The sequence below is a fragment of the Schistocerca gregaria genome, chromosome 7, assembly GCF_023897955.1.
Source record: "Schistocerca gregaria isolate iqSchGreg1 chromosome 7, iqSchGreg1.2, whole genome shotgun sequence".
Classification (NCBI taxonomy): Eukaryota; Metazoa; Arthropoda; class Insecta; order Orthoptera; family Acrididae; genus Schistocerca; species Schistocerca gregaria.
Window position 1 is genome coordinate 464895942 of NC_064926.1, and position 118067 is coordinate 465014008.

A 118067-nucleotide genomic window follows, 5' to 3' on the forward strand; every position below is an offset into this window, starting at 1 on the left:
CCCCCTCCCCCCCATCCACTTTCTCCAGTACGCCAATAACACTGCCTTCCTTCCCCTCGCCCCCACCCTGCAACGCTCCCAACACCTTCTCCATCCCATCTTGTCCGGTTCACCACTTGGTGCAACCAGTGGTTGCTCAAGATCAATCCTTCCGAGACCCAAGCGATCATTGTAGGCAAAACCACCCCTTCCTTCCATCTCCTCGACTTCTTTATCACCATTTATGGTAGTCTTATCACCCTCACCCCCACCCTCAAGTGCCTTGGCGTCACCCTTGATCGTCGCCTCTCCTGGATGACCCCCCCCATCTAAAGACAATCCAAGCCAAGGCACGCTCCTGACTCCATGTCCTCAAGCTCCCTTCTGGTCACACAGGGGGTCTGGACCCCCCTACCATCCTCCACACCTATACATCTCTCATCCACCCTATCCTCTGCTACACCCACCCTGTCTGGATCTCCGACTCTCCTACCTTTTACAAATACCTTCAAATCCTAGGGCGCCATACACTCCGCCTCACCTATCGCATCTGTCTCCCTCCCCCATGCAGATCCTGTATGACCTCATTCCATTCCCACACCTCATTTTCCTTGAACAGATACAGATCCTCTACACCTCCCATATACTTTATACCTCTCACCCGCTTGTCTCTCCCATCCTCTCCCACCCCCGTCCACTGCCGCACCTGTATCCCCATGTCCCATTTGCTCTCCACTCTCTATACCCTCTCCCAAGGTGGCTTCCACAGACTCCCTGATGATGCCCTCATCCCCTCCATCTACCCCCTCCTACCAACTTTGATCCTCCCCTTCCAACCCCTGTGCTTTTTCCCCCAAGGGCACCCTCTCTCCCTTCTCCTCCCCCCAGGCTTCACTTACCCCCTACCTTCTTTCCTCCCCCTCCAATCTCCTCTGCCACTGGCATCACTAAACTCCCCTCTCCCCTACCTTTTCCCCTTTTGGCAGGTCCCCAGACTCTTACATGTACGGTGAACATTCGCACGCTGGAGATCGTTGCCAGTGTTTGTGTGTGCCACCATGTTAGCGATTCAGTGTTTCGTCCTTTGTGCTCCGTCGTTCACGTGTGTTATTTCTGTCGTCTCTGTCAGTGTCCGAGTGCTGAACGTTTTTATTTGGACGCTGCACCTGTGACGACTTCATGTATTTTAAATTTGTATGCCTACTGTTGTCTATCCACCGTGTTGTTTCGTTTTTCGATGTCTCCACTTGTACTGAATGTATTATCTGTGACTTAGTTTTGCCACTGTCAGCTTACCTTGTATAATGTGTTAAAATTGCAATAAAGAAGAAAAAAGGGGGGCAAAGCAGCCGTCCAACAACAAAAAAAAAAAAAAAAAAAAAAAAAAAACAGTCCAATAACTATAATGCCAGAAGAATTCGATCTTAATACTATCAGATTTTTTTTTTTTTTTTAAGTTTCGGACGCAACAGACGTCCTGCAAATGCAGGTTCTTCCCGAACCCGTCAGCCTGCCTATTTTACTAAGAACACACACTAGGTTTTTTTTCCCAAGATAAATTTTGACAGCTGCGTTCATTTGCATTATTCATGAATAACAGACCAAAGAGATACTTTTAGCTCAGCTTAAAGCTTTTCTTTGTCAATCATGGGATATGCTTCAGTGGTCAGTACTATTCCTTCTATAGTATGTTCATTTTTGCAAAGCATTTCTTGTTGAACAGTTTAGCAGCTACGTTAATAAGTGTTACAGTGGCAGAATCTCTCCCCATTATATCAACATATATACAGTCACACACTTCGTTAGCGTCTGCCATGAGTCTCGTGGAAGGACTCTGATTGTATTTAGAGTTTCTTGAAACAGTTTTGAATATTGACATATATGCATTAAATTTTTCACAAATTTCTCTAGATAGCATTTGGTTGTAAATTATTTCAAAGTTAGACAATCCGATAAAAAAGTTCTACCAAAACTTAAAATTATCATCATTCAGTTATTTTAAAATTCCTGTTGGTTCTACAATGGTTTGATCTGCATTTGATTTTCACTAAATCAAACTAAGACTGTTTTTTAAAGGCTGCAAATTTTCATGCATTCTGTTTGTGGTCCATATGTTGAAGTTCAACCTCGGATTTTAGGGAGAGGATTTTAATGTGCTGCTGGGTGACTGGCTCACCGAGGTTTTGGGTAAGAGGTCCGCCAGTCACGATTACTTACTTGTTTCACTTCGATTTCTGTTCTCTTTTCCTTGTGTTTCCTTTCCTTTTTTAGTGCGTTTCTTCTCCTCTTGCTTTGCCACACTCACACACACACACACACACACACACACACACACACACACACACACACACACACACACACACACACAATCTTCGATACTGTGAAACAAATCTCTTCTACTGCAAGCTCTCTTTGATTTCTATATTTCGGAAAGTAGCAGAATTTACCAAAACAAGAAAAAATGTCTAGTAAATATGTGCTCTAAAATGCATATCTTAAAAGTTATGAGCATTTGTTCATTAAAAGTTATGTTTCAAAGTAGTGGAGATGAAGTACTCATAGCTCTTAACGTACGGTATGGGCTGGCCGCTGACCGGGCGGTTCTAGTTGCTTCAGTCCAGAATACGCTGCTGCTATGGTTGCAGGTTCGAATCCTACCTCGGGCATGGATGTGTGTGATGTCCTTAGCTTAGTTAGGTTTAAGTAGTTCTAAGTATAGGGGACCGATAGCCTCTGATGTTAAGTCCCATAGTGCTTAGAGCCATTTGATCATTTTCTTAACGTATGCATTTTAGAGCACATGTTTACTGGACATTTTTTGCTTGTTTTGGTCCATATTGCTACTTCCCAAAGCATGGAAAGCCAAGAGCTTGCAGTAGAAGAGATTTGTTGCACAGTATCGAAGATGAAAAATTGCTCGTAGCTCTTGTGGTATGCGTCTTCGGCCCAATGTTTGCTGACACTTTTTTTTCCTCAATGCTCATGGTGATTTTGCCTGATTGGCATACCAAATCTGGACTGGGCGGCCATCGAACGGAAACATTTTTGATCGTCCGCCATACTAATCCTCTAAATACCGCTGCATTTACCATTTTTTTCTTCATCTGAGTATGTATGGGAGTTTCAAAATTTTCGCAGAACATGAAATCTATTATGTACCAAATAACACGGTTCTTTTTCATCTTTATATCTTGCTCATTAGTTTAAAGTCTGTATGCCTCATTAAGCTTTTCCGTAATACCAATGGTTCCTAAAAGTGACAGTTTAACTACATTATCTACGAAATTCTTTGATTTCTCATGATTTTAGTTTTTTATCTTATTTAAAACGATATTTTTCCCACATTCCATCAACTCCAGGCAGTAAAGTGAAACAATGCATATTTTTGCTTCACAGCCGCAAAACCCAATATTCCGTTCGAGCCATTCAGAATTCCAGCTACGAATACAATTATTATTGTTGCCTGTGCCTAGGCGAGGTATTACGACATTAGGTACTGAATGACCTCTGTTCTACAGCGCGTCTTTCTCAAGGGGGGAGAGCTGTGAAAACTGACGCTTTTGAAGTTCACTTAAAGAACTTACTTCTTGGGGACGCAAAGCCATAACTGAAGTTTACCTTGAAACAACAGAACCAAAAAATTAGACCGTAGTTGGAAGTAGGATAATAATCTAATTCCAAACTTCGTATCATTAAAATAATGGTACAAGGCTAAGCAGAACACAAGGTAAAAAAAGCTACCTTCCCCCGCACCAGTATTAGGGTCGGCACTGCAAATCAGCTCCTAGTCAGTCAACGAAAGAAAAATAGGGGAAAGAAATCGTGTAGTCGCGAACTTTTGTACAGTGCTAGGAGGGAGGGAGGGAGGGGGGGAGAGAGAGAGAGAGAGAGAGAGAGAGAGAGAGAGAGAGAGAGAGAGAGAGAGAGAGAGAGAAAGAGAAAGCGAGAGGGAGAGGGAGAGAGAAAGAGAGAGGGAGAGGGAGGGAGAGAGAAAGAGAGAGGGAGAGGGAGGGAGAGAGAAAGAGAGAGGGAGAGGGAGGGAGAGAGAAAGAGAGAGAGAGAGAGAGAGAGAGAGAACAGCATCCAAAAACGCCACCGATGCGGAGTGCGCGTGGTTTTTTTTTGTTTGTTTTAGGGCGCACAACTACAATGGTCATTAGCGCCCTGACTAATTTAGGAAGAATTAAAAAACTACAGCATAATCAAACGTCCTTAGACAGGTGTGTCAAGTTGATAAAACGAAGAACGCGAGCAGCAGCTCCTGGATCATCCGCTAAAATGGCATCCATAGTACATGGCAGGCCAAGATCAATACGCAGCGTAGTAAAATCCGGACAGGACGTTAAAATGTGGCGGACCGTCAGCAATTGCCCACATGGACAGAACGGCGCCGGCGCTGCCGTCAGCAGATGGCGATGGCTGAACTGGTAGTGTCAAATTCGTAGCCGGGCCAAAACGACCTCCTCCCGCCGAAAAGGACGTGAGGAGGACGTCCAAGCCGCGGGAAGAGGTTTCAAGGCCCGAAGCTTGTTGTCCGTAAGTGCAGCTCAATCGGCATGCCACAGCGATAAAATGCGCCGACAAATGATCGTGCTACAATCTGATGAAGGGACACAACAAGAAGCCGTCCGAGGCTGGAGGACCGCAGCCTTGGCCGCGGCATCTGCAGCTTCGTTCCCAGGGATACCGACATGGCCAGGAACCCACATAAAGCTAACTGGAGACCCGTCGTCCACCAGCTGCTGAAGAGAGCGTTGGATCCGGTGCACGAAAGGGTGAACCGGATACGGATCACTGAGGCTCTGGATGGCGCTCAGAGAATCGGAGCAGATGACATAAGCAGAATGTCGGTGGCGGCAGACGTAAAGAACAGCCTGATAGAGGGCAAAGAGCTCAGCTGTGAAGACCGAACAATGGCCATGTAGCCGGTATTTGAAACTTTGTGCCCCAACAATAAAAGAACACCCGACCCCGTCATTGGTCTTAGAGCCATCTGTATAAATGAAGGTCATATTAATGAACTTCGAACGAAGTTCGACAAAACGGGAGTGGTATACCGAACCGAGAGTAACCTCCTTTGGGAGCGAGCGGAGGTCAAGATGAACGCGAACCTGAGCCTGGAGCCAAGGTGGCATGTGGCTCTCGCCCACTCTAAAGGTTGTAGGGAGTGAAAAATCAAGGTGTTGAAGGAGGCGACGGAAGCGAACTACAGGGGGTAGCAGGGCAGACACATACAACCCGTATTGACGGTCGAGAGAGTCGTCAAAAAAGGAACGATACGATGGGTGGTCGGGCATTGACAGGCGTAACGACAAAGCAGTATATCGCGCCGGTAGGTGAGTGGTGATTCACAGGCTTCAGCATGAAGACTCTCGACGGGACTAGTATAAAACGCTCCGATCGCAAGCCGTAAACCCCGTTGTTGTATGGAGTTGAGGCGGCGTAAGATGGACGGCCGTGCAGAGGAGTATACAAAGCACCCATAATCCAGCTTGGAGCGGACGATCGACCGATATAGGCGAAGTACGACAGTTCGATCCGCTCACCACGACGTGCCACTGAGGACACGGAGGACATTTAGAGAACGGGTACAACTGGCAGCCAAATATGACACATGTGGAGACCAACTAAGTTTCCTGTCAAATGTAAGACCTAAAAATTTTGTGGTCTCCACGAATGGGAGAGCAACGGGGCCGAGTCGTAAGGACGTTCGGAGAAACTCTTTGTAGCGCCAGAAGTTAATACAGACCGCTTTCTCGGCAGAAAAACCGAAGCCATTGGCGACACTCCAGGAATAAAGACGGTCAAGAGACGCTGAAGACAGCGCTCCAGGAAACATGTACGCTGCGCGCTGCAATAGATGGTAAAATCGTCCACGAAAAGGGAGCCTGATACATCATCTGGGAGGCAATCCATTATTGGATTGATCGCTATGGCGAAGAGAGCGACGCTCAAAACGGAGCCCTGTGGCACCCCATTCTCCTGGCGAAAGGTGTCTGACAAGACAGAACCCACACGTACCCTGAACTGTCGATCCATTAAAAAGGAACGAATAAAAAGTGGGAGGCGAACGCGAAAGTCCCATGTATGCATGGTGCGGAGAATGCCCGCCCTCCAACAGGTGTCGTAAGCCTTCTCCAAATCAAAGAACACAGCCGCAGTCGGGCGCTTCCGCAAGAAGTTATTCATAATGAAGGTCGACAAGGTAACCAGATGGTCAACAGCAGAGCGGCGCCTACGAAATCCACATTATACATTGGTAAGTAGGCGTCGAGATTCGAGCAGCCAAACCAAACGAGAGTTAACCATTCGCTCCATCACCTTACAGACACAGCTGGCAAGCGAGATGGGCCGATAACTGGAAGGCAAGTGCTTGTCCTTCCCCGGCTTAGGAATCGGTACAACAATAGACTCGCGCCAGCATGTGGAAACATGTCCCTCAATCCAGATGCGATTGTAAGTACGAAGAAGGAAACCTTTACCCGTGTGCGCGTGGTGATGGGGGGAGGGGGGGGGGGGGGTTGAAGGCCATTTTTTTTACGTCGTTCTTCAACATCGAAACTCGTGGCTTCTAGCTAAAATATTACCCCGTACAAAATTAAACTGCAATTTTATACAAATAATTGTCCCATTTGTTCCCTACGTTAACAGTTTCCACGTAGCTGGGGTGGAAAACTCAGGTTGTCAAAAACAGTGTTTTAATGGTTGCAAATTACTGTTAAAGTTGGTTAAGAACAAATATTAAATGTGTGTACCACGTCTAAATGCAGTAGAGCCGTATGGGTGAAACAGGATGGTGGGGGGGGGGGGGGGGGGGAGGCGGAGGAGTGGGTTGTGGTGTGTAGAGGCGTGAGGCGAGGTAGGTCGCCGGATTGCGGTCATGATTTCCCCTCCTCCATACATCTGAAAACTGAAGAGCGACCAGGTGATTCTCCACTCTCTCGGCCCCAAAACATCACAGAAGCAACTACAAGATATTTCACAAAGTGACAGCGAACCTGCGCAGCATACTTTATGCACCACTGATGATGCAGTACACAGACATTCCCAGGAGTGTTTATTCTTCAAAAACTGCATTAACACTACATGGAATACAGATATGAGTTGTTAATAATACTAAAGAAAGAAACGCGTATGGATAGAATGTACGTAAATATCTGCAGAGTGGTTTATACTGCTATCGGAGAAACTAATTCTAAGTGATCCTGTGCGGCAGCTGTAGTGTTCTTCCAGAAAAGGCAACTTCCCCACCACGAGTGCTGCTTACTTTTCAGTTTACAGACAGACTATACCCCCACCCACCAATAAATTCGTGTAGAGTTCTCTTACGTGAATAGACAATAACTTCACTCAGTTCGTGTTTATGTAGTGAAGTTATTTCCAGTTTATTAAATGATATTCATTTCTAACTGTTAAGTGAGCTTTTATATAAAATACATCCGTAAATTTTTTCTGTTTTCCGTCGTTCCTTATTTTCTCCAAAATTCTTGGAGGTCTGTTCCGCCTAAGCAATTAATTGTAGGCAGTTTGTTTATTGCAATAGGCATTTCGCTTCTATTATTTGTGAAGCATCTTCAGTGGCCTGTAACACACGTTTCTTTATTATACAAGTAATAAACGCACATTGTGTGTTTTTTTTAATCAAATGTGAGTGAAAGAACACCAGAAATCAGGCAACTGGAGCATGGAGACTATGAACACGTCTCCAGGAGCACACATATGGGCTAACAGCGCTAGAAATCCTAAGTACACCCAACGATAATTTCACATCACGAAATTTGTGATACAAAAGTTGATTCTAACCTAAAAACAAGAGAACAACACGACAAAGTATAACACAGTAACGTAACTACCACATAATACGTTTATTATATGTATAAAAAGAAATATGTATTACAGGCCACAGAAGATGGTTCATAAAAAAAGAAGAGAATCGCGTATGGCAATAAACAAACTGCCTTCAGTTACTTGCATAGACGAATAAAATACACTCTTGCAAACAACGGCTAAGAAGTGTATAATTTGTAAGTATGATACTGGCAGTGACCTATGTAGTTGTCGCCAGTATAGGGCTGGACTGGTAAACGTGGCACCTTGCGGCTGTCCGAAGTTGACACTGTGTTGCACAATCGTGTAATCTGTTGTCATTTGGTGGCGAGTTCATGAATGAACTCACGGACACTGCACATCCTCTCATCATTAACTGTGTTGCTTGTAAAGTGCATAATATCTTCCATTCAGGAATTCCTGGCACTTTTAGAGTGGGCTGCACTCAGAAGAGCCACTTACCACACATGCATAGTGTACCCTCCAAGGTAGGTGTGAATAAGTTTTATGGAACTGAACTCATGTTCAAGTCTAGAACAGTAATCTGCAGTAACCCATTGCTTGATATACGTCGAAAGGTAAGAAGTTCCATAAAACCTAGGTGACCTAATTATGTTGTAGAGGCAGAAAATTTAAGTCTCTGGGGCCCATCAGCTGTTGGCGGAGATGATACCAGTCACGCTGTAAAAAGTATTCCAGTCAGTGATAACGGAGACTATGAAGTCGACATTGTTGATATACAGAGTGTTACCAAAACGTACGGCCAAACTTTCAGGAAACATTCCTCACACACAAATAAAGTAAACATGTTACGTGGACATGTGTCCGGAAACGCTTAATTTTCATGTTAGAGCTCATTTTAGGTTCGTCTGGATTTACTGTACTTCCTCGATTCACCGCCAGTTGGCCCAATGAAGGAAGGTAATGTTGACTACGGTGCTTGTGTTGACATGCGACTCATTGCTCTACAGTACTAGCATCAAGCACATCAGTACGTAGCATCAACAAGTTAGTGTTAATCACGAACGTGGTTTTGCAGTCAGTGCAATGTTTACAAATGCGGAGTTCGCAGATGCCCATTTAATGTATGGATTAGCACGGGGCAAAAGCCGTGGCGCGGTAAGTTGGTATCGAGACAGATTTCTAGAACGAAGGTGTCCCGACAGGAAGACGTTCGAAGCAATTGATCGGTGTCTTAGGGAGCACGGAACATTCCAGCCTATGACTCGCGACTGGGGAAGACCTAGAACGACGAGGACACCTGCAATAGACGAGGCAATTCTTCGTGCAGTTGACGATAACCCTAATGTCAGCGACAGAGAAGTTGCTGCAGTACAAGGTAACGTTGACCACGTCACTGTATGGAGAGTGCTACGGGAGAACTAGTTGTTTCCGTACCATGTACAGCGTGTGCAGGCACTATCAGCAGCTGATTGGCTTCCACGGGTACATTTCTGCGAATGGTTCATCCAACAATGTGTCCATCCTCATTTCAGTGCAAATGTTCTCTTTACAGATGAGGCTTCATTCCAACGTGATCAAATTGTAAATTTTCACAATCAACATGTGTGGGCTGACGAGAATGCGCACGCAATTGTGCAATCACGTCGTCAACACAGATTTTCTGTGAATGTTTGGGCAGGCATTGTTGGTGATGTCTTGATTAGGCCCCATGTTCTTCCACCTACGCTCAATGGAGCACGTTATCATGATTTCATACGGGATACTCTACCTGTGCTGCTAGAACATGTGCCTTTACAAGTACGACAACATGTGGTTCATGCACGACGGAGCTCGTGCACATTTCAGTCGAAGTGTTCGTACGCTTCTCAACAACAGATTCGGTGATCGATGGATTGGTAGAGGCGGACCAATTCCACGGCCTCCACGCTCTTGACTTCCATTCATGGGGGCATTTGAAAGCTCTTGTCTACGCAACCCCGGTACCAATTGTAGAGACTCTTCGTGCTCGTATTGTGGACGGCTGTGATACAAAACCCCATTCTCCAGGGCTGCATCAGGGATTCCATGCGACGGAGGGTGGATGCATGTATCCTCGCTAACGGAGGACATATTGAACATTTCCTGTAACAAAGTGTTTGAAGTAACGCTGGTACGTTCTGTTGCTGTGTGTTTCCATTCCGTAACTAATGTGGTTTGAAGAGAAGTAATAAAATAAGCTCTAACACGGAAAGTAAGCGTTTCCGGACGCACGTCCACATAACATTTTCTTTCTTTGTGTGTGAGGAATGTTTCCTGAAAGTTTGGCTGTACCTTTTTGTAACACCCTGTATATTGACACCAAGTTACGCTTGGGACAGTCTCTTTACTGTGGTAGACAGTTGATCGTCTTAAATTATATAGCTCACTTAATAACAAACTACAAATAAGTACTCATTTGATAAACTGTAAACATTTCTACCATACAAACGCGAACGAAGTCGTTTTGTCAACTCGCATTAGAGGAATGATGGGGAGGCATAATGTGTGTGCAAAATGAAAATCGAGATGCACTCGTTGTGGGGGGAAGTTGTCTTTCCCGGAAAACGCTACAGCTGAGGTGAAGGGTGACGAAGAATCAATATTCCCTCCAGCAGTGGTGCAGAACTTTACGCAGATTCTGTCCATATGAGTTTCGTTAGTAGTATTAGTTATTTCATGTCTGTATTCCAGGTAGTGTCAATGCAGTTTGTGGAAAATAAACACCCCCGGGCATGTCTGTGCACTGCGTTGCCAGCGATTGATATAGCACGTTGCTCTTTGTGGTTTAATGGGTTGGATAAAGAGTGGGAAATGACCTGCTCGCTCTTAAGACCTGTGAATGTAGGGAAGTACATGACTACAATCCAGCGACCTGAACACAATTTGTCCCTTAATACGGCTCTGCTGCACTTACACGTGTACACACATTTAATATTTTTCGTTAAGTCACTTAATTTAACAGTAAACGATTTTATACAATTTAAACGCTATTTTTAATATCTGCGATTTTTTCCATCTCCTGCAACGCGAAACCTAGTCAGAGAAAAAAAATGAACCGGACACTTTTATAGGTACTGTAATTTAATTTAATACTAGGAGACACTTTCGCTAGGAGACGCGGGTTTAGAGTTTTTCTAAGAAAAATTTTGAAAGTGACCTTTGGACGACCCCCACCCCCGCATTAATCCCAACAGTAGGGATTTTTAGTACTGTTATGTTGTTCATGACACTTCCTCCTAGCAGTGAACAAATATTTTTTTCCCATATTCGACAGTTTATCTTCGTTGACTGGGCTACATGTGAGCAACAGCCAAATACCACGCCGCTGGAACTTCAGCGCACTGTTACACACAAAAATTAATGATTACGTACTGTACAAGTATAAAAAAAGAATCATTAAATTTTATCGGTAAAATAAAGTAGAAATAGGGAGTGCTGCAGCGTCTCTACGTTTGAAATCATTCTTTAAGTTTCTGTGGGAGTCTCTAAGTGCTCTTATTTAACACTGGATGAATATAGTCTGGATAATTTGCACCCCATTTCAAGCAAAAGCTAACTTTTCACGCATCTCAATGTTTATGAGGTCACAATATCTCCTGAACCGTGTGCCATATAATGATACAATTTGGCAGGAACATTCAGTGATATATGTTAATACTGTCTGCAAACTGTGTTACGAATAAAAATGGCTCTGAGCACTATGGTACTTAACATCTATGGTCATTAGTCCCCTAGAACTTAGAACTACTTAAACCTAACTAACCTAAGGACATCACACAACACCCAGCCATCACGAGGCAGAGAAAATCCCTGACCCCGCCGGGAATCGAAACCGGGCGTGGGAAGCGAGAACGCTACCGCACGACCACGAGATGCGGGCGTGTGTTACGACTAGAGTTGGTACCACAGAAGTAATAAATTAAAACGTCATGCCTGATGCTCAAGTTTCACTGCACGAAAATCTGAAATTTAGCAAGAGAATATTTTTTTTGCCTTTCACCATTCGTGTGTGGGTGGGTGGGGGAGGGAATCAGCAAGGTGATTACAGTAACGCAAAGGTTTGAAACTGTATGTAAAGTTTGTTGGAAGTAACTAAGGGCTCTCATTCTCAAATACTGGATGAATATATTCAGGGTATTTGTGTGCCGTCTCAACACAAACACGCAGTTTCTAACTAATACTTGTCTTATTGGCCTTTAACCAGCAAGCATTCTCCAGATCTCCCAGTACCGACCAAGAATTCAGTTAGCTTCACGTGGCCAAGGAACAAGAATGTGGCTCACTACGACAGTATCATTTCTTCTTGCTTGACGGTCAGTGAACATTGTAAGCAGTTCCTACATTTGAATCTTGCCACTTGTCAAATTATCGAAAGTTTCATGTTCTGTCGTCTTCGTTTGCTCAAGCCCACACTGCGCGAGCTAGTGAACAGGGCATCCAAACCCTTTAAAGTTAAAATAATACTGACAACAGCGATTAGTAACATGAGTTCTTTGACATAAGGAAATAGTAGTCTCTCTATAGTATTCTTACACGTGTGCATACAACACGCAACTTGAAGGGTATTTGTTGACGAATCTTCTCCCATCCGACGCAACAACGTCTCAAATTCTACTGTGTGAACGCTTGTGGAGAGAACCTTTCCCATCTCTGTGGCTTGAACAAGGGTTCTCCCCATTGATGCCAGTTGCGAAATTTCTCTCTGCAAATTCGTTCCTTTTACCAGGTAGAACATCTAGCTCCAACATTCCTTAAATGTTGGAACGCAATTTTCACCATTTCTGTTTTCAACAGACATTTATGAACTGCAAACAAAGTCTCAGGCGAATGTGTGGCCTTTTTAAGGTAACACCTGCTACTTCGATGGTGCAGAAAGCGTTTAAGAAACGCAAGTAGTTTATAAATGGTTTTTTTTCCCCAAGACATCTTACCGCCCGAAAGTTTTGGTACTATATTTCAACGCTATCTACATTATGCTCAGCAAGCCACCTAATGGTGTGTGGCGAAGGGTACTTTCGGTACCACTATATGACCCCTTACCAAGCCTGTTCCACTCGCGGATAGTGCGTGGGAAACATGATTGTCGGTAAGACTCTGCATTGGCTCGAATTTTCTCCTCGTGGTCAAAATGCGAGATGCATGTGAGGGGAAAGTAATATGTTTGACTCCTGAAAAGTGCTGTTCCGAAGTTTCATTAGTAATCTCTCCGTGATGCACTGACAAAAATATTGACAATTTAAATGGGAAAACGAATGGGATGAGGGGGATATTTGTTTTCCTTATAACAGATTCCTTAGACTTTTACAGATATTGGGATCACCCAGTTTTCTGGAAGAACAAAAAAAGCAGTAGTCATTCATCAAAAATTACATAGACCATACGTACAATACAAATAAATGAAAACATTCTACAGCAGCATTAACGGTTCTATATTAAGTACAACCCAACTTAAAATAGCTTTCGTCAAACGTTTTATAACAAAGCGTTTAGGTGTCGTTCAAAATAATTCCTACAAACTTATAAATATTGCTAGAATGAAGGCAGAAGCATGTAAAACGCAATAAATACATTGAGTGACGTGCACTCTTTCTTCGCTTCCAACGAGACGTGACTGAGGGAAAGGATAATCCGGGATTTTGGGCATAACTATTAGTTTTATAAGTCCACGTACTGTAAACATTCTGTAAATGTTTATTACTCCATTTACATTGGATTAGATAATCTATTGATTCCGCTAGGTACAATGTAACTTAGCGAGAGTACAGGCTTTATGTGTAGCAACGTGGAGAATGCTAAACACACGTATCGTTTATTACAGCAACAGAATTTTTTAACTGTTCGTGATCATGATGCGATTGCACATGGTAATATTCACACTACCTAATTTCGATTGGTTATCTGTCAAACTGTGTGACGGCACTTCAACAGTTATCAGTGTAGAATTGTGTACGTCCTGAAGTAGCGAAAGCATCGACATGCTACTGCGATATATTGATATCTACTGTAGTTACTTTTGAAAGCTGTTGTCTAAATGTATAAAAGTGCTCAATTGTAAAGTGTTTTGTATTTTGCTGCCTGTGTTATTCAATTTCTGACATAGCTATATTATTATGTTAGATGGTGGCTACAACCACCCGGAACTGGTAATGTGTATTTTACTGGCGCGAGGTGGGGGAGGGGGGGGGGGCGGCGGCGCCTTAAGTGAATGAAAATTTCTAAGGATTTGTTATAAAAACGTTAGTTGCTGCCAGTCACGATTTCCCTCTATTTTCTGCGCGACTCGCTTCGGGAAATGATCAGTAAACCCCCAATTCTGTAACACGTTGACTGCCGCGTGGACGCCGCCAGTCACAACATTACAGCTTCAGCCGTGTGCCTCGCCGGGCGGCGAAACCTCAAAGCGTTCGGCAGTGGACGTGTTAATTCAGACTTCTGATTACTTTACAAGTGAGTTAACGCGCTAAACATTTGACGATAAACACGTAAGCGTAGAAAGCTTTTCAAAAGGTTTGACATGTTTAAACTTACTGCTTCGAAGCATGCTGCCTTGGGACGGTAGATCCGTAACTGTTTAGTACAGAAATTTGATAGTTTTATTTTCTGTCATTCAGATTCGACAGACACGTAGTATAACTTACCAATGAGAGTACTTGTTGCTCACAGTTTGACTTTCTGTATAGAAGCTATTCGTGTGTTCTGGCATCATTGTGTGACTAGTCACGGTTAACAACAACGCGTGTTTGAGAATGGGCGTGTCGACTCGAAAGTGGTGGCAACCACTTAAGCGAAAATTTTATATTCATGCAACTAAGACGGACAAAAAGTATCAAACATCCGAACGTTTATATCCCGAACTATGTCTCGTACAATGATAGTTTTGTGCAGAACGGTTGCTGGTAAATGTGGAGACTCTGCAAAAATGCGTTGCCATATAAGTGAACACATCATGGCTAGGCGGCAGTTTTATAGCATTAACTGCGAAAATGTAAGCTATAACCTTTCATTATTTTATTGGGGTGTAAGAAGTTTCGCAAAGGTTTGAAGTTATACCCAAGATTTGCTGCAAACCGCTAAGGGCCTAATTCTCACAGAGACAGTCTGGGTATTGGCGCCATGAATTGTGCTACCTCAAGACACACAGTTTGTAACTAATATTTGTCTAGTGTTTTTCACATAAGATTATACCTCTGAATAGATGTCAGGATTTTAAATTCTATCACTATTTTCAGTATATGAGTGGCATCACTTTTTGTTGCCCTAGAAGCCATTAGATAGGCAACCCTCAACTGTATACGGTTTCCGTACCCGGGATAGTCTTAGCAATCAACAACCCCATAACGTCATTTTCGGGTGTGATTTGCTTTGTGTGAATTGCTCCATTACTCTTGCGCATTTACTGTAAAGAATAGGTGTAATTTTGTAGATGGTGATTTACTTTCCTCTACAGACACCTGTTAAAGGGAAATAATTAAGGGAAAGTTATTTTTTAATGCGCAGTCAGATCAAGGTTCAAGGATGCGTAGAAAAATGTATCTCAGACTCCAGTTAGTATGGGCCACGGTCAAGCAACAACGCCATTGGGTGCTCTACGCATGGGGAAAAACCTGGACAAAATGTGTTCACGCGTTTCTTAAATGACACGGTACTATAACCCCGAAGGGAGATGAGTGCCTCTTGGGAATGGAAGTGCTTTGGCTCTCTTTTCCTTGAACAGCTGACTTCAGTCCTGAGCACATCCGGGAAGCCATCAGGGAATTGCTCTTACCCCAAGTGTCTCTACTCCCTTTTCCGTATTACATGTTAACTGTGTTAGGTTTCGCTAATAATTGTGATACGCACTTTACTCAGATCTAGCACTTAGTAGCGTGGGCGGGGGATGGGGTTTGGAGTGGTCAGCGGCTCAGCTTTCCACCCCAAGCTGCAGCTTCTGTCGTTTCGTCCCTGGTCCTGTCTCCCTAAACCATGCAGCGGTCGAGCTGCCATGGGATAAAAGTCATTCCCAAATGGTGCCTCCAGTTAATGTTACGACGCTCGCCGGCACCGGCGGCAGCAGCATAGTTAAAGCGGGTGCTCAACACTGGAGTGTTATTCAATTGCCCGAGTGCGTATAAACAAGAGCACGGAGATTTTCCAGCATATGCCTAGACATTGATATCAAGATGTTTTTTGCCTCTACATATTTAAGCAACAAATTAGGTACCTCAACCAGCAGAATAGTTTTGATTGTACAGTTTTATGTAGTAGCTGTGCTGTATCAATCTACTGTATAAACTAATATACTGTGGCTCACAAGACATGGGTTCACAATTTCTCATTTAGAGGAAAGTCACCCAATGATCAAGGTTATACACTCCAACTGAACTGTTCTGAATACTGTCAACCTCTGTCATGTTTGTAAACAGTGCATCAACCATTAGGACTAACTCCTGAGCAGAAGATAATGCAACCTTTAACCAAAGTGAATTAGTTTTACCTCACTTTAGTACCCCTCAATATTCAAACAATGATACTCAGAAGCATTCTCTTCATAGCATTTTTACTTATGCAATTGCAAATTTTTCAACACTGGATTCAGACCAATTTTAGAGCTACTCATACACCTTGGGCACTGAACAGTTATCTTTATACTAGTGGGATAAAGACTGGTATTGTCAGCCCTTTGCTACATAAACTTGTCAGTTCATATTTCAACATTCATCCTATACTAAATCCTAAGTAATGTGGAACAAATCACATTTTTGCTTCCAAGTTAAACTTCAAATACTGATGCAATTTATTCTAACAATATGCCTATCCTTATACCAACACCTGTGTCACTTTCAAAACTAGACTATACTGCACAGTATCATTTTGATTCACAATTAGCTTAATTAAATGGACAAACAATTATGGAATTTTGTGGCTATTTTCATTTGCAGAAAACAAATGTAAGCTCCAAGCCTGCAAAAGTGTGACCAGAATATGTTTAAACATGCCAGTGTCAAGCCCATTAGAGATATAGAGCTGGTTTTGAATGGGGGAAGGAAACTGGCCAAATCCAAATAAAATGAATCACAGCATCTACAGTAAAAATGTTTGGGAAACAGTTTTAAGCTGTATAGCCAATAAGGATTGGAACTCTTCATTCTGATAGTCCATTGTGCCACCTCTTAATAACAAAGTTTCAATGTTACAGATACATGACCAACTCATTTCATAAATTTTCTAAGCTCAGTACCCATTACACCCAACTGACAACCTTGCCCAGGAACTGCCATGTAGTGCAGTCAATTTATTAACAAGCAGTTTGAGGGAAAGCAATTTCATTTCTTCTACATAGTTTACACCAGATTTTACAGTGCACAACAGATCTGCTGCTGAATGGAACCCACTGGCACATTTAACGACCAGTGTTCGGACAGCATGATCACTGATTGCTCTTACCAGTAGTTAAATGCTGGTGATTAACAGGTTCCCTGAATGTTAAAGTGAAGTCACATTTGCACATTATAATTACAGCGAAACTGACCAAAATCTTCACTTTGGGGAAGGGTGTATGTTATTCATGAACTAAGGAAATTCTTTAACACTCCATGTTTAAGCAGTAGAAATATATTTGGGACCATATTACACTGTTAAAGTTCAAATATTAAGACTAAAAATGTGACAGTGGGGGTACCTTGCTTAATGGTGTGATCATAGCCTTTCTACTTAAAACTAACAGTGTAATACAGGCATTATAAAGTGCAGGCTATAGCTGAAATTACATTTATGTCCTCCAAACAAAAGCATATTCTTTGAAACTAAGATCTCTAACGAGATAAAACAATCCACACACACACACGCACTGAAATGCAACTCCTGAACAGAGAATCATGATGAAACTCATCTTTTTGACTTCTGCCTAAGCAGCACCGTAACATTTGTTATTTGAGAATGTTAAAAATTACTTTCCTCATTCCACAGCCTGTTTACGAATTCTGATCAACTGCTTTTATAATATTTAAATCTTCACATCTGTGACTACCCTGTGTTTTTTGTGATGAATCCCACAGACTTCGCATTATAGCAAAACATAACCTCAATTTTACACACTAAACACACAACCAAATTCTGTTTAGACAATCCAACAATTGACTAAAAATTGATGATACTCACCACTTAACATGACATCTTTGGCAGTAACAGTTTACTGGGAATTAGGCCATGGTTAACGGAAGTGTCAGCAGAGAAGTAAACCCTGGCTTTTCATATGGATCCTGACAATTGAATACTTACAAACTAGACAAGTAACATTTTTAGTTCTTTATAGTAAAGAAACTTGCAGTTAATGTTTTAGCAAATTACAGACCTGGTTTTATAATAGTTTATTTCCAGTTCTACAATTCATTTGACTTTATGGGCTGAGAATTACACCTTAGCAATCACTGCTACTTAGACTAATATTTGAGAGTTTTATGTATTGTGTCTAGCCCTCAATTATGAATACAAACCTGACATGTGGACAATGTACCATCTTTTCTGCCTACAAATAACTCATGATCATTTTAATTTAATTACTCAGAAACTTACCAATTGTACAAAAGAAGTAGATGCAGAATACCAACAACTTGCAATACAAATGAAGCTAACAGCTTGGTTTACTATATTTTCAGGTCAATTTCTATCAAATTTTAATACATTCAATTATTTTGACAAAATGTATTAAGGTTGGAGAGTCATCAGAAAGAATACAATAAAAACCACTGCTGGCAAAAACTCAAAATAGTAATGCAGCAATGCTTTGCTACTCATCTTTACAAAAGATTTTCAGTTACATGGCTGATCTGAAAGTGCTTGTAACTGTCACCCTTGTCATCCCCATTTCCATTCCAGGCAGCCACAGAAGTATGGTGAAAAAATGCCAACAGTTACTTCAAAACATATGTAGAAAAGGAGAGTTAAATGAAGGCAGTTTAAATTCCAAGTAGTCTGTATTTACACAACATTTAGGTATCCAATATTTAACGGCTCACACTTTCATACAAAGTTGCTAATGTTTTTAGTAAGCATTGTCACATACACAATACCCAATGCTGCCTCTCAATTTAACACTATTGTACAATGCTAAAATCTTAACTGCTCTGAACAGGGATTTTGAAGGCTTTACTTTGAGAAAAAAAAAGACCATATGGCTCCAATTACACAAAAAATGGAAAGGGCACTTTATAAGGAAATCTTGATTTATTTACATTCAAAAAGATCTAATCTCAACTACTGGAATGAAAATTTTCAGCCTTCACCCAAGTTAAATACATTTTCACTATAACCAACATGTACAAATAAGATGCAGTTTGAAATTACACTACCTATACATACAATTCTTTGACTATATCATTCTGACACACACACACACACACACACACACACACACACACTATACTACATATTCACACATATGCTTAATGTATAGTGGAGATTCAAACAACGTCTGCATATCAAAGAAAGATTACTTGGGCAGGCACAATTTTCCTCTGGTGACCTTTCTCATAGAACATGCCATATCAGTTGCCACAAATACTACTCCAGCATCAATAACTGGGGCAGAATTTGTGTCCAATATAAATACTGAACTTTTAAGCTACCAGGGACCAATAAGTAAAATAATATCACAGGTCCTTCAGCATGTACAAATTGCCTCAAGTAACTGTATTCCCTGGCAATGTCAGTGACGATAAATTAACACCTAATGACTTAATGGAATGTAAACCGCGTTCACCGAGTCTTAATGATTCTATGCTATTTCACACCCTGACTAAAGACACCACAATTTATTCAATTTTTTTCAAAGTCGATAACATTAATACCATGTTGCACCAAATAATTAACATGCCCATGTAAAACACTGCAGCTTTTTGCAAAAAAGAAAATCTACAACTTTTGATACAAGCACAGTTTTAAACAAAACGATTGTGCAGTTTCAACAGTTATATACATCAAACAGCTTAAAAAAAAGTTTTCATAGAGTATATACAAAGTAACAAAATTATCCGATGATTTATTGGTTAACGAACTGCTGCTGCTTTCAAACTGAAGCACCAAACTGCCTAATTTCGAAATATGCCACATTACATACATTGTGCTACTTTTCATCCAAGTGTCAAATTGTAAACGAGGTGGCTGCTGTAGGAAGTCAACTCACAATGAAGGCATGATTCACAATAAGATGACTTCCACGAACAAAATCTTTCATGCAGATGACTGATGGAAACACGTTTACCAAAGGGCAATTTATTTGGTATACAAGTAGATAGCGACAATAAGTCCATAAAGACCTAACACCTCAGCGAAAATGAGAATCAAAATCATTCCTACAAACAGACGTGGTTGTTGAGCAGTTCCTCTAACTCCAGCATCGCCTACGATGCCGATAGCAAATCCTGCTGCCAGCCCGCTAAATCCGACGGCCAATCCTGCCCCCAAGTGGACAAATCCCCTGGAAGACATGAAGTTTGTCAGTAAAGAATATTTACAAGAAATCTTTAGCCAGTCTAATTTCTAACTACTTACTTAAATAAAGTGTAGCTGGCGGGCTCCTCAAGAGCTCCTGCTATCAATACTGCTACGACCAAGCCGTAAATTGCGATGATACCAGCCATGACAACGGGGATTATAGACTTCATAATCAGCTCTGGTCGCATTACAGACATCGCTGCAATACCCGTACCGGACTTCGCAGTTCCGTATGCAGCTCCCAGAGCTAAAAACAAATTCAACATATTTCAAAATCCCACCGAACCCTTGTGAAAACACTGAAATAACACTACATATCCAACACGCCCCCTTTTGTATTACAGTGGGGAAAACTGTAGTGGGAGCGTTATTTTATACACAAAAGAGCGTTAATATTCTTAGCCCACTCATCCTTTGCGACGGGCCCCGATCTATGAAGATAGCACCCTTGAAGCATGTGCGGATATTTAAGAGATAGATTTCTACACTTATTTCTTAGGGATCGAGGGAGAGTTTTCCCCTAACCTGTAGGTTTATCTACCAAGAAGCTATCTCATTTTTGTGAACAGTACTACAGTATTATGGTAATACATTTCATCATCTAACATTCATAAATCAATACGTATTAAGGTAGAGTACTCACAGCTGAAAATTATTGCAGATGCAGCCCCCATTACTCCAAAGAAAGGGCCGTAGATTGGACGATCTTCTCCTAACGCCATTTTTGCTGAGTATTTTCTGAACAATCACCCACCAGACTCCACACGCACTACACCACACTACTCAGCCTCTGTCAAATATGGCCTACACAGTGGTATGGATCATGTGATGGGTTGAACTTTTCTGGCTCACCGCATTTGTGTACTCAATGTCTATTGGTCGAGAGCTGTTTCAGCCCTCTGCAGTTAGCGAATAGGAACTGCCGTTGGAAATACTGCTATGACGTCAAATTGTAGGCTCGCCGACTAAATAATGAAATTTATGTTGAACTAACGGGGTTCAATGTATTTTTCTTTAACTTAAATTTCAATAACATAGATATTAAAATATTTCTTGTTCTGCAAATTACAAATATATTTCTCTCCGCAGGACGATAGTCAAATATCGAATCTTTGCCCTGCTCCCCCTTGCAGAAGTTCTTGAATCTTTGATTTTACAATAACAAAGACGAAGCGGATTGCGGTTGGTTTTGAAGTTGCCATGTGGGATTTGGAGTTTGTAGCAGAAGTGTAGATAGAAATATTTTCATTTTTTCAAATCGACATGAAGTTCTGTTACAAGGTAATGTAATTCATATTTTGTGTCTTTGACAGATTGATGAGTGTACATTGTAAATTAATAAGATCATGTTTTTCTGTTTATTTGACACTGGACGTAGCAACCCATCAGCGATGTAATTTTTTTATTTCAGTTTTCGAACTTACTTGGAACAGTGTACAAGAAAGGCAATCTATTGTTTACACCGGACGGTGACTCAGTTGTTAGCCCAGTAGGAAACAGGATAACGATTTACGATTTGAAAAAGTAAGAGTACTGTTTATACATCAAAATTCCACCTAACTTAGGCCTAGTAAATTAAATGATATCTAGAAGTAATACGTACACTACGTCTAGAATGTATCAAATATTGTCATTTACTGTTATAAACCGAACGTATGATTTATGTTTTGTATTTAGAATACTGACACCTGCCGATCACTCTTAAAGCTTTGTTTATTTATTAATTTACATAGTTTACGCCCACATTGAAGCATTAAAATCAAACATAGTACAACAGTGTCTACAATGATTAAGTTAATGTCGTAGCAGTCAGCAATTTCTTCGTTTCCCAAAATTTCGCTGTAATCTGGCTGATCGTTCTTCTGCAGATATGACACTTCTTCCGTTCTGATGGTTTGAGTGTCAGCTGTGTGTATTTGTTCTTCAAAAGCAGTTTCTCTTCTCCGTGTTTAATTTTGTGTGTGGTGATGTTCAATTCATCCAGATCACTTTGTACTTCTTTAAACCAGATGTTTTTGGTTTCACTGTTCCAGAAGTAGTCAAAAAGTTGTTTCAGGATTCTAATATTTGATAGGCGAGATATGTGACCGAGAAATGCAATCCTTCTTTTCCACATTGTATCAATAACCGATTCACTTTCTTTATACACTACTGAATTGGGCAAAAGTCTCCACTGCCCATCAACTTGCTGTTTTTACAGATAATTGTTTGGAGTATTCTTCAGTCAGCTTTCTGCAATTTGTCAGTTGTTGCTTGAGTATTTAGTTTGAATAGTGTTTCACTTGCATATGTTGCTTCCAGTTTAACAATGGAGGAGTAATATCTAAATGTAACATTCATTGAGAGAGATTGTTTTTTTGTAGGTTGGCCTGTGGTTCTATGCACTCCCTGTAGTTTTAATGTTCTGCTATCTGTTGATGCTCTTTCATTAGCATTCCAGGGAACTCTCTCACCAAGATATTTAAACTTTTTTACTACTTTAATTTTTTGATCATTTTGGAGTATGAAATGGTATGTATCTATTTGCTCAAACAAAATTTGCAATTTAACTTTTACCACTAATCGTTCTAGTTGTTCTGTCTGAACCTTTGCTTTGCTTCATCAACAGCACCAAATCATCTGCAAATGCAAGGCAGTTAAGTCAGATCTTTCTTCCTATCTTAACAGATGGTGGGCATATCTTCTTCCATTCATGGATGATTTTCTCCAGCTCACAATTGAACAATAATGGAGACAATCCATCGCCTTGTCGAAGGCCAGTATGAATCGCAAAAGATTCAGAGTATTCATTTCTGAAACTTACTCTGTCTTTGGTATTTTAAAGGGTGATTGCAGTGAGGTCCACAAGATATTGATGTAAACCAAATTCTTTAAGAATTGACAGTAGAGATTCATGGTGCCTATTATCATAAGCTTTCTTTTAAAATCAACAAAGGTGATCACTAGCTTCTTGTTTCTGACACTTTGATGTTTCGTTATCCACTTGAGACTAATAATTTGATCAGGAAAGCTTTGTCCTGCATGAAAGCCTCCTTGATATTCGCCCAGTTCGCCGTCAAGCTGTTAATGAATTCTGAGATACAGAACCTTGGAAAAAAATTTGTAAGTAATATCCAGCATGGATAAACCCCTATAATTAGTTGGATCCAATCTGTCTCCTTGTTTGTGTAGTGGATGGATTATTGCAAAATTCCATTTCTCTGGCAACTTCTCAGTATTCCATATGTCAGTAAGATGTGTAAGTTCAGAATAGTTAAATGTACATTTCCAAAGTTCTGCCACTAGTTGGTTCTCACCTACTGCTTTATAATTGCAAAGTGAGTTAATTGCTGCTTGTACTTCATCTGAATGTGGTGGTGTAACTCTTCCTAAATTATTTTGTTTCGTGGATAGGGGTCAAATTCCAAATTATGTTCAGGTTCCACACTATTTAGTAACTGTTTAAAATATTTAGACAATATCATTTAATTGTCATAATTACTATGTGTTACCTTTCTGTTTGTATCCTTCATCATAAGAGTAGGTGGGGTGTACTTTGACTGGTACTGTTTGAATGTCTGATAGTCATCTCTTGTCTTGTGGTGATTGAAAGCATCCTCGATAGATTTTAGCAAGTCCTTATGAAATTGCCTTTTGACCCTTACGATTTCTTTGGCAGTTGAACGTCTAGCATTTATTAATTCCTCCCTGGAGCTTTCAGTTCTCTTTTGTTGCTCATTTAACCAGGTCTTAAATATGTTGAATTGCTACACCACATTCCTCATTCCACCAAGCATGTTTCTTGCATTCCTATAAAGGAGCTACTTCTGCAGCCAAGGCTTTTAATTGATTAACAGTGGCTTCTAGATTGTCACTTAAATGTAGCCTATTCTTGATCTTTCATAATATAACTAGGGTCATATGTTCTCTTTGTATCTAACTTTTGAGGTTTGCTTTTTCTTTTAGATGTCAGTTTGATTTAACTTTTTGAAATGTAGTGGTCTGAATCAACATCGACTCATGCAGCACTTTAACATTATAGATTTCATTATGGAATTTCTGATCCATGGCCGCCTGATCTATCTGGAACTCTCCTAGCTAGGTGTTAGGACATTTCCATGTGTTATTGACTTATGGGGTCTTCTCTTAAACCTTGTTATCTGCAAAGCCAATCCATTTGTTATACAAAATTAACCTAACTGTTCCCCGTTCTTGTTTGTAAGTTTATGCGCTGGCCACCGCCCCATCACACCTTGAAATTTCTTCTCTCGTCTTATCTTCGCATTACAGTCTCTAAGCAGAATTTTATTGTTAGTATACGGTACAGTCCTTACTAGTTGATCAAGTTCATCCCAGGATTTTTCCGTCCCATCCTTGTCAGTTCTATTTTTAACATTAGTTGGAGCATGAATATTTGTCAGTTTGTATCTTTGCTTATCCGCCGTAACTGTTAACAATGCCATGCCGTTCTTTACATCAGTCATCACATTCATGACGAGAGGCAAAGACAACTATATTTTGTTATTGTGAGCATGATTCAGCTTTAAAATTCTCAATCGCATTTTATTTGTAGTGTTGATATAAATATAGAATTTCAGTGCTCAGGAATTGGATGAAAAATCCTCAATGGAATCCAATTTTCTATTATGTACCAAGAAACCCCCACCGAATTGGGGAACATTTTCTATTACCCTTTCTACTGGTGATCCCTTATAAAGTCGATATCCTCCTCATTTAATCGAGTTCTGGTCAGTATTGCGTAACTATTTAAGGGCTGTGATAACTATGTTTTGTTGATCTAAGACATCTGTTAAATGTTTCAATTTACCAACTTCCATTAAAGAATTAATATTTACTGTTGCAAAATATGAAAATCTTCAGTTTTTTAAATTTTAACACCTTCTTATGTGGAATATGTTGCATGTTTTTGTTCGTTCAGTGCATCACTAGGCACTCAGGCTCACCTTTGTCCTCTGTGTGACTCCCCACCATATCCTAATGGTTTCTTCACGTGGATAATCTTGTCGTGACTGTCCGAACCGGTGGATTCTTTCAATAGAAGGCTCCTCATATTTGTCTGATCAATGATCAGTTGTCTGGCCAAGGTCAGGGTTCACAATTGCAGAAGTGATCTGGAAGGGTGACAGGTGAATTATGGATGGTAAAAAATGAAATTGATGGAATGTGTGTTTGGTCCACAAGAGCTAGTTTATTTTGCTCAAGTCCGCCAGCAAGCTGGTGAGGACCTCCTTATCCGCCATCTGGGACGCGCCCCAGTATTGTTTGCTCAGTAATTAGAGATGATACTGGCTTGGAACTGGTGCCTAAATTTTTTCTGGTGGGGTATGTGCTCTCCCATATGTACAAAAACTATTACTTTAACAACAGTCATGTTGTATTCCCGTTCTTTACATCAGTCATCACATTCATGAGGAAAGGCAAAAACAACTATATTTTGTTATTGAAAGCATGATTCAGCATCAAACTTCTCAGTCACATTTTGTTTTTACTGTTGATATAAACATAGAATTTCGGTGCTGAGTTTGCTGCAATGCTTTCCTGTTAGGTACTTCTACTCAGACCTCAGTAAAAATTTGTATTTGAGCACAAGGATATTTACAATAAGAACTATATAAATTTCGCTGTTAGCTGAGAATCCCAAGACAATGAAGTTGATTAGGTACCTCTTTTACATGTCATGTCTGACTGGATGATTGACATCAGTAAATAATCTATGTTATGTTGTCAGTGAATTTGTTGTGTTGCCTTAACATGTCAGTTAATGTCTCACATCTTAAACAAGGTTTCTCATTGTTTTGTACAAAAAATGTGTGAATAGTCATATTTTTAGTTTATCTTATGTTTCTGCCATACTTTATTATAAGATACCACAAATTCACAGATATTGATCATATCTTAATAAATCGTGCTTGCTCCCTTTTTGAATGAACGAACTCTAGTGGCTCATTGCCTCGTACAATCCTTTTGTAACCAAGACCTGTTGGGTGGACTTACATCTCAGTTATCTTAAATGTAAATGTAGGCATCTGTAATGATTGGAATCATAGTGTCATGTTGATGCCGATAGTGAGGCCCAAGAGAGGGTGAAAGCTGGTGCAGTCTGGTGGAGTTAGTCCAGGAAAGAATTCCCTGTAAGCAGTACTGCATGCCCTCGGTCAAGAACTATGTGTCACCACTGGGGGAGGTGGTATGGAGGGGCAATCAAATTGTGCCGACTAAAAATTTTTCTGCGCAAGGCTTTGAATCTACTGCCTCAGAGTTAAATAATGTTGTGCAATCATATGTTCCTGATTTTGTTGCCAAAGATGGATTCCCTGTTTCTGAAACTTCATTTCTTATGTATTTTTAAATTCTTCACTGTTACGGCCTTGGACAGGAATTTGTATCCTCACCAATCTTTCCCTATACTTCTGTTTTCTATTTTTCTCCCGATCGTTGTATCTCTACCTTGATAAGGTCATGGTCGTCCATTCCGATTGATGAAACATACTCTTCATTTCATTATTTGGGTCTCGGAAGCTTCTGATTCCACCCGTCTGCTTTGACCCATGACGTAAGGGTGTTGTTGTGTGTGACGTCATTACAGCATGGAGTTTGAGTTGGTTGTGTTTGTAGATGTCGTGTTTGATGGCGCCCTGTGTGTGTGTGTGTGTGTGTGTGTGTGTGTGTGTGTGTGTGTGTGTGTGTGTGTGTGTAGCTAGCCATTCTCAATGCACTATTGTCTATTCTCAGTGCATGTTAGTCCCTGTTGTTCAGGCGTCAGTCACAGTTCTTTGAATAGTATATAGTATTCAAAGAACTGTGACTGACATTGCATTGAGAATGGCTAGCTACTTGCCGAAATATGGATTTTGCGTAATAAAATCTAAAATAAAAATGACAACTGAGTGCTGCACTCCATAATTTATAAGTCGCATAACAGGCACTGAGTGAACCCACTTTCTGAATGGAAGGTACCCCCCCCCCCCCAGTTGTAATGTTTTTTGCATTGAATGTGTTTTAATTTACGTAGTGATGTTTGACTTTTGAAGTTTTGAGGTGTGTTTTTGGTTTTGTTCTTTGTAGTTGTAGGTGGTGGTGGGGAACTGAACTGGCAGACTCTTGAAGACAGACATAAACTGTCCTGAGAAAGTCTATCAACAAAGTTTCATGAACCAGCTTTAAATGATTACTCTAGGGATGTACTACAACCCCCCTACATATCGCTCACATTGCGATCGTGAGGATAAGATTAGAATAATTGTTGCACACGCAGAGGCATTCAATCAGTAATTCTTCCAGTGCTCCATACGTGAACAGAAAGAAAGAAACGCTAATAACTAGTACAATGGGATGCACCGTCCGCCATGCAGCTCACGGTGGTTTGCATAGTATATATGTAGGTACAGATGTAAAATGCTGACAAAAGTTCTTTATAGAAGAATGGAAAAATTGGTATGAGTTGACACTGGATTCCAGAGAAATGTCGGCCCATGTGAGGCAGAACTGACGCGATGACTTCTCTTGCAAGTAGGTTAAGGAAAGCCAAACCTGTGCTTACAGCATTTTTTGACTTCGAGAAAGCTTTTGACAATGTTGACAGGAATACTCTGAAATTCGGAAGGTATCAGGGGTAAAATGCTGTTTATGATTTGTCCAAATACCAGATGGCAGTTTATAAGGGTCAAGGTGCATGAAAGAGAAGCACTGATTGAGTAGGGAGTGAGAAGGGTTGTAACCTACCCCCGATGTTGTTGATTATGTACATTGTACAAGCAGTAAAGGAAATGAAAGAAAAATTTGGAGTGGGATTTAAAGTTCAGGGAGAAGAAATAAAAACTTTTTTTGAGTTTTTCCGATGATACTGTATTTCTGTCAGAGACTGCAAAGGACTTGAAAAATTAGTTGAACAGAATGTACAGTGTCTTGAAAGGAAAATATAAGTTGAATATCAACAAAAAGGAACAGAATGTACAGTGTCTTGAAAGGAAAATATAAGTTGAATATCAACAAAAAGCGAGAGGAGGATAGTGGAATGAAATCAAGTGATGTTGAAGGAGTTAGATTTGGAAGTGACACACTGAATGTAGTAGATGAGTTTTGCTATTTGGGCAGCAATGTGACAGATGATGGCCAAAGTGGAGAGGATATAAAATGTATACTGGCAGTGGCAAGAAAATCACTTGTTAACATCGAACTTAGATTTAAGTATGAAGATGGCATCTGTTCTTTCGGATATCACCAAAGGTCATCAGCCGGTTAGCCTTTAATGATGTGAAGATGACATCTGTTCTTCCTGACATGTCAGAAAGAACAGATGCTATTGGTGACCGTGCAGCTCTCTAGAATGAAATTACAATTAAATTAATACCATTAGCTGCTGACGGGCATGGATATACATAAATGTGGATAGTTGAAAATGTGTGCCCCGACCAGGGTCTGGGATCTCCTGCTTACATGGCAGACACTCTATCCACCTGAGCCACTGAGGGCACAGAGGATTGTGCGACTGCAGGGATTTATCGCCAGAACGCTCCCCTTGAGACCCACATTCTCAACTTATAGTCCACACAATACACCCGTAGTGTCCCTGCCATTATACCCATTACTCGCAGCAGACAATCCACCAAGTCCCATAAGAGTTCAGGCAATTTGTGTGCATCCACACTGAAGTAGGTCATCAGCCAGTTGGCCTTTAAAACAATACGAGGATGGCATGGGTATAATGGCAGGGGCACTATGAATGTAGTGTGTGGACTATAAGTTAAGAATGTGTGTCTCACGGGGAACATGCCAGCAATAAATACCTGCAGTCGCAATATCCTCTGTGCCCTCGGAGGCTCAGATGAATAGGGCGTCTGCCATGTAAGCAGGAGATCCTGCGTTCGAGTCCCAGTCGGGGCACATATTTTCAACTGTCCCCATTGATGTATATCAATTCCCATTAGCAGCTAATGGTATTGATTTAATTGTAATTTCATAATGGATTTAAGTGTCAGGATATCTTTTCTGAAAGGATTTGTGTGGACTGTAGCCATATGTGGAAGTGAAACATGGACTGTAAACAGATAAAGCAGGAACAGAATAAAAGGCTTTGAAATGTGTTGCTAGAGAAGGATGCTAAAGATTAGATGGGTAGATAATGTAACTAGTGAGGAGGTGCTGAATAGAATTGGGAAGAAAAGAAGTGTGTGGCATGACCTGACTAGAAGAAGAGTTTATTTGCTAGGACATTCTGAGATGAAAAGGGATTACCAATTTAGTACTGGTGGGGGAAGGGTAAAAATTGTATAGGGAGACTAAGAGATGACTATAGTAAGCAGGTTCAGAAGAATGTATATTGCATTAGTTATTCAGTGAAGAAGAGGCTTGCACAGGATAGTTTAGCATGGAGAGCTGCATAAAACCAATCTTCAGACTGAAGACCATAACAGCAGCAACAACTTTGTTACTACAGTTTAATGATCAATATGATGAAGAGTATTGTTGTATTGCGATGGCCTCCTTATAGCGGACCCCCTGCGGGTTCGGGGGTTAGAATAGGCCCGCGGTATTCCTGCCTGTCGTAAGAGGCTACTAAAAGGAGTCTCAAACTTTTCGGCTTTATGTGATGGTCCCCTGTTGGGTTTGACCTCCATCTCTCAAAATTTTCCGAAGAGTGAGCCGATTGGGGAAGGGCACCTTACTTGGTGCATTGTGTCCATCTTGCGATCAGACCTTTCGCCAGCTTATACACGTTGAACTGCAGTCCTGTCCGCTCTCCATCTCTTGGGCATGACTGTTTCTGCGTGCAGATTACACCTTGCACTGTGCAGTGCCTCTTTCTGCACCGACTGCGACGATGGACCACATGTTACCTAACATCCAGCACGGTAGCCAGTCCGTTGTGGTGGGGCCGCCATGTACCCTGTTGGTTGTAGCCCCCTGACAACACAGGGATCGCTCTACTGATGCCTACGCCGTTAACTCCCCACGTATGCCAAGGAGTAGATGCCTATCCTCCTGGGGTATCGGGACTCCCGGCAATGGCCATCTTGCCAGGTGGCTCTTGCCGTGGCTGGGTGGCGGCCGTGGGGAAGGCCCTTGGTCGGAGTAGGTGGCATCAGGGCGGATGACCCGCAATGAAGTGTGGTACATCGTCTCTCGCTGGTGGCCAGCCGCCAGCAGTCTCTAAGCATTCTCGGGCTCAGTTTAACGCTCAGAAGTACGATCCGAAAACGTTCCCCTCCCTGGCCCCACCGTGGGAGGAACGTAAATCTCAGGATGACAGTAGTAGTTATTCGCCCCGCTTCTTAGTTTGTACGAGGGCTGATGGGGAGTCTTTTCTCTCCACAAAGCCTCAGTTCTTCGTCGAGCATTTAGAGGACAAGTTTTGGTAGGTGGAGGGCTTGTCAAAAAATGCACTCTGGGTCAGTCCTGATACAAATGGCATCCTCTGCCCAGTCACGATGGTTACTCGCTTGTGACAAGTTGGGGGATGTTGCCGTTAAGATCACACCCCATAAGAGTTTAAATATGGTCCAGGGAGTTATTTACCATAGGGATCTTCTTTTGCAGTCTGATGAAGAGCTGCGCGCCAATTTAGAGTGCCGAGGTGTACATTTCGTCCGGCGCCTTCATCGGGGTCCGAAGGAAAATCAGATTGCTACGGGTGCCTTCATCTTGGCCTTCAAAGGGGATAATTACTGGAAAAGGTCAAGGTGATGGTCTATCGATGTGACGTTAAGCCCTATAGCCCTTCCCCGATGCGGTGCTGGAAGTTCAGCCATTATGTCTTCTCGCTGCACTTCCAGCCTCACATGTCGAGATTGCGGACACCCATCACATCCCAATACTCCATGTGCCCCGCCTCCCATCTGTGTCGACTGCGGGGAACACCATTCACCTTGCTCGCCAGACTGCCGAATTTTCCAGAAAGAGCGTAAAATCATGGAATACAAGACCCTCGACCGACTAACCTATACTGAGGCCAAAAGGAAATACGACAGACTCCATCCTGTGAGAATGACATCTTCCTACACTGCTGCTACAACGCCTGTGCTAGCCCCGTCTGTTTCTCCAATTGTGGCCGGATCGACGAGTAGTACAACTCCTGCCCCCTCGCCACCTACCTCAGGAGCAACACCATCCCACCCATCGGGGACGTCCGTCCCCACTTCTAAGCCGGAGAAGTGTCCAACTTCTTCGGCTTCTCACGCTCGCAAGGGGTCCCTTGGGTCCCTCCCTTCCCAGGTTTCCGCCAGCGAGAAGGCTGACGACCGACAGTGGCGTAAGTGCCCGCAATCAGCTGGTCGTAGGGCTTCACGATCCTCCTCCGTCCCGGAGAGTGAATCGGTGAAGCCCTCCCAGCTGGTGCAACCCAAGGAACAGCGTGAGAAACCCAAGAAGAGCTCTCAGCCCAAGGAACTCATGGTGGCAGCCATCCCACTGCAACCTTCCAGCTCTGCGTCTGAGGATGCGGTGGAGATTCTGGCGTCCGCTGAGGACTCAATCTCGCCGGTCCATCAGACGCCATGGAAAGCGCTATCACAGGTGCTAAATCGGAGGCAGCAGATGACCCAGCGGCGTAATCTTCCTTCCCAGTCCCGTCACGCCTTTCTCAGCCATGGACAACACAATCCTCCAGTGGAACTGCAGCGGTTTCTTCCACCATCTAGCTGAGCTTCGCCAACTTATCAGCTTTCAGCCTTTCCTCTGCATTGCTCTGCAGGAAACTTGGTTTCCGGCAATGCGAACCCCCGCCCTCCGTGGCTACCAGGGTTATTATAAGAACCGGGCAGCTTATGAAAGGGTGTCTGGTGGCGTCTGCATATATGTCCTGAACTCTCTTCACAGCGAGTCTGTACCTCTCCAAACACCTTTAGAGGCTGTCGCTGTTCGGGTGTGGACGCCACAGGCTGTTACTGTCTGCAGTCTTTACCTTCCACCGGATGGTGATGTCGCGCAGCATGTCCTGGCTGCTCTGATAGCCCAATTGCCGCCACCTTTCGTGTTACTGGGCGACTTTAACGCCCATAACCATCTGTGGGGTGGGTCGGTGGCAACAGGTCGAGGTGCCATCGTTGAGCATTTATTGGCGCAGCTCGATCTCTCGATATTAAATGATGGTGCCTTCACACACTTCAGTGTGGCGCATGGCACATACTCAGCCACTGACCTTTCGATCTGTAGCCCTAGCCTCTTACCGTCTGTCCAATGGAGAGTGCATGACGACCTTTGTGGTAGTGACCACTTTCCGATCTTTCTGTCACTACCACAGTGTCAGTCTTCTGGGCGCCCTAGCAGATGGGCTCTGAATAAGGCTGACTGGGACTAGTTCTCCTCCACTGCCGCTATTGAGCCTCTCTCTACCGATGAAATTGATGCAGTGGTTCAATCGGTCACCACCGGCATCGTTACTGCCGCCGAATCTGCCATTCCCCGTTCTTCTGGGTCCCTTCGGCGGCGGACTGTGCCTTGGCGGTCACTTGAGATCGCTGAAGCGATTAAAGCTCGCTGGTGGGCGCTCCAGCGTTACAAGCGACATCCCTCAATCGGACACCTTATCGCCTTCAAATGGCTGCGTGCGCGAGCCCGCCGCATTATCCGCCAACGTTCTTTGCAAGTTGCTTGAACAGATGGTGAGGCGGTGCATGAATTGGGTACCGGAGTCTCTGGGTCTTCTAGCTCCGTCTCAGGGTGGGTTCCGTAAAGGCCGCTCCGCCGCCGACAATCTGGTGAGCCTGGAGTCGGCCATCCGTACTGACTTTGCCCGCCGTCAGCATCTGGTTGCTGTCTTTCGACATGCGGAAGGCGTATGATACGACATGGCGTCATCACATCCTTTCTACGCTTCATGGATGGGGCCTTCGGGGCCCTCTGCCGATCTATATCCGCAATTTTCTGTCGTAATGTACCTTCTGCGTGCACGTCGCGGCCTCATATAGTTGCTTCCAAGTCCAGGAGAACGGTGTGCCACAGGGTTCTGTTCTAAGTGTCTGTCTGTTTTTAATAGCCATTAACGGGCTCGCTGCGGCCGTGGGAAATTCTGTCTCCGCTTCCCTGTATGCTGACGACTTCTGCCTTTACTACAGCTCTATTGGCATTGCAGCTGCTGAACGTCAGCTACAGGGCGCAATCCGCAAGGCGCAGTCTTGGGCTGTAGCGCATGGCTTTCAGTTTTCAGCAGCCAAGACGACTCTTCCATAGCGGACATAGCTCTGCGTTTTATTTGGGCAGGGCGATTTTATCGCTTAATGTAAGTGTGTCAGTTTTTGTGTTGATTCTGGCCTATGGCCCTTCAATTTGTTTGATTTTTTTCATGTGTTTCTCGGTGGTTGGCTTTTCCCTTGTTGTTTGTATGGTCGGCCAACCACTCTGTGTGATTTTAGTTCGTCTTGTCTGGTCTTTGTCTACGTTTCACTTGTTCTGTGTCGTCTGTCTTATCGTCAGTTGATCGTTTTTATTCTCTGTGGGTGTTTTTAGTATTTGGAAAAAGGGACCGATGACCGTAGCAGTCTGGTCCCTTTAACTCCCACAAACCAACCAACTTTTAGAAAGCAAGTTGGAAATAAGCCTAAAAACAAATTACTTGAAGACTAAAATAATTTGTGACTAACATGTTGGAAAGGAGAGAGTAGAAATAAACTTTGCAGTCATAAAAGCATTGGATGCTTTTTTTATATTTAGGACATTTGAAAACCATGACCAGAAGAACAAGAAACAAAATAAACAGATGATTAAAAATTTAGTCATGAAAACAAAATTATGTGACAATAAACCGGAATAGAAGATTCAGTAAAGGCTGTAATGAAAATTAAATACAAATGAATGGAACTTGTAGCCAGATGAATGAATGGAAGCTATCCTAAGAACATTTTTTGTTATTTCACTGTGTGCTATTCAGCTGTCCACATGTCATCACCTTGTATCATTGTCATTTTCCGTTACATTGTAATGTAAAAATCTGGAGTTTGAATGTCCATTAGTTTCTTCTTTTTGTGGAATATAGTACATTTCCATGGTGATTATAATACATCTACATCTACATCCATACTCCGCAAGCCACCTGACGGTGTGTGGCGGAGGGTACCCTTAGTACCTCTATCGGTTCTCCCTTCTATTCCAGTCTCGTATTGTACGTGAAAAGAAGGATTGTCGGTATGCTTCTGTGTGGGCTCTAATCTCTCTGATTTTATCCTCATGGTCTCTTCGCGATATATACATAGGAGGGAGCAATATACTGCTTGACTCTTCGGTGAAGGTATGTTCTCGAAACTTTAACAAAAGCCCATACCGAGCTACTGAGCGTCTCTCCTGCAGAGTCTTCCACTGGAGTTTATCTATCATCTCCGTAATGCTTTCGCGATTACTAAATGATCCTGTAACGAAGCGCGCTGCTCTCCGTTGGATCTTCTCAATCTCTTCTCTCAACCCTATCTGGTGCAGATCCCACACTGCTGTGCAGTATTCAAGCAGTGGGTGAACAAGCGTACTGTAACTTACTTCCTTTGTTGTCGGATTGCATTTCCTTACGATTCTTCCAATGAATCTGTCTGGCATCTGCTTTACCGACGATCAATTTTATATGTTCATTCCATTTTAAATCACTCCTAATGCGTACTCCCAGATAATTTATGGAACTAACTGCTTCCAGTTGCTGACCTGCTATTTTGTAGGTAAATGATAAAGGATCTATCTTTCTATGTATTCTCAGCACATTACACTTGTCTACATTGAGATTCAATTGCCATTCCCTGCACCATGCGTCAATTCGCTGCAGATCCTCCTGCATTTCAGTAGAATTTTCCATTGTTACAACCTCTCGATATAGCACAGCATCATCCGCAAAAAGCCTCAGTGAATACCGAATTTATCCACAAGGTCATTTATGTATATTGTGACTAGCAATGGTCCTATGATACTCCCCTGCGGCACACCTGAAATCACTCTTACTTCGGAAGACTTCTCTCCATTGAGAATGACATGCTGCGTTCTGTTATCTAGGAACTCCTCAATCCAATCACACAATTGATCTGATAGTCCGTATGCTCTTACTTTGTTCATTAAACGACTGTGGGGAACTGTGTCAAACGCCTTGCGGAAGTCAAGAAAGACGGCATCTACCTGTGAACCCGTGTCTAAGGCCCTCTGTCTCTCGTGGACGAATAGCGCGAGCTGGGTTTCACACGACCGTCTTTTTCGAAACCCATGCTGATTCCTACAGAGTAGATTTCTAGTCTCCGGAAAAGACATTATACTCGAACATAATACGTGTTCCAAAATTCTACAACTGATCGACGTTAGAGCTATAGGTCTACAGTTCTGCACATCTGTTCAACGTCCCTTCTTGAAAACAGGGATGACCTGTGCCCTTTTCCAATCCTTTGGAACGCTTCGCTCTTCTAGAGACCTACGGTTCACCGCTGTAAGAAGGGGGGCAAGTTCCTTCGCGTACTCTGTGTAAAATCGAACTGGTATCCCATCAGGACCAGCGGCCTTTCCTCTTTTGAGCGATGTTAATTGTTTCTCTATCCCTCTGTCGTCTATTTCGATATCTACCATTTTGTCAACTGTGCGACAATCTAGAGACGGAAGCACAGTGCAGTCTTCCTCTGTGAAACAGCTTTGGAAGAAGACATTTAGTATTTCGGCCTTTAGTCTGTCATCCTCTGTTTCAGTACCATTTTGGTCACAGAGTGTCTGGACATTTTGTTTTGATTCACCTACCGCTTTGACATAGGACCAAAATTTCTTAGGGTCTTCTGCCAAGTCAGTACATAGAACTTTACTTTCGAATTCATTGAAAGCCTCTCGCATGGCCCTCCTCACACTACATTTCGCTTCACGTAATTTTTGTTTGTCTGCAGGGCTTTGGCTATGTTTATGTTTGCTGTGAAGTTCCCTTTGCTTCTGCAGCAGTTTTCTAACTCGGTTGTTGTACCGTGATAGCTCTTTCCCATCTCTTACGATCTTTCTTGGCACATACTCATCTAATGCATATTGTACAATGGTTTTGAACTTTGTCCACTAATCCTCAACACTATCTGTACTTGAGACAAAACTTTTGTGTTGAGCCGTCAGGTACTCTATAATCTGCTTTTTGTCACTTTTGCTAAACAGAAAAATCTTCCTACCTTTTTTAATATTTCTATTTACGGCTGAAATCGTCGATGCAGTAACCACTTTATGATCGCTGATTCCCTGTTCTGCATTAACTGATTCAAATAGTTCGGGTCTGTTTGTCACCAGAAGGTCTAATATGTTATCGCGGTGAGTCGGTTCTCTGTTTAACTGCTCAAGGTAGTTTTCAGATAAAGCACTTAAAAATATTTCACTGGATTCTTTGTCCCTGCCACCCGTTATGAACGTTTGAGTCTCCCAGTCTATATCCGGCAAATTAAAATCTCCACCCAGAACTATAACATGGTGGGGAAATCTACTCGAAATATTTTCCAAATTATTCTTCAGGTGCTGAGCCACAACAGCTGCTGAGCCCGGGGGCCTATAGAGACATCCAATTACCATGTCTGAGCCTGCTTTAAGCGTGACCTTCACCCAAATCATTTCACAATTCGAATCTCCGTCAATTTCCTTCGATACTATTCCACTTCTTATCGCTATAAACACACCTCCCCCTTCACTGTCCAGCTTGTCTCTGCGGTATACATTCCAATCTGAGTTTAGGATTTCATTACTGTTTACGTGTGGTTTCAGCCAACTTTCTGTTCCTAGTACTATATGGGCGTTGTGGCCGTTTATTAATGAGAGCAGTTCTGGGACCTTTCTGTAGACGCTCCTGCAGTTTACTATTAGCACATTAATATTGTTATTCCCTGTTGCATTTTGCCTACTCCTGCATTGTCACGTCTCAGGAGGCGTCTTGTTGGGCCTAGGGAGGGAATTCTCTAACCTAAAAAAACCATGTGCACTCCACACGTACTCCGCTACCCTCGTAGCCACTTCCGGCGTGTAGTGCACGCCTGATCTATTCAGGGGGACCCTACATTTCTCCACCCGATAGCGGAGGTCGAGAAATTTGCACCCCAGCTCTCCGCAGAATCGTCTGAGCCTCTGGTTTAAGCCTTCCACTTGGCTCCAAACCAGAAGACCGCGATCGGTTCTGGGAACGATACTACAAATAGTTAGCTTTGATTCCACCCCGCGAACGAGGCTTTCCGCCTTCACCAACTCCACCAACCGCCTGTACGAACTGAGGATGACCTCTGAAGCCAGACGGCAGGAGTCATTGGTGCTGACATGAGCAACAATTTGCAGTCGGGTGCACCCTGTGCTCTCTATCGCCACCGGTAGGGCCTCCTCCACATCTCGGCTGAGACCCCCCGGCAAGCAGACAGAATGAACACTGGCCTTCTTCCCTGACCTTTCCGCTATTTCCCTAAGGGGCTCCATCACCCGCCTAACGTTGGAGCTCCCAATAACTAATAAACCCCTCCTCCCGTGTGCCTGCTTGGACCTTGCTGAAGGAGCAGCCACATGTCCACTCACAGGCAGAGCGGGCAATGCCACACGGGCAGCCTCCACATTGACCCTCCGCCTTGTGCGCCGCGAACACCGCTGAACCCGCCACTCCCCTTGGAGAGAGGGTGGCCCAACCACGTCCGGTACCCGCGAAGATGTCTCGACAACAGGGACAGTGGGTGAAGCATGTAACACCTGGGGTGTACCTTGCGACGCACCAGACTCCCCACTGCCGCTACACTCCGAGGCAGCAGCCTGAAGACGGCTGACCGCGGCCATCAACACGCTCAGCTGTTCGCGAAGAATGGCCAGCTCCTCCTGCGTCCGTACACAGCAGTCACACATCCTATCCATCCTAAGGAATCAATTTACTGAAGAGGCTTAATCAACTTTTAACTAGACTGCTAATTCACCAAAGGCGGCTGATTATTGACTAAACTGTGATTGCTAACCACTTCTTGTAGAAAACAATGAAAATAGCACTACCTGTCTCTGGACTGTATTCAAAACAAACACTAGCACTACTGGCACTGTGGATGACTAAAGGGACTCTCTCTCTGACTGTATTCAAAACAAACACAAAATCTATGGAACACTATTACTAGCACTCGACAATTAAAGCTTCCTAAAAGCAAAAACACACCGAAGAAGAAGTGACAAGTAAGAAAAATACAGTTAATACTTAAATTAAGGTAGCTCGCTGCACAGCAGACGTGAAGCAGACGGCGGTTAGGACGACAAAAAGGTTTGATAAAGAAGGCCACATTATCAGTTTGGTACAAAAAACCTGGCCCAGTATTGATAAGAACTGAAGCTGTAATCCAGCTGTTCGTTCAGACATGCCATATTGAAGGTTTTGTGCTTGCTTTTATGTACTTTGAAGTTTGTTTTCCCTTCTTTTCTAATGTTTTGTTTGTCTGATTCCAGCAATCGTTCAACAACTCTTCCAGTCGAAAGTAGATTCAACTACACCACCACTGAAATCTCACCAAGTGGTTCTATCTTAATATCTGTAAATGAAGGTAAGTAGTAATGCCTTTGTAGGTTGATGGAGATTCTCTAAAAGGAAATAATTTTTAATCTTTCTCTTTTCCAGCTGGTGAAGCACATCTTATTAGTTTAATCAGTCGAACTGTTATACACAGGCATCATTTCAAACATTCAGTTAGTTGTGTGAAGTTTAGCCCAAATGGCAAACACTTTGCTGTTTCCAAAGAAAATAAAGGTAAGTTTTGCATCAAAAGTGCTGTCTTAAAACTATGTGTTTGTACTTAGAATAGACTGAAGATTCTAAGAAAATTATTCCTATGTAAACAGAGGTTAAAAATGCAGTGAATCTTTTGAAACAGAATTTTGTGTGTACTGGCTAATTGCTGGAGCCCTGACAGGTTTAGATCTGTAAATTACAAGGAAAGAACAGCCATCATTCACAGATATGATGTTTTTAAAGCGTGATGCATATTAGATCCTGAAAGACCCTTCTTCATATTTGTGACCTATTATTTAGTCATTTTTGTACTTGGAAGCTCCAGGTGGCCTTAATAAATACATTCATTTTAATCTATGTTTTATGAATTAGTCAGTCAGCTTTCTGTAGTTCAGCATTTTAGGTGTTGCTGTATTTCCAGTATGTATTCTGGAGAGAAAGCTCAATCATCCGGATTTCTAAGATTCGCTTGGAGCTTTTTGTCATGACTTTGTTACAGTCAAGTCTGAGAAAGGTTACTTTATCATATACATAGAAAGAAATATTAGCTCTAATAAAAATGGACATTCCTGCATGTTACGATTATCTGCTTTGTTAGTGGTCTGTGGCAGAATTTCTCTAAATTGTTGCTTTTCCACTGCGTGAACTCAAATGCCACCGACAAAATTTCGGGGGTTTTGCAGGTGTATTTTCTGTATTTTTGGTATAAGTGACCTGTAGTTTCCTGTTGCTCAATACAGTGTAATTATGTTCCATTTGATTCCTTGCCCCCATTTGTCTTTGTATCAGTATTGCACAGAAAACATTTGCACAACTGTACAAATGTCAATAGTATGCACTGTGTATCTTGCTTGTAAACAAACTTGTTCCATTCATACTCGATACTTGATGTTGAAATAGTAATGCTCTCTTTACTCATCATCTTCAAGCCCCCATTCAGTACTGTATGTTTTTGTCTCAGGCTTGTTGATCTAGCAGTGGTAGTTGTAATACACAGCAGTGTGGATTGGTCTGCTGACACAAGTGAACTAGCACTGGCAAATGTGAATTCTATCTGGTGTAAATGACAGGTGACTGCAAGTCCACAGCATTCAATCATTTTCAGCTTGCATTCACTAGGGTTCACTCATATTCCACTGGCTGTTAGTCTTTTAGCAAACCACAAAGGAAGTGTGTGTCATTTGTGCTTTGGCAGTACAGAAAGCTCTCATCTGCTATCTTGTTTACGTCTGTTGTTGTTATGAGCTGCTTGAGAATTGAAGTGTCCAATGTAGGTCATAGAAAAATATGTATGTCACAGCTGCTTTTTGGGAGCCAAGAGATCCATAACACAGATGCTAAAAGGAAAGAAATACAATTGGTAGAATATTTCCAAAGCACTCAAAAGGTCCAAGTAGATGATAAATTCATTACCTACTTGTATCAGGCCGGAATGAACTGAATATTCATGAGTTTGTAATTATTTTTATTAAAAAGGGAAAGCACGATAAATTTCCTTGAAAAATGTGTGAATATGTATCTATTATAGTGATTAAAATTAAAAATACATCTAATTAAAGGGCAGAGAAAAATTGTCACGAAATTTTAACCCTGGACAATTTACGTCAGTAGGAACCAAAATTACTAATGTTGTGTAGGTCAACAGTGCACAATTTTTAAACTACCGAAACTTGGTGCCACAAGCTCCAATTGACTGCGGAATTGCTCTGTTGCCAGATGCTCTGAACAACATGACTGTGAATGCTTTGCCTGCCGGAGATCGCGATTTATCCCAGGCGACCCGCGCGCTCAGTGGTGGCATGCCAGCCTTCCACTCTGAGGGCCTGGGGGCAAATCCGCCGGGGTCCCAACACATCCATTGTAGTTTCATGATACGACATACCAGGAACAAACCCGTCAACAACTGTTAATTAATGTACAGACAGTCTTTTACAGCATGCACCATGCCACTGATGCAAGCCAGTGGTGGCAGTATTTTGCTATGGGATACATTGGTCTTACCGTAGTAATCAAAGGAACCATGACAGCTGTGGACTATTGTAAATGTGATTGTGGACCACCTGCATCACTTCATGATTGATGTCTTTCACAGTGATGGCATCTTCCAGCAGTATATAACTGTCCATTTTACAAGGCCAGAGTTGTGCTACAATGGTATTTGTGTACTTCATGTTTTGTCTTTCTGTATCAAATTTTATCACAAATGCTAAATTTGTATTGAGATTAGTAATTAAAAATAAGAAAGGCTTTTTTTCCATTCATATAGTGCCTGCTGTGGAGCACTTAATGCCCTCCTCTGGATAAGGGAATCTAAAACTTTCTTTAAAAACATGTCTCTGTTCAAAATTTTTTTTTGTTCAGTCTTTCAGATCACTTTGGATTTCTGGAAACCAAATGTTGTATTTGTTGTTGTCTTCAATCCAGCGACTGGTTTGGTGCAGCTCTCCATGCTACTTAAACCTGTGCAAGCTTCATCTCCGAGTAACTACTGCAACCTACATCCTTCTGAAGCTGTTTAGTGTATTCATGCCTTAGTCTCCCTCTAAGATGTTTACCCTCCACACTTCCCTCCAACACTAAATTGATGATCCCTTGATGCCTCAAAATGTGTCCTACCAACCGATCCCTACTTCTTGTCAAGTTGTGCCATGAATTCCTCCTCTCCCCAATTCTGTTCAGTATCTCCTCATTAGTTACATGATCTGCCCATCTAATCTTCAGCATTCTTCTGTAGCACCACATTTCGAAAGCTTCTATTCTCTTCTTGTCTGAACTATTTATTGTCGATATTTCACTTCCATACACAGCTATACTCCATAAAAATACTTTCAGAAAAGACTTCCTGACACTTACATCTATACTTGATGTTAACAAATTTCTCTTATTCAGAAACACTTTCCTTGCCATTGCCAGTCTGCATTTTATATCCTCTCTACTTCGACCATCATCAGTTATTCTGCTTCCCAAATAGCAAAACTCATCCACTACTTTAAGTGTCTTATTTCCTAATCTAGTTCCCTCAGCATCACCTGATTTAATCAGACTACATTCCATTATCCTCATTTTGCTTTTGTTGATTTTCATCTTATATCCTGCTTTCAAGACACTGTCCATTCCGCTCAACTGCTCTTCCATGTTGTTCGCTGTCTCTGACTGAATTACAGTGTCGTCGACAAACCTCAAAATGTTTCTTACTTCTCCATGTATTTTAATTCCTACTCCAAATTTTTCTTTTGTGTCCTTTACTGTGTGCTCAATATTTAGATTGAATAAAATCAGGAATAGGCTACAACCTTGTCTGATTTCCTTCCCAATCACTGCTTCCCTTTCATGGCCCTCAAATCTTATAACTGCCATCTGGTTCCTGTACAAATTGTAAATAGCCTTTCACTCCCTGTATTTGACCCGTGCCACCTCCACAATTTCAAAGAGAGTATTCCAGTCAACATTGTAAAAAGCTTTCTGACGTCTACAAATGCTAGAAAAGTAGGTTTTCCTTTCTTTAATCCATCTTCTAAGATGATTCGTAGGGTCAGTACTGCCTCAAGTGTTCCAACATATCTCTACAGAATCCAAACTGATCTTCCCCGAGGTTTGCTTCTACCAGTTTTTCCATTCATCTGTAAAAATTTCGTTTTAGTATATGCAGCCGTGACATATTAAATTGATAGTTCAGTAATTTTCACACTTGTAAACACTTGCATTCTTTGGGATTGAAATTATTATATTCTTCTTGAAGTCTGATGGTATTTCTCCTGTCTCTTACATCTTGCTCACCAGATGGTAGTTTTGTCAGGGCTGGCTCCCCCAAGGCTGTCAGTAGATCCAATGAAATGCTGTCTACTGCCAGGGCCTTGTTTCGACTTAGGTCTTTCAGTGCTCTGTCAAACTCTTCACGCAGTATCATATCTCCCATTCTATCTTCATCTACGTCCTCTTCCATTTCCATAATATTGCTTTCAACTATGTCGCCCTTCCACCTTCCTGCTTTCCCTTATTTGCTTAGAACTGGTTTTCCGCCTGAGTTCTTTATAGTCATACTAGTGGTTCTCTTCTCTCCAAAGGTCTCTTCAATTTTCCTGTAGGCAGTATCTACCTTACTCCTAGTGATATATGCTTCTACATCCTTACACTTGTCCTTTAGCCATCCCTGTTTAGCCATTTTCCACTTACTGTCGATCTCATTTTTGATACATTTGTTTTCTTTATGCCTGCTTTGTTTACTGCATTTTTATATTTCCTCCTTTTATCAATTAAATTCAATATTGCTTCTGTTGCCCAAGGATTTCTCTAGCCCTTGTCTTTTTTCCTATTTGATCCTCTGCTGCCTTCACTATTTCATTCCTCAAAGCGACCCATTCTTCTTGTACTGTATTTCCCCATTCTTGTCAATCATTCCTTAATGCTCTCTTTGAAACTCTCTACGACCTCTGGTTCTTTCAGTTTATCCAGGTTCCATCTCCTTAAATTCTCACTTTTTTTAGATTTAATTTACAGTTCATAACCAATAGATTGTGGTCAGAGTCCACATCTGCCCCTGGAAATGTCTTAGAATTTAAAACCTGGTTCCTAAATCTCTGTCTTACCATTATATAATCTATCTGAAACCTTCAAGTGTGTCCAGGCCTCTTTCACATTACAACCTTCTTTCATTATTCTTAAACCAAGAGTTAGCTATGATTAAGTTATGCTCTGTGCAAAATTCTACCAGGCAGCTTCCTGTTTTATTCCTTACCCTAGTCCATATTCACCTACTACTTTTCCCTCTCTTCCTTTTCGTTCTATTGAATTCCAGTCTCGTGTGTGTGTGTGTGTGTGTGTGTGTGTGTGTGTGTGTGTGTGTGTGTGTGTGTGTTTGAGGTTTACGGGCGCTAAACAGCGTGGTCATCAGCGCCCAAACGCATAGAAACAGGAACACAAGCGGTGAAGGGACGAAGACGGACGCCGAACAAGGAGAACAGCTAAAAGACACAGGCCTGACGCAGTTCCAAATGCGCACATACAGAGGCAAAACAAGAGGATAAGAAACACACTAAAAAAGGAAAGGAAACACAAGGAAAAGAGAACAGATACCGAAGGGAAACAAGGAGGTAATCGTGACTGGCGGACCTCTTACCTAAAACCTGGGTGAGCCAGTCACCCAGCAGCACATTAAAACCTTCTCCCTAAAATCCGAGGCAACAGATTGGACAGGACACAAAACCGTAAGACCTTAACCACAGTCGCTGCGTCGTCTTGCAAAATAGAAGGCAAATCCGGTGGCAAGGAAACCACCGCCCTCTGGTCAGAGAATAAAAGACAGTCAAGTAAAATGTGGCGGACAGTAATCTGGACGCCACAAGCACTGCAGATTGGGGGGTCCTCCCGCCGGAGTAAAAAACCATGCGTGAAGGGACTGTGTCCAATGGGGAGGCGAGTGAGGAGAACCTCATCCCGCCTGTATGACTGGTAGGACGTACGCCATGGTCGCGTAGTGGCCTTTACCAGACGCAGCTTATTGTCAGAAACTGCCAACCACTCCTCTTCCCATTGATGCAGAACACGAAAACGCAAAAGGGAGGTTACAGCATGGAGGGGGACGGCACATTCAACAACGTGGGTGAAGCATGTAACACCTGGGGTGTACCTTGCGACGAATAATTTCTTTCCATCACTCTCTTCGTCATCTGCGGAGCTAGTTGGCATATGAACTTGTACTACTGTAGTAGGCATGGGCTTTGTGTCTATATTGGCCACAATAAGGCATTTACTATGCTGTTTGTAGTAGCTTACCCACACTCCTATGTTTTTATTCATTATTAAACATATTTGATTTTGTATTTATAACCCTGTAGTCACCTGACCAGAAGTCTTGTTCCTCCTGCCACCGAACTTCACTAATGCCCACTATATCTAACTTTAACCTATTCATTTCCCTTTTTAAATTTTCTAACCTACCTGGCCGATTAAGGGATCTGACATGCCACACTCTGATCCATAGAACGCCAGTTTTCTTTCTCCTGATAACGACATCCTCTTGAGTAGTTCCCGGCCGGAGATCCGAATGGGGGACTATTTTACCTCCGGAATATTTTACCCAAGAGGACGCCATCATCATTTAAGCCTACAGTAAATTTGCATGCTCTCGGGGAAAAATTACGGCTGTAGTTTCCCCTTGCTTTCAGCCGTTTGCAGTACCAGCACAGCAAGGCCGGTTTGGTTAATGTTACTAGGCCAGATCATTCAATTATCCAGACTGTTACCCCTGTAACTACTGAAAAGGCTGCTGCCTCTTTTCAGAAACCACACGTTTGTCTGCCCCCTCTGTTGTGCTTGCACCTGTGGTGCTGCTACCTGTATCGCTGAGGCATGCAAGCCTCCTCACCAATGGCAAGGTCTTTGGTTCATGGAAGAAGGAAACCAAATGTAACTGGGAAATTTTTTGCGGTTGACATGTTCAAAAATTTTCTTAGGGGTCCTATTTTCGTTCATTTGAACCAGATAGTCGTAAACTATCATTCCATTTTCTTGTCATTAGCTTTAGTTGTTCAGTTTTCTTGTACAGATCTTATTATTCCTGTATTTACCGTTGTGTATAACAATACGCAACGGTAAATACAAGGTCTCCCCTTCCCCCAATATTTTCTATTTCTCGTGTCTTAGTAAAATCCAGGGAGTCGGCCGTGTATAAACATTCTGTTTGTGTTATTGTAAAGTAGGGCTTAACTTTGCATGAAGGAAAGTAGATCACTTTCAGTACATATCTTGTGTCAACTGAAAGGCCTTTTCCACCTTCATTGCCCTGAATTCATTAACCATTCCTCGTTACAGTAATTTTTCTGTATTATTTCACCAATATACACTCCTGGAAATTGAAATAAGAACACCGTGAATTCATGGTCCCAGGAAGGGGAAACTTTATTGACACATTCCTGGGATCAGATACATCACATGATCACACTGACAGAACCACAGGCACATAGACACAGGCAACAGAGCATGCACAATGTCGGCACTAGTACAGTGTATATCCACCTTTCGCAGCAATGCAGGCTGCTATTCTCCCATGGAGACGATCGTAGAGATGCTGGATGTAGTCCTGTGGAACGGCTTGCCATGCCATTTCCACCTGGTGCCTCAGTTGGACCAGCATTCCTGCTGGACGTGCAGACCGCGTGAGACGACGCTTCATCCAGTCCCAAACATGCTCAATGGGGGACAGGTCCGGAGATCTTGCTGGCCAGGGTAGTTGACTTACACCTTCTAGAGCACGTTGGGTGGCACGGGATACATGCGGACGTGCATTGTCCTGTTGGAACAGCAAGTTCCCTTGCCGGTCTAGGAATGGTAGAACGATGGGTTCGATGACGGTTTGGATGTACCGTGCACTATTTAGTGTCCCCTCGACGATCACCAGAGGTGTACGGCCAGTGTAGGAGATCGCTCCCTACACCGTGAGGCCGGGTGTTAGCCCTGTGTGCCTCGGTCGTATGCAGTCCTGATTGTGGCGCTCACCTGCACGGCGCCAAACACGCATACGACCATCATTGGCACCAAGGCAGAAGCGACTCTCATCGCTGAAGACGACACGTCTCCATTCGTCCCTCCATTCACGCCTGTCGCGACACCACTGGAGGCGGGCTGCACGATGTTGGGGCGTGAGCGGAAGACGGCCTAACGGTGTGCGGGACCGTAGCCCAGCTTCATGGAGACGGTTGCGAATGGTCCTCGCCGATACCCCAGGAGCAACAATGTCCCTAATTTGCTGGGAAGTGGCGGTGTGGTCCCCTACGGCACTGCTTGGGATCCTACGGTCTTGGCGTGCATCCGTGCGTCGCTGCGGTCCGGTCCCAGGTCGACGGGCACGTGCACCTTCCGCCGACCACTGGCGACAACATCGATGTACTGTGGAGACCTCACGCCCCACGTGTTGAGCAATTCGGCGGTACGTCCACCCGGCCTCCCGCATGCCCACTATACGCCCTCGCTCGAAGTCCGTCAACTGCACATACGGTTCACGTCCACGCTGTCGCGGCATGCTACCAGTGTTAAAGACTGCGATGGAGCTCCGTATGCCGCGGCAAACTGGCTGACACTGACGGCGGCGGTGCACAAATGCTGCGCAGCTAGCGCCATTCGACGGCCAACACCGCGGTTCCTGGTGTGTCCGCTGTGCCGTGCGTGTGATCATTGCTCGTACAGCCCTCTTGCAGTGTCTGGAGCAAGTATGGTGGGTCTGACACACCGGTGTCAATGTGTTCTTTTTTCCATTTCCAGGAGTGTATTTAAATTTATCGACACTGTTAATTTTTGGAGCATCTTTTATATTTGTTGTAAGTTTTGTTTTTATGAAAGATATTTATGAAGACTGGTCTTTTCAACAGTTCTTTTCACATTCCTCCTCCCTCCCCCCCTTCTTCTGTGAGAGATTATGATTTAATATTTGTCACTTAACATCACAATTTTATAATAAACTTAGAATTCAAATTTTAAAAAAAATTCTAGTGAGATTCGAACAGTTTTCAAAAAGTACATCGTACTGGCTGTCAGTTTGTAAGTCGACCTTGTTGGTTTTGTTTCCTTTGTTTTTTAAAATAAAAGTTTCATTGGAAAATATGGAACTTTAGGATTTCAGGCAACGTGTACCATCACCGGATCACGCTCGACTCCACCCATTATGCAACTAGCAGTACACTAATATATGAAGTATTACTTATCAGCCGATGCTACAAACAGCTGTGAATACAATTTTGTTTGATACTTCAACAAGAGAGCTTCATGACCAAATAAAATTTCTCATAATTTGTGATTAATGTTGTGTAATTTATGTGATCCGTAATTGTTTTAAGAGAGTGGATTTATGCCACTTTTAAAATAAAAGGTCGGTGTATTAAAATAAGGCATTTGAATACGACGACTGGCTCTGGTAAGAAAAGGAAGTTAAGTACTGCCAGATGAAGAAAGCAGGAATATATGTGATGTGTGCCGCCCCACAGCCAGAAATAAAATTCTTGGCATCAGTGTGCATTGGTTGATTTATGACAATATGCAGTCATGTGTAAATCTGTTTTACATTATTTGAATGTATAATTCACAATAATATAAATATTTTTCACTTTTATTGTCATTTGTTGCAGTATTTATTTACAGATCACCGGATAACCTAGCTGGTCTCATTAATCCATTTATAATGGAAAGAGTTTTTCATGATGCAACTGATGATGTGACATGCATTGAGTGGGCTTCTGATTCCAGGTATAGTGAATTGTTCTCTCTCTCTCTCTCTCTCTCTCTCTCTCTCTCTCTCTCACACACACACACACACACACACACACACACACACACACACACACACACACACACATTCTCTCCCCCACCCCCCTCCCCCTTTGTATTTTGAATGTGATTTTCAAAAGCATGTCATAATTTACATGCAGCCAAATGCTGAAAGATACACAGTCATATTCCACAATGTCATTTGGTGGACTAGTAATAGTGTTTTAAAAGTAGTTTGTGTAAACTCCTACACTATTGTTTTCTCATGTTCTCAGACGTCTAAATCATGCACTTGTGCATTCGTAAGGACAAAATATTATTCTGTATCCTTTTCTTTTCATAGTTTAGCTTTAGAAACACTACAAAATATGAGTGTATTCATTCATTTATTCATCCAGAGATAATCTCGCAGTGATAACCTAAATATTGTTATGTTACTTAAAAACCGTCTTGATTGAAATTTTTTTTATTTATTTTATTCATATGACCGGTTTCGGTTCATTCAGAACCATCTTCAGATGGGTTACTCCTGTAACTGAAATATCAGGTACGCTCTGGTACATTTGATGTTGATTAGATAGGATGAAAAAGATTTGCTTCGGTGAAATAGTAAATTAGTATCATTATTTTTACAGATCTGAAGATGGTTCTGAATGAACCGAAACCGGTCATATGAATAAAAAATTTGCAATCAAGACGGTTTTTAAGTAACACTATAAAATCACTGATTGCTGTTATCCCATAAGACATTATGTCTGTTTTTGCTAAATATTGTTGTCACAATAGAATGAGAATAAATAGCTCCAGCATACAAGGTGTGTTCAGTAAAAGACTGAACTTTGCTCATAACATTTTTATTGCTCATTCTATTACATTTTCAGCACTGTCACCCTCAAAGTAGTCTCCTCTATTGTCATTAAATCTTTCCCGATATTTTTCCAATCTTTGAAAAGCATCTTGGGACACACTGTCTAGGATTCTTGTCACATTGTTGTGAGTCTCCTGTATGGTTTGGCATTGAGCTTGGAAAATGGGGGGAAAGTGTGCTGGGACTAGGTCTGGAGAATAAGGTTGATGGGGCACAGCAGGTGGCTGTTGTTTCACCATGTAGCTGCAGACGAGGAGTAATGGGTGATTTAGCACATTGTCATAATGTGTCATCAAAGTCTAGTTTTTCCATAATTCAGGCTGCCTCCTGCACACAACATCCCTCAAATGCGCTGAATTTCAATAGTAGACTTCTCTATTTTTCCATTCGACCAGGTGTTACAGATTTCTGATGTACAGTGACTTTGCAGTCAAAAATTGGGACCAGCACTTGTCTTGATCTTTGGACTTCGGCGTCTGTTGTGAGACAGGTAGGACCTTCGCATACCCACTGCAGTAACTGCACCTTTGTTTCAACAACACAGTGATAAACCCCCTTCTCATTTCCTTTTGTGATCTTCTTAAAGATGTTTTTGTTGCCATTTGCAGTAGCAAGCAGTTCCTCGTTGATTATGACATGGGCCAGTCAACAAATGCAGTACATATTTCAACACTGTGCATCACAAGTTTGTCGCTCAAAATTTGGTAACATGATCCTACAGTGATGCATTCTTCGTCAGCAGTTTTTGGGACAGTTAAACTAAAATTTACACAAATCACAACACATCATCATCATAAGCTGTTTATGTGGAACGTTGTCTGGGTCTGGGATCTTCTCTGATTGACTTTCTGCTGTGTTCATAATTCTTAAACCACATGTGGCACTGTGTTCACCTTGTACAGTTCTCCCCATGTTCTTGACTAAGCAATCTAAATGTGTTTCTAAAATTTTTGCCAACTACATAGCAAAATTCCATAATCATACATTGTTCCTCAAGCTCTTTTCGTTGTCACTAATCTGATGAAGAGGTTGTGCATGATGTTAAGAACAGTTTGTTGTCTAAACCTGCCACTAGATGCACTTAGTAGTGGCAGTGTGCTCCTTCTGCTGATACTGCTATTTCTGATGTTTGACCTTTTTTTAAAAAAAAACATGCCTTATGCGTACACACAACTATATAAGTATATGGTCGGCTGTGGCCTTGCAAAAGCAACTGTACCAGCATTTTCCTAAAATCATATATGCTTTCGGAAAACCTGAAACAGGGCGGCCATACAGAGCTACAGCTAGAGTATGTAAGTTGATCCTTGACAGATACAGTGGGCTAGGCACACCAGCTTTGCAGGCCTCCTCAACCAATAACAAAATGCAATTTTGTAAACGTCTTTATAGCAACACCTTAGTGTTGTAGCTCTGTAGATGGCAACTATTTTCATTTGCAGCCATAAGCTCTGCACAGTTGAAAGCTATCAACAGCGCTGCAAGCTGTCGGAGATCTCCTTACACCATCTCAACTATAACTTGACAAATACTTCCTGATAAAAACCACTCAGTCATGAGGTCGAAATCGCATTACCAGTTTGCACATTTAGCATGATTATCATGGCAGAAGACAATTTGATGTCACGTACGACACAATATCTTTTTGCGAGTGATGTGGCCTGTTTACATTGTGCAATTTCTTTAAATTTTTGGTATAAGTTACAGATTTTGTGCATAAATGGGTAACTCAGACAAGGACCGACTTATTCATTAGTGCTGTGAAACGCTAACTACAAAGAAGGGAGTTTGTTGGGCGCATGATATCAGTATGAGGAGGATCTTATGGCAGTGGCATTGCCTTTGTATTGAAGAAATGTCTCATTAAGATACATTTTGCAAGTATTTTCATGTATTGTGAAAATTGGTTGAGGATGTGATAGTGTTAAGATATACTGTTGTTCTCACTCAAATCTGAATTTCTGTTGTATTATGTAGTTCTCTAGTATTCATCCTGTGAAATTTATGAATCATTCTTGCCACGTTTTATTTTCTATATTGTCAAAGTTGCATACAATTACAAAGACAACAGCACAGTCACATTTTCATAAGACACTCTCGACATTTACTAGACAGTAAAGTGAAAACGCTATGAAATGTGGAATATTTTATACAACTACATAAGAAATTAACTGAGCCGTAGAAACACAGAACCAACCGAACCTGTCACAACCACCAAGAAATGCACTCTGTTGCCTCATTATGGAATTAACTTCATGGTAAGCTGTGTCCATTTTCAGTAAAGGGAAGTTTTTGAAGATTACTAGCAGTATCGAATTTGAATAACAGAACATTTTTTCTATTTTAGTGTTACCCGTACGTAATTCAGCATGTAAAACTCTTTACGGTCTGCAACTGCTGAACGTACAACAAGTTTTTGGTGCACTGACATACTTGTGCCAAAGACATTTCTCAAGAGATTGGTAGTATTGTTTTAAATTGCACTGTGGAATTATTGTGTGGAATAACTTCTTCAGCTGTAAATGAAAGAAGAAAGCATGAAAATAATTCAACATTAGGAATACATTGTGGGGCTAGACAATTTTCACTTAAATAGCACACATAACTGCCTTACATAAAGTCAAATTTCAAAAAAGGTGGTGGTTCTTTCTATTTAGGTGTTCTATGATCACATTATTGCTTATGTACTTGCAGTTATAGTCATGCTCCAACACAATTTACACTGAGGTGACAAAAGGCATCGGATATCTCCTAGTAGCATGTCGGAATTCATGTGGTCTGACGTAGTGCAGCAACCTGACACGGCATGGTCTCAGCAAGTTGTTGGAAGAAGATTCAGCCATGCTGCCTCTATAGCTATCCACAGTTGCGGAAGTGTTGCCAGTACAGGATTTTGAGCACAAACTGACCTCTCAATTATGTCCCATAAATTTTTAATGGGATTCATGTCAGGGAATCTGGCTAGCCAAGTCATTCCCTCAAATTGTCCAAAATGTTCTTCAAACCAATTGCAAACAGTTGTGGCACAGTGAGACAGAGCATCCTCATCCATAAAAATTCAGTCTCTGAATGTCTGAAAATGGTCTCCAAGTAGCTGAAAATAACCTGTTCCAGTTCGTGATAGGTTCATTTGAAACAGAGGACGCATTCCATTCCATATAAACTTTTTCCACACCATTATGGAGCCACCACCAGCTTGCACAATGTTTTGTTGACAGAAAGGGCCCACAGTTTCATGGGTTTGCGCAACCTCAAATCCTACCTACTAACCAACTGAAATCTGCACTCGTCTGACTAGGTCACAGCTTTTCAGTCGTCTAGGTTCCAACCGATGTGGTCACAAGCCTAGAGAGGCACTGCGGGTGATGTTGCACTGTTAGCAAAGGTGCCCAAGCCGGCTGCCTGCTGCCATAGCCCATTAACACCAAATTTTGCTGTACTTTCCTAATGGTTATGTTCATCGTAAGTCCCACATTGGTTTCTGCAGTTATTTCATGCAGTGTTGCTTTTCTGTTAGCACTGACAACTCTATGCAAACGCCACTGCTCTTGGTCATTAAGTGAAGTCTGTTGGTCACTGTGTTATCTGTGGTGAGAGATAAAGCCTGATCTGTATGTGTGCATATCATTATCCCATGACATACTTTTAGTTGTAAGATGCACTAATTAATTTCCATTACATACCGTATTTACTCGAATCTAAGCCTCACCTGAAATTTGAGACTCGAAATTCAAGGGGAGAGAAAAGTTTTAGGCCGCATCTCCAAATCGAAACAAAGTTGGTCCATTGTAGTATGAGACACAATTTAGGTCGAATGAATGACGATACAGCTACAGAAGTTTGGTTCGAGTTGTAAGCTTAGCAGTTAAGCTTTACCAGGTAGCCATTGCTATGCGTCAGGCTCTCCGTCCGTATTTATATGGTTACCCTTCCTTTTTCACGTGCTTCATCTGGTTTGAATTGATTGCTTATTTTCCTTTGATCTGATAAAAGCAGTTTTCTTTGTTATAGGTGTTTACGTCACTCTAAGCTGAAAATGCATTACTGTACTGTGCCATGTATTGTTTGTCGCATTCTGATAGTGTGTGTTTACGGCCTGTCGCTGCTCGTGGTATGGCTTGCTTTTGTGCGCGCTACCACCGCTTACAATTAAAATAAAGAGAGAGAAATCGTCTCATTAGCGAAACAATGGCAAGAGACTGCTATTTGTTGTTACTTACACTGCTGCTTTCTTTGATAATGACCAACAAGAACCAAATCATGACTGCGTATGATAGATTTTCCGAACGAGAGTTTAGCGAAAAATTTTCTCCATTTGAAAATCTTTGCAGACGCCTCTTTAGTACATTACATTCTGCACAGAAATTAGTCATCTTAGATTTAAAAATCTAGTCAATTGCCATGCTTCATTTCTGATTGTATCACTGTTGAGCATAAGAATAATACGAATATAAACATGACATGATATGTATATTCTTCCGCGTTTGCTGTTGTCTCACTCTAGTTTCGTGTTTTATTAGGCAGACAGGATTTAAATGAGATAGCAGCAAACACGTAACAATACATCGAAAAATGTCTATATTCGTATTATTCTTATGGTGACGAGAATACTGCATGTGGTTCACAATTTATAAAAGTTCCTATTAGCAACTATCTCTTCTCACAGATAGGAAAAAAATTCAGAACGCAATCTTGGCCAAATTGGCAAACATCCCAAACAGTCTTGCGAGTTGGGTTTTCGTAGTACATTGAAATGCTGCTACATTTGAAGATGAACGATACGGAATTTGTATTTACTTTGTTGGATAATGTACGAAAATGCAGTGGTCGAAACTCGGGTGGAGAAAAACGCTCGTCTTCCACCTTTTTTTAAAAAAAAATTATTTACTGACGCGGGGGTTTTGGCACCAGTATTTATCTATAAATCATGCCTGTGTAGCGCTACATATATTCGACGCAGAAGTAAGTTGTGGCAGCACCCACCAACAATTTTCAGAATTTCCGCTCGCTTTGCACTCGATTCTAAGTGGCAGGTGTTTTTTTTTTTTTTTTTTTTTTTTTTTTTTTTTTTTTTTTTTTTTTTTTTTTTTACAAAAACCGGAAAAAAGTGCGGCTTAGATTCAAGTAAATACGGTAGTACTGTGATGTGCTTCACCATTTTTTTTATGTAACTTATTGCATGTTTGGAAATTAAAATCTTTGCAAAAATATTTACCATTTAAATCCTGTTCAGCACTACAGCCCTTTGTTTTGGCCTTCTACAATTCAAAATGTTCTTTTGACCTACATCATCTTTATCATACAATAAATTGTACTTCTTCACCTCCATGGTAAGTTTTTCTGTTTGCTTGATTTCCACTCCATGACTGTGTGCTTGCTGATATGGCAAATCAATCTGTCACTGCTACCTCAGATCTCAGTGGGAGAACACAACAGGTAAATGCACCTGTGGATTGGGAAGTCTATATTTTGAGACAACATGGTATTGGTCACAGTGAAAGACAGCTGGTTGCCACATCAAAGCCAACCTCTGGTTGACCCACATTCTGCAGTAATGAGGATTTCAGTGACAGGGCTTGGTCTCTTTGGTTCTAAGCCACAAGCCTGTCTCAGGCCTTTACTCTCTTCCTACTTTCTTTCTTGCAGACCTTCTTTTTAGGGTACTTTTACACAGTCACCACCATAAAGAAACAACATTAACAAATGCTTTGCATTACTCTTCCCATACAGGCCACATCCTTTACTCAGTTTTTTTGTATTTGCTAAAGTTCTTCTTGTTGAAGTGTTTATTGGCTTTTGGTTTCATAAAACATTTTTTGCAGGATTCTGGCTGTTGGTTCAAAGGATATGTCAACAAAATTGTACAGTCTACAAAAATTGGCAAATTTTCAATCATACTCGCTGGGTAGCCACACAGATTCCCTGGTGGGTTGCTTTTTTGAGGATAATTCTTTAGACCTAACTACAGTTAGTTCCAATGGACAAGTCTGTGTTTGGGAATGCAACATTGGTATAGACAACTTAGTGGCTCGAGAACCTCCACAAAAAAAATTGCGAGAAACTAAAGATGAAAGTGGCTCCGAAGATGATACACCAAGGAGAAAAGGTACAGTGTCTCTGCTTTCATTTTCTAGCAAATAATGGTATGTTAAAAGTTTTACTCCTGTCTTAGTTGCATTCAGTAAGAAATGATCAGAGCTGATACATGTTTATGTGCCACATTAGGTGACAAACTGCAATATGTAGAAACTTTCCATAGGTGTACAGTAGTTCAGCTACTTCGTGATGCTAACTGTCAACTGGAAAAATATATTCAGACATCTCAGGAATCCAAAGTTTTTGTGCCATTCATTAAGGATGTTACTGATGCATAGGAAAAATCTTCACAATAGGGAATATCACTTTAATCTACAAATTCCACCTGGAAGATACAGGAACACGTTAAGTCAACCAAGGATTCTCATAAACTGCTAGAAGGAGCAAGAATTTACAGGATGCTGTGGAGTGCGGACATGTGTACATGGGTGCTACTAAAAGAAGTCGAAAAACAACTAAAGGAACAAAAGAAACAAAAGAACAACTATAGAAGGGGAGAAATGCAGTTCAGTGGTTGCAGGACATTCTTTGCAAGCAGGAGACCAATGGATTTGATTTTGTAGGATACTGGCACTAGCAGCCACAAGTGGATTTTTTGAAAAGCTATTCAGAGAGGTCATACAAATTTTTGAACACCCCAGTTATTCTCATCAGAAGGGGTAGGACGTGAAACTGAATGACATCTGGATTCCGGTGCTGAAGATGAGGTGAACCAGTCTTCCACCACAGGGCAATAGCACTATTGGACAACAGCCAATTGCACTCGAGCATTCAAAATGTGACGCCACACCTCTGCACAGGATCATGCAAAAAGTGGAATTTTTACTTCAGTTATTAGTGTGCCAGGGTGTGCATCAGTCGTTCAAAACCGATACTGCCTTCTTTGAAGATGTCCTCTGCAGACAGGGATGAAACATTGGGCTTCAATAAGAAATTCATCCAACCATGACATTAATAGCCCAGAATATTTTAATAAGTGTGACATATCCGTCCATGAAAGTTTCGATTTTACAGTAGTCATTAATACTGATCTGTGCTGTTGTGTGCTACTTTATTCTTGTGTTGAAGTGTTATTTATGTTTCTGTTTGAGAGAGATGAATTTACAGCAGAATTGCTGCCACAATGACCATTAGAATCAGGTGTGACTGTAAATCAAATATTTGCTCCCTGAATACAAGGGAAATGAAATACTTCAACAATAAAACTGCATCATTTCTCTAGTGATGCCCACTGTTTGACAAATAAGCTACCTTTAATAAGTTGGTAAAAACAGATAATTATCTTAACTAACTGAATGCCTTGAAACAATCAGCATACTCATTTTAATAGAGAACCTTTATCCGGGACATGATCAAGCAAGTCACTTGGTTTATGGTGAGAAAGGGCCGGTGAAACAACCACATAAGATGCACATAATCATGGTAAAAAATTCTTACATTTTTGACAGTTTCATTAAACCTTAGGCACAGTTATGTCATTGTCAATCATCTTATTGTCCCCCCCCCCCCCCCCCCCCCACACACACACACACTCACACTCACACTTTTAAATAACATTTATGCATTCGGAGGGAGGAGGCATCTTCTTACATACATGCTTTTTGGTTTGTTTTTACAGAAGAAAGCAGTTTGTCAAGTGAAACAAGAGCATCACAGGACTTTGAGAAGCTGTTCTACACAAGACTAGGAAGGCATTACCTCTGTGATGAGTTTAAAGGGCAGCTCGGTGTCAGGCTTACTGCTGCTACTTACCACCGCAAGACTCGTCTTCTAGTTACAGGATATTCCACTGGTGCATTTCTACTGCATGAGCTTCCTGATGTCAACCTTATACATTCTTTAAGGTGAAACTTGATGCCCTTCAATTAATTATACAACACTCAGCTTTTGCAGTGCATGGATTATAAGAGTAACAATTGAAAGTGAATGTGAAGTGAGGGTAATTTATTTTTCCCAATTTTCCTTGCACGTAATTTTTACAGTTTTGTAAACTGTAAAGCTTGTTTACTCACTACATTCCTAAATAAAGCATTTATTGCACACAGCCAATAGTTTACACTGATTAGTAAACATTTAGTTAAATAGCGTATTTCTGTTTGTGTTTCATAATTAGGAAACAAGGCAATTAGATGTTGTACATTTTCAGTATAGATACAGCAATATCAGCCCTCACTCTAAATCGAGAGGGTGACTGGTTGGCAGTTGGCAGCCCAGGACTTGGACAGTTGCTAGTATGGGAATGGCAAAGTGAAACCTACATTATGAAACAACAAGGTCATTTCAACAATATGCGATGTCTCTCGTACTCCCCTGATGGTCAGCACATTGTGACTGGTGGAGATGATGGGAAGGTGAGTTCCATTGTTTAGGAAGAACAGTATGAATGAAAATGTATTAGACATGTTGATACCTTGGGTCATCTTTGTTATTGTATCCTGCCTACTCATCAAATATGGGGTGCCTAGGACACATGCTTCTCGGATCGCTAGACAACAATTCAAGCAAATCATGTTAAAGAGGTGTATTTTGAAATGAATCGATGACAATGACACAGAAGTGTTGCAAGCAAAGGGCGACAACAAATAAGAAATCTCTTCAGTATATACAATTCCTAAGTCGCTGGTCTTGAAGGGTTTAATCTTGTTGCTGCTGTAGAAGTGGGCTGCAAACATTCGGCATGGCGCTTATGCCCTCTCTGCATAGAGGGTGCTGTCGTCGCATTGTCGTCCTGGAGGGGGGTCGGTCAGCATGCAATTGGCTGATTTCTTCTTCACAGCCCTGTCTGCTCTCTCATTTCGAACTGACATGCCACCACTTGACTTTATACTGTAACATTGTCATGTGAAACATATAGTGCAGTAAGATTCAAACAATTTATGCTAGTTTCCTCTCCATAAAGCGACCATTAGCCATTCACCAGTGGCCACCTGAAACCAGAAGGTGTCTGCTCAGGTGATAACAATATGGCACATCTAGAACACGTTTCTGCTTTAGCATTTGTTGCATAAAATATTTATTATTTTAGTTCAATTTATCATGCAAAATAACTTCAATAAACTAAGTGAATGCTGTTCAATAACACGGTAGTGCAGACATTGCTCGCACAGTATCCAATTTGAGGAATAGTGAAGTGTGTGCATTACAGTCACAGTTAAAAGGTACTTGAAACATAATTAGGTTGTTATACAAGCTCCATATGTTTATTTGTCTTGTCGAGTAGATCAATGTGAATATATTTATCAATTGCAATTTTTTTTCTTGAAATTTTAGTATTGTATTTTGCATATTTGGAACTTGTGAACATTGTTTAAGCATTACAATATATAATCTGAGGTGAAAGGATGTCAGATATTTGTGAAATATTGCTCGCTTTGGGTTTAATAGAGGAGTGAAGGCGACAGAGATGCTTGAAGCATTTGTATTGTGTGAGGGGTGAGTGTTAAGTCAGTCACATCAGAAAACGATTTCTTGTATAAAGAAAAATCATTCCTGTATAAATGATTTCCCACATTCAGAAAATGTTGATAATTGACATATGAAGCACTGCAACAGTGTAACCTTCATTTGACATTTACATTCAACAGGCAAGTTTCAGAAATTGGATGTAGGTGTATCATGTGCCCTAATTCTAACCAATAAAACTCAAAGAGGTGACTATTACTACATTCTTGTTTGAACATCATAAGTTTGTTCAGTGAGCATCCCTGTGCAGTATTGATACTGGTGACGAGTTACGGTGCCTTTATGTTAAGTTCTTGAGAGAAAATGAATGGCTGAGCTCTAACAAAAGACATCTTCTCAAGTAAAGAGCAGTGCAAGTGAAAGATTTTGCATCTGGTGGCACAAAAAGGGTGTTGTGTATTACGAACTGCTCCCCAGGAGACTGTCCATTGCAGCTGCCATTTGTTGCAAAAACCTTAGATGCCTTACAGTCACATTGTAAGAAAAACAGCCAAGTAGGCTATATAATGTGTTGCTCCTGCTTGAGAAGCCCGCCTACACTCAGCTGTTTTCACATAATAAGCAGTGAAGAAAATTACTTTGCAAACGAAACATGTTTCAAACATGGTTTAACTCTGAACTATCTCTTGTTTTTGCTGTTGTGTTCAATAAACTAATCGAAAAACACCATAAAATATGCACTGCACTAATATAAATGTGTTAACTTGGCATGATAACTTTAGGATGAAAATCTATCATAATAAAACACAAAGTATTTGTAACACAAGTGTTAATAAGATGTTATGCACTTTGGGCTTCAAAACAGACTATCATACTCGCGTAGTAGGGAATTGCGGTAGATGGAGTAGACCTAATTAACAAATCATTGTACCACAATTGTGTGTTCACATAAAACTAAAAGTTACTCCAGCAGAAGAAGAAGAAGAAGAGAAGAATTTATCAGGTGTGCTATATAATGTCTTTCAACCTTATACTACCTTAAGGTTTATCTTATTTATTTTCAATCTGACTACATGTAACTCTGTCACAGAAAATGCAAAAGTTTGTCTCCATCAAGAATAGAACTGAAAACTAAGATGTATCTTACACTTCACACTGCGAACACCTTACCTCACAGCTACTGAACTGAACAGCTGCATCATTTTTCTCTCCCTCATAGCCCCAGTGGTGACTGAGACATGTAATTTGTGCAGTAAAAGACAAAATTAATTGTAGTTTCTTCATGGAATGGCTTTCATGGACTCAAAACAATAAATTGATAACTCAGTATCACACCTTAAGTGAAAATCACTCAGATTCAATGGAAATGTCAAGGAAAATCATGTAAATTTAGCATGACATATCCAGGATGTAACTAGATGATCATAGATTTGTCAAACGTATTCTATGTTTTTCCACAGTCTAGGTTATACCAGTAGGAGGAGGAAACATTTCCATAGCTGATATGTTTCTCTGGTGGTATATAAAGTCAATTAATCAGTTTTGGTCTTCTCCTCCTATAATTTTGTGTGTGTGTGTGTGTGTGTGTGTGTGTGTGTGTGTGTGTGTGTGTGTGTACACAACTAGGCACAATAATTTGTCCACTGGGTTTCTTTATACAATTACTCCAACCCCATACTCCTCTAGTTGGACACAAGCAGATTCAAAGCTTAAAATATGTAAACAATATCATTTCAATATTTTGCACAAAAGTGTGAGGCTAAGAACAGCACAATATTATAGTGCAATATTCATGTCCATGACCTGTCAGTTAGAACTCTGCCTTAATAGCAAACATGTTGGCACTCAGTGATATAGAATGTATTGTGGTTGTTGGAGGGGGGGGGGGGGAATTACCCTCATTTCAAGCTACACTTAAAATCTGAAACAGATATGGCTTCATCATATGATAGATAAAGTATAAAATGGCCCCACCTCTCAGGGATTTGCTGGGAGTGGTACTTCCTTGTAGTAACTTGAATGGAATTAAATTTAGCCTGTTGGACACTTAAAATTATCATTACATTGCAAACACTGACAGCAGTGAGAATTCACAATATGTATCAAAATATTCAGAGTAGAACTTCAGCTGCTAAGACTTTTTTGGGCTGCACAACAACACACATTCTCTTTCTTTCAATGAAGTATAGTATTTTCATCCAGGACAGTTACATTTTGGGTTGTCAAAGTATTGCACCTGATTTAAAGTATGCACACACATCAAAAAAGATTTTGCATCACCTCGGTTCTGAGAGTTCCAGAACCTGTACAGAAAATTGGAATAGAGATCAACATAAACATTATTTCCGCCCTTTTTATTTGCTCATGAAAACCACACATTGCATGTTGTACCACCATACAGTGAGACCTTCAGAGGTGGTGGTCCAGATTGCTGTACATACCGGTACCTCTAATACCCAGTAGCACGTCCTCTTGTATTGATGCATGCATATCTAAAAGTTCATCAAGGCACTGTTGGTCCAGATTGCCCACTCCTCAACGGCGATTTGGCGTAGATCCCTCAGAGTGGTTTGTGGGGTCACTTTGTCCATAAACAGCCCTTTCCAATCCATCCCAGGCATGTTCAATAGGGTTCATGTCTGGAGAACATGCTGGCAATGTCGTTATCCTGAAGGAAGTCATTCACAAGATATGCACAATGGGGGCCCGAATTGTTGTCCATGAATACGAATGACTCGCCAATATGCTGCCGATATGGTTGCACTATCGGTCAGAGGATGGCATTCACATATCGTACAGTCGTTGCAGCGCCTTCCATGACCACCAACGGCATACATCATCCCCACATAATTCCATCCCAAAACAGCAGGCAACCTCCACCTTGCTGCGCTTGCTGGACAGTGTGTCTGAGGCATTCAGCCTGAACAGGTTGCCTCCAAACACGTCTTCGACAATTGTCTAGCTGAAAGCATATGTGACACTTATCAGTGAATAGAACATGATGCCAATCCTGAGAGGTCCATTCGGCATGTTGTTGGACCCATGTGTACCCCTGTAGGGTGTTGTTGTTGCAAAGATGGAGTTCACCATGGACGTCGGGAGTGAAGTTGCACATCGTGCAGCCTGTTGGGCACAGCTTGAGTTGTAACATGACGTCCTGTGGCTACATGAAAATCATTATTCAACATCGTGGCAGTGCTGTCAGGATTCCTCAGAGCCATAATCCATAGGTAGTGGTGATCCACTGAAGTTGTAGCCCTTGGAGGCCTGAGCGAGGCACATAATTGACAGTTCCTGTCTCTCTGTATCCATGTCTGAACCACGTCACTTTGGTTTGGACACTTCCCTTGTTGAGAGCCCTTCCTAGCACAAAGTAACAATGCTGATGTGATTGAACCACAGCATTGACCATCGAGGCATGGTTGAACTACAGACAAGATGGGCCATGTACCTCCTTTCTGATGGAATCACTGGAACTGTTCATTTGTCGAACCCCCTCAATTTAATAGGTGCTGCTCATGTGTGGTTGTTTACATCTTTGGGCAGGTTTAGTGACATCTCTGAACAGTCAAAGGGACTGTGTCTGCGCTACAGTAACCACAGTCAACACCTTTCTTCAGGAGTTGTCGGAACCGGGGTGATGGAAAAGTTTTTTTTTTATGTGTGTAGGTTTGATGAAGAGCGATCTTCATGTCCAAGACATTGATTTGTATCCTCTCTTGTAGGGGTTAGACATATACTTTATTTGATTACTTTTGTAACATTCTGAACAGTATAATTTATATACACAGAATCATTTGCAGCACAACTGATCCGTACAAAGTGCAAGTTTTAGGTATTGTCATCATTGTAGAAAATCTTTATCGTGCAGCGTCTCGTACCTCTCAAAGTTGTTCAACAAAAAAATTAGGGCACAGCTGCCTAGAATACAGGGGACCATAATTAGCAATACAAGCATGCATTCTGTCAGTGGTGAAGTCACAGGTGTGTCTCAATACAGAGAAACTCCCAATAAAATGCAAACAAGAATACAAATTTACAACACACAATAGAACAAAAAGACATAAATAACTATCGCATAAACATGCATATAAGAAACACTCACCATGTCTTTCTCATTTGTAGTAGCATAGGCTCACCAACTGGCTGGATACTGTCACGTATCTAAAACAAAATAACTTAGAAATGAAAAGCAAAAGTACAAAACAGTTTCATTGAACTATCATAAATGCATAATACTGTTTTTAAACGTTACTCAGACAAGTCTAGGTCATCTTCACTCAATTACTTGTTGCTACAATATTTGTAGAGAGCTTCATCTTCTGTGCCATCAGGCACATTAGAAACAAAGTGGTTGATAGTTTTATTGGGATACATGTCAGAGATTGGTCAGTCCACTCACACACTTAAGACAAGCTTGCACATTTGACATGTACAACGGGCATTAATTGCCAGTCTTCATGCATCAGACATTGTGTGTCTTTTATGTTTGTCCTTAATGCTTTGGAGCTGATGCCCATAAAAATACGGGCGTACCTTACCTGCCTGAAAATCTGATGGCCTTAATTTTATGGGTGCACATTCACAGTCGTCTTCTTCCTTCCTTACAGGCTCTGTTTGGTCTGGGAGCCACGGCAGAAACTGTAATTGAAGTGAAACTTCCTGGCAGATTAAAACTGTGTGCCGGACTGAGACTCGAACTCGGGGCCTTTGCCTTTCTCAGGCAAGTGCTCTATCAACTAAGCCACCCAAGCACACTACTCACGCCCCGTCCTCACAGCTTTACTTCTGCCAGTACCTTGCCTCCTACCTTCCAAACTTTACAGAAGCTCTCCTGCCCGCGAAAGGCAAAGGTCACGAGTTAGTCTCTGTCCGTCACACAGTTTTAATCTGCCAGGAAGTTTCATATCAGTGCACACTCCACTGCAGAGTGAAAATCTCATTCTGTAATTGAAGTATTTGACACTAGATGGCACGGGCATGCTGGTCAAGGGTTATCAACTCATGTTTTCGGGGTGAGGGATTGATGAATGATGAAATTTGCTTGTGGTGTCACGTTATTTTGAAGAAAGATATGTTGATTTTTGAAAGGATAATGGTTTGCATGATTTGATGATGACATGCATTATTAAAGTAGTGGTTTTTGAGTGTTCAGATAAGGAGTTCATATAGCAAAATATGCAGTGTTTTTATTCAGGTTTCTATTGAAAGAGCTTTCGATACTTAATTACCGTTGGAAGTGATTTTTGAGAGTGGGTGTCCAAGTTCTTCAGAAGCAAATATTGCTATTATTCCTGTTGATACTATGCCTGAAGAGTGCGGAAGATCGAGGAAAGTGTAAGGCCGAGAACTTAGTCCTTTACAGATTCTGAGGAACACTGGATGACTAATGATTGTGTTCCAGATACACATCTGTTCTCACGACAATATGGAAAGTGCAGCCTTATCAGTTTAGACAGGAATAGCGCATCTCTAGATGTCTTTTTGTGTTTACTTACAGACAGTTTTGTGGATCATATAAAGCAGCGAAATAATCAGAATGTGCAACAAATCATAATAAATTATGAAGCACAAATTCTCTTTCTCCTTGCTGCTCACAATCAAAGTGGAAAGGACTGCTCACAATCAAAGTGGAAAGAAGTTACTCTTGTAGAAATAAGGAAGTTTCTGGAAGTTGCAGCTCGTGTGTGAGTGTAATACTGTGTATGTGAGACCACTGATCCAAGACTCCTGACGTGTAATTTCTGTATAAACATCTTCAGCTGTGACAAGTTTCTTTCTATTTTGAGAATTTTTCATATTAGCGACAATTCAACACTAGATCGCGTGTTGAGAGGCTGGCTCTAACCTACTGAACAAGATGAGAGCCTGCTAATTTCTAATGTGCATATACACCATCTCAAAATGTTAAAATAAATGAAAGCATGTGCAAATATTGTTGCCATGTATAGTTCAAGCAGTACATGCCACAGAAGCCAAATACGGGACAAAAGTGTACATTTTTTTCAGTCAGAGACACGTTGTGCCTAGAATATTTCTGTTTATGGAGGTAAGAGGTGCGATGCAGTAACACTCTTAAAGGCACTGCTTGGGAATCTGCCAGGAAAAGGTTACACTTTTTTTACAGATAGATTCTACACCAGTTCAATCCTTGGTTCAGAACTGGAAGCTGGAAAAGCTGCTCTTGTGGGAACTACAAGAAAAGCTAGACAGGGATTGACAAAAGAAATGTGCACATGATAAATACAAACCACACTGCTGCGATAGTGATCTTCTCTGTTAAGAGAGGTGGGAAGCAGAGAAAGCCAGCCTGTGTGGTGTACTATAATAAAAACAAGTTGAGTGTCGGCATATCAGACCAGCAACTGTCATACTTGGCATTTGAGCTTCAAACTGTGAAGTGGTGGAGAAAGTTGGCATTCCACATAATACTAATGGTGATGGTAAATACCTTTATATTCTACAAGTTAAATGGAAAACACCCCATGCCAATTTATGACAATTATCATGCAAATCTTTCAGAAAGCAGAGGTCTTGAACCACGACCTGGTACATTGGGACTCTCCAGACTATCAACTGGGAACCATTTCCTGGAAAAGATTGCTAAATTGTCACAAATTAGTAAGACTTTATTTATTTTAAGCTTTGAATCAGCTTGTGTCAAACTAGAGGAGTGGTGAGATATTGCAGTTGGAGTAATTGTATAAGGAAACCCAGTGGCCAAATTATTGTGCCTTATTGTCTATTCACAAAAAAAATGCAAACACTAGATCGCGTGTTACCAAAACTGATTAATTGACTTTATATACCACCAGAGGAACATATCAGCTATGGAAATGCTTCCTCCTCCTTCTGGTATAACCAACACTTTGGAAAAACTTGGAATATGTTCGACAAATCTATGATCGTCGAGTTACATCATGGGTGTATCATGCTAAATTTACATCTTTTCTTCTGCTTCTGCTGGAATAACTTTTAGTTTTTTGTGAATACACAACTGTGGTACAATAATTTGTTAATTAGGTTCACTCCATCTACCGCAATTCCCTACTATGTGAGTAAGACAGTCTGTTTTGAAGCCTAAAGTGCGGCCATTCTCGTGCAGTAGCAACACTTTATGTAGCCTACTTAGCTGTTTTTCTTACACTGTGACTGTAAGACATCTAAGGTTTTTGCAACAAAAGCAAGCTGCAATGGACAGTCTCCTGGGGAGCAGTTCGTAATACACAACACCCTTTTTGTGCCACCAGATGCAAAAAATACTAAAAAGATTCAGATAGATTATATAATGGTAAGACAGAAATTTAGGAACCAGATTTTAAATTGTAAGACATTTCCAGGGGCAGATGTGGACTCTGACCGCAATTTACTGTTTATGACCTGTAGATTAAAACTGAAGAAACTGCAAAAAGGTGGAAATTTAAGGAGACGGGACTTGGATAAACTGAAAGAACCAGAGGAATGGGGGAAAGAAATATAGTAGAAGAAGAATGGGTAGCTTTGAGGAATGAAATAGTGAAGGCAGCAGAGGATCAAATAGGTAAAAAGGCGAGGGCTAGTAGAAATCCTTGGGTAACAGAAGAGATACTGAATTTAATTGTTGAAAGGAGAAAATACAAAAATGCAGTAAATGAAGCAGGCAAAAAGGAATACAAACGTCTCAAAAATGAGATTGACAGGAAGTGCAAAATGGCTAAGCAGGGATGGCTAGATGACAAATGTAAGGATGTAGAAGCTTATCTCACTAGGAGTAAGATAGATACTGCCTACAGGAAAATTAAAGAGACCTTTGGAGAGAAGAGAACCACGTGTATGAATATCAAGAGCTCAGATGGCAACCCAGTTCTAAGCAAAGAAGGGAAGGCTGAAAGGTGGAAGGAGTATATAGAAGGTTTATACAAGGGCGAGGACAATATTATAGAAATGGAAGAGGATGTAGATGAAAATGAAGTAGGAGATAAGATACTGTGTGAAGAATTTGACAGACCACTGAAAGACCTGAGTCGAAACAAGACCCCCGGAGTAGACAACATTCCATTGGAACTACTGACGGCCTTGGGAGAGCCAGTCCTGACAAAACTCTACCATCTGGTGAGCAAGATGTATGAAACAGGCGAAATACCCTCAGACTTCAAGAAGAATGTAATAATTCAAACTTAATATTGTTCATCTTTGAATTTAGTAGTTTTTTGAATATTCATACCAATAAAAATAAATTTCTTTACATGCCATCAAAAAATTCGTAACATTCAATATTTGGAACATTAACAGAACAGCATCTGTGTCAAAATAACAACTAGTGGTAGCTTGTAATGGCATTTTTCAGAACTACTTTGCTCTTGGATCTAAGCCACAGGTGCATTTTTTGGACCATGAGAATCAGAAGAAAAAGTTGTCTTGCATTTGGATAAATACAGTATTAATGTGGAAGATCATTCATGACAGAGCAATCTTTCTTGAAGCAAGAAAACAATGTTCTGCCATGATTTCGTAGATAGCACACTCACCGCCGCCACCATTGCCACCACATGGCACTGATGTTTCCAGCAGCCACTGCTGCTTTCACTCCTCTATTAAACTGAAAGCGAACAATATACAAATATAAGACATCCTTCCACTTCAGATTGTATTTTAATTACTTAAACAACATTTAAAAGATTCAAGTATGCAAATTCCAGTGTGTTACTGCAAGGCAAATACTAGAACTTCAAGTAAAAAAATTATAATTGATAAATATGCTCTTGGCAATGTACTTGCCAGTGTGTCAAACATAAACATTTCGCACTCAATTTTGCTTTAGGTATCACTTAACTGTGATTGTAGGCTATGCGCTTCAAAGGTTGTATGCTGTGTGAACTATAGCTCCACTATTGTGTTGCTGCACTGTGTTCACACAGTTTATCGAAAGTACTGCACTCAGTAAATAAAATTAAAATAATGAAAAAATTTTTACTTGTCAATGTGAGAGCAGAAACGTGCACAAGGTGGGCCACTTCCCGATTATCTGAGTGCTGCTGGTGACCAGTGGTTAATGGCTTCTGCATAGGAAGGAAATTGTTAAATATAAATTGTTCTGATCTTAACGCAGCAATGAACTGTTTCAAGGAAATGTTTTTGAAAGTTTTTGCCATTACATGAAGGAAATTATCTTTGAAGTTCCATCTGACTGATACGTCCAGTAGACAAATGAAACGTTGTTTAACAAATTAAATAGAGAATTGATTCAGACTTGCAGCTTTGCATTTACGGTGCACAATGTTTACTGCTAGACCGCAAGCAGATACAGCATTGCAACAGCTTGAGTGTAAGACAACACTTCCGCCTGAAAGTTTTGTATCCTACAATGTTACCAGATCGTGGAGCTGGTCAGACTTACAATCTCGAAGGAAAGCATATTTTGTCTCTGTGATTTCCAGTTTTTGTGTTCAAGAATATCCCTTATGATTTTTTTAAATTATCTAATACATCAAGCTGAATAAAGTTTATTTTTAATCTAACAATACCTTACAATGCAGCATTAAACTGCTGTTTACAACATGAACAGAAATGGGGGAAAAAGCTGATGATTCTAAAATCCAGGAAAGAGTAAATAAATGTACAAACTCGATTGCCACTCAGGAAAGTTAGCGTTGAGTTTTGTTAGACCTCTTCAAAGGAGTTGTGGATGAAGTAGACCTACAACCCTCTGTCCCTTGTTTAGGCAGCACTCTTCTATCTCTGGCCACTTAAAAGCTGATTTTGGTTTCAGTGAATTTGACAAATGATGCTTCATTGTCAGAATGAGATTTTCACTCTGCAGCAGAGTGTGCGCTGATATGAAAGGTCCCGAGTTCGAGTCTCGGTCGGATGCACAGTTTTAACCTGCTAGGAAGTTTGATGCTTCATTGTGTTTCTCATTTTTTTACATCTAGCGCCATACCTGTGAACCAGATGGGAGACACCTCCTTAGATGAAGTAGCATGCCATTCAATAAGTTCAACACAGTCCAGTAATTTTCTTTCAAGATTTTATCTCCAGATAGTGGTACATCCCTGTGACTGGTAAACTGTATCTCTTCGCATAATTGCTTTCTTCAACGATGTCTTGTTCAAGCATATACTCTGACTCTGAACAACTCATTCCATTCAGTGATACCTGGTATTCATCTTCTGGATCTTCACCACTGACATCAGGCACAAATTTTCAGAGGTGTTGTATTTGTTCCACTTATTTCATATGTCACTGCAGCACTGACTTGGGAATTTTGTATTTTTCTGCTGATTTTCGTAAATACAACCTCGCGAAACAGCTTTGAAGGCCTGCTGAATGTTTAACTTAGTGCTTAAGTTTTAGGTTGGGTTTGTGTGTTGTAGGCATTTTGTTACATACTAACCTGTAACAGATACTTGAAATTAAATTTAGTTTTATATCAACCAATTTAAGATGACTAATAAATCATGTCAGACCTTAAATTGTCCAATTTCACCTCTACTAACAGAAATTCACTTAAAACCCTTTTCAATTTATCAAAATAAATAATGACGATATAATGAATGAAACATTGCAGAAATTACTATCCTACATAACTGTTTTAAAAAAAGAGAAAAGTAGGGAAATAAAAATGGTGGGAAATGACTACAGCATGAGTACTAAGTGAGTCAAATCAGCCACTAAGTAAGTCTGTGTCAAAATCTATACTGTCTCATGTATTATCTTTCATTGTTGCAGGTTAAATTATGGAATACAAGTACGGGATTTTGTTTTGTAACATTTACTGAACACACTGCTGGCATCTCTGCTGTCCAGTTCAGTCCTAACAAAAAATTTGTGGTTTCTGCATCTCTGGATGGAACAGTTCGTGCATTTGATATGGCCAGGTGTGTTAAATGTTGTATACACTCTAGATTTCATATTAAAAAAGTGTGTATCGTTGTAGTTAAGTACTAAAATGTAAGATTTATGTGTAAGTTGAAAGACAGGTCCAAAGTTTAAATTTGGCACAGTATTGCATGTTATGGAATCCTGATATGATAAATACTTGTTGGTATTTGCTAGACTAACTTTAAAAATATAGCACAGTATTAGTGAACTTGTGACGTTCACCTGCTTTATCTCTTTGTTGAAAGTCCTTGGTGTCGACATACTGCATTGTTATACCGGGTGAAAGATAGGGGCTGGAAGTTCAACACTGACTGCTGTAAATGATGTAGCCAACAGTTGCATTTCACAGTTCTTTACTTTCACTGTTCACAACCCCCTCCTCCCTCTCCTAATATTACACAGATACATGGCCAGTTCACTATTAGTAAATGATAAGCGCCATTTATAGCTTGCAGGCAAATTCAGCATACTGCTACAGTAGTTTGCTGTTGAACATCTGTGAGCAATAAATACCTAACCGCATAGTTCAGTTTTTGCAGAATAATAATGTATGTGTGACCATATTTCTCAATTAAATAGAACAGACACTGTCATTGTTGGCCTATTTGTGATACACTAACTCCACTGTTTAATTAATGCATTACTGTTACTCGAAACTGATACAGACTTCCCATCTGAAAATCGGCCATGGACTGAATGCCTTGGGGCCAGAAATTGGTCTTTTATATATCCTCACAATAATAGGCACTGAAACTATAAATTGTTTGATGTTTAACGTACAGAAATTACAATTAAAACATAACTCATTCAATTAACTGAATACATCAAAAAATTCTTTCTTTTTAACAGTTTCTTCTACCGCAAAGATTACTCCAAATTATTTATTTAAATAATGAAATTAACTGATACAGTTATGCAAACAATGCTTTTGACAAATCTGGTAATTATTTTGGAATTAATTAAGAGCTGATTTTGCTAATGTGTTTTCGAATAGAGCCAAATAAATACTAGTAGTTCTTCTTCCAAATGTTTTCACCCTGTATCAAAGGTATTAACCAGGAATGGTCAAAATAAATTACAAAATTAATGACCTACACAAAACTAAGCCCAAAATTAGATCTTGGGCTATATTTCTTAAGACTGAGGGTCAACCTTTCTCTTTTATGAAAATGCATATTATACTCATGTATGTTAATGGTAATTAGGAAAAAATGAATTTAAGGGGGCAGATGGCAAAACAAGAGAGGAAGTAAAAAGATCCCAGCTTGCTTTGTCACAGACTAAGTAAGTTAGGATATGAAATTTGACATTGTCAAACTAAGGCACGTGACCTCTTGAAGTACACTATTATATCCTCAAATATTTTGATTGCGTCTGGCATGTATATTATGGTTAACAGGTTTCAACTCTAATGAGCAATTATCGGAACTACAAATCTAGAAAATACAAAACTATAAGTAACTGCAATCTAAAGAGAAAAATGAAATGTACCTAATATTTTATTACAGGAGTAGCAAATCAAGATGTGTTCAGTCATTGTGGTCATATAAAATCAACAGCCTTGCTCGGTTGTTGTGCATTGTACCATTGGCAATTTATTTCTAAGTTACTACAACAGTGTTTGATCACGTATTGATATGTTACTTCCATAAGAAGATATAAAGTATTATTTTATTTTTCTCTTTAGCCTGGAACTTTTAACATTTTTTTAACCTTACATTTAATAATAATTTGCAAGTTCTACATTTTCTAGATGTTTTACTTCTGACGATGACTAATAGTCAAAACCAGTCAAGTTTAATATATTAAACAATGGAAAATCCAGGATGGATTGCCTGAGCGGTGTGGCCTCAGTTGCCTGAGACTGCGGTCATGTGTATGTGAGTTGCATTTGCATGTATGTGTGTTTTCATCATCTAATTTTGACGAAAGCCTTACTAGCTGAAAGCTATATTTGTGACAGTCTTTTTATTGTGCCTATCACAACATATCATGCTGAGTAGCAACTTTCCTTTTCATAATAATGTTTCTTTTGTTATGTGTATTCATAGTGGCTTGTGATGCTACTTTACAAATAAGATTGTTTGTGGTCTTGTTCGTTAAGGGGGGCAGGGCGTCAAACGGGCCGATCTGGAGCAGAAGAGACAAGACGGAACATTTTAATTTCCACTCTCTATACTTTTACAAATAAATTCATAAAACTTTGTAAGCATGACCAGGAAGGATTCAGGAGTCACACTCATAGCAGTGGAAGTTCAAAAACATAACAAAATAATTTTTTTACGTGCGAAATTTCATCATTTTTTCACTTACTATTGGCTGCATTTGTTGGTATAGGTACACTTTTCTTCAGAAGTAAGAGACATTCTTCGATGAATTTTACACAGCATACTAACCATACTTGCAGTGAAACTCTAGAATTTTCTAAATCTATTAAAAACTGTGGTAAAAATGGAGATAATTAACTATAAAATTTGAGTTTTATCTAAACATGAAGTTTAAAATGTTACAGCTCATTCATTTTTTTATAAATTAAATAAATTCTAGAGATTCATACACCTGCAAGTATGGTTTGTATGCTGTGCAAAATTCATCGAAGAATCTCTCTTACTTACAAAGAAAAGTGTACCTATAGCAACAAATGCAGCCAGTAGTAAATGAAAAACATGATGAAATTTTGCATGTAAAAAAATTTATTTTGTTACTGTTTTCGATCACCCGCTGCTATTAGTGTGTATCCTGAATCCTTCCTGATCATGCTGACAAAGTTTTACGAATTAATTTGTAAAACTATAGACAGTGGAAATCAAAATGTCCTGCGGTGCCTCTTCTGCTCCAAGTTGGCCCCTTTGACATCCTACCCCCTCCCCCCCCCCCCCCCCCCCTTTAAGTATGTTATGTTGAACTGTGTTGCAGTGCTCATGTGTAGCTCACTGAAAATGTCATTAAAGTTATGCTTATATTGCAGGTATCGCAACTTTAGGACATTTACATCTCCTAGGCCAGTTCAGTTTTCATGTTTGGCAATTGATTCTAGTGCGGAATTTGTTGCAGCTGGAGGACAAGATGTTTTTGAAATCTTTTTATGGTCATTAAAAATTGGAAGACTTGTAGAGGTAATATATGGTAGATCCTAAATTTTAAAGTAATAGAAGTTGAAGAAAACAGGTTATTGTGAGATTACATACGTTCAGTGATACTTTGATATTAGTTGAGATAACATGGTCACTCTTTTTTGCGAAGATACTCACTAGGGTTTAGTGTTTGGTTTTTGTTAAGTTTTTATGTAACTTTTGTATTCAGAGTATTTGAAAATACAGTGTCCTCTTGATTATTCATATGCAGATCATCTGGTTTGCAAATTATTTGTGTATTATTTAAAGAAATGTACAATATGTGTCACTCGCAAACATCATCACACAATAGGAAGTACCATTTACATTGTTTAAACGGTTGTTGGATGACAGCAGGGTACTGTCCCCATTGTTCTCAGCCAGCCTGTACCTTGTAAATTGGAAACACTCAGTTTTCTGATGTTAATTGACGTGTAAATGTCAACAAAGCAAGTTAAAATAAATTCGTAAAAGAGATGGTGGAGAAACAAAAGAAAAGTATTCACATTAAAATAAAAATTAGAATGAATTGAAATGTTTCAGAGAAGTGGAAAACTGGTGCAGTAAATGCTGATTACAGTATCGGAATGCAGTCTACTGAACATTAAAAAGAATAAGTAGAAAATACAGTTTTTTTGTCAGGAAATACGATTCTAGTTCTGGACTGTCTGCACAGAAATCACGAGGAAATCTTCATTTGATGAATTAGATGCTGCTCTTTTGCAATGGTTTAGCCAGAAACGAGCATATGATATCATTGTTTCAGGTGTGATGTGTGCCCAAAATTGGTCCTCTCGCCCCCTCCCTGCCCAATGAAGCTGTAGGGGCCTCTAATGACTGCTGGTAAGAGATCCAGAAATTCTTAGAAGAAAAGAATTTCACACCAGACCAAATTTATAGTACAGACGAAAGTGGCCTGTATTGGAAATGTCTACCTTTACTTTTAAGACCAACATTAACGCACAAAGTGATTGGGGGAAAAAAACTGAGCATTCAACAGTTTTGCAGCTAAGGATCAACATGTCATTATCACAACCGGAAAGGAGCATGGAGGAATAGCGAAATTTTCAATACTTGGTTACGCACATATTTTGTACAAGTTTGACAATTTCTAGAAGAGAAAGGATTGCTACAGAAGGCTGTTCTGTTGCTGTCCCTTCACATCGTGATGAGAGGATTCTTGTATCTGATGATCATCTCATCGTAACTAGGCTTTTACGTCTTAACGTGAGTGCCATTATAAAGCCAATGGACAAAGGCATAATTGCATAGGAGAAAAGGCACTATTGGGCTGGTCTACTGAGAATGCTAGTTGATTAGGATGATTTGGAGGCTTTCAAGAAGTTGAAAATTCCAGGTACCGTACTTGGGATATCTGCTGCCTGGCAGTTACGTCCCATACGCTAGTCCAGTCATGGAGGAAAATTCTTCCAGATATAAAAGAAAGTGCTAAAGAAATAACAACTGCACAAATAGTGAATTGGGCCACAGGTTTTACGGTTTTGAATGAGTGGCTGAAGATCAACGCATGTGAACCCCACTTCCAGTACGAGTGACATTGAAATTATGACCGCTGCTTCGCAACAAAACTGAGGACAGTGGATGTGAAACTAGGGATGAAGACAGTGACCTTACAAGTCACTGCACCCCACTGCAATCTGTTGATAATTTTCAAGATTATATGGACCAGAGTAGTTTCAGTAATATGAAATAACTGCTGCAAGAAAAATTCAAAATGCTGTGCAAAAAAATATCACCTCCCTGAAGAAGAATATCATCACACACTATTTTAAGAAATAAACAGGCCTGCAGTACCTAACAGAACATGAATAAATTTTTGAACGAAGAGTACATGTTTCAAAATATCTCAATTATTCATTTTTTTCCATTATTCATGCAGCATCTCCCCCCACATTACCCCAAATAACCAGAAATATGCTGTATCACAATTTTTATATGCCACAATTAGCTTGTATTAATAAGAAGTTGTTGTTCATAGGTATTAAGTGGGCATGAAGGACCAGTTTCAAGCATTGCATTCAACCCCAGCCCTGCTAGCACTGCAATGGCATCTGTGTCGTGGGACAAAACACTTAAGTTATGGAATGCTGTAGAATCAGGCGGTATGCATGAAACTGTGCAGCTGTCTGCAGATGGTTAGTATGTTATAGTGTTTGATAAATTTGAAATGAATTCTTTCTCTCCCTCTCTCTCTCTCTCTCTCTCTCTCTCTCTCTCTCTCTTTCTCTCTCTCTCTCTCTCTCTCTCTCTCTCTCTCTCTCTCTCTCTATCTCTCTATCTGTCTCTTTGTGTGTGACATGAGAAGAGACAGATAAGAAAAAAGCCCGAGTCATAATTTTCCACTATATAACAGAATATGTTCTTACCTGATTTGCTGGAAAGAAAATTGGACAGTGTATGATAATGTCAGTGCATTTGTATATTCAAATATAAACTGTAAAGCCAAAAATATACTCAAAGAAACTACTCACTGGTCCTGTCAGTGCTACATGTTGTAACATATTGTTAAAATTATGCTTTGTAAAGACAGCAGGTATATGCTGATAGCTTCTGGTGCAAATATCAAGTATTGTACACCACACAGTACCTGCACCAGTTCATTTGTTTTCAAATTACTTTATTGAATTAATGCTGTGAACAAATGTTATGCTTATTACAATTGCTTAAAACCTGTATTTATGTGAAGTGTGTTGCAATTAAGAAGTGTCCAAAAGTGTAAAAGACAGTTGTTATGCGTGTGTTCAGCATCCCCTGTCTACTGAGTAACAACCATTTGAGAAGCAGAGTTACGTTGATACACACACACACACACACACACACACACACACACACACACACACACACACAACCATCAACTCATTTGTGGATTTGTGTGCTATTTTACCTGCTCTATTTTTGCCTGTCTATTCTATATGCATCTGTATTGCTTCAACATAGTTTCTAATGTCATCTACCTGCCTTTCATTAGCCCTACATGTAAATCCCTTGGAATCCACTGAAAAAAATCCTTGTTACATCAATCATCCATTCACCTGGCTACATGTCTACCTGCCTCAGTTTCATTTTCATTACAGATATAATTTCAGCTCCAGTCTCTTCCTACTTCTCAGAGAAATAGAAAGATGTTGATACAAAGTATAGCAGTGAAACTATCAGGAACTAAATAAGATCAAACTCAAGAACTTGAGGAAACACACAGAGGCTCTCCCCTTCACTCAGTTTAGTTGACCTGTTATTGCTATTTTAATGTCTCTCTGAGTTAGGTATTCTGCAAATAGAAAGTCATAAGGTACTCTACAGTTTTTTGTCAAAACATTTACAGCAATTATTTTGTAATTACTGCAAGTAGATGATATTAATGACTATATGATTAGGATACTGGTGCTCAGTGAATGTGACAGTACTATACTAATTTGCGTGGTGTTAGTGGTGGTGCACTCAATCTAGAACATGTTGATGTCACTTCTTCCACCCTGATCTCTCTCTACATATTACCTGCTCTGTAAGTTAGCATTCACTATGCACTGATGTGTGAATAGGAACATCTACCCTGCCTCGCATTTTCCTCAAGACCGAGTAGGGAATGGAACCAAAAACTCAGCTTTCTCAGTGTAACATATGAAGCACATGTCTTATTAATACCAAGCAGGCACATATGCTGCTCTAGTCTGTGACTTACTAAACTTGTCAGGTAAAGGGAAAAGTATTTGACAACTGAATTAAGCTGTAGCTCAAGTTTAGGGCAATTTGAATCAGGCTATGAATTGAACATAAACTACAGAATGCCATGACATATTCCTTTCCAAATTTGTTCCATTTTTCTTGTTTTACAAGTAGAGAGCGCAATGCAATGTTGAATGACAGTTATATTCACCACCAACACTGATGATTTCTCATGCATTGTCATTTAATGAATATTTTTATATTGTTAGTTTAATGTGTCTGCTGTTGTTCTAGGTAATTAAAGGGAAGCTTCTGTCTAAGAGAGCAAAGTTTGGCTTCAGCCTTGTACTATGTATCGCTTCCAGAAATTGACTTAAACTGTCGCTACCATCAGACTTACTAGGAGTTAGATGCATTTGATCATAACAAGGCACTCCGGAGCTCTTACAGGCTGACAAATTAAGAGATCTGCATATTACCTCTATAATGACACAAACATTTGTATCAATTTCTGCAAAATTGCTAACAAAACTTCTATTACACCTTTACAAAGGAAAATTGGTAGAAAATAAATTTAAATTTGTCCCTTATAGCTGCAAAATAATATACTGGGTGAATCACCTAAAACTTGCACTGCAAATATTGTTAGCCAGTCAACAGATTGTAATAATACTTAGAAAGTTTACTTTATGTGCAAATGCACAACTTTTCTAGCTGTAACAATGCCTGTTCACATTAACAAATTAAAAGTAGGGTAAATTAGAATGTCAGTGGTGTGACACAGTAATTTTCCTGGTATGAGATTGACAAAAGGGCTTTTATTTTTAGAATAGTGATCAAATGTTATTTCTCGCAGACCTTTTCTTATAGGTTTCTTATGTTTCTCAAAAGAGTCCATGCAAGACTGATCAAAAAGGTGTTCTGTTGGTGTTATTATTAATGAAGCATGTCATAAAAGTTTGTATGGAGTGTATCCTAAAGACATGTTGCTTTGAATTTGAGCCTGTATAACTATTGTCCATTGAATGCAAATGTCGCATGAAGGTTAAATGGTCACAGCTAACCATTTACGTTGATTATGAAAACTTACTGAAAGTGGAAAGATATACATGCTTGAACAATCTATCTTGAAACCAGAAAATCTGTTCTGATGTAAGATGCCCAAAAGCACTCATCCCATGTAAGATACAAACATTTCAAGCAGCCTCCACTGCTCCCAACCCTCTATTGATCTCAAAGCGAACAATGTTGCAAATGTTAGGCTTGTTTGCACTTGCAACCTTAGTTTCTAGTGCTTAAACAATGGTCATAAGTTTTAAAGTACACAAAATCCAATATGTATCTGCAAGAAAAATACTAGCACATCAAATAAAAAAATTGGCGGTTAAGAAATATACTCATAGCAACCTGTGCATGTTGTGATATTGCACGCTGGTCACTCAGTTTGTAGACATTATTTCACAAGGAAAATAAAACAATAATAATAAACAATTTTATGCTTACTAGTGCAAGAACAGAAACATGCCCATGGCGCACTGAGCTAAGTTCACCTGGTGGACAGAATCTGACTTCAGACTACTGGTGGCATGTTTTTAGTGGCTGGTAGCCAATGGCCTTTGTAATGCGAGGAAACGAGATAGCATAAACTGTTCTGATCTTGACATTTTCTGGAGTTATTCGTGGATGTTTTTGATTTTACTGGCAGGTTAGAAGGTGAAGCGTATTATATTTAAGGTTCCATCAGATGGATACCACCATATTGTCATTTGAAAAATGAATGAGGAAACGGAGTGTAACTCGTACCTTTGTATCTACATTGCACACTGTTTACCAATCAGCCACTAGTAGATACAGCCTATAGCACTGCAACAGCTCCAGTCAAATGCAACATTTCCTCCAGAACGTCTGCCAGATTGTGCAGATGACCAAACTTGGGGATTCTGAGTAGTGGCCAGTTTTATTGGTACCTTAAGTGAACAATTTCAGATGAAGTCTCTGTAGCAGCCAGTCAATGGACAGGTTTTGTGTCTTAAGGCTGTACCTAAGTGGAAAGCAGTTTTCATAAAATGCAGCAGAAGTAAATACAAATGCAATATAGTTATCACATGTACTTTTAAATGTCATATGTTTTCCTTGTTTACAGTTTAAAATTAAATACTGAAAAATTAGAACTAAAGCAGAACATTTGATCCCTGTGAATTTAAATGTTGTTACACAACTGTCAATAATAGTTTGTTATATAAGTTTAACTGAATCCTAATGTTATAGAAATGTAGTTTTTCTTAATTATTCGTATCATTGTTTTATAATGAAGTAGTGCTTTCAGTTTTTTGCAATAAGCAGTTTGGAAATATGTTGCTATTTGTTCATAGGATGTCCTAGGTGTGTGTATAGTTTTTAGTTGGCCTTTCAGAAGAGTGTTTCAGTTTAATTTCTAAAAGATCACCTGTGTTTCAGGTTTATGTGTAGCATACGCTCCCTCTGGCCAAGAGGTGGCTGTAGCAACACTTGATGGTCAAGTTTCATTCTTTAACATTCGCACATCACAGCAAACGGGCAGCATTGAAGGCCGTAATGACCTGGGCAGTGGTCGATCTGAAACTGATCTCATTACAGCGAAAAAAAATCTTCAGGGAAAGTAAGTGTTCGTCAAATTTATTGCAAAAATTGTCGTATTGCAGCAGTGTGAATTTCTTACATATTTTAGCTCAATTTGAGACTTAAGAAGGAAAACCTCTATTTTTTCTGTTAGTTTATTAAGAAAAAGGATGTTCTTTTTTGATACCTTACCTGTTTTCTTCCTTGCCTCATTTGTCACACAGATTATTGCACTCAGTGTTGACTGATACCTGTATCATCTCTAGATTCTTTGGATATGAACAAGCTGTGGAAAATGAAATTGTTATGTTTCTCTTACAGAGCTTTCAATAGCCTTTGCTACACTGCTGATGGAAAATGTATATTAGCAGGAGGACAGTCAAAAAACGTGTGCATATATAGTGTCAATGAATCGATGCTTATAAAGAAATTTGAAATTACACAGAACCGCTCACTTGATGCTGTGGATGTGAGTATAAATTACGACTGTTAATTGTACTAATTCTTTCAAGAGTCTTTAATACTTTCTCAACTGTAAAAATTCCACTTCACATAGTGCAACACTATGTGAAATATGAAGTGGAACACACACACACGCGCGCGCACACACACACACACACACACACACACACACACACACACACACACACAGCGAGAGAAAAAAGGGAAAGGGGGGGGGGGGGGGGGGAGCATGGTAGAAGGGAGCTCATAAAAACCTGAGGCATGAAAGATTTACAGAGGTAATCTTCAAAGTGAACAAATTGCAAATTCTGTTTTCTCCAACAGGATCATTAGCATCATGCCAGTTGCCTTTTCTTTGCTACCATTATTATTCATTTGAAATTCCAGCATTCTTTATCACCAGTTTTGTAAACGTGTTTCTTTGTCAGTTCGTTAGTTATTTGCTGTCACTTTCTCCTGTCTCACAGTCGCCTTTATTCTGTACTACTACTACTACTACTACTACTACTACACTTCTTTTTCACTGTCTACTGTGTTCCACTACCACCGTGTCCATCTCTTTCTCTCACACTGCCATTGTCTCCTTCACTCTTTCTGTACGACAAACACTGTCCGCTATCTTCTAGTACTTATTACTTCTGTCTCTTTCCTGCTGCCACTGTCTACCTCTCTCTCAGCATTAAAAAGTGCAAATATGTTCGCTTCCCAACATTTTTGCAAATATTTTTAAACATGCTGAGGAAGGTAGAATGAGTCAGCTGGCACCCCATTTTCCAGTCAATCTTTTGATGAAGAGGAGTGTATTCACCATTTAGGTGGTCCAATAGCAGCATTTTTCTACTGAGTTCCCTTCTTTTGTTTGCATTGATGAGTCAATAAAATTTTGGTTTACTTAAAGAAATTGAAATAATGCAAAACTAATTTTACACTTCAGACCAGATTTTTACATGCGCATATTGCATGTAATTCAGTATTACAGTGAGGAGTTCCCAGAACCATTCAGATGATAATGTACCTTGAAAACAGAAAAAAAGGCTAGAAATTTTTCGAGGTTCCACCCCTGAACTAACAGTGCCTCTCTAAGTCCCATCAAGCCCAACATAGATCACATCAAATGCAAAAAGCACCAGCTGATTGGCTACATAAGCCTAAGCAATAGAATGTGTGTAATATCCATAATTAGACCATGTACTGTAGGATAGTGACAATAAGATGATCATTCTGTTGGGTATACAAATGGCCCCTAGCACAAAGGATATCCAAAACTCTTGACCCCTACCTTTTTATCACCAATGGAACCAGTGGTATAAGCAACAGAAAATCCCATTTGCATGCAGTGCAGTTTGGAACGTACTGGTAAGCATGATATCACATGCATACCAATACACAACTGTAGTTATGATAAATGGAGTTATTCTGTGATTGCTGTGGTTTCACGTTCTGTCCTGTTCAATTGACACAGCTCAGTTGTTGGGGAAGAAAAGGAATAAATGTGACTAAGAACATATATGCTGAATAATTTGTGCAGAACTCCAGGTAATCGTAAGCTCTAGAAGAAAAACTTTTCAGGTGAAAATTGTCTAATTATAAACGCATCTCTTTGAGAATCCTCATAGCCTTCGTTCCTCTAATTTTTTCTTCAGTTCTCAGTCCACCTTTCCAATTAGAATGAGTACTTCCAAATGTAAACAGCAACATGAGTTGAAGACAACACAGTACAGCTGTCAGTAGTTGAAGTATATAGCAACAACGGCCACATTTACAATCAATTGCACTTCTCTCTCTGATCATCATTGTGCTAAAGCCATGGATGGTAAGAGCTCTTAATTAGCTGCCTAATTAGTGTCATAATGTTCCCACCACTCTCTGTATTCTTCTACAATATTTGAAATGCTTTTGCTTTCATATTTATATTGGTCACATTAATCACGCAGTTTTCAATGTTCTGAGGGTGGAATGTCATACCATACCTGGTACCTAAGTCTGCAAGGAGAATGTATCACCTTACCGATTTTAATTTCTCCTTTACCTTCTCATGCCTTTTTCCTTCATCTAAGTTCCTAGTCAATTTTCCTACTTCATCCATTAAAAGATGGCACCAATTCTGGCATACCATTTCCCTTAATTGTAACAAGTTAGTTATTTGCAGAGTTTCCTTAGTCTCAATGTTGTGCCTGTTTATACCACTGGGTTTAAAATGAATGATATTTGTTTTTCCATGTTTAATTTCAAATTCTATTTTTCGAAGTGTGCTCTTGCATTTTCAATAAAGCTTCGAATCTCTTCAACTATGCTGGTCTCACTGTCTGCACAACAGACACCAGATGTATCATCGGCATACATAGTGACCAATTGCTTACTGTCTAGAGAACTTGTGAAATCATTTACGTAACGTATGAATAGGACTGGACCCTGAAATGGAACCCTGGGGAACCCCAAAATGTATATTTCTTATACTTGACCTTTTCCGTTCTAGTATTTCTCCGTTGTAATATAAGGTTTCTATGCACTGTTGCCTGCCTTTTAAATATGTTTAAAGCAATTGCATGAGTTTTCCAATGACACCACTTTTCTCAATTTTTGAAAAGAGTACATTGTGGTGTACTCTGTCAAAAGCTTTTGAGAGGTCCAAGAATACTCCTGCCATTTGAGACTTTTCATTTATGTTTTCAGGTACGTGGTGACCAAATTGTACAGCAGCTGACATAGTACTTCGACCCTTCCTGAAACCATGTTAGAAATCCCCTAGTACGTCAGTGTCATTGTAGTGTTCCTGGATTCTTTTTAATATTATTTTTTCTATCAGTTTGCTGAAGGTTGAGATAAGGGCTATGGGCCTGTAGTTCTGTACATGCTTTCTTTCCCCTTTTTTGTGTAATGGTTTAATTACAGCCAGTTTCAACCTGTCAGGGAACACACCTTCTTAGAGTGTACAGTTAATAAGATGAAGTAGTGGTTTCAACAGTTCACGTTTGCATTTCTTCATTAAATATGGAGAAATTTCATCAATTCCTGCTAATTTTTTGTTTTTGAGGCTATCAATGTGCTGCAAAATATCATAAGCACTTACTGCGGGTAGTGTACTACTGCAGTTCTGTTTGTCGCTACTCTTGTATATGTGCTGTTTATCCTGTTTCATACACACATCATTTTCGACAGTGTCTATGAAGTAATTAATGAAAATATTGCTGACCAGAAAGGGATCAGAAATGGCATTATTGTTTGCAGTTAATTCTACATTCTTAATTTTGGTGTCTGCTTCCTCATTTCCTATTTTATTTACAAGTGACCTGCAAGACTTTGAGACATTATCTGAGTTTCGTATCTCTTGGCTGACTCTTTCTGCTTTTAATTTTCTGACTTCTTTGCGGTACTTCTATTTGTACTGCTTGTAGGTTTCTTTATGTACCTCTGAGTCAGTTAGTTTGTGTAAGCGATACATGTTTTCCATTTTTTCTTTTAGATCTTTTGTTTTACAGTTTAATGGTACAGGTTTTGATGATAAAGGTTGGTTTTTGTGATTATTTACTTTTGTTATTGGCATGGTCCTATTTAGGTGCCCAGTCAGGATTTCTACAAATTCATTCCATTTATTGTTTACCCCATTGGTAGTAATAACTGATTCCCATGATTCCTGATGTAAACTAAGTCTTAGCTTGGCAATGGTGTTTGCAGATAGTATTTGCTTGTGCTCATACATTTTTCTTGGTTTGAACTTGGTATTACATTTTAGTACTAGTGTTTGGCCTAAATGATCCGAAAGATGACCATTTATGATGTCTGCTGAGATGATATGGTCATAATTTGTAATGATATGATCAATTGATGTGGGTCTGTTAGACATTCTGCTTGCCTTCCTGGTTGTCGAGTAAGGTGTTTATGTTGATATAGCCAAGTATGATAACATTTACATTTCTGTAACCTGACATTGATTCACTTGGAACTCCATCAAGTGATTCCAGGAAAGCATCCAAGTTTCCACTATAACAGTGAACGAAACAGTAAAAAAAAATGTGAGTTTAAGAGCTGTAATTTCGAAATCTTTGTCAGCATTGAATTTTTTTGTCCATAACACTGTTATTAACTTAACATTTTCTCACATAAATGGCGACACCACCGCCTTTATTTTGTGTTCGACAGTAGAATGTTGCTAGGTTATAGTCTTCTAATTTGAAATGATGAATGTTGTCTACTGTTTTTTGGTGTTCTGTGACTATTACTACACATGGAGCTAGCTCTGTGATGAATGATTCCAATGCATCTATTTTGTTCTTAAACCCTGTACATTATAATGCAGGAACAATAAATTGCACTCGTTTGAACTGAGGTCTGCTTGAGGCATATGTGGATCACGTACACTCGCATCTGGTGTTGCACTGGTGGAACGTTTTATTGTCCTAAAAAAAGTCACTTTTGTCCTGCTGATGTATTGTATCACTGACCTGATATTTCGTGGTTGGTTCATCCGTGAATTCGTTATTTTTGTCCTTGAGAGGGATGGCCACTGTTCCATAACACTCCACATTGTTGTTGTTTACTATTGTTTGTTGTTTACTATTTCTTCAATCTGTCTTATAACCAAGTCTTTTCCTAGTTTGTTGAGGTGTAGACCATGGGTTGTGTGGAATCTTCTTCCTATGCTGCTTATGTCCACAAATGTTTAGTTTCCGAATCTCAAGCATATATTTTGTATTTCTTAATTTGCTCACCGCACTACTTCATTTACACATGACCAGTTTGGTAAGTCGTGTCGATGTGGAACCGAGAAGATGATAACATTTGAGTTTCTAAGTTCATGTAGCTTCCTTTTGAGTGAGATCATCTTCTATTATTATTCAAATTGAATAATTTCCACTTTTTCAAAAAATAATTGTCTTTCTGACCTAAGCATTGACTAAGCTCACACTTATAAAAACTGAAAGGTTTACATAAATTCTCATTTTATTTATTTGTTGTCATTGTTAACTGTCTCTCCATGGTTTTTCATCAGAATATTCTGTGGTTCTGCTTCACATTCCGCATGCTGTTGGTAATTCTGTGTAGTACCTACTGTGACATAGGGATGACTGCTGCCAAGTTCCAGCCCCAACATACTACCCAAAGATTACCTTAAATAATACAATAAAAAACTAAAATTTGAACATACACAAAACATAAAGTAAGATGTTTTGGACCTGGTGTGGACCTGCTTAATTATTATTATAATCATAACCAAACTAATCGCATATACACTTGCTAATTATAGATGATGAGGGTACAGAAATTTTTACAACTCTGATGTTTAAGATTAAATTTCAGAATTTAATTTGCCTTAATTCTGTTCCCTCACACCATCTACATCTGTACTTCACAAGCCACATAACAATGGCTGGTGGATGGCTCTTCAGATACCATATTGAACGTTGTCTTGAAGAAGCAGCACACCTTTCCTCTTGCTGCCGTGAATTTTCTCTTCAGAGAGGACTAGATTTTGCTCTCTGCCATACCCGAGTAGTATAGAGTCTTGATAGTGAATTGTTCCTCCAAAAATACTCACAAAATTGGACTGTGGACACTCCCAAAGGAGCTTACCATGACCTTAACTGCTGATGGTTGCATTTTGAATTTCTTAGAGTCGGGCAATTCATGTTTCCACTGCATGCTTTGACACTTGGACTTCTGCTTAAAGGAATTTTTCAAAGTTTCATCACTGATTAAAAACCAGTAAAAAATGTTATATGTTTATCCAAGCAACAATTGTTGCTCTTCAAAAGTGGATCACAGGGTGCAGTTAGTTGCAGTTTACTTTCCAGATGACTGAAAGTTTGTGTCTGCTTTGTTGCCGTGTTGATTGAAATTGTAGTGCATCAGATGACAATAACTAAAAATAACATAATTTGGAGATTTATAATCACATCTTAAGAATCAATGGTTCAGTCAGTGTAACCTGAATTTTTGTGTAAATAAATTATCCTTGATATACTGGGAGCCGTGAAAGGACATACACCTTCTAAAACTAAAGGTATGTACACACATGTCTCTTTCTTCATGCACAATCGCAGGTGCGTGAGAATAAAAGGGCATGTACAGAAATTGGTGGAAAGAACATGTGTACACATAGCGGTTCGCATGTCCACACTTTGCCTCATTGTTCAAGCAGTTGCTATGGATCCCCTTATTTGTTTGGGAGCTTGTGCTGCGTTCATTGTGATGAAAAAGCAACAGAAAAAGAAAACGCAAAAATGACTGTAGGTAAATAAGTATCTAAATAACAGAGTTACAAGAAGCACAAAGTGACAATGTTTTGTTTGCAAATTTCAGGAGGATGTCCTGCCAAGATTTTAGATTTTCTGCTTGGGAACCTACGAGCAATAAGGCTGGCAATAACACTTCATTAGCTAGTAACCAACAATTTATACATCAGTTTTAACTATTTAATTGATTATTCCTGAAATTGAGAAGTACTTAAGACAGGTCCTTATAGTCATTATGTGAAGGTTAATTAACTTTCAATGTGTCATTTGTATTGTACTAAAAATGTTGTGGAAGCATCTTTAATTGTGAAAGATTATATATAGATTAACATCCTCAGACTTGGAAATTTTGAGAATTTGATAGATTCCAGAATCTACTAGAATGTATTTCTCAGTTTTTTGTTTTTTATGTCATCGATTTCCCTCATTTCTATTTCTAGTAGCTTGTTGGGATGGTGCACATACCTCATGAATATATACCCACAGTTTTCATATGTACACTTGATAAAAATTTCTGGCTTATTTTTTCTCTGATTCTTACCGCAAAGCTTAGGTTATCTTATTCTTTACAGTAATATGACCAGAGACTTCTTATCTAATATTGACCCTCAGGGAAACCCCTCTCAAATTTTTATTCCACTGATCTTCTGAATGGAATTCCATATGACTTCTCTTTGTCTCTTATCATCTTTAAGTTAAAGCATACTTCCATTGGAGCCAACAGGCATTATTGCACATAAATCAGTTCGCAGCATAACCTTAACACACTACGCAGTGTAACACACATGAGCCCCAAGTGTCTGTCATCTGCAAAACAGCAAAGATTCCCATTGAAGGCAGGAAGCAATCTGCTTTATGCATGGCTTCCATTTCCAGGAAATTACAAATGTACATGCATAGTCGTGTTGTTGGAAATTCATGTGCAAAGTTGGAAAAAAAAAAGAAAAAAAAGGCATTGTGTGGGTGAACCATAAATCGCACACTACTGTTAAAACAGTAATCAAAACAGAGAAGTTAAATATAGAGTGAAGTAGTGTGTAAATAGTTTCCAGTACAACCAGAGTCCAAGTCAATAAGCCAATATCTACATCCATACCCTGCAACACACTGTGAAGTGCATGGCAATGTATGTTCCTTTGTACTATATTCCATTGTTCTAGATATTAGGGCTTTTTTCCACTCCATTCATGTTTGGAGCACAGTAAGAATGATTTTTAAATGTGGTGGTGGTGGTGGTGGTGGTGGTGTTCGGTTTGTGGGGCGCTCAACTGTGCGGTTATCAGGCACCCGTACAAAGTCCCAATTTTTACACAGTCTGATTTTTGCTCAATCTAATCGAGCCACTGTCATAGATGATGATGATGATGATGATGATGATGACACAAACACCCAGTCCCAGGGCTGAGAAAATCCCCAACCTGGCTGAAATGTGTCTGTGCTTGGTAAAATTAGTCTGATCTTGTCATAATGATTCATATGGGAGTGATATGTAGGGGTTTGAAGTACATCCCTGGTGTTACCATCCAAAGCTGCTTCCTGAAACTTTGTGAGTAGGCTTTCTCAGGATATTCAAGATTCTGCCAGTTCATTTCTTTCAACATCTTCGTGACGCTTTCCCACAGGTCAAACGACCATTCAAGTTGCTCTTCACTGTATACATGCTCAGTATCCCCCCCCCCCCCCCCCCCCCCCCCCCCCCCCCCCCCCCCCCCCCCCCGCCCTCAGTCCTACCTGGTATGGGTTGCACAAGTGATTTGTAAGCAGTCTCCTTCGTAGACTGACATTGCATTCTTGTAGTGTTCTGCAAATGAACTGAAGTCAGGTATTGCTTTAACTGTGAATGAGCCTATGTGACTGTTCCATTTCATGTATCTACAAAGAGTTTCATTCAGGTATTTGTATGAGTTTTCTGATGCTGTTGGTGATTCACTGATGTCATAGTCAGAGGATACTACTTTTTTTATTTTGTGAAATGCACACTTTTACATTTCTGAACATTTACAGGAAGTTGCCAATCTTTGCACTACATTGTAATCTTATCAAGATTTGACTGAATATTTGTGCTGTTTCTTTTGGACTGAACTTCATTATAGATAACTCCATCTATGAAAAGTCTGAGGTTACTATTAGTGTTGTCCACAAGATCATTAATATATAACATGAATGGGGGATCCAGCACACTGTCTTGGGGTATACTCAAAGTTACTTGTACATCTGTTGATGTCTCTCCATCCAAGATAGTGCGTGTCCTTCATACCAAAAAATCCTCAGTCCTGTCATAAACTTTGCTTTATAGCACATACATTTGTGCATTTGATAATAGGCATAGGTGTATTACCGAGTCAGATGCTCTTCAGAAATCAAGAAATACTACATTTACCTGACTGTCTTCATTCGTGGCTTTCAGTATGTTACATGTGAAAAGTGTGAGTTGGATTCCACATGATTGACGATTTCAAAATCCATAGTGGTTGTCATGGAGGAGGTCATTCTGTTGTCTGTTCAAGACACCTCATTCATTATGTTTAAGCTCAGAATATGTGCTAATATTCTACAACAGATGGATATTTAGAATGTTGGATGGCAGTTCTGTGGATCTCTTCTGCTCCCCATCTTGAGCTCAGAATATGTGCTAAGATTCTACAGGAGATGGATATTTAGAATATTGTATGGCAGTTCTGTGGATCTCTTCTGCTACCTATCTTGTATATGAGTGTGACCTGTGCTTTCTTCTAGATACTGAGCACTGTTTTTTTTTTTTTTTTCAAGGTATCTATGATAGGTCATAGTTAACAGAGGGGCTAACTCATTCATGAAATTCCTGCCATTCTGCTGCTTCACTACTGCAGCACTGACAAGGGCTTCGAATGTGTAAACACGCTACAAAATGATTGTTCATGTGGAATCCAGAAGCACTTTCAAAATGCAAATCACGTCTCATCATATTCCGGAGCATATTGTGGCACTATAAATATGGCAGTGTGGTATTGATAATGTCAACACCAGTGCCATGTACCTTCTCCAAAGCCAATTAGGATTGTCTTTACTGACATATTTGTATAAGAAGTCAAAACCAGGATAGGTGTAGAAGCAAGTTTATTGTCACTGCTGATGTTCATTTTTTCATTGAAAAGTTTTTGAGGAAATTTAAGGACTGTAGTTGTTTGTCAGGGACAGAGAATTAGCATGGTAGAGTCATTGACAGTGCAGCAATGGTAGCCGAAAGTGAGCACGTGTTGCCAAATTTATTGGAACATGGGCTAGTGCTGTAGGTTGAGACAGGCACATAAGTAAACTGTCACATATGGTGGACTATTAAATGTTAAAGCTGGGAAACAGAGTCTAAAAAGGATATACATATTTTGATACCTAGGAAGTAGAACAGATTAACATGGTAACATACAAGACATAAAAGCAAGGACTAGGCCAAAAGGTCTTTTATAAGAATGAATAGTGGCTAATGTCCAAGAACGTAAATAATGCGCATAGTTGACAGTTTAAAAATGAGTCTGAAATCAGTATAGAAACTCACGAAACAAACTACAATCAGAGCAAAGTGACAGAAAGTATGTGGCAAGCATGCAGGTATATGCATAATCAGTTCCTTTTGAAGTTAACACATCAGGTCATAATTCATTTCTCATGTTGAAAGGATTTTCAGTTCGTCATTTTTCCTGTTTTCTGTTGTACCTTAGTTGCTTCAAAATTCATGGAAATATGCTCCGTCCAGGCAACTAATTGGAGGCAGTTTGTTGATTGTCATATGCGTTTAACTTCTCTTATTTGTGAAGATACTTCACAAATCTTTCATCTCTGTCTACTGTTATCAAGGATTCAATCGCAGATAAATACTTGTGACAAGCCAAGATGATTGCCACTAGTTTCATTCACAGTAATTGAAGTTATGCTCTTAGATTCCTGTTTGACCGCACACTCGGAAATTGCTACATATTCAGAAAAAAACATAGTGACTAATTTGTGACAAGAAAAATATAAATTTCTTTGTGAGTTGTTTCATGTACAACCATTTCAATTCTTAAACATATGGAAGTACAAAATCAAAGATAGTAATTACTGAGAAAGCACACTCTTACATGAAAAAGGAACAAATATTTCAGAAAAATACATAACTTTCACAAATAATGAAATCTCAGAATGTGTTACAAACATAAAGAGAAAAAAAATTGTATCCAATAGTATGTGAATTTACGATCTTCAGCACTGCAATTCGTTGTCTTAACCTCTTGGCTACTGAAACTCTAATATAAGCTGTCCTTTTTTCTTGCAAATGCCAATCGAGAGAGACGCAGGCTGACTTTGTTGCCAAATCATGCAGGCGTAAACAGTAAATGAATGAAATTTTGTAAGGTTTTCACTATCAGGCTTCATAAAGTTCCTTACCATTGTTACTTAAGTTTTAAATGCATTTCGATAGTTAATAAGTAAACCATATGTGGGAAAACCCCCCATGAACCATGGACCTTGCTGTTGGTGGGGAGGCTTGCGTGCCTCAGCGATACAGATGGCCGTACCGTAGGTGCAACCACAACAAAGGGGCTTCTGTTGAGAGGCCAGACAAACATGTGATTCCTGAAGAGGGGCAGCAGCCTTTTCAGTAGTTGCAGGGGCAACAGTCTGGATGATTGACTGATCTGGCCTTGCAACATTAACCAAAACGGCCTTGCTGTGCTGGTACTTCGAACGGCTGAAAGCAAGGGGAAACTACAGCTGTAATTTTTCCAGAGGACATGCAGTTTATTGTATGATTAAATGATGGCGTCCTCTTGAGTAAAATATTCCGGAGGTAAAATAGTCCCCCATTCGGATCTCCGGGCGGGGACTACTCAGGAGGATGTCATTATCAGGAGAAAGAAAACTGGCGTTCTACGGATCGGAGCGTGGAATGTCAGATCCCTTAATCGGGCAGGTAGGTTAGAAAATTTAAAAAGGGAAATGGATAGGTTAAAGTTAGATATAGGGGAATTAGTGAAGTTCGGTGGCAGGAGGAACAAGACTTTTGGTCAGGTGAATGCAGGGTTATAAATACAAAATCAAATAGGGGTAATGCAGGAGTAGGTTTAATAATGAATAAAAAAATAGGAGTGAGGGTAAGCTACTACAAACAGCATAGTGAACGCATTATTGTGGCCAAGATAGATACGAAGCCCACACCTACTACAGTAGTACAAGTTTATATGCCAACTAGCTCTGCAGATGACGAAGAAATTGAAGAAATGTATGATGAGATAAAAGAAATTATTCAGGTAGTGAAGGGTGATGAAAATTTAATACTCATGGGTGACTGGAATTCGTCAGTAGGAAAAGGGAGAGAAGGAAACATAGTAGGTGATTATGGATTGGGGCTACGAAATGAAAGAGGAAGCCGTCTGGTAGAATTTTGCACAGAGCATAACTTAATCATAGCTAACACTTGGTTCAAGAATCATAAAAGGAGGTTGTATACATGGAAGAATCGTGGATATACTAAAAAGTATCAGATAGATTATATAATGGTAAGACAGATTTAGGAACCAGGTTTTAAATTGTAAGACATTTCCAGGGGCAGATGTGGACTCCGACCACAATCTATTGGTTATGACCTGTAGATTAAAACTGAAGAAACTGCAAAAAAGTGGGAATTTAAGGATATGGGATCTGGATAAGCTGAAAGAACCAGAGGTTGTACAGAGTTTCAAGGAGAGCATAAGGGAACAATTGACAGGAATGGGGGAAAGAAACACAGTAGAAGAAGAATGGGTAGCTCTGAGGGATGAAGTAGTGAAGGCAGCAGAGGATCAAATAGGTAAAAGGACGAGGGCTGCTAGAAATCCTTGGGTAACAGAAGAAATATTGAATTTAATTGATGAAAGGAGAAAATATAAAAATGCAGTAAATGAAGCAGGCAAAAAGAAATACAAACATCTCTAAAATGAGATAGACAGGAAGTGCAAAATGGCTAAGCAGGGATGGCTAGAGGACAAATGTAAGGATGCAGAAGCTTATCTCACTAGGGGTAAGATAGATACTGCCTACAGGAAAATTAAAGAGGCCTTTGGAGAGAAGAGAACCATGTGTATGAATATCAAGAGCTCAGATGGCAACCCAGTTCTAAGCAAAGAAGGGAAGGCAGAAAGTTGGAAGGAGTATATAGGTGGTTTATACAAGGGCGATGTACTTGAGGACAATATTATGGAAATGGAAGAGGATGTAGATGAAGATGAAATGGGAGATACGATACTGCGTGAAGAGTTTGACAGAGCACTGAAAGACCTGAGTCGAAACAAGGCCCGCGGAGTAGACAACATTCCATTAGAACTACTGACGGCCTTGGGGGAGCCAGTCATAACAAAACTCTACCAGCTGGTGAGCAAGATGTACGAGACAGGTGAAATACCCTCAGACTTCAAGAAGAATATAATAATTCCAATCCCAAAGAAAGCAGGTGCTGACAGATGTGAAAATTACCGAACTATCAGTTTAATAAGTCACAGCTGCGAAATATTAACGCGAATTCTTTACAGACGAATGAAAAAACTGGTAAATGCGGACCTCGGGGAGGATCAGTTTGGATTCTGTAGAAATGTTGGAACACGTGAGGCAGTACTGACCTTACGACTTACTTTAGAAGAAAGATTAAGAAAAGGCTATCCTACGTTTCTAGCATTTGTAGACTTAGAGAAAGCTTTTGACAATGTTGACTGGAATACTCTCTTTCAAATTCTGAAGGTGGCAGGGGTAAAATATAGGGAGCAAAGGCTATTTACAATTTGTATAGAAACCAAATGGGCACTTACAAGAGTTGAGGGGCATGAAAGGGAAGCAGTGGTTGGGAAGGGAGTGAGACAGGTTTGTAGCCTCTCCCCAATGTTATTCAATCTGTAAATTGAGCAAGGAAACAAAAGAAAAATTCGGAGTAGGTATTAAAATCCGTGGAGAAGAAATAAAAACTTTGAGGTTTGCCAATGACGACATAATTCTGTCAGAGACTTGGAAGAGCAGTTGAACAGAATGTATAGTGTATTGAAAGGAGGATATAAGATTAACATCAACAAAAGCAAAACGAGGATAATGGAATGTAGTCAAATTAAATCGGGTGATGGTGAGGGAATTACATTAGGAAATGAGACACTTGAAGTAGTAAAGGAGTTTTGCTATTTAGGAAGTAAAATAACTGTTGATGGTCGAAGTAGAGAGGATATAAAATGTAAACTGGCAATGGCAAGGAAAACGTTTCTGAAGAAGAGAAATTTGTTAACATCTAATATAGATTTAAGTGTCAGGAAATCGTTTCTGAAAGTATTTGTATGGAGTGTAGCCTTGTATGGAAGTGAAACATGGACGATAAATAGTTTAGACAAGAAGAGAATAGAGGCTTTCGAAATGTGGTGCTACCGAAGAATGCTGAAGATAAGGTGGATAGATCGCGTAACTAATGAGGAGGTATTGAATAGGATTGGGGAGAAGAGAAGTTTGTGGCACAATTTGACTAGATGACGGGATCGGTTGGTAGGACATGTCCTTAGGCATCAAGGGATCACAGATTTAGCATTGGAGGGCAGCGTGGAGGGTAAAAATCGTAGAGGGAGACCAAGAGATGAATACACTAATCAGATTCGGAAGGATGTAGGTTGCAGTAGGTACTGGGAGATGAAAAAGCTTGCACAGGACAGAGTAGCATGGAGAGCTGCATCAAAACAGTCTCAGGACTGAAGACAACAAATCATGCGGGAAAAAGTACGCAAAGTCACTAGTAATTTCAACTAACACCCATGTAATATACAGCAGCAGAGCCTACCTTTTGGAATTTGATGGTAACACTCATGTAATATACATAAGTAGAGCCAACCTCTTGAAATATGATGATTTTTAAACTCTTAATAACATAAAAATAACATATTTTATGAGATATTGATTGATAGGAAAACAATCTGTTTGAACTCACTTTCCACTCTGATGCACCTTGATGATTGTTCAGTAAAGCATAGTCATTAAATATAAACCTAAAACCACCCAGTAATTCTAAAATAACAGATTCTAGCTGTAAACAAATCACACCGAGTCAAATGAGTGGCCATACCAAAACCTAACCACCTCTCAGTATAGTTGTCAGAAAATTGGCGGCAGGACCGATCATTAACAGGTCTCAGAAGCTTACAGAATAGCAATTTTGAATAAAGAACCGAAAATGATGTCACTACTGAGGATAACCTACCACATTAATCGGTACGAATGATACAGAATAGGCCCCATGGCCTGCCTCTCTTGGTATCTGAGTGGCACAAAAGTGGTATTTCATGCAGCGTTGAGTCAGTTGTGTGCTGCTGACCAGAATGTTTCAGTAATTGTACGCAATATGGATTATACGGGTAACGAGCTGTTAATTTGGAAGGTACAAAAATATCCATGTAGTTAACAGTAAATGGTATCCAGGCTGTAAAAACAAAAGTATGAAGACTGAGTCATGACTAACAACGTCTGTGGCACTTGTTGGGGGAGAATGGGAGAAAATGGAATTGGAATAAAGAAACGAAGTTGTTAAGTGCAAAAACGATAACAAATTCTATTCTTTACATCAGATACATTACAAGCAATCCCTATTCATTATAGTTGTTTTAGAAATATCTGTTTTCACTATAAATAAGTTTTTCAAATGAGTTAAGACATTCAGCAACATTTAAAAAAATGATTGGAATATTATTATATTATTTCGGTTTATTGTGTAGTAGAATGAACTTTCTCTTTGTATACCTGTCACTTAGCATAGGACGAATCACCAAAACTTATGGTGTCTAATAAAACACTTTCTGTTGCTGTTCTTGACAAGTTGTTTCTGTGGCATGTGTACCTGGCCTTCTAGCCATGCAGTTTCTCCTACTCTGTTTGGGCAACAGACCTGCTGAAATTCAAGCTGCATTTTATCCAGCTCAAATCCCACTGGAAAAATTGTCCAATTGACTGTACCGAAAGAGTTTAAATAGAATTTTATATTTAAATTAATCAGAATTAAAACCAAATATGTGGGTAGAGTACATTTGGGGCATATGCAAAGAGGAAGAATTGTGCGCTAACGTAATAGAAGAAAGAGATGTGTTGGCCATAAGGTATCCAGTATTAAATTCAGAATCTCACAGAACCTTTTAAGACTTAGAATCAGTATAGAATGGGTAGATACTAGTGCTAAGATGTGTAACTCCTTCCAGTGAAATGCATATATCAAATATTATATATACTGTTGAGTCTGGTCTTATACCTTGTGGCCTGATTGTGTGCTGGATAGCATGGAGGACAGTTCAGAATCAAATTCTAGCTTATTTTTATGCTCTCAACTGAATATGGGCCAAATATATTTAGTAATTAATGAAATCCAAGTTTGTGGTGCCTATTACTCCCATCTGGTAACTGTTTCTCAGTGTTTTTATTAATTTCATATTTGTAGTGTAATATAGGAAACTTTCTTACAGGTGCTGCCTTTATTCTCATGAAGTACTTGTTAGTATTTTGATTGGCATTGACCCAAGATATCACCTCACTGCAATGTTATCATGTTTACATACATGCACAGTGACAGTATGTCAGTGACATTTGCAGGTATGTCTATGTACCATGTGAACTGTTACTAGGAAAAAATAAGTCTAAATTATATCCTGTCACAATCAGTGCTAAACTTGTTAAGGAAAGATACATTAAGTAGGTTTATCTATTTTTATTTCATTACGTGCTACTGTCAAATCAAATATGAACCATAGGCTGTGAATCAAAATTAATTAACACCACCATGTTTTTCATGTGCACTTATTGTAATATGGCTTTAACTAAAAGTTTCATTCAGATATGGCAGTGAGTCTTCTCTGTGTCAAAAATAAAACTAAAATAGTCATTGAAACAGTAGTTGTTTTGGACACTGTCATGTGTCAGCACCTGTATTCGAGGCAGTAATGTACAGTAAATCAAAGGCATTTTCTTTTTACCTTCCACCAACCTTAGTCTGCAGCCGTATGTTTAAAGAGCTGTAGCTAAGTGTTGTATAAGAGTCATAAAGAGCCCAATGCAGTTATGAAATCAGCAAGAAAATGTGAGGAAAAAGTTGTGTTAACTTTCAATTATTCTTTAAGGCTGTATGTACTGATAGGGGTAAAATGTGGAAGAGTCCCATTTGTAAAGATACTGACTATGGGCAATTTAACTATTAGTGGTGTATAAATCACTGCATGATCAGTATGCACCCAGTAGTATTGATGATAATGCGCCAGCGGTGCTAACATAGAGTATGTACATATCAAAGTTTCTAGGTAAATGCTTATAGTGTTGTTGCATAATGTGGTTAATTAGTTCACACAGTTTGTAGAGCTGCTAGTGATTTCTTTATTTATCATACACATGTCAGAAACAAGATTTCACAGTGACACTGTTAGCCTTATGGGTCATGTTGAACAGAGTTCACTGCCTGTTTTAAGGGTATTTGAAGTTGTGGAAGTGTGTGGTGCCAAACAAGGGAATAAAGTATTCTCATGGAAACTGATTGTGAGAATAAATTCTCTTGTTTCTTTCCATCTGCTGCTGACACTGTGCCTCTTAATGATTCTTGCCACTACACACCTCGGGGATGGGAATATGGTTCCTCTCCTGGGACTTGATACACATAATTAGTTTTGCAGTATTGCAACTCATCTGTGTTTTAGTATTCTGTGTGGTGTGAAGCATCCACATGCTACAGAGCCTTGAATGCTCAGGGCGTGGAGTCATGAGAGGATTAGGGTCTGTTCGTAGGGAAACTCCTTTAATTTGGTGTGTATGCAGGCCCAGAAAGCATGTTAGTATGTAACACATATGGAGCAATGACTGTAGGACAATTTGAAGCCTAACTCAAAATCTTACCACTTACTTACTCCAACAACTGCTTTCACATACACTTCACAATCTGAGGCATTGCTTTTTTGTGGGTAATGGAACCTGATGTAATTGAATGTGTGCCACCAGTTAAACCAGTAGCATGCCGTATTGGAAGCATTAATACATACCCTTGTCATGCCAATATTGTGTACAGAGTTTTTGGTCAATTATACTTGTGCAGTAAATGGTACACATCTCTCACTGTGGTCTGATTTTGTGGTCAAGACCACACTCATGCACATGACCCTCCTCACTCTTCACTGGTTCCACACATGCATTATAGTGCTAAAAGTATATGCTTTAGCGTTAGAAAATCATTGCTGGTACCACAAACTCATTTCTGAGAGACTGATTATTCTGCCCTGGCACTCAAAAGCTTAAGCGTTTTGCTATTTGGGACTGAGACATATTGGCACATACTTTCATGTTTCTGTTTAACAGTTCATCACTGGCAGAGCTTTTTGTCCCATTGGCTCTTCCTGTCACACTAGGGAGAGCACTATTGGCGGGAGATGTTTTGATGTAAACAAACTTTTCTTTCTGGGTATAGCAATTTTTCATAAGTATTGTTGTAGTAAATGTGTTGCAACTGAATTCATAGATATGGGCAAAAGGACTCTCAACCACTAGCTTTCAGAAGCAAAGCTATTGTTATCTGTAAAAGAAAGAAAAGTATTAGAGAAAATGGTTTTGGTGATGAGTTAAGCATAGAAGCCACACAGGAATACCTGATTAGGTCTCTCTTGTCAGCTGCCATCTTTGATATTTCTTACTTGGAAAGTTTTGGTATGTCCTATTTTACTGTGATGTTATTCATTTATATCCTGTTCTGTTTCTTCGGACATTATTTTAAATAAGTATTGGAAGGCTTCACAGGAAGAATGATGAGCATAATACTAATGTTGATTATGTTTGTCTCTTTGGAACCACATGACGGGAAGTCAAGTAAAGTTGTGACCGATGGTGTAGTAGACAGTATTGATGTGTGGGAGTTTGGGTCAGTCCTGGAAGTGTGCTTGGATAGCTGAAGTAGTTAATGAGACCACTTGCGACAAGTGGGAAAATCTGGGTTTGATTCCTAGTCCGGCACAAATTTCCATTATGTCACCAATATGTAATATCTTCACACCTAATGCAACTAATGTCAGAAAGATTCCAGAATTGTGAATAAATTTTATAAATTGAGTATAGCTGCAGAATTGTCACCAATGCCTGTTTCTTCAAGCTATGTTAAAATAAGTAAATCTTTGATCTGCTGCTGAAGAGAATTTATTTATTTATGGTATGTTATTTCAGATATTGATTCCCTTAATGAAAGTTATTGAAACACACTATTAGGGTGCTGAGTTGGTTCAGTACAACTATCAGTAAGAATTCATTTTAAGAATTGCAATTCTTGGTTTTGATGGATAACACTTAACACCTGCAAGATTCTTGTTTAGAAAGGTATGTGCTTTGATGTAAGCATATACATACTGCATGTATAAATTATGCATGTAATGCAAAGCTTTATTACAAGATGCTAGTCATTGTTGCCTGAGGAAAAAAGTAATACTGTAAGGAGTTTGTTAGACTGGGGTGGATCGTATTGATGAGCAGCAAGTGAATTCATGTGAAGTTGTGTTTTGCGAGATGATAATTGACCTGATATTTGCTTATATTCATCTCTTGAGAACACTCATATTTTGCTCAGTCTTTTACTGTTATAGCGGATATAAGTTAATGGTTGAAATATATTCAGTTTGGCACCACAGAGGAAACTATCTGCCTGTTGCCTTTAGGTCTGCTTTTCGTATCTGTTTAGTTTGGCTGTTTTCCATAATTTAAGGCTTCATGAAACAATTGCATCCACTGAGATTAATATTTGTAACTTTTCTTTTGTTTGAATGGAGATGAAGAAATGTCTGCCCTTCAATCCTCCTACCCCTCCCCCTACAATTATAAACACAAATTAAGTTTGACTAAAGTGCTCTACCATAATATAAATACAGGCAGGGTTTGTATAAACTGTTCATGAATACACAGATTGATTAAATGAAGTATGGTGTACTAACAGCAGAAAATGAAGTGAATGTGGGGTTAAGTGTAGTGCCTTGGAAGTTGTCGCTCACACTACTGAAACTAAGTTTCTTGGGGAGTAGGTAAGATATGATTTGTACAAATAGTTAATTGTCAGCAGTGAATGGTTAATGACACAATGTTAGTTTAAACATAATTTGTTAATTGTGGTGAAGTTTGATTGTGATATTAGCTCAGTATTGTAGCTGTATAATTTTGAGAAGCGACAAAGATCATTAAGTGTATGTTACTGTTTATTCAAGTTAAATTCATTGTATGGACTGCTGCATTATAGTCATTCTTTGATTTTACCATTTACAACATGTTCATCAGATCTATTTTGATTTAAACTCTGAAAGGTTTACCTGTTGATAACTACCATTCATTTATATTGCTTCATTTAACGGGGAGACAACTTTTTCCTTCTATGATGTTAAAATAAGAAACTCTAGTATGCTAACATATAAAATAGTCATAACATTTGTCTGTCATTCATTGTTAACTTTTAGTATCTGCATATAACAATGTTTGAAAAATTACTGTGTATAGGACTACATCAACAGACGAAAGTTAACGGAGTTTGGGAACTTGTCACTGGTGGAGGAACGAGAGCAGCTTGAAGGAGGAAATGTCAGTGTAAATTTGCCAGGGGTCAGACGAGGCGAAATGGCTGCTCGTGCCACGAAACCAGAGGTTCGAGTGTCATGTCTTCAATTTTCTCCTACAGGTACCACAGTTTCAATAACAGGGCAATAGTCCGTAAACTTAATTTTCATCTTCCATACCTGACATGAATTGTGTATTCTTGCCATCAGCAGCGTATTCTTGCATGTTTTTGTGATCAGATTTAACAGCTATATCAGGGATAATAGTTTGATCACTGTTTGGATATAATAATATGTTGAATATTGTGTAATTTCCACTCTCACTTTTACAGTTCACTTGACAGTAATTACTATTCTCAGTAAAAATGTTCTAAATACATATAAAGGTCGGATTGTGATGTTATGACATTGCTACCTAAGCTCTTAGTCAAACCAGTGTAGTGAAGAATAGTTAGTGTTGTCTGCTGTATATATAACACTAAGGCTCACAGCTTGCATTAATTTCAATCCTCCTCCTTTTCTGTTGATTTTTTATTTTTATTTTTTATTTATCATGGTGAAACTATGTTCCTTTTTTAGTTCCTATTTCCACTTGACTGCATGTGCTGTGTGTTTTGTATACTTATGCTGTGGCAGGTGGTGGACATGAGACTTTGCAGTGTTCAAATAGGCAGGCACCTTTCTTGTTGGTTTAAAAACTATGTCAATACTGTTTCTTAGGGCTGTGCTAAAGGGAAAGTCTTCCTCTCTTTCAATAAATTAGTCACAGATTGTTGTCTATCTTCTCTACAATCTGTGTTCAAATGCAGTGAAAAAACCCCTCATCAAATTAGGACTGCTTTAACTAGAAATAAATGTGACTACTCACAAGATAATGAAGAAAGAAGCTATTAAAGTCTTGGGCATTCTTCCCACATATGAGCAATATTTCAGCCGAAATATCATGGCAAGATGTTGTCATGCGGCTACAATTTCAAAATTATTTCCACAGCTTAAAAATGAAATTAAGAAGATAGTATTTCGAGAATTGTGAAGGCTTTCCATTTTTTAGAGATGGAAAATTTTTTATAGATAAATTATACATTATTTGTAGAAAATTATTTGTTCTAGGAGTAATACATAAACTGAAGAAGTGAGATGAGATGGCAGCTGAAGTCACATCCTTGTAAAGTGTGCAAGTATGTTTTGTGTATGTATATACCTGACACCATAAATTTGTGAAAGCAAGAAGGGAAGGAGTTAGAAAGAAATGTGACATCCAAAACAATGTAGGAAAAGAAACATTGCTTCTTACTGCGAAGAAGACATGTCAAGTTGCAGACAGGCATAATTAAAAGATTGTACCTTTCTGCAACTTGACATGTCTTCTTTAAGGTAAGTAGCAATCTGTCTTTTCCTACATTGTTGTTATTTCTAGCTGGAGTTTCCATTGTTTGACTTAACAACAAAGTAAGGGCAGTTTTTCTCCATCTAGGACCTAATATAAACAAACAGATTTTATTATTTAATGTGAAACAAAAATTATTGCACGGAGCAAAAGATTAACTCCATAAATACTTATATAAACTCCCAGGGGAAAAAAAATTGTTAGTTAGCCCCTTGAAAGAGTGCATTGTTCACTTTGATGTAGATTTGGCACCAGGTGAGTGTCCACCTATTACATACATTAGTCATGGCAGTGAAATGGTGTGTATGTGCCAGTCTGTTGTATGGAAACAGTGTAATAAGATGTGTCAATGTGAAGATGTGGAAGGAGAGAGCATTAATAATTTCATATGCTCACAAACATGCTATGAATGAAATTGCCTGATTGGTTGACATATCAACACGGACTCTCCCTTGGCATACAGTAAATGCTATACCACTTGCAGCCTATTGACACAGCACAAGAGCAGTTTTTGCGAAAAGATGCTGACCAACAGGAACCTGAGATGAGTATCATGTCATGTCAATGATGGTGAGTTTCAAACCTGACAAGAACTGCAGCTGTCAATGAATGCAGGTCCAACTCAACTAGTTTCAAAGCAAACATTTTGAGTCGAAGCACCTCTCAAAAGTCCATTGCTCACAGTGGTACATAAAGATGCACATCTTGAATGGGTCAAACACAGAAACTGTAGTACAATTAAAATTGCTTGACAGTAGATACTTCACGCATTGCAGCTGGTTTCCCTCAGTCAGAGCGCTCAATGTCGCTCCTGAACTGTTAGCTGTTTCCAACCTGCCACAACAATTAGTTCATTTCCAATTCTCTGTTTGGCTTCCTTTGTTGGTGCATTTGGATCCTGAATCCTGTGAGTCTGGCCCTTTTATTTCTTATTTCATCACACAACCCCCCCCCCCCCCCCCCACACACACACACACACACACACCCACAGTGTTAACCACACACTACCGGATCCTTCCCCCACAAGACATGATTCATTGTCACAATAGTTATTGTAATCACAGAGATTGGCTTTCATTACATAAGCTTTGCACAACATTGCGTGAAGCCACATTTTTGAAGGGTGTCAATTTATCACTGCATCTGGGACACCAGTCATAATTCCATGGTCTGTTGGCAATGTAATGGTATAGCTTAGTGGTTAGCATAGAGATCTGATGTGTAGAAGGTTAAAGGTTCAAATCACAGCATTGCATTGACTTTTTATTTGCTCTTTATTTTTCCTCCTATCATTCTTTTTTGTTTGGATTCTGCTTGTGTCACATATAATCTGCAGCCAAGTGCCAACCAGGATTGCTCATCAGTTGGTAACATGGCATCCCATGTAGCTAATGTGAGGGTAGTTTCAGGTAACCAGTAACAGCGAGGCCAATAACAGTGAGAAATTAGTTTGCTTGACTGCTAAAACAAATTTTGCTGTGGAAGATGGCTTTGCATACAATCATATTATGAAATTGTTCTGTCTTAAGTTTTGCCCATAGAGGTTAGCCATAAACGCCATGAACAAAGTGATCGTGATTTTAGTTCTGCTGCAGATTGCCATTTTCTCAGATACATTGCATATAACGAGGTTGTTGTTAGTTTAGGACAAGAGTTTAAATTCAGGGTCACAAAACTTGTCACTTGCACAGTTTAATCAATGGTCACTTAAAATCAACTGTCACCAGGGCAACTCCGATATCCATTGTATCTCACAGCAGCTGCTTCCAACATTGCCCTGTGTTACACATTAACAGCAATTTTGAAATGACATGCCTGTTCGTGTGTTGCATGTAACCTAGCAGTAACCAGCAGCAGGTGGGGCAACGCTGTAGTGTCAAGTGACAAAGGTCAACTATCAAATAATTTTAATCAGATTATAGACAGTAGATTACTGGAAGCATGTAGTATGGATAAATAAATCACTCATTTCTCTCTTCAAATTATACCAGTGTCTAGTGCACTGAGACTCAAATAAGAGTGTAGAGAGTAGTTCCATCTGCAGATGGTTTTGTGGTGTTTAGTGCAACATGACTTGGGCCAAATCTTTTCATGTAAAGTGAACATGAACCAGGAGGTCTATTTTAACATTCTCGGTGACTAGAGGTTGCCCTTACTTCAATATCTTCATGACGCGTATGCTGTGGACAGTCCTGTCTTCCATGATAACAGCTGAATGTACAGGCCTCCACATCTTCTTGGTCTAGTTAACATACTTGCACCCTGTCACACCACACCTGATCTTGATCCCACAGAAAATGTCTGGATCTATTTGGAACAGCAGGTATAATGTAACAGTCAACATTCTCGTAATTTGGTAGCTCTGTAGGATCTAATCATCAGTGAGTTACTTCAATTGGATACAGAATTCCTGAGAAAAAAAAAAAAAAAAAAAAAAAACCTCATGGATTCTCATCTGCACCAAATTGAGACTATTATGGAAACTAGAGGGGGTCAATAACTCATTGCCTGATTGTGTGCTTATTTGTTAAATACAAAATATCGTCGGTAAAGAAAAGTGTATTACAGGCTATCTGCAGTCGAATAAAATTACCTATGCTTATTAGACAGCAGATAAGAACAAAAACAAAAGACAGATAAAGATCTAATCATTACGGGGTATTACTTAAGAGTTTTGTGTAATAGAGGCACTGCCTGATACTGATTTACGTTTTCTAAAACAGTTGCATAATGAGTCACCGTGTATTCAGATGATATGATCTACTACTATATAAATATGTAATTGAAGGAGGGGGGAGGGGTGTATACACGCTTATGTGTCTTTACTAGCAAGATCTCGAAAGCTATTGTGAGTATTGTTTTCTGTTATGTGTTCCTAGGCACCACACATCAGTGCACTATAAGTGAGTGGTTGCCATTCTCTTGTTATGAATTAAAGGATTGTATTGGATTGAGTAATTATTTCAGTAATTAAGCACAGTAGCCTCAAAATCATTCAGTATTAAATATATGATGCTAAATAGCAAATATTGCCATAAAAGTTGTGTGTCTTCCATGAAATATTTTTCTGAATCATTTGCGAGATTAGAACTAATGAATTTGAATGATAGCAAAAAGCTGCTTTGTCTATTAATAAACAGTGTCTGCCTTCTAGTAAAACATGTTCGTCTTTATGCGTACATGTTTCTCCATTTGTGACTAGTGGATGTTTATCATCTTCAGATAATGTAATGGTCACTAATCTGTGAGTTAGAAAAAGGTTGTAGCCTCTAGCTTAGTGTTTCTATTCACATTTGTACCCTGCTTTCAGATTGTTTCTTCTTCTAACCCACACCCCTGCCCCTTGTCTGTCTGTCACTTTCAGCCACAAATCTAAAGTACTTGTAGCACAACATTTGCAGCACTTTTGTTTGTGCTCAGTAGGGGATGGATTGAACATCATTCGAAGGAGCGGAAAGGGGGGCAGCAGACTGAAAATCTTGAAACTGTGAAATTCATTGTTTGTAGCAGTTTCCTTCCATGGCAAAAGTGTACATTGAAGCCCCTATTTTACATTTTCATGCAGTCCAGACTTAGAAAACGCAAAATTGAGGAAAATGCAGAATCAAGAACAACATTAAAGACCCCAAGATACAAGCAAAGACATATGGGATTGGCATATATAATTAAAAATTGTAATCCTCTCCAATATATTGTATAAAAACTGCACAAGTGAAGGAAATTAAATGTACTTTATAATGTTTATACAGTTATTTGTGGTAATGAATTTCATCAGTTATTAAAAAATCACAGGTGTGTACACAAGATAAAACTCATCAAAAAATTGAATACAAGGTAACAGAGCTATTTTTCCGAGATTCTACGACCACAAATTATACGTCAGAACACACGTTTTTGAGATATCTTTCCGTTGTGGTTACCCAGAAAAAAGCTAAAATTGATGAACATGGTGAGTTGAAATTAAAACTGTGAAGCACGGTGAAAGGTGTCAGCATCTAGCATATCGGCTTGTGCATTTTCTGTCCCTCATTGAGGGAAATAGAGACACGAAAAAATGAGTTTACTTCTGTAATTGACATTAGAGCTTATTAGAAGTCAGCTCAGTGAATTTCTGTACACTGTGTAAAATTTAAATTTAAAAGAAGGCTCAAACACTACAGTTCCACTTCGTACCTTCTATCACTGATGCCAGTCTTTGTGATCTACAGTGCAAAGTGTATATGCTAGTAGTGTATGTAGTTGGCAGTTGTATCATGTCAGATTTGAATGCCAAAGTCTTTAAAATGTGTTTTTGCAAAACCGTTCTTCTATTTCTGTATGACATCTCTGCCATAGCACATGATCTGCACAAAAAGTATATTTTCAGCACTTCAAAAAATGCTTTCACCCCTACCTGCACTCCTATCATCGAAGGGCCACTCCCTCTCTCCACATATCCAGCACGCGAGTTCATTTTATATGTGTTAGTTTGGTGTGGTGGCTTTACTTGGTGTTGGGTGACATAACATGTTGCCAGCCAATAAGAGCTCACTAGCCAGAAATAACCAGCATTTTCTTGGTTCTTACTGATCATATTCTTCAAGACACAGTGTTTGAATTTAAAATGTTTACTATTTATATTGTTGTTGAATGGCATATATTGGGTGCAAGGGCTGAGAGTCTTGCCTGTCTGGCCTGCTGACAGGGCATACATATTGTGCACCTGGCTGCCAGACAGCGGACTCAGTTTTGTTTTCAACCGCTGCAGGCTAAGGCAGGGAATGTTCCACTGTCAGCTAATCGTATGTTCCAGCATGTTTAGAAGCACTCTTCAATAATAAGATTTATAAAATCACTATCACAATTAAGTCACAGTGGCGGCAGTTTTTGATAACCACAAAAGAGGACTTCAGAAGTAACCCACCAATTTCTGTTGGGTGTCTTAGGAAAATAAGAACTTTCTTCGTATTTGCTATTGAAAAGTTCTGTAACTGGAGATTTACATTATCAATATATTTGCCTGTAACCTAGCATAATTTTATTAAATACATTTTAAGATTTATAGTTTTATAAATGAGCAGTTCCTAGCGAAGATGCCCAAAACTTGGACAAACAATTCTTACTCTAATCATAAATAATAATTATTGAAATTCAAAAACAAATTGTCTCATATAGCCTGGCACAGAATTAAAAAAGGAAAATTTTGGTATAGCTCCTTCTGCAATAAGCCTATTGCCTTATTTGTAATTAAAGCCTGAACTTGATTCTTCGTAATAAAATATTCAACAGTAATATTCTTGTAGCACAACTCTACGCTAGCACAAGAAAAGTTCAGTTAATGAAAGGACTAAGTCACAATTCTCAAACATGATTGACTTTCTTACAGTATAACTCTCTGAGCAAGTTTCATTCCTCAGTACTTACTAAAAAAAATATACATAAAGAATCATTGCGCTTCCGGACTTGATGTTAAGCAAGGGTAGACAAACATCAGCTCATTTAGCATTAAACTTTTAGGCAAGCTATTAAAATAAAAATATATTTTACCAAGCAGTAATATTTAAATAACCGCTACCAAAGCAATCAGAATCCAATAAGGCTGGTACTTCAACTAGAAAAATGACTAGGCCAGAATACAAACTTTGGTCTTACTCTAAGCCAGCATCTACCCATGATCTCACAATTAAAAAAAAAAATCCAAAGTTTCCCATAAAAACATTACTCTAATTAAATATAGAAATCTCTAAAACTATTAGAGTTGACTGCTGCAATAGTTCAACACAGGATCATTCAACAAACTCATGGTTTTAAAATTAAGCCACCACTCACACAACTACAAATGCATCAAGAGATAACGGTTATAATTGGAGGCGTATACTTAAAGCAGGATTACACAGCTTTCCTTTCATTACACATGAACTGCCGCTCTTGGTACGAACACTTTTACTCTCCAGCAACAATCTTAAATGGAAACCCCCATTTTTTATTGCAGATTCTGATTCTCCATAAAAAGTAATAGTTTTGTCTGAAACATTTTTTAAAACTATTGACAGGTGGCGCTGAAACCAAGAAAAATTAAAATTGGGAAAGAACTCCAATTTACTTAAAATGATCCGAGAATGATGCATCAAATTAATACATAATGTGCACCAATTCTTTAATTATGCCAATTTTTTTTTTTTTTAAATGTGTCCTACCCACCACAGTTTTTGATAAAGGGAGGTGGAATGGTATTAAAATCTCATTAGGGAACTCTTCACAATTGCATGACTCACCTGACTGTGGCGCTACTGTGGCTAAACTGCAAACTATGGCTCAGTGTAAAGGTTGGTGCAATGCAATCAGACATCACTCCACTTTCAGATTGTGAACTGTAAACATCAACTGACAAAAGTAAATTATTCTTTAGTGAAACATGGCTCACTATCCTCCTACAGAGATTGTTGATATGATGTTAATTTTAGGTGAATTCCATAACAACTACAGTGCAGCTGCACAATTGTATGCGGATCATTTCCCAAACAGACTACATCCAAGCGAAAACATTATTCGAAATTGCACTCAACGAGCTCGAAATAGATACATGCACCATCCACCTAGTCATCACGAATACAATGAAAGTGGTGCTCATACCCTTACTGTTCTTGCTTGTGTTCAACTGGATCCCAAAATGAGTTGTCATGTGATTCAGAGACAAACTGGAATACTGAAATCAACTGTTTTGAGGATTTCGAAGGCACATAAATATCATGCGTATCATATCACACTGACACAGGCATTGACGGCGAAAGATATGCAAATACGCATGCATTTCTGCCACTGGGCCTTGGAAATGATAAGAGGTGACAATGATTTTTTTAGATATGTTCGCTGATGAAGCCACATTAAAAAACAGTAGCTCATTAAATTGTCATGATTGTCATTATTTGTCCCCTGTCAATCCACATTGGCACAGACCCATTGACAATCAACACAAATGGTCATTAATGATCTGGAGTGGAATTTTAAATGGTTACTTGATAGTTACAACTTCTCCGTGATGATTTGTTGGAGCTAATGAAAGATGTTGATTTAGAAACTAGGCAACGAATGTTGTTCCAACAGGATGGAGCCAGCTCCCCATTATGCTAAAAATGTGTGGAAGGTTTAAATTTACAGTACCCTGGTCGGTGGATGGGACGCGGTGGACCAATTCAGTGTCCTCCATGTTCACCAGACCTAACATCTGATTTTTTTCTTGTGGGGCAATTGAAAAAATATTGTTTATGACAAGCAGCCCACAACCCAAAATGATATGGTGCAATGCATTCGAACAGGGTGCGCAGCCATACCCATGGGATGTGCTGCTCAAAACTGTGGACAACTTTCGCAGATGGTTGACTTTATGCATTGAAGCAAATGGGGATAATTTTGAACAATTTCATTAATTAAGCACCCCAGCATGTGAGAGGCAAGGGGACTCACACTAATGAAGCACCCCATAGGAACACCATTCTATTACATCCATGTTGTTGGTCCTGGGTAATGCTAAAAGTAGGATACAGTACATTTTGTACAAAAATAGCTTAATTTGGCGTAACGAAAGAATTGGTGCTAATTTTTTTATAGATTTGATACGTCTTTCTTGGATAATTCTATATAAATCGGAGTACTTCCCCAATTTTACTTCTTTCTCAATTTTGGTGCCACCTGTCAATGGTTAAAAAATGTTTCAGACAAAACTTGATTACTTTTTATGGAGAATCTGAATCTGCAATAAAAAAATGGGTGTTTCCATTTAAGATTTAAAAGTTGCCCCACCCCACCCAAGGGGGCAAGTCGCATGTAGTATCATTTGATGTCCCCCTTTTGAGCCTACGAACTTTTCTTACCCACTATTTTTACCCGATATATAGTTTTAGAGATGATCTCATCCAAAACTTCAGATGGACCACCCTGTAGCAAACTTTATGCTTGTTTTCTCTTTTCATGTGTCATATTCCATCCAATTGACTTTTGCGGTTTCCTGTCTTCATTTTTGACACAGGTTTTGGACTGCCACTGTTGGAGTTAAAAACCTTACCCATATTTTTATTCTTTTCACCTCTTTCTTTTTTTTTTTTTGAAACATACAGACTTAATTAATTACCCTTAAGTTTCCTTTGTGTGTGATATTTTTCAAAACATCCCACCATGCAGAGAGCAATATCACACTTTTTGCATCTTACACCTGTCATTTTTTTGCTGTGAATTAGCAGTACATACTACAAGCGTCTCTGGAGAATTTCCATTGCTCCTGAGGAATCCTGGACAATGCCATTCTTTATTTTGCAGTTGAAATAGTGTTTCTTGTTTTGGTGTCCTTAGGATCTCAGCTTTACTTGTTTATTGATGAAATTTATCAAGCAACTAGTGGATTAGTTCAAGGTGGAATGTTTGCCAGTGGTGTGTTCTGTTTATTTTTTATTTCAAAAATTGTTTTTTCTTTCAGCACACACCAAGTTAGTCAAATGGAAGAACACCGTCTTGTACCATTTCAATGTCTTTAGGATGCACTGTACATCATGTCTGTCTTACCAACAGTAGCCATTCACGTATTGTAGCTCACTACGCAAGTAGTTTTCGATTGGTTTGGCCTGTGGTCCATTTATGGTTGAAACCATAGAGACTTCTTTGTTGTCCATCCATTTTAGAACCAACAATGTTCCACGGAACTTGAATTGTATTTTCCTCTTTTTCAATGTGTCAGGCAGTGGTGGTAAATGTTTCCTGTTTATGCATACTATACCAATGGCATTGGTACATTTCTCATGGAGCCATAGAAATAATTCAGGGCTTGGATACCAATTGTCTAAGCAAATGGTATCACCTTTGTTAAGGTATATCAGTAACAAACTCATAAATACATCACCTGATTTCCCCCAGCCAGAATTTATGGATTCTATTTCCACTGCAGCATTGTTGTAGACACTATAATCTAGAATTAATTACTGTGTATGTCATAGAATGAAAATTTTAATACCAAACTGGCTACATTTCTTCATACTTAAATTTTCAAAAGGAACTATGGCCTAAAGGAATTTTTTTTCTTGTGTGCTCTGCATTGAGCCCTATTTTCACAAGAATATCTTGAGATGTGGCCAAATTGTCACTAATGTGCAATAAATGCAGATTCGGTTTGTACCAGTCCCAGGACATTTAAGTGTGAATAAATGAGTGTTTGAAGCAAAGAATCTATTGATCAATATTACTTCACTTCTAACTTTTTAGTTCTTAGCACAAATAGGGAACATGCCAAGAAGCAATAAAATTCTGCGGGTTGTATATACTTCCATCATGCTAACCTGCTACGTACTGTCGTCCTTTTTTATATTCTTTTTATTTATTTAGGTAAGAAATATGTAGTAATTATGTGTTAAGTAGCCTGTGCAGTTGTGCAAAGCCACTGTGCCAAGGTGGTGCAGCGGTTAGCAAATCTACCTATTGAGCAGGAGACTCGGGTTCAAATCCCAGCCTTGGAACAAATTTTCATTTGTCACTTCAGTCTGCGTATATACATTGTAGATATTTGAGACTTGAAAAGGTCACTGGAGCCATATAGTTTCATTTGAACTGAAATTTACCTCGTTTGCTGTAGGTTTCCCCGTTACCTTTGCAAGATTTCTGAATTCTTCTCGCAGTGCTAAAGCGTGCTTCTGTGCACATCAGTGTTCATCAGAAAGATGAGGGAGCAAGTCTTTATTTTTGCTTTCCTGCTCACATTATTCAGTGGCACTATTAATTATTTTTGTTGTGCTGCTCCTACTGGCCTAGGCTGATGGGTGGAAAGTGTATCAATGATGGGCCAGTAACTGCTTCATCACTCATGAGTAGCTGTATTAACTTATGACAACACAACTTGGCACAAAAATCACTTCACAGTGAGTGAGCTGAAGTCAACTGATTTCTGCCAATTCACAATTAGGTAGATCTTGTTTTTCTCTTTGTGAACAAATTGTATAATGACCAAAGTATGTTCCTGAAATCATGACAATTTCTGTCGCAGGACTGTAGCATCAGTAAAGAGATGTGTGCACATACTGTACACCAACTGTTCTGAAGCTGCACCTAGAATTTGGTGTGGCCAGCAGCTCGAGTATAGTATTTTGCTCACATTTTGCGCTAAATTTTGTGATTGTCACATGAATGATGGTATTCACAGTAGCAGGTCACTTCACTTTTCCACCTTCCTTTATCTACTGAAAAGTGTGTATTAAATATATTTTTGTTAAGGTGAAGCATGGGCTGCAGCAACTACAGAAGGTCTTCTTGTGTATGCACTAGACACAGCACTGGTGTTTGATCCCTATCAATTAGATGTTGATATAACACCTTCTACTGTTCGAGAAAAATTGTATGACCAGGAATTTTCTGAAGGTATGTGGCTTTTGTGTTTGTTAACTATATGGTTTTTGTAATTGCGTGTGGAGATTATTTTAATATTTTATTATCCTGTTTTCTTCAGCTTTAATGATGGCACTGAAACTGAATGAAAAAGACTTAATTAAGGAAGTGACTGAAAGCATTCCAACAGATTATGGTAAGTCTGAATTAATTCATATAGCAACATAATAGTATGCATTTTTATCTCCTTTTGGTCATAAGAAAGGGATGTGTTACAATTAGTGAAATTCTTCCATTTCTTAAAAATAAATGTGTTGTTTTTACTTTACAGTTAACCTGGCTGTTCAGTCTCTTCCTTTGCCATATGTTGAGAAGATGTTGAAATTCTTGGCTGAAATGGTAGAGTCATCAAGGCATTTGGAGTTCTATTTAATTTGGGTCCAAACCTTGCTGACTCTGCATGGGCAAAAACTGCAGAATCCTTCATCACATTCCACAATCAGAAGTTTTCTTATCAGACTGCAGAAAAACTTAAATAAAAAGTACCAGGACCTCATGAAAATGTAAGTATTATTGACAGTTTAAGTAATGCAACCGAATACAATTTTGTTTTTAAAGAAAGTCCAGCAGACTGTAACAAAGTGTGTACATTGCAGGATAACTGGGAAATCTGGGGAAAACCAGGGAACGTTTTCACCTGGGCAAAAAACTGAGAAAAGCTTGGAAATTTTTGCAGAATTCTAGGAATTTTTTTATTATTTTAGTCTTCGGTTAAAACAAATAATTTTACTTTAGCCCACTAGTGCAGAATAATAATACAAAAAAATGTGCCATTTACAACAACAAAGCAGTTCAGACACTAGCATCTACCAGCAGCAAAATGTGTAAAAGGCTTTAGGGTGAAGACTATGCAATACTTCATAACAATAAACTGCTTTTGATGAGGGTGACATCAGAGCTGTTAACAATTTTAAGTTTGTTTGAGCAGTTGCCAACAGGTGCATGCACAGAGTTGAAGTTGTGTATGAGCAGCACCTTATCATACTTCTGGCAGCTTGTAGTGTGGCTGTTAGCTGTATGAGCAGTAGTAGTAAGCAGCCAGATTCAACCTGGAAAATTTTCTGGTGTGCGCAAGCTGTCAGGTTTTTACATGGCCAGAGCAGTCTGTGTTGTGGTGGTGGGGCATATGACCCAGTTTTATGGTTCTTGATTTTGGTGTTTTCTCTTTGTTTTCATCTCCCGCATCAAATGAAAGCAAAACAAATTTCTGTGGCTGAGAGCTATTAAGTTAATTAAAATACATTTGCATTATTATGCAAGACTAAAATATCTTATTAGATTAGTTTCTGTTTTTTTATTTTATTTTATTTCCACACTATTAGCAATTGAGCATTAATCAGCGTGCGGAACAGTGAAGTTATTTTTGTTGGTTTGCTTAAGAAATCTGGTTTTTATTAATCTTTGCCACAGAGAGAGTCAATTTATTTGAAATGAAGTGTTTCATTACATTCTGTTGGCTAGTTTCAATTGATTGTTGAATTTCAGGTACACATTTCAATCTTCTGACGCATATATGATGGCATTATGCCATAATAAAAAAACCAAACATGAGATAATACTACTGGAACTCAAAGAAAATTAGCAACCTGAAAACCACACTGAAAACTTAATACCCAGTAGGAGCCTGTTTCAATGTGAATTGGACATACAAATGTGCATGGAAGTCAAATTATGCATTTTAGTATGGTTTTCGAAATTCTGATTTATTAATGCTATATACGAGTGCTGTGTTTTCTCCCCCCCCCCCCCCCCTCCCCCAAACCTCCGATAGATTTTAAATAAAAGACAATTTCATAGAAAACAATTATTTTGTTAACAAAAAAGTTTTGTACACTTAGGTTACGTTTCAACATAAACACCGAAAAGATTGAGACATGCATCGTACCTGTCGACAATTTTTGCAATACCCTCTTCAAAAAATGTTGATGCCAATGATGCAAATGAGCAAAGACATTGTTTTGAACATCTTCATTAGCTTGACAGTGCTGCCCTCCTAGCCATATCTTCAGTTCAGGGAAAAGGTGAAAGTCGCTGGGTGCCAGGTCAGGACTGTATGGTAGATGATCGAAAATGTTCCATTGAAATTGTTTGAGTCGTGTGAGAACAAGTGTTGCCATGGATCAACACAATTCCTGATTTCAATTGCAAATTTGGTCACGTAAAACAAACAAAGAGGAATGCACTGAAGATTTAGTTAGGAGGGCAGCACTTTCAAACCAACAAAGATCTTCAGAACAATGTCAATGCTCATTTGCAATCATTGGTGGCAACATTTTTTGAAGAAGGTATTGCAAAGCTTGTTCAGAGGTATGATAATCATCGAAAAGATTGAGACATTTATGTTGAAAAGTGTACAAAACTTTTGGTAATAAAATAATTGTTTTCTATCAACTGGGCTTTTATTTAAAGCCTATTGGAGGTTGATAAAAAAAGAAAAAAAGCCCTCGTAGTTATGAATATAATTGTTCACGTGAAGATGATTAAGCAGGTAAATTTGGTCAGTAGTAGTAGTAAATAAAATGTTTTGTTTCAGTGTACTGACAGCTTTAGCAGAATTTTACAAATCTGCCTTCTGTGAAACAAAAGGCTTTTTTGATCAGAAGATGTGTTCCAACACATGTCTGGTACCTTCTCTAGGCTTCAGGTTTCTTAATTTGTGTTTTTTACTTCTAAAATGTAGAGAATTCCATTCTTGGCTAAATCATAGCCTGGAGCACACCATGTTTTGTCATTGTAACTCCACACATGGCTTTATATTTATTCCTAGACTAGAATATAAACTGCCAGCTGTACAGTTTCTGGGCTTAACAGATAATGAACTTATTGTCCTTAGCATTAGTGTATGCATGAGATTCTACACACCCACACACCCACCCACCCCTCTTCCTCAAGAAATTTGCATTCCTTGTTACTTACAGTGATGTGTGGATGTGAACCTGATGAGAAATGCTACATAACAGTATCGCAGAATAAAAATAAAATAATCTGACGTGAAACACATCACTGATTATTTTATGTATGGATATCCAGTTTTTATAGCTTGAGACCATGAATAATTCATTTTAGTACTTGTTCAGTTGTAACTGCTATAGGTTACAATTCTAATTTGAAAGTGTTTAAATACTGTGTGTGTGTGTGTGTGTGTGTGTGTGAGAGAGAGAGAGAGAGAGAGAGAGAGAGAGATCTTATTGTAAGAGGTGAAAATATTCTCTAAGTCTTCATTGCAATTCTTAAGAAATGTTTTAAAGGTGTTACTAACAACAACAATAATACTACTGCCTAGAAAGAAGTGTTTTTTTTTTTTTTCCCAGGGTACAGTTGTTCGCATTGAGCATAGAATCTCTTAGTAGTTACCCCATGTTTACTACTTTCCTCTCAGAGTACACTGTAATGTAAAACTAACATGTAAGCATAGTTATTAAACTAGCTTTTTTCTTCATTTCTAGATGTGACTTCAACAAGTATACCATTAGAGTGCTGCAGAATGTAGCAGAACACCGAGAGAAGGCCGCCTTAGCACTAGAAACACTTTCTGTAAATGATAATCTGATGTCTGAGTAAATTTATTAATTTTTAATAAAAATTATATTGAAACATGTTTGTACATATTTGCCGTATATGTAAAGTTTCCAAGAGTGCTACATTACCAATTCTATGTAACATTACACAATTGTACTTTGTGTGTGCCACACTTGTTTACTTTTAATAATTCAATATCCAACTGTCAATCAGTAGATCGAAAAAACAAGATTCTACACTATATTGATAAATCCACTTTGGAGGCAATTTCAAGTATGTTGCTAAACAAATCCAAGACATTTCAATTGCTGTTATTCCTTGTGTAAAACACATGAAAGTCAGTGTAACAGACTGATGTGTAGCCCACAAGCAGTTGCCTGGGTTGCTGGATTTGGTGAGGGGGTATTTCTTCTGTTAATTACTTACTGTAAGACTGCGTGGGAGTATGGGTTATAGATTTAATTTTGTTTAATGCTTTACTTGGTTTACTGTGACTAAAAGGAAAATATCTCTGCTTGGGAAGGGCACCCAATTGCTAAACTCTGTGTGTGGGTTTTTCATGAAGTCAAATATGCCATGCACAGAGGTAGTTCTGACATGGTTTGAGTGCCACGGGGTCGACAGAGCTACATTCTATGGCTGCAACAGGCAGTCGGTGTCTTGAGACAAGCACAGCCTCCAAGAACTCAAGTGTACTGCCATCTAGATATCTCAGTGAAAGACTGTTCCACCAGCATCAGGTGATGCTACAGGCCTCATCGGCTCTGCATTGTGCTGGAGAGTCTCAGTTGCTTTCTGTCTCTTGTTGCATCTCGTATCTGGATGTCACTTGGTATTGGCTCCCACATATTCAGCGAGAAACCTGGAATGACGTCTGCTAAGCTGCATCACCGTATTACTAAGGTATCAGGGTGATGCATGACATCAGCATCCCTGTAGCTAACCACAGCAAACAAAGAGCCTACACCTGGCCCCGGTCGGAGAAAGGATCTGTTTCACTCGATGACAGTTCGGTGTTAATGCCAGAGAGCACTTAACTCTTCACCTACAGGCTTCCTCTATAGAGTCCAGATTCATGGGAATGGATTGACAGTCACCTGAGCCCAGTCAGAACAAGAAATAAACCGAGAGACAAATTACCAAGTTTTCTTAATTTCCAGTTACGTTCTTGCAAGAAGATGCCAGTTACGTTCTTGCAAGAAGATGCAGTGACAGCAGTACTGGAGATAGCACGAAGTTCAGCCCTAACACATACACCACTTCCAGCTGCTGAAATTGAGTGCTGTTGGAGTACCAAGTGATACCGTAGAGGAAATTAATCAGGAAATCTGCCCAATTTTCACCAAGAAGCAACAACTCGAAAGCATTTTGTGCCCTTGAAGTAGATCAAAAAATTGTTGTCCTTCTGGACAATCCAGTATACCAGAAAATAGCAGCAGATCCAATCAAGAAAGTGTCACAAAGCAATTTCATCCTGTTAAAGAACAGGACACTCAATGATTAGATCGCCAAATCACTGCGCCGGTGTGCTGCTGTACCACCTAACACTGTATGGCCTACCAATGACCCTCAAGAATGGCATGAGACCAATAGTGAGTAACACTGGGGCAGCAAAATATCCCCTGGTGAAGCATCTGGCTTATCTGTTGATCCCTCACATCATCAAATGTTCACATCACATAAATCTCTGGTGATTTCATTGGTTGGCGGCAGGAGTCTGACATTGTGATCAGCTTTGATGTCGTCCCACGTTTCACTCTGTTCCTCTTGGAAGACTACATAAAATTAATCAATGTGAAATTCAGCACTAACCAGACAGCTTTTTAGACTCCTCACATTGACCTATTCTATTTTAATTGGACGATACTATCAGCACACAGCCCTTCTTTCCACTTGTAGCAAATTTATTTGTGGAGTACTTAAAGGACAGAGCACTGGAAACTGATGAACTAAATCCTGTGTTTCTTTTAGTATGTCAACAATACTGTCGTCATCTGGCCACACTGGTCCAAGAAACTACAGAAATTCTTAAACATCTGAATTTCATCCATGAAAACAGAAAATTTCTTTTACTCAACATCCTAGTTCAGTGCTGGTCTGATGACTCACTTGCCCCCAGTGTATACTGTAAGCCAATGACTCCATGCCTCCAGTTGTGTCCATCCCTTGCAGAATGCTCAGCATGAGTACCATACTCCATTTCACCCAAAGAAAGTTGATGGCAGAGCTGTGACGCCTGGAATCCGTCTTCCTCCAGAATGAATATAGCAGTCAACAGATTCAAATGGCCCTATGACACAAAAGCACCAAGAACAACACAGAGTGTGGAAAAACAGAAGAAGACAATAATAATACTGCTTTTATACTCTTTGCTGACAATGTATCATCAAAAATTAGAAGACTACAGCAGACATAACACCAGGAACCCCTCCAAATGCCATTTTCTTTGGCTGCTTTTATCTCATCAGTTACCCGATTTTATAATGAAAAATGGATTTGAACACGTTGACAGCCAAGACGTCACTGCAGCAGAGCCTCACAGCTGACACTGTGACCTGGCATGAAACATCCATCACTTTGCATGTGGCAGTCATCGTGTCAATGCTGCGCATCATCGGGAGTAATTTTTAAAAAATGTTCTATGGATACTTACATAAAAAGTCAAAATATCGTAGGATTTATAAATATTTACAGGAACTGGTTTCTATTCTCTCCAGCGTAAGTATGTAATTTTGGCAAACATACCATTGTGTTGATAATCTCAAAAAATTAATATTTTGTGAAATATGCTGTTGCCAAATCCAAAAATACAAATGAGGATCATGATATATAAATGTAAGACAGAAAGTAAAAAAGGATCTCTCGTTGAAAATTTTGGATTATTGTAATTTTTATGTCCAGAGAGAGAGAAAACGATTATTAAACTTACATTTTATTACCATTGTTTAACTGTATACAGGGTGTTACAAAAAGGTACGGCCAAACTTTCAGGAAAAGATTCCTCAGACACAAAGAAAGTAAATATGTTACGTGGACATGTGTCCTGAAACGCTTACTTTCCATGTTAGAGCTCATTTTATTACTTCTCTTCAAATCACATTAGTTATGGAATGGAAACACACAGCAACCGAACATACCAGCGTGACTTCAAACACTTTGTTACCGGAAATGTCCAAAATGTCCTCTGTTAGCGAGGATGCATGCATCCACCCTCCATCGCATGGAATCCCTGATGCGCTGATGCAGCCCTGGAGAATGGCGTATTGTATCACAGCCGTCCACAATATGAGCACGAAGAGTCTCTACATTTGGTACTGGGGTTGTGTAGAAAACAGCTTTCAAATGCCCCCATAAATGAAAGTCAAGATAGCTTGGAGGCCACGGAATTGGTCCGCCTCTACCAATCCATCGGTCATGAGAAGCGTACGAACATTTCGACTAAAATGTGCAGGAGCTCCATCATGCGTGAACCACAAGTTGTGTCGTACTTGTAAAGGTACATGGTTCTAGCAGCACAGGTAGAGTATCCCGAATGAAATCAAAACGCGCTCCATTGAGCTTAAGTGGAAGAATGAAACTAAAATGGAAATTAAGCATATCCTGACACATGTCCACATAACATCTTTTCTTTATTTCTTTGTGAGTAATGTTTCCTGAAAGTTTGGCCGTACCTTTTTGTAACACCCTGTATACTTAATAACTTCTGCATATGTTATTGCCCTATACATTGT

General features: G+C 39.6%; 2 protein-coding genes across 3 annotated transcripts; one reads left to right on the forward strand and one right to left on the reverse strand.

Moving 5' to 3' along the window:
- Positions 1 to 18721: 18721 nt before the first annotated feature.
- LOC126281489 (V-type proton ATPase 16 kDa proteolipid subunit c) lies at positions 18722 to 21213 on the reverse strand. Its single transcript, XM_049980491.1, has 3 exons — positions 20903 to 21213; positions 20317 to 20506; positions 18722 to 20242 (listed from the first exon to the last, which is right to left on the reverse strand). The coding sequence occupies exons 1-3, from the start codon at positions 20979 to 20981 to the stop codon at positions 20038 to 20040; spliced, it is 474 nt and encodes a 157-aa protein (XP_049836448.1). The 5' UTR covers positions 20982 to 21213; the 3' UTR covers positions 18722 to 20037.
- A 149-nt stretch (positions 21214 to 21362) lies between these two features.
- Positions 21363 to 114415, forward strand: LOC126281487 (periodic tryptophan protein 2 homolog). 2 transcript variants are annotated; one of them, XM_049980486.1, is made up of 18 exons: positions 21363 to 21540; positions 21671 to 21783; positions 38626 to 38720; positions 38795 to 38923; positions 48022 to 48139; positions 54851 to 55134; positions 56743 to 56968; positions 57271 to 57475; positions 69234 to 69382; positions 72355 to 72502; positions 74499 to 74655; positions 78641 to 78821; positions 79103 to 79250; positions 98974 to 99151; positions 110647 to 110790; positions 110879 to 110953; positions 111089 to 111320; positions 114264 to 114415. In XM_049980486.1, exons 1-18 carry the CDS (start codon positions 21523 to 21525, stop codon positions 114376 to 114378), a joined length of 2715 nt encoding a protein of 904 aa, XP_049836443.1. In that variant the 5' UTR covers positions 21363 to 21522; the 3' UTR covers positions 114379 to 114415. The 2 variants fall into 2 exon arrangements, with proteins under 2 accessions (XP_049836443.1, XP_049836444.1); XM_049980487.1 differs by lacking the exons at positions 21363 to 21540; positions 21671 to 21783; positions 38626 to 38720 and having other exon boundaries at positions 38833 to 38923; positions 48035 to 48139.
- Positions 114416 to 118067: the final 3652 nt, after the last annotated feature.

Coding starts and splice junctions, on each gene's coding strand:
- LOC126281487 (XM_049980486.1), top strand. Junction 57,476..69,233: donor CTGGTGGAGATGATGGGAAG/GTGAGTTCCATT, acceptor TCATTGTTGCAG/GTTAAATTATGGAATACAAG. Junction 72,503..74,498: donor AAATTGGAAGACTTGTAGAG/GTAATATATGGT, acceptor TGTTGTTCATAG/GTATTAAGTGGGCATGAAGG.
- LOC126281489 (XM_049980491.1), bottom strand. CDS start 20,981: ATGGCGTTAGGAGAAGATCGTCCAATCTACGGCCCTTTCTTTGGAGTA. Junction 20,507..20,902: donor ATCTGCAATAATTTTCAGCT/GTGAGTACTCTA, acceptor ATTTGTTTTTAG/CTCTGGGAGCTGCATACGGA. Junction 20,243..20,316: donor GCCAGCTACACTTTATTTAA/GTAAGTAGTTAG, acceptor CATGTCTTCCAG/GGGATTTGTCCACTTGGGGG.